The following is a 144,179-nucleotide window of genomic DNA, read 5'->3' on the forward strand; positions in this document are numbered from 1 at the left end:
ATACTAATTTTTATCAAAGCACGGAGTTGTAGGTGGTGGGAGGGTTTCTGGCGGTGGTGGACAGTGTCCCAGAATCTCCCAAGAAGCACTATTGTTGGAACTTGGATCACCCTTGAGGATTCCTGTACTAACTAGAGAAGCCTTGTACTAACTAGAGAAGCCTGTAAACAGTTTTTACAGATTATGTAGTTGATGATGAGCTTGTAGACATTTAAGAATACATGTTTGGATTTCTTTGTAGTCACTTGAGAGAGTTTCTTTTGATCTGTTGTTTGTTTCATTCACCTTCTCAAGATAGAGGCTTCATTATGTGTTACATAGTCTTCTTTGAATATCTAGAGAATAATGTTTTGGTTTCATTCTATGTTGTATGAAAAGAGTTCTCTTGGTAAAGAGACAACTAGTGAAGGGCTAACTCTGGTTGAGTTGGGTGTGGGACAGTTAGGCTGAGTTGTTAGGGTTGATTCTAAGACATCAGAATGGTCAGCAAATGGTAGAGGGATGTTGTGCTCACTCATATTAGTTGAGGGTAAGTGATTATGTACATCACCTGACAGTTATGGACTTGTTAGAGGACAACTATCAGTAGGCTTACTGGTTTACAGTGTGTCTGAGGCAGCAGTTTGACAAAGGAGGTCAACTGATTGCTTCTAAGGTTTGGGACTGATCTTGTTTAAGTGTTTAAAGGTCCTTGTGGTGTCAGGTGACTAGGAGGACATATTTTCTATGTCAGTCAAGTCAGATTGGTTACTTGGGTAGATTCTGCCCATTCAAAGGCAGTTGTAGTTTGGTAGCAGTCAGCAGAGAACCTGGGAGGTGATATCTTGCCTAGTTGAGAAGTTTTTGAGAAGCAGAAATTGTCAGAGGACACTTTGGGAAGTATCAGAATTGCTATTGACTTCGGATCGACAACTCTGTAGCAAAATTCAGAGGTAGAAGCTATAGGTATTGGAAGGTCAGAAGATTGTCGGAAGAGGGTCGACAAGACCATCATGAAGGCATTGGGAGTGTGGATATTAGTCCACGGACACCAAAGAGTCATAAAGGACATGGAGGATCAAATCTTAGACTAGTGAAGCCATCAAAATTCGGAGGCAGCAGGTAACAATGGGTTTCTGACTATTATGTGGCAACCATAAGAGTTTATGGTCAGACATCGGTTAGTTGGAGGACAGCTACCTACATTTGAAAGGTTTTAAGATCTGTTAGTGAGGCTATGTGACAGTAGAGAAAATTTTGGGATTCTGAAGGCCAAATTTCGGATAGGATACAAAGAAAAGGCTTCGAAGGTAGGTTCTGAGCATTTCTCCGTCCGTTAGAGATGTGTTTGGTCAACTAAGAGTCAACTATGGTCAAGAGAGGCTATGAGAGAATAGAGCAAAGAAATTGGAGGTCAACGCTAACCATAGAGGACTACTGAATTAGTAGGTGAAGTAATTTGGGAGGCTGGGAGGATAGTGAAGTATCCCTTTGGGACAAGTGAAGATCAGGGGATAGTGACCGGGTGTGCTGGTGTCCTGTAGTACTGTGTTTACTTGTGGTGGACTCGTCACACGATGGTGTACTTTAGATGGAGCTCTAGAGGCAGTGTTTCCTAAAGCCATCAACGTATTCATCAAGCAAGCGCCCAATCTCTCAACATCACGCTATGAGATCCGCACATAATATCCTTGCGTGCCAATACGTCCCGAACCTCCATCTACCCATGCCAATCGTTCCATGGGATCCTGACAATCATTCCATCAGAGGATCCGGATCGCTTCTTCCAACTACTACACGTTGAAAAATCCACACCATTTTCATAACCAACGAAGGCCCAACATGAAGAACCTCTACATCGCATATCACTTTCCATGCTACCTCGACAAGCTACCTGCTGCTATAAAGGCTGCCCAAAGCTTCCCATCACTTTGCCCTACATCTAGATAGGTCCCAAACTAACCACATAACCCAATGACATTGAAAACTTTCATTACCTTGTAGTGTCCAAATTATGGAGAGTATGCACAACAGAAACAATAGTTAATGGCAAGATAGAGCAACACATATGAGAGAGAGAGAGAGAGAGCAAGAACACAAGATGCATAGAAAGCTTCTATATCACCTTCTATTTCAACCACTCCAAAGTTGGCTTAACCTTCACCTTCATGTGTTGGTTGTGTTGTGTTGTGTTACAAAAAGTGAGACCTTCAATCTTTTATATAAGATCCACCAAGGGCTAGGGTTTGGCCAACTCTAGATCTCTTTTCAGTCCACATGCCCACTTTTTTTGGGATGTGTTCACACCTACATGACCTCTTTCTCTCACCCTTTGCCACTTGTACATCATATATTTCAACACTCCCTCTCAATGCCACCATAGGACTATGCCAAACATGGAGCAAGGTGAGCATTGAACATACAAGAACAAAATAACCTCCTCTCAACCATAGGATAAATTACAAGGTAAGTAGCCATTATAAATTAGGCTTTTACTACAAAAGTGATAAGTTATAGAGAAATGTGGTTCACTCCCAATTCTAGTAAGTATGCTTTACTCCTCAACTAGAAGAGTTGTTTATTTTGAACATTTGTGAGGAATTTACATAATCCCCCTCAACCTTAGTAACATCTTTGGTACCATCTCTTTGAGAGTGGCTTCGTGTACCACCCTTGTGCTCCCTCGCTTTGATGAAACCATCTTCTTGCAAAAGGTACATTTCAAGTTGGATTTGGACATACCATGTTTCATCACAAAGGCTTGAGTTTTCAATGTAGATAAAGATCCACCCTTTGCTTTTACCCTGAGCATATATCTTACTTGAACTTTTCAAGTATGGAAACCCTCGCCATCAAACTTCTCAATCGAGGCTCCCATCTCCTTCATCATGTTTGACAGGAGTAGGAGAGGTCTTACCACTTGCAATAAACAAGAACAATGTCCAACTCCATTTACAAGGTAAAAAATAATTTAAATTTTGAAGATTAATAGGCTTGAAGCGAGTTCAAGGATTTTTCTAAAATCACCTTCTTTAATCCTTTGGCTTTGTAAGCCATGGAGAAAAAAAAGGATTAAAAAACCTTACAGAAAAGGTATAAAAGAATCCTAAGAAATAAAGGTTTTAAAGAACCTTAAAGAATAAGTTTTTTTTTTTACTTTGGATAACAAAAAGATTTTTAAACCCTTAGGAAATAAACGATTGAATGTTTTTTTTTCCTTTAAAAAAAAGCAAATGTGGGTACATTACGCCGTTGCTCACCTCGACGATCTGCAAGAGTCTTGCTTCTTATTACCGCTCTATAACCATGTCAAAATTATGGGAAGTATGCACAACGGAAGCAATAGTTAATGACAAGATAGAGCAACATATATTAGATAGAGCAAGAACACAAGATGTATAGAAAACTTCTATAGTACTTTCTATTTCAACCACTCCAAAGTTGGCTACCTTCATGTGTTGGTTGTGATGTGTTGTGCTACAAAAAGTGAGACCTCCTGCCCTTTATATAGGGTCCACTAAAGGCTAGGGTTAAGCTAATCCTAGATCGCTTTTCTACCCACATGTCCACTTTATTTCGGGTGTGTTCACACCTACCTGACCTTTTTCTCTCACCCTTTACCACTTGTACATCATATATTTCAACATGTATGACTCTGGGTGAAGAAACTAATCAAGTATTGGAAAAGGCAACCACATCCTACTACCACCTATTTAAGAGAGCTCTTATGTAAAAATACCAAGGTTGTACAATCACAAATATTGTAACTCAAAAACCCTGCTACCTTCCAACGCTACGCTTCTAGTTAAATTAGTGTCAATAGTGTGATGCAATGTTCATTAAAAGGAAGAGTGTCAGACCTGTCACCTACACGTAACCATAGACGAGTGACCCTCGTAAAATGATTGCTGTTAAACAGAAGAAGGTGTTAGATTAACCTTAACATCATCAGATATGTTAATGACATAAACCATAACGACAACACAACTACTTGCTAAAGTGGTTTGACAAGGAAGCATAAGTACAACAAAGAGGTCCTCAAAGCCCTTAAAAATACTTTGGATGACAACCTTCTAGAACCCTATGGCAAAAAGACTGATCTGCACATGGTGTAAAATGCCCACGAGATCACAGCTACGCAAGCTGAGTTTACAACCAACCTTCACTAGAAATTCTGCTGTGCAAAGATTCTGCTCATTGTGTGCTAGAAACAATTCCAGGGGTCTGTAGGTTAGATGACATTTCGAATGCCTGGGTTTTGGTGTTGTGCAGTCTTGGAGCATAGAAAAGTCTTTAGCATAGCTGCTGTCAAAGCAACTTACATACCTCGTTGTACCACCCACTCTCAGGAAAGACTCTGTGGTGATCATGATCAACAACCTAAACATCATAAATTCCAAGCTTTCCTTTGAAAGGCAAGAAGAAATTTCATTTACAGTCAGCTCAGCTGTAATATTAATCAACTTACTCCAATCAACTCTTGTGAGAGAGCAAACAAGAAAGAATCAACTTGAGGGATTTTTGTTGAAAATTATATAAACTGGGGAAGTTTCTTTAACAATTATAACCTTTGAATGCTATAAACATTGATTCCCATCATCAGTAAAAATTGGAAGGGATGTGATGCAGTGAGGATTGAGAAGACAGGCCACAGAGCCTTCACCCTTGAGGCTCATGTTTACCAAAATTTGTGACTAACATCATTGCAATAACAAAAAATACTGACTTCTCTAATCTCTTAATTTTCTAACCCTTTTGTGGCCACCTGATTCAGGACTGGTACAGTTTTATTCTCAAAACTGTGTCCATTCGTTCGGCCGTTATGACCAGTGCCTCCTTTGGTGCTCTTCTGTTGCAGTACCATGTTTACTGTTTTTTGTTCTTTAAAGAAGTGCATAATATGGCGATTATACTCTTGTAGAAGAGCCTCACAAAGACTCCTCTTACAAGTCTCTACCCCAGGTTTGTGCAACTTTCTGCCTGAAATGCTTCTGAGACAAAGCATTCCATTCACTGGACTGTAAAAGCAATCAAATTCTTGTTGAGTTGCAAAAAATTGAAAGGTGGAAAGATGATTTATGATTCTCCAGCCACCACATATATATCAGAAACAAGAAAATGAGTGTGTGCATGCCCACGTGAAATTGCGTGCGCATGCATGCATTGGATGGTGGTGTACATACCTCAAGCATTCCATTGCGATTTCCATCAAACATTCGAAAAATAAGATCCAACTCCCGCTGCAGAACGCAAACATTAAAAATGAGAAACTTATGAAGCTGACTTCTGAGCAATCTTTTGAACGTTGAATTGAAATTGTTATCAACTCATTGCAAATTAGAATTTTGCAACTTCGAAAGGATCCTGGGCAGGATCATAGGTGTATTTCACTTGAAAACTCAATTAAAAATTACTTTGTGAGTGAATTGACTGCCAAACCGTCAATAAGGACTGGTATCCCATGCACAGGGGTAGAGATTGAGAGCCTGGAAATCCAGTTTATGCCCAAGTACAGTTGGAACTCGTGATCTTCTAGTAGTGAAATAGCTTGACTGTGATCTAGCTGAGCTACATAAAGTTACATTAGCTTGAAGCCAGAGTTGTTGCGTTTCCGTGCCGCATTGAAAGCAGCCCGAAAGCCATCTTTCATGAGATCCCAAGGACGTACGAAGAGGGAAACCAATAGGCCATCCTCTCCTGGGTACTTCCTATGGGACAATGCCTGTAAAGCTGCATCAACCTCCTCTGCAGTGAAGGATGAATCCAAGAAGGATCCGAGAGAATCAGAGACACAAGGCTATACTACATGCCACCAAACCCTCTAGTAGGCCGCCTCCTCTGGGGTGAGTCAAAGTCGGAGGATAGAAGGGTGTTGTAGTATGCCAAGGCTTGTTAGAAGGAATGATCCAAAGTCATGTCAAATGAACTAAGGTTGAAGGGTACTTCATGGCCTAAGGTTAAAGGCAATGTAAAAGCTAGAGGATCAAGTAAACGAGGTAGATTCTGTCATGACATAACTGATGATGTATGTAGTACCTCTTGTGTGTGTGAAAGGACAATGACCTTTGGGGAGATGGAGAGATTTTAGGAGATGCCTTTTGGCTCTTTGTAAAGGTTGTATCATGCCTATTTAAGAGGCTATTCCTAATGAAGAAACACGAATTCTATTGCCCCATTCATGTTGTTATTATGCTGTGATTAAGTCTCCCTAATCATGCTTAACTAGTGCTTAATTACTAGCTTTATGATATGGCTCATTTCCATCCACCATAGCTCATCCATTGAGTATGAGATCAAGCTCATTCATACATTTAGTATTCTATCATGGTATCAGAGCCAGTTTTCATCCCTAGGCCTAGTTATCATCATCATCTACAAGGCATTAAACCATGGTCTTCATTTTCATCAAAATGAAGCTTTCCATTGAAGCTTCAACTACATAACCCTGGTCTTTTGCTGATTGCGGGCTGAATACTCAACCATTTCACAAACTTTTTGGTGCAAAAGAAAGCTAAGAGGCGGCGCTTTCAGCGTGTAGCTGCCCGAGAGTTCAATCGCCAGCATCGCGTCGCCATTACGCCTGCAAATCGGCGCCTTTTTTTGCAAAAAAAACGGCTACAGCAGGAGACATGGTCCATGGTTTACTAATTCCTTTGGTGAGCACTTTAGCAATGTTATGAAGCTTATACATATTGAATTTCATGAGCATTGATGCACTGTAGCTGCTGCTTCAAGTCATTCATCAGTTTTCAAAGTGTCTGGAGTGTTGAGGCTCATATCAGTGATTTACTCACTTGTTTTGGATGGTGTTGAGCTCAATAGCTTAGCAAATCACTGCTATTCATTGTGTTCAAAGCATTTTAAGTGAATCATTTGGGAAGACCTTCAATGAAACACTCAAAGTCAACTCTGTTTTAGGGACAGCCTTCATATGAATGGATAAGGTTTGAGCTAATCCAATATGATTTTGTACTTCACTATCATATGGTATTGTGATGATGTAATAATAAACATCACAATTTAAAATCCTCTTCAACATTATCATGACGGAAAGTGATGCAAAATCCTCAAATGAATCATATGTGAGAAAATCCCTCAAAAGCACAAGAAAATTCAGAAAGCCTAGGATGCGGGTAAAAACTAGAACCTACTACTATCATCATGCTAGAGCTTTAGGGTTTGGGGAATTTCTAAGTAACAACATACACTTGTATGGTGATGGTGCCTTCTAGTTTTTGAACTCTCTTATTTCTCATGAGACTAGACACTACCATTGTTTGGTAAGACCTTCTCATGGAGATGTCATCTCAAATCCTCATTAAAAAATTCAATGGCCATGACTTCCACACATGGCAAGTCAAAATGAAGTTTTTGTTGATGAAAGATGGTGTTTGGGGCATCGTCAATGGATCTATACCTAAGCCCAACACTAGAGAAGGGGAAATCTCATGGCAAACCAAGGATGAGAAAGCTCTTGCTCTCATTGCTCTTGGATTGGAAGATAGTTACATTCATTACATTGGTAATGGTAACTCGTCACAAATAGCCTGGAACACACTTGACAAATCTTTTGGAGCACAAGGTCTACACAGTAAAATCAGTTTAAAGGTTGACTTTTACAGCTTGGAGCTAAAAATGGAAGAGACACTTGCGTCTCATATCAACAAAATGAAGAGCATAATGGCTCAACTAGAAGCCATAAATGAAACAGTCAAAGAAAGTGATGCCATTGCTATACTTCTCAAATCTATGCCTCCTGAATATGACACCATAATGCCCACTTTGAAGTATATGCATGATCCCACTTTGAAGTATATGCATGATCCCACTTTAGAAGGCATTGAAAGTGTCCTTCTAGAAGAAGAAAAGAAACTTAAAGGAAAGGCCACCACAGAATTTATGACTCCTGCATATCTTGTTCAAAAACAAAATGGTAAAGCTCTTCAATGCTCACACTGTGGAAGAATGGGACACACCATAAAGAACTGCTACCACAAAGACAAACCAAAGCGTCAATGCACCATTTGTGGAAAGCCAGGACATCTAGCAGACAAATGCTACAACAAAGTGGAAGCAAACATTGCTAGCACTTCAACCAATGCAGCCAACACTACTACCACCGAACAATGTAATCATATATCCACCTCTTATAATGATGAAGAGGTACCTGATGATGAATGGGCTTTCTAAAGCCATGATGATGCACTCCTTTACTCAAGATGTATGTTCACCTCTGACCACCGATGATGTAGGTCATGTGATATGATGTATGCTCACAGTTCTCCTACGTTGGCCATGTAGCCCACAAGGGGGGGATTGATGGGAGTTGGGTTTCCATGCTCAACACATGATGGTGCACATGAGGCACAATGTTCATGGATATGGAGTATTGGAGAGACATGTTTTCATGTTTATGTTTTTTCAGTTTGTAGAGCTATGCTCCCTATGAGCTATGCTATCTCTTTCATGCAATGTAGAGCTATGCTCCCTATGAGCCATGCTATTTTCTTTTATGCAATGTATTGGTCAAGGAAGGGTATTACACGATGACATGCCTTGATCAAGGAAGGGTGTTAGAAGGAATGATCCAAAGTCATGTCAAATGAACTAAGGTTGAAGGGTACTTCATGGCCTAAGGTTAAAGGCAATGTAAAAGCTAGAGGATCAAGTAAACGAGGTAGATTCTGTCATGACATAACTGATGATGTATGTAGTACCTCTTGTGTGTGTGAAAGGACAATGACCTTTGGGGAGATGGAGAGATTTTAGGAGATGCCTTTTGGCTCTTTGTAAAGGTTGTATCATGCCTATTTAAGAGGCTATTCCTAATGAAGAAACACGAATTCTATTGCCCCATTCATGTTGTTATTATGCTGTGATTAAGTCTCCCTAATCATGCTTAACTAGTGCTTAATTACTAGCTTTATGATATGGCTCATTTCCATCCACCATAGCTCATCCATTGAGTATGAGATCAAGCTCATTCATACATTTAGTATTCTATCAAGGCTATTGTGACGCGTCTGAGGATCTGTATGAATTGCATCGAATTGTTCATTGGAAGCATAGAGAGGGTATCGCCCCGCCTAGACTGCACGCAAATCACCAGTGATAAGACACTTCAGTAGTCTGAAAAACCGATGTCAAGAAGCCCGTACACAAAAGGACTAAGCTTAGTGAACACATTCCAAGAAAAAGGCATCATCGTGAGGTTGCCTTTTCTCCCCTCACAGGATGATTTCCGAAATCTTGGAGTAGGGGCAGGCCTTTGGGGTTCTCTGCTTTTTGAAAAAATATTGCCTTTTAATAAGAATTAACCAAAAAAAAACAAAACAAAACAAAAACGGCCGTGCAGATCTCCGCTAGGGCCCAGCCAAACCCAATATATCCATGCTGCACAGAAACCACCACCAACACATCCATGGAGAACCAGCCAAAACGCAGCCCCGGCCAAAGCGACCAAACCACACCACAAAGCCCAAGTGTGAACACCACACCACACCAAGGCGCAGCACACAGGCAGGATCGAACCTGGGCCAACAAGCAAGAGCCAAGGTAACCACACGGCTTCGTGTGTCTAAAGAGCCCTTTGCTAAGGCTATAAACGTGGTGCCTTCTTCTCTTCCTTGCCTTGCTTTCGACGCCCGCCGACAAGATGATGACGTCGATGACGACGCCGACGATGATCCCGTCCATGTTATGTGCAGAAAGCTTCAGTGCTCTCTCTCTCCTCCCTCTTATGCACAAAGCTGCACACGACTAAAAAAAACCAGGGTTTCCTTTAGCTTTTTACGAAAAAAACAAAGGCTCTTCTTCTATTGTCTTCCAAGGTCCATGCTTTTCATGAATACAGAGGTTTTTTTTAGTCGTGTGTGGCTATGTGCATAAGAGGGAGGGAGAGAGAAAGCATTGAAGCCTGCTGCACATAACATGGAGGGGATCATCGTCGGCGTCGTCAGCATCTTGTCAGTGGGCGTTGAAAGCAAGGCAAGGAAGAGAAGAAGGCACCGTTTATAGCCTTAGCAAAGGGCTCTTTAGAGACGTGAAGCTGCGTGGCTACCTAGTGCAGAAGGCTTAAGACCCTAGGCTTTCCTTTAGCTTTTTACGAAAAAAACAAAGGCTCTTCTTCTATTGTTTTCCAAGGTCCATGCTTTTCATGAGTACAAGACCCGATTCCTTCTACTAATATAATGTTCTCCACAAAGCTTTAAATAGCTTAAGCCTTCAACCATCTTTAGCTTCTAAAAAGCTATTTTAATAAAAACTCTTCCAAGCTTTCCCAAGTTTAGCTTTCTAAAAGAATTAAACATTAACCTCCTACAAACTAAATCCCAAATATTTACAAAGGGAAACACGACAACATCCGACACTCAACCGAATGCCGACCCGACAACTCCATAAGGAAAAGAGCAATGAGTCCAGAAGGAGGCTCTCACATGATATATGTAGTCAAGCCTCTACTACTCCAGGGCCTCAAATGCTGTGAGGTGGCCTCCATCTAGGAACCTGCCCAAGGACTCAAGGGCGTCTACTCCTGGAGACAACAGAGCGAGGCAAGGCTCTGATGAATGCCCTGTTTTTGCTCATGAGGGCTCAAAGCTGACATTGGGCTAAAGACTGTAGGAAAAGGCTTCTCTCTTGGAGGGCACTATCAAGAGCTGCCACAGCCCTCCTGGGGGGGGGGGGGGGGGGGGGGGGGGGGGGCGGGGGGGGGAGAGAGAGAGAGAGAGAGAGAGAGAGAAAGAAAGAAAGTCATATTAACGTCCACAGAATGCCTTGAAGGCATATGGGACCAAAAACCGGTACCTCACAATCATTACAATCCACTTCCGGGTGCACTTAGGCACAAGCAAAAGATTAATGAAAACCCCAGGATGATAAACAACTATATGTGATACAAAAAATGCCGATGGCACATTAGAATGCTAGTCAATTGGGTTTAGGCTTAAGGAAGCCCTCAATTATTGCTCTTCCGTCACAGTAGACTGCCCACTTTCCAGCTTGGCGGGCTGCTCGGACTTTGGCGAGTTCTGCACTTTTGTTTTTAAGCTGTAGGGGAGTGAGTTCATCAGCTAACCAGAGCCTGGTGCCCTGTAATGATTTGGACTGTCAGAGAACTTGGATCTTGTCCTGTTTATTGTGATATTTCGCAATGGCATGCTTCCCTTTCTTGACAATGGTCCATGGGTTGCCTATATCAATGAGGGGGAGGGCCTTACTGAGTCGCCTCCTCATAATCTCCGTGTCTGAGAGGGAGGGAGGGGGTGTTGGGGAGCACATCTCTTCAATCCTCCTGAGATGAGGGGGTCCTACAAGAGGCGGTCTGGGATTGTTGTCAACTGCTCGCAATCCTACTACGCATCCTATGTGATTAGATTGGGTCCTCGTACACCCCTTCTTTGTTTTGGGTACATGGTGATTAGTCTAATTTAATAGATTGGAAAATAAAAAATAGATGTTTGTTGGATATTTGTACTCCTTAAGATCCATAAACCTTTCAGGGGTTTCTGGGCTTCAATAGACTCAACTCATTAAGATGACAGGAAAAAAAAACCGAAGTGTGAGATAGTCATTGTACTGACACCCTTAAGTGGCAGTTGAATGGGGAGTACCAAGGGTCTCCGAGATGAAGACCCACAAGAGCATGGTCAGCGAAGGTGGTGCCTGCAAGAATGCCAACCATGCCACCTCTGTTGCAACATCCACTTAAAACGAGTCCAGGCAAGAGAGGATGGGATTGGCTAATCTACAATCAGAATGGGTGAGGTTGCCAGCAATGCGCCCGAACTCCAGAGATGCCAAGTATCATGGCCTTTGGTGAAGAAGAGAAGCTCAACCGAAGCCAAGCTCTCAGGGGTTGTGACTATCAGACCCTGGCTCCCTCCACAGGACAGAGATCTCGCCCGCAAAGGCAAGAGAGCAAGCAGCTGTATAGTGCAACTCCTTCCTCTTCGAGGGAGCCAAATGAGCTCCATCCAACAGCCAATCTGCAAGGACTAGCATCAATAACTCGAAGATCTCCCACCCACTGGTAATGGTAAGACAGCCTGTGCCTGGGAGGGTATGATCCACCATCTCATCATCCCAAATCACAGCAGGCGAGACACTCAAAGGGAAGGAGAAGACTACGGCGCCAACATCCGATGGGGTGGGTGGGAAGTGGTACAAGGCCTTGTTAGAAATAACAAATAATCATCCATCAACATTAGAGTGTGCAAAGGTTCAAAGTTTAAATGAGGAGTTACATTTACCTTGACTACAAGTTAATATAGAGTTACTGTTCTGATGCCCACTTTTATGTAATTTTGGTACCTCTATAAGGCTCATCAACTAATGAATAATTATGCTCTTGCACTAAGCTAGTCACTTGTGTTCATCTCCCCTGCTCATAGTATTGTGTTAATCTTCATCGTTAAGTTAATCTCTATGCTTAATCGCCATGCTTAACCATCACTTCTTTCCACCCTAATGTCTCCAAACCCTAATTTCAACATGGTATCAGAGCCATTATCTCTAATCATTATCATTATTCCATATTCCATTAGCTAATCACCTTCTTCCCCTCTTTGCAAAAATGCAGCTTTCACTAATCTGCTTGGTTCTCACTCCACCGAGCTTCTCTTTGAAACCAAACTTACCGCCTTCAATCCAACTCACAAGGCTTCCTGCGCATCAAAGGGTGCCACGTCATTCGAACAAAAACCCCACCACAAATCTATGTTTTCCAGCGCAAAAACACAACAGTAATTCGTGAGAATCATCGCCTACAGATGGAGTGTTCTAATTCCTCTTGGGCATCACCAATTGGATGTATGAGGAGTCTACAGCCCAAATCTTGAAGTAAATAAACAACTGGTTAAGGAAATGCAAGCATTTCATCAGTTTTCAGCCAACTATCATTAGCAAATAATTAGCACTAATCAATTTCAGTTTTTGGGGGGTTTCAAGCTTCAAATCACATGTTTATGAGTTGCTCTAACTCTGATTTGGATCATTTCTCAAAATCCCTCTCATTTGGTGCATGATTCTCATCCTTCAAATCAAACTAGTTTTCTACCTATCCTTTTAAGGCGGCGATATGCACTAATAATCATTCAGATGTCATTAAGCACTTTATCTCTGTTGTAAAGGATTAGACACTGCCTATTGTGCAAAAACGGATGGTAAGACCAACCTTCATCATTATAACGTCATTTCACTCCATGAATTGGATAGACTTTACAGGAATCGGTTCCACACTTGGCAAATGCAGGTGAAGTATCATCTCGTGAGGGAAAGTCTTTGGAGTGTGGTCAATGGGAAGGAGAAAATGCCTTCTACCAGAGATGTTGAGCTTGCATGGATCACTAAGGATGATCAAGCATTGGCTATTATTGCATTGGCACTTGGTGACAACAATATTCATCATGGCTCTAACCTTGAGTCTTCTCTAGAAGCATGGGAAGCACTCGACAAATTGTTTGGGACAAAAAGGAAAAACTCAACAATTGCATTGGAGATACAGCTTTTTTTTCCAAGAAACAAGATCCTTCTATTAGTTAACAAAAAACAGCCTCAAAGGCTAGATATAAACTCACCTCCATGTACGGAGCAAGGATCAAAGAGCAAAATAAGGAGGAAGGATGCACTTCTCCTCCGGCTGGCCGCTCCATGAGGAGCACGCTATCTCATACAAGGGGTGGGGGAACGAGTAACCACACATGTGGTCTGTAGTGCCAAGTGGGCTCACCACCACTATCTGTGAGAAAAGGACCAGGTCACCAGAGCCTCAAGAAGGCTTCCCGATGCTTCCAGAGCCACCCTAAAGCTTCCCCCACCATCCGTGGAAGGTATGAATGATGTCGAGCCAGATGCTCCTTATGGACTCCGTAGGCAGTGTGGTTGCCTTCAATGGCTTTGTTGCATCGAGCTCTCCAGATGTGCCATGCGGAAATGCTGCTACAAATCTCCCATCTCTAGCTCGAACCAAGAGAACAGTGACCAGTAGATGGGGCTAGGACTGGCACTGTCAAGATGCAAAGGTGAGAGATGCCCTCCGCCTTCCTCCTCAAAAGCCATGACCACCTCGGCCTCAATAGCCCAAGTGGCAATGCCCCATGTAATAGTACGCGGAGAGGCCCTGCCCGTAGTAAAGATCAAGAGAAAGAATCTGCTACCAAACCTGTTGAGCATTCATGCAATCCCAAAGACAATGTCACTACTAAGACTCCCGGGTTGGCCGCATCCCGAACATGCTGCTGGTCTACCGCCAATGGCCAACCACATGCCAACCGCCAAACTTAGATGGGCCGGCAACCACAAGAAGAGGGTGATCTTCCGAGGTCGAAAACTATCCCACAGCCTCTTCCAGAAATCTTAGAGAAAGCGCAGTGAGAGGCCTTGAGACTGCCAGTGTCCTACTGTTGCTGGAGTGCCCTCACCCTCCGGCATTTCGATCCTATGGCCTAGCTGTGCGGTGTATGCAAAGAACGGGGTACCCAGAGTCTTCTCCCTATCTGCAGGATCACACCAAGTCCACTCCCCCAGGTCCACTGGAGGTGCGTGATGGGCCGGCTCTCCCAAATCCATAAACGCCAAAGTCTCTCCCTGGCCACCTTGGCTAGAGGAGGCTCTATGTGCCACTCATGTGCATGGAATCCGATCACCCTCACCCTCTGTAATGTGCATCCCCTAAAGTCCTCCAAGAGGGACTCTAATCTCACTAATCTGCCATGAGGTCCAATTGAAAAAGTGAGCAATGCGGAACTCTCATCCGCGCCATGAATATCATGCCTGGTGAACATTCCCAACCAATGTGGGGGAAGAGGGTCTAGGATCCGGGTTAGCCACTCTGGATGAATGGCAGAGTCCATGTGGAGGCTGAGTCTATCTCTGCCCCGGATTCCAATCAAGCCTCTCTCCTAAGCCACTAGTGGAAGTTGTCTGAATGCAAGCCAATCTCCAAGAGACCTCGCAGGTCCTATGCTCAAAGCTCCCCAAGATACATGAGGCGCATGTGACCACTAGGTAAAAGGATCAAGGGGTTCCAAATCAAGGGCTGTCTAAAACACTCCTCAGGGGCTACGGGAATTGACTGCCGGAGGACCGGCTTGAGGTGATCCCAAGCTCATAATAGGCTGGCTGCAAATCTGTCCTTAAAAGCTGGACTAAAGCCACGAGCCCGCATCTCCATGAAGATCCATCTAGTGCTTTGCGGCCAAGGGCCTCCAAGGCTCGACGTACAAGCTGAAATCCTCACCAAGAGAAAATCCTTCCATGGCTCCCGCCTGAAAGAAGTCCTCAAACAAAAATCAACTTCCCAACAAGGCACGGCTCTGAATGGCGGGGTCGATGATGCACCCAGTCCCCCTCTATGGCGCGGCTGTATGATCACTCTACAGGCCGCCTTGGCCCGGGCAAGCCTCCCATCGCTGCCAGCCCACAAAAAATTGTGGATCCACCATTGAACCTAACCGATGCAGGTCGAGGAGAAGGCCTAGTAAGAAGTAATATAGCACACGGTAGCAAGAAGCAACTGGTTGGCCGCCACCACTTGGCCGGCTAAGGAGAGCCTTGTTGAACTCCGATATAGAAGCTTCTTCCGAATGATCAAAAGAAGAGGGGTAACTGCTGCTCTGGGGAGATATCGATGCCCACCTTGCATCCAAGATAACGGACTGGAGTGCCCCTCGGGATCCACTAGAAAGCCTCAATTGGATGCCAAGATGGGGCAGCCAACCCAAATTCACATGAATGTGCTAGTTGATTTGCGCTCTTGATGCGGGACAAAAGATCTCTATCGCCTTTGCAAATCTCTGCAGATTCCCTACATCTCCAGATAAGTATGCTACTGTGTCATCTATGAAGGAGTCTGGCAGCTCCTCCAACGTACAGAAGGGGAGATGCAATCCCTGGAGCCCAATCTATTGAGCTTAGAGAAAACTGCTAATGGCCTTGGCGACAAATAGAAAGAGATAGGGGCACAATGAGATCTTGTTGCTGCATCTTGGCCAAAGCTATGGCCTCCCAGAAAGTGAAGATGATGTCCAAAATGCTCCAATCTTGAACAAAACCTATCTGAGTGTCACGAACCAAGTCGGGGAGGAAGGGCTGAAGTCTCCGGCTGATGGCCTTGGCCAAAATCTTGTATACGGTCTCGAAGAGGGTGATGAGTCTCCACTGCTGAATCTCCTATCTGTCACCACCCTTTTTAGGAATGAAGTGAATCGGACCCTCTGAAAGCCTCTCTGGCATGGCAACCGTGGTCATAATCTTGTTGAAGGCTGCTCGAAGGCCGCCTTCCATGACATCCCAATGACGAAGAAAAAAGGAGATTGGGAGCCTGTTCGCTCCCAGGCATTTGCCCTAGGAAGAGCCGTCAAAGCCTCCGCTAGCTCCTCAGCTGTGAAGGGAGTCAAAAGGAAAGTCCGGAGTGCAAGGGAAACCACCTCTCTTGTGTGCTGCCAAACCCGCTCTCACGCATCCACCACCTGGGCACTTGTGAGAAGGGATATGAGAAAATCTATGCCTATGGCTCTCACATGGGCGGACAAGGGAGGGAGGGTGCGAGGGGGGGGGGGGGGTGTCGGGTCAGAAACGATAGATCCATCCTAGCCTCGCAACCTACGAATACCATCTCTCCGCCTCTGGGGGCCTACAATCTCAAAGAAATCCCTAGTGACTCTATTGTTAGAAATACACCAAAATACCATGTGACATTGGGGATATGGGCATCCAGTCAATAGTTCTATAGCCAACTTGGTGTGAACACTCTAGGTGTAAACAACCTCTTATAGTTGGAATCAAAAGATAGGGTTTGATGCCTATAAAAGGGTATTGTAGTTGGTGGTCCATCTCATCTCATTCATAATATATTCACCTTGTATTTTCCCAGCTTGCTCTCTTTTGTGTGCTCAAGCTTCCTCTTCTCTCTCTTCTTCTCTTTCCACAACCATTGAGAGACTTCATCCTCCATAGCTCCATGGTTGATCTACCTGTGATTGCCAACATCTATCTCTAGCCTCGGTCCAAAAGGAAGCTCTCGCATGGTATCTGTACTCTACCCTTTGATCCACTATGGATTTGACCTCTGTACAGGTGGTAGCCACCTGACCCTCAATCCATGGGCTATCTAGGGAGCTCTCGCATGGTATCTGTACTCTACCCTTTGCTCCACTATGGATTTGACCTCTGTACAGGCGGTAGCCACCTGACCCTCAATCCATGGGCTATCTAGGGAGCTCTCCTGAAGTCGCTGAAGAGAGGCAAGGCCTTGGCGAATGCTTCTCTCCTGCTCACCGAATCCAGTCGATCTGCTATGTGCTTTCCGCTCCAGATCTGGCACAACCGGAGGGCAGCACGAATGCACGGAGGGGGGACAGCGTGCTCCAAAGGAGACGAGGCTACTGCGGGGAGAGCTAGAGACGAAAGCATGGAGAAGAGGGAAGCGGAAGGGGGAATCCTCGTGAGAGGAAGGGTGCAAGGTCAAGAGGAAGGGTCCACCGGAGGCTCGGTAGGTCCAGAAGGCCTCACTAGAATCTGGGAACCTAGAGTGGAATCTTGGCAGAGTAACGGCCTCCAAACCGGGGGTTGGGAGGGGGGCATCATGGTCAGGTGGCTACTGTGATAAATGCTCGAAATGGTTCTCTGACAGAAGCATATCCTCCTGTTCAGCTCTGGAGGTTGACTGGTGGCTCTGTCACGAGCCAACGGTCTACCACTCTCCGGCATGAGTGTCGGCCGTAGTGGGATCCTCGTGCTCTGCTGCCCGAGGGCTAGCTTCCCTCCCACCCCCCTGAAGAGGATCTAAGCTGGGACCCGGGGGTCACTTGGACTGTCGACTAGGACAAGCTCTAGCGAGATGCCCCATCGGCTTGCATATGAAGAATTGGCCTAGGAGGCCCAATGTACTACTCTCTACAGAATAGGGGCTCCCCAAAGGCAAGGAAGAGATATGGCATGCAGCACTGTCTCCGGAGAGGCTATGCAGATGTGAAGGGATGGAACCTCGATTACCCGAGTGTAACCAACCTCCTACTTTGTTCTTCAAATTGATCATTGTCTTGCTCAAAATTGTTCTCTGTGTGAGTTGGTAATTACCAGATAGCTCATGGAGCATGAATTGTGATTTGTATATCTCTTGAGTAGCTAATTAAGTTAGAATGCACATTTTTATTTACGGGTAGCCATTGGCCAAAACTCCCAAAGTTTTCAATCGGGTGATTATAGACCAGTTGCCCAGATGACTGATTTAGCACTCGAGAGTCAAATTGACCAGAACACCCAGATCATGATGAGTGGTTTCCAAGGCGAAACCAAATGCTCAAATCTTTGAACAAACCATGAACAGGTGAATCTTTACAACGAAGCCTTCTTGAACCTAAAGCATGCAACTCCTAGAATCTAGGAGAGATGCTATTTCTGACACAATCTGATGGGAATTCTATTTGAGTCAAAATCTTTGAAATTTTCTTAAATTAAGACATGTGGCATCTAGAATAACACAAGTGTCCCTACATTTGTAATTTCACCTTACACTCGTCAATTTAGCTTAACACTCGTCGATTAAGGTAGCCACTTGTCACTTGGAGCTTACTCTTTCCATTCTAGAGCATTGAAACCTCAAACCTATAAATTGGAGCACTCTGTCTTCATTTGGATAACACACTTCTCATCTATTGTAAAGATTCACACACTTTGTGCCCGTGGGCTCAACTGCATGACTCTGTACGACGCCGCGTGCAAGTCAAACTCAACCTGGTAGTAGCCACACCCCAAAGGATGAATATCAACAATCTTTCCAGGCGCACCAAGGAGGCTAGCCTATAAAAGATCCTTGAGCTATCTGCGTGCCGGGCGGCTACCGAAAATCTTTGCATACCAAAGTGGAGGCCTCTAAGGATGCGACTGTCAAAGTGAGGAGATAAAGGTCCCCTTCTGAAAAAGAGAGGCAAGGGACAACCGCCTCAACGGGGGATGACGGAGCGGCTAACATGGAGTCCTCCTGGGGCTTGAAGACCAGAAGATGCCAAAACTTACTGGAAGGAAATGCTTCCCACAAACTAAAAACCTGCCTTGAGAAGCATTGAAGAAGAGAGGCGAGAAGGGGAAATAGGGAGCTGGGAGGAGGAAAAGCAAAAAGAACTAGGGAGAGGTGGACAGGCGGCAGAGAAAAAAGTGGGGAAAAAAAGTGTGTGTGTGTGTTGGGGGGGGGGGGGTAAGATGTGATGGTGGGCTGGGCACAGGGTGCATTACAGGCAGGGGAGGAGGGGGCAATGGTGAGCAGGGGGAAGGAGGGCGATGGCGGGCAGACACAAGTCGGGGGGGACTCACAGCTCACCCTCGACACTTGCTTGTGTGGCTGTGCATTGAAGATATAGTCCTTTGAGTTGAAGCTGAATTCTCATGAGTCTTTTGCCACTCATATCAATCATATGAAGAATCTTATGACTCAACTCTCAGCGATTGGAACACCAGTGGAAGATGATGATGTGGTTGCAGCGCTCTTGAAGAGCATGCTTGAGGAGTATGGCAATCTTGTCACTACTCTCAAGAATCTACCTTCTCCAGTCTTTGAAGGGATCATCAGCTCCCTCCAAAGAAGCTCAAAGGCAGAGGTGAAGATCAAGCTTTCTACTACAACAAGGGGTCTTTGAAGCATAAAGGTCAAAAGTGCAATTATTGTGGCTTAACCATCATTTCTTTCCACCCTAATCTCTCCAAACCCTAATTCCAACGGACCATGCAAACTTGAAAGGTACCTGGGTCTCTTCAAACACTCCGGCCCCATAAGGAGCCTCCTAAAGAAGCCTTAATCCACAGTGTGTCCCATCCTCCTCTTTTTCTTTTCTTTTTTTTTTTTTGGGGAGAAAGGGGGGGGGGGGGGGGGAGGGAAACGGGGATGATGCGGTGTGGGGGTTTCAGGGGTGAACTTAGTCATGGGGGTGCAGAAGGTATGCGTCTCCACCGGGTTGGAGCTGGGAGTGGAGCAGGGTCACGGGGTAAGCACAGGCAAGATGGCCCATTTGCTTACAGAAGTCCACAGTACTCCACACGCAGAAGGAAGGTCTCATCGAGATGAGGAATCACCATCTCTTGTGGAAAGTTCTCCAGCAAGGCCAGCAGGACGCAGAGCGATGGAAACCTCACAGACCTGGCTGGCTGTGACCAAGGCAGCTAAAAGAGGGGAGCCCGGAGGGAACTTAGTCACCTGTACCAAGCCGCAGCCAATCGTTGGTAGGAGCTCCATGTACTGTATTGGGAGCACAGGGAAGCAAACAGTAACCGGGAAACCAGTGACACTTGCCAAGGGGTCCATGTCAGGAGAGAAGCGGTGGTGACATGGTGCAAAGAGAACCTGTGCCGTCCGAACTGAGATAGGGCTCTGCATCAAGTCGCTCTCAGCGAGGGCTGCCGAGTCAAACTCAATCCCGATATATCCCTTGCCCATAAATTGGACATTGGAAATTCTGTCATGTTCTCCCACTAGTGCTGCCTACAAGAGATCCCTTATCCTGCACTGAGGTGTTTGCATTGAGGTGGCTATAAACTTCTACACTTTGCTGACAATTCATCCTACACAGTAACAAAGGCCCATGTAGCTTAAACTAAAGCACTTGCATATAACACTGAACAAAATCTATGAAAGCTCACTTTTCGAATGAATTGAGTTGTTGAATGAGCTCTAAGTATTTGCTCGAACTCTTCTCGTGTCATGCGACTGCCTTCACCTGTCATGCACAATGCAGCCATGGGAACACTCAAATTGATTTCACATGCTTAAATACTAGCAATGAAACTTCTTTATCTCCAGCCAACAACTCAAGACATCCTACACCCAAAAAGTTCAAAGGCCACTATAGCGAATATGGATGGAAAATCACATGCAAGTAAAAGTAGATGGGCCACAACAACTGCCATGTTGATAGCGACTAATTTGTCAGACAGCAGTGGAAGATGGAACTTACAACGGCCCATGAGGCTAGGAACTAGGTTAAGTGGGCTGTTTCCGAGAGCACATTTTGAATGGTTATCATTCCAAAGAGGTGACCACCCCCAACTAGGGGCACATGGCCTGTAAAGCATTTGAATTTCCAAGATGCCAATCCAAAACTGCGACGACACTTCACAGTCAGCTCAAAGCAAATTTTCAGGAGCCATAACTGATGACTGCCTTTCATATATGGAACAGACAGGAAGGGCCAAATCACATGGAACAGAAACGGAAATGGAATTGGCTACTGTCTACAGAAACCCCCCAACACTAGGAGTTTTGAAGTTTTTGGGTGTGGGAGTCAGCCGTTTCATGTGACTACAGGGATGGGACACTCAAGAGAGCCTACATGGCTCACACCCAGCTCATTGTGACTCATCAGTCCATGCAGGAGACACTCCTCATTAGTATGGAGAAGATATACTCAAGGTTAACAGCATCACATTACAAATAGTATAATTAAGCTCAAACCTTGGCTTGCAACTGATTGGAAGATGTCGTCTATGGCATTCATATGTTGAAGAAGGTCCCTCAAAGCAGCAAGGTCCTGAAAGGATTTGAAAATGCAGCCAAAGGGTAACATATGCCTTCAGCATCACAAAACTGTTCATATATCTTACCATACTCAACTTAATGAGGCCAACTAAACATCCAGCACCTGGGCACGCCGCTTGTCTTTGAAATTGGGAACAACGCGCAAGGCAACAATAAGACTGACAAAACATGTCAAGGCTAGTGTTGATGTTGAGCCCAGCACCCAGTAGAACATATGAGGGTGACCCTCGATCCCACTACATTGAATCCAAAATAAATTGGTAAGAGGAGGCACAGCCACAACTAGCTTAAAACACCGATTGTGAATACCAGCTATAAGTACCTCGAAAGGTTCATGCCAAAAAAGCTTGCCGGTACAGTAGCTCTGCAAAGCAAAACAGACAACAGAAAACCCACCGTAGCTCAATAGCAATAAAGGTCCAATCAACTTGTAATCATATCAAAAATCCGCAATAAGTATGCACATGGAAATATTATGAATATGATGCACTCTTTTATTACTTACAAACTAATTGTCACAGTTGCAATGGAGATATAAAGGTTCATCGTTATGATCCGATTGCGTGTTGTGTCAAGCCCAAGCTCCCACACCTTCATGCAGCCATTTAAATTCCTACTAATCACCACTGGCATCAATCCCATGCTAAATCTTCTTTACAAAATAACTTACTCATAGTGCAACTGAGCACAACAGTGTTTTTAAGTGCCATGACTACCTCTTGTGCTGAGTCCATACCCTTTCTCATCTCCTCAAGAGCGCCTCCAGCATCATCAATCTATGGAATCAATCAACCACAGGAAACAAATTGATCATATTTTTCCCCTACTGGTCAAAATGGATAACTGATTATCATTGAAATTGCAGTAGGTTTTACCTCGCGCTGATAAGACACGATCATGTCTGCAGCTGCCTGGCGAATTTTGTTCACTTGCTGCTCTCGCTTCAAAATGGTTTTCTGGGCTTCCCTGCAAAAATGCAGTCATGTAGCTCCTAAAGTGTAATCTTAATGAGGTACCTTAAGCACCCAAGATAGGATGCAATGAAAGAAAAAAAAACAAAAAAGCAAGCGTAAAAGCGACCTCTAGATGGATAAAAATGTAAGGAGCTTTTTTTCTGTTTGAACATGCCAATGCAAAGCTGTGAAGAGCCCGACTCCTGAGCCAAGAAAAATTGAAAGACTCCATTTTCATGCAAAAAGCCCTGTTTGTCTGTCCACATTACCATCAATACTATGTCAATCACTGCAGCCCACCACCTAGCCATACAGCCCATCATCCAGCATCCAGCTTGTCCCCCAGCTCTGCAGCAAGACGCCGAGCTTGCCACATCAACATTTACATTCAGCTCTGCAGCCCGCCCTGACGTGCCTCAAGGCTCATGGACCTGCACGTCTAGCAGCCTGGATATTGGCTACAACCTGATGCAACCATACCCCTTCACTGGTGACAGGGGGCAGATCAAATTAAGGGCAGACAGGTTCATTGACTTGGCGTCAATGTGTTCCCTCACAGGTCATTTGTATCCTTTGGTCCAGGGAGGCGAGACATTCCTTAACAAGGTGGCAGAGGGCTGGAGACTAGTCATACTGATACAGGAGGAGCAGATCAAATATTCTATTCTTCATACAATCAGAGTGGTTGGCTTCAGTGATGGCAGCTGGTACATACATCCTCACCCCTCTTGTCTTTGGCAATCCATAACCACTTTGGCTTTATGGCATAGTCACATGGGACGCGAAATGGGGACGGGGAACGGGGACGGAAAAGATTGAGAATGGCCATTCCCTGTGACTATAGAGTGACATGGGACAGGAATGGGAGCCGGGAAGATGCTGCCATCCCCAACATTCCCGAGTCTAAAAATGCCCATTCCCTGTGACTATGCTTTATGGTCGATGTCCTCTTCAGCACCTGCCACAAGATCCCAGAGAGCAGCATGGATTGATGCAGTATCTTCCCACAGGCACTCCCCTTCTTTGACTTCATAGTCACAAGAACGCTAGACAAGCCCAGATCCAAAGCCTGTAATGGATACCCACCGGAGGGCACACAGGCAGACCTTTGGCATCACATTACTATATCAATCCACTTTTGGATTACAATCTTCATGTTATGGAATGTCAAGCTGAAATGGATTTTTGATATGTTCCCATTTTGGGACAAACCTGCCATATGAATATTATACAGCAGAATAGCCATTGTTCAAACTGTTCTCAGTTCTGCATAACTACAGTTTCACAGACCGTATGCGTACAGTTCTAGGTTCACCTTTGTCAGAGATTGAGCTTGCCGAGGCCTTGAGGGTCCTGCCGCGACATAGTTGCCCAAGGGAGGACGGACTGACGCCGGCCTTTTTTATGCGCTATTGGGACCTTTTGGGGCCAGGCCTCCGCAGGGGCTTTCAGCATGTTTTGGACACTGGGGTGATGCCGCAGAGCTTTTCAGTGTCTCACCGAAGCTCCCATTCTCATCCCACCCGACTGGACGCTCATCTTCCATGTCCATACAGATGCAAGCCTCACTACTATGGATGCGGTCCTCACTCAACCCAGTGGGAATACAAGATGGACAGACCAATCTACTATGCCAACCGCCTCCTCACACCCGCTGAACAAAACTACAACACCACTGTGCAGGAAGACTTGGCCATAGTCTATGCTTGCCAAAAGATCCAACACTATCTCTTGGGCTCCCACTTCATCGTCATCTCGGACCACCATGCTCTCAAATATCTTCTCAACAAACCCCAGGTGGTGGGTTGTGTCTGGCGGTGGTTGCTGCTCTTCCAAGATTTCGATTTTGACATCCTCCTTCGGCCAGCAGGGCAAACATCACATCATTGCGGACCACCTCTCTCACATCGACATTGGGAAGCCTGCCAGGTATTGAGGATGACCTTCTTGATAGTGTTCTTTTTAAGGTTAATGCCACCCCAGATTGGTATGGGGATGTTCTTGCCTTGCTTTCCACATGACAATTTCCAGTTTGGCGCTAGTCCCAAAGACAAGTGCCAGCTTCTGGTGAAGAGCCGACCCTTCCAAATCATAGCTAGCCAACTCTACAAAGCTGGTCATGATGGTGTTTTACTAAGGTCCATCAACCCTCGTGAAGTGCCTCACTTGGTCGAAGATGCCCACTCTGGTCCTAGTGGTGGTCACTATCCCAGCCACATCTCGGGCGCCCTCTTGTTCCAGGATGGCCTGTGGTGGGCAAGTGGCTAACAATGTTTTAAGATTCTATTCAGTTTGCCAAATCTTGTGATACTTGCAAACAGTGTGGGCCCAAACCCACCCATCAATCTCACTGGCCTCTCCAGCTCTCCCTCTCTTGGTCCTATTCAAGAAATGGGGTATTAATTTCATGGGGCCCATTGACCATGTGGCACAGCCGAGCCGGTGCAGATACATTCTTGCCACCACAGATTATGCGACCAAGTGGACGGAAGACCAAGCCACCAAGGATTGCATGGGTAACACCAAGGCACGGTTCTTATACGAGCACATATTTGTCCACTTTGGCTGTGCCTTGGAAGTCACCAGTGACAGAGGCTCCCACTTCGTCAATGAAGTCATTACCACCTTATTTAGCAGGTATAAGATCTTCCATCAAAAGTCGGGTGCTTATTACCACCCATCCAACGGGCAGGCGGAAAGCACAAACAAAGTGCTCTATCACTTAACTCTGAAAGATGTGCCATCAACACCCAAATCACTGGTCTGAGGCTCTCCTCGACACCTTGTGGGCTTACAGAACCACCTTCAAAGCCACGACTCGCCACAGTCCCTTTCAGTTGGTCCACGATCTGGAGGCCGTCTTGCCCTTCGAATTTAACCATGGGGTCATACCGGGTAGAGACCACCCGCCAGGAAGATACTGACCACAGTGCCTTTGTGCTCCGTTTGACCATCCTGGACGAGACCCGAGAACTAGGCTTTGTAGGTGGAACAAAACTGAAGGAAGGCATGGCATGACCGACATCTACGGAAGCCCCAGTTCCTAGAAGGCCAACTAGTACTAGCATTCCAGGTTCGGTATTTGAAATGGGCCAAGAAGCTAGTTCCAGCTTGGGAACGGTCATTTCTATTCCACCACATTCTTCCTCAAGGCACTGTGCAAGGCATATAGCCCAAAAGCCTCCCTTGAAGCCTCCCCTTAACCCTCGTCCAACCCACCTCCAAAAAAAAAAAAAAAGAGAGAAGAAAACAAGTTATGTCTCTCCATCCCCCTCCTCTCCTTTAATTTTGGCCCTTTTTCATGCCTACCTCTCACAACTGCCTTCACCCTTACCCCCCCCCCCCCCCCGCCCCCCCCAAAAAAAAAAAAAAAAAAGGCGCCCCTCCTCTCGACTCGCCCCCTCGCCCACCTGTCCGACTCGATCACACTCCACCCGTCCCACTCACCCCTCCACTCCGCCTCCCATCCACCTGTCCGACTCAGACCCCGTCCCCTATTCCAACTCGCACCCTCCCCACCTATCCCATTCGCCTCCACCCATCACTACTCGCCCCCCTATCATCCCTAACTCACCCCCCCTCGCCCTTTAACGACTCACCTCCCTCCTATCTGACGACTCCCCCAATCATCCTATGACTCACCCCTCCTCCTATCTGATGACTCTCCCCCTCTCCTATCTGACGACTCTCCCCCTTCTCTCCCTCTGTCCGGCTCGCCTACCATCCCTCATCCCTCACTCCCCCCCCACCTCCTTTCCTTCCTGCTTGCCTCCCCCTCAACCCCCGACTCGCCTCCCCCCCCCTCCCTCCTCGCCTCCCTTCTCACTTCCTACTCGCCTCCCCACACAACCCCAACTCGCACCCTCACCTCTCCCATCCCCTCTCCTCCTCGCCTCGCATCATCCCTCATCCCCCTCTCTTCCGGCCCATCCCCCACACAACCCCAACTCGCACCCTCACCTCTCCCATCCCCTCTCCTCCTCGCCTCGCATCATCCCTCATCCCCCTCTCTTCCGGCCCATCCCCCACACCACCCCACTCATCACGAAACACACCCCCCCCAACCACTCTCCACACCCTGCTCGGCCCCACCCCACTTGCCTCCCGCGCTGTTGTCTGCGCACAGCACCCACCCCACGAAAAAGAAAAGCAAAGCAAAGAAAAAAAACCCAAAAAAATCTTATTGCCCTCACCATACCTTCCTATTTTGTCTCTTTCTCTTTTTATTTTTTCTCCTTCACCGCTTCACTCCATCATCCTCTCATGGCGGCAGACGGTTCACCTAACATTCCTATGCCATACAAGCACTCCCATCACTCACTTCTTACGACCGGTGGGGTGCCATCCCTCTTCAAAGGTCGCGCCACCCTCTCAGGACATTCTTCTGCCACTTGTGACAGCTACACTGTCAGGTGCTCGCTCTACTGCACCACCATCACCTTCTGTCCAGCTACTCCAATGGTGGCCCCAGGGGTAACTTTTCCATCCATTTCTTCAGATTCTTCACATTCCTCTTCTTCCACACATCTTCCGACATTAATCCTCAGTATGTTCCATCTGAGGATGAAGATGTCACCCCCAATCCCGTCCCTCCCCCTCGCCCACATCTTCACCACCATTCCGCCCGCACTACAACTTCTTCCTCTGTTGCTATCCATCATTTTTATTTGTCTGCCTCCACCTCCCGCACCACTTCCTTCACCATTAACTTCATCGACCCATTCCCCTTCCAGCCTCATCCTCATCAAGCTGGCCGCATAGTTCAGGGTCTGCAAAACCTCTCGGCTGATCTCCGCATCTACTCCACCCACCTCACCGACTACATCTTTGAGCTCTCCAGTAATCCCCGCGCCGCCAAAGGGATCGCACTCACCAAGCTAAGGACATCATTCGAGGTCTTTAGGCTCAGGTATCCACTCTAGACCAACGCCTACAGGAAGCGGAGTCAGAGCTCACCCAACTCCTCATCTTCCCACAACACAAAGAGATGGTCGTGTTACATGACTTAGTGACGCAGCAGACTCAGAAGCTTGTCTCTTTACATGCCCATGTAGCCAACCTGGATGCCCTTCAGGAGTCCCTCGGCCCTCTCTAGTCACTTCTCTCCAGCCCTCAAAATTCTTCATCCACTAGGGCCCCTAGTGTACTACATCGGGCAGCACTCAGACCTTTCCCCCATCATGGGGAACATCTTTAGTTTTATGCTCTCATTGTATATACCATCTTTTTATGATGTCAATACTTTATTTTTGCACCATCTTTCATAATGTACACAGTGCATAATGCATCTTTTCATATGTAACAATCTTTCACTGTAAAATGTTTCCTATCTTCCTCACCCAGGACGGTGAGCAATCTAGTGGTGGGTGAACTGTAGCCACCAAGGGTGCTCACACAGTCGGACCATCTCTGAGTGTCACTGTAACACCGCCACAATGGGTTAATCCTAGCGGAACCATCCAGGAGCAGAGGTGCACCACCAACGGACACACACACAGGCATTGAAGGCACACCGACACTCCAACGGCGGGCATCCCCCAAAGATGGGAGATTCTACCAAAAGCGCCACTCCGAGGGCATCTACCAAAGATAGGAGATGCCACCGACTCCATCACGTCTTGCAGGAATGCTTATATGGACCCTCGACTCATCCTGAAGGACATCCTTCATGCTCCATCTTTCATACGACATTGGAACCTTAGCCTTGGGTGCTGTAGTCACTTGTCATCAACTTGAGCCTGTGTGTCATCCTATTCACTGTGACCTTTGCTGAGTGTGCACGGTACAGTGAAGGGCATGTAACAATGTTTTGTAGTGCAAGTGTTGTCTAGCCTTCTTGTTCCTCTTGCAATCTTGTCACTTGTGTCGTTCTCTCCCCTTCCACATTGGAAGGCTCAGTGGATAAATGGTTTAGCCCGTTCCCTGTGGATCACTTTGCAGATTGGCCCACCATGAGGGACACCTTTCTTAGGATGTTCCAACCAGGAAATTACAAAGACCACATTCTACAAGAACTGAGGAAGCTGAAGCTCTTGCCTTGGGAAAGTGTAGCAAAGCTCATGACACGAACCACCGTGTTGGTGGCCCGCCTACCAGCATACCCAGGAGACTTCATGGTGCGTCAGTGGGTGATGCAGGCTTTGCCTAGGACAAACCAACAGAACATCTGGGAAGGTAAACCAGTCACCACCTTGCTGGAATTCCAGGAACTGGCCTCCCAATTGGAGAATACATGTACCATGTTTGAACGTGATAACGGGTTTCCAAACTCTTACCACTCTATCCCCAGACGACCGAGTAGCTCAGCTTAAGCTTGAGCTGGAGGCACTGTAGCTAAGCTAGAAGTCTCTGAAGGAAGAAAGCACTTTGGCACAACTTAAGGAGGAGATTGAGGATCTCCAGTTCTAGCAAGAGTCTAGGAAAGGTCTCTGGTGTGCACTTTGTCAGTCTCCTGGGCAAGCTAGCTCAGGATGTTCCAAGTGGAGATACTGCTCCTTCTATGAGAAGAATGGGCATGAGGATAAGGATTGTTATTATCTTAAGGGATTCCGCCAACTGCACCAGCAACAACAATTCCCTACCCTGAACTTCCCTGCCACTCCCACTGGTCATTGTACTACCCCTTATGGTGCAATCCCCCTCCACCTACTCTCCACAAACCCCTCTCATTCCCAATCCTCCGGCAACCCCTATCACTATGGCAGCTACTTCCTACCCAGAACCGTCCTACTCGCCCCCCTTCACCCCGCAATCGCCCAATCATGTGCTACAGGTGTGGGGAGTATGGACACTTCCAGAGCTGATGTCCCTCGCCAGAAGGCTCACCTCCATGTAAGTTCTGCCCAGAGGTGAAAGATCACTATACCAGGGACTGTCCGAGACAGAAAGCCAGCACCTCTCCTGCACCACCCCCATCAAATTTCACATTTCTTCTCTCTCACTTGATTTCAGTATGTTAGCCTGAGGCTACTCCTTCAACTTCCATGGCTCACCCCAACCCCCATCGGACACTCTTCCATCGGTATCTTGCCCCCAAGAGAATCCAGCGAAGGTTCACCCCACTGCTGTAGCAATCACTCGGCCTTAAAACAAGGCTCTAGGACCACTAGAACGTGCCTCCACCAACAGCCAGGACGCAGAGGACTCTTCCCCACTTACTCATAATGTCATAGATCATGCATTCCTACAAGCTGTGTAGGATTTCCAGACTGCTCCACCCATGCTTGGAGAGCCCCCAGTGGAACCCTCCAAGGGTAGGCACTAAGCCCTCTCCATGGTTACCCTCCACCAATCCAAAGCACAAGTCTCCTTGTATGATCTGCTCCACTGCAGTCCAGCTATGCGCCAACAACACAACGCTCTGCTCCAGACCATAGCCAAGCCAGGCAATACACAGTCTCCTAGTGGTGAGCAATCTGTGGAGAATTCAAGAGGACAAGTCATTGGCTGTCTAGGGATTGGTTCTTCCACTACCTCCCTAACTAATTACCCCAGCCTTCGCCTCACAGTTCAAATTAATGGAATATCTCTCTCTGGTGCCATCATTGACGAAGGATCTGGAGTGAATCTAATACCCGGCTTCACCTTGGAAGTCATAGGCCTCCCCATCACTAGACCTGCCAGCTTCTCTGTCAGAATGGCCAACCAGCGGGATGTTACCCTCGTGGGCATTGTGGAGCATGTCATAGTAGATGTGCAAGGCACTAGCTTCTTTCTGGATTTCAAGGTGATCAGGCTACCACAAATTCGGGGTGCTTACTCCCTTTTGATTGGACATCCTTGGCTGAGGCAAGCTGGAGTATTGCATGACTGGAAAGGAGACAAGTTGTGGCTTCCCCAATCAACTGCCCACCTTGAACTCCAATTAGAGGATAGTGTGGACCAAGGCGTCCATAGCAGCCATCCCAATCCTTAGGGGAACACCTAATTCCATCCAAGAAGAGGAGATTATCCCTCATAGTGAAGATTCTGAGCTTCTAGATTGGTTGGAAGCCGCCCACAGCTTAACCTGCAATATGTCCGATCCAAATGATCTTCTATGGATGTATGGATCGGTATTGGGGAATACTATGCACATCCTTTCTGACCCTGGTAGTACTCACAACTTTATTAATGCAAAACTTGAGTAGAAGTTGGGAGTGGAGATGCAGCTAAGTGATCATGTGAACCTAGTGCCGAGGTATGGACAGATTTGGAACCGGCAGGTTTTTCAATTCTCCAAGATTACACGGAGCCCCTAGATTTTTTTATTATGAATCTAGATAGAGTAGATGTTATTCTAGGAAAGGAATGGTTTTTCAGCCATGATGTCCATGTAGATTAGAAGTGTCATACTTGGTACTTTGTGAGGGTCTTCACGGTCCCACCATCTACTCTTGTAAATTCACTAGAACCTCATAATGTAATTGGAAATTCAGATTATGAGGTGTTTCAATGTATTCTTGATCCCTTTTCATCTAATGTGAATTGTAGGTTGGGTACAGTGAAGTTGGATGCTTGGGAGAGAGAGCCTTTAGAAGGCATCAAGCCGGATTTTGCAGATGTCTTCCCTGTTAAATTGCCTTATGGTTTACTGCCCAGTAGGGCCGTTGATTGATTTGCTTCCAGGGTCTCAGCTTGTGAGTATTGCACCTTACAGATGAACCGGTTGGAGGAGGATGAGATTGCTTGACAGTTGTCAGGGTAAGGATGGGACAGATTCGCAAAAGTAAATCTCCCTGGAGGAGTTCCACAGCGGATGATTTCGTAGTAGAAAGGTTGCAAGGTGCTGCCTATTTTACGAAGATTGACCTTTGAACCCGTTAGCAAATACATATATCCAAGGAAGATGTCTTATAAGATAGGTTTCTGTACATGGTATGATGGCCATTACAAGTTTCTCGTATTATTTTTTGGGCTCACAAATGCTCCTGCTACTATTCAGCAAATGATTTTCAGGATTGTTTGGGGAAGTTCGCGATTGTATTTTTTGGGATCAGGAATGCTCCTGCTACTATTCAACAAATGATGAATGATGTCTTTTAGGATTGTTTGGGGAAGTTCGCGATCGTATTCTTAGATAATATTTTCGTTTTATAGTCGTACCTTGAGGAGCACGTTGAGCATCTCAGTATCATAGGCCTTCTCAAAATCCAAGAGCAGAATGGCTAAGGGCTGATTGCTCGCTTTAGCCCATTCGATGGCCTCCCAAAACGAGAAAATGTTATCAAAGATGCTCCTGCAGTGTAAGAATCCATTCTGAGTATCATGAATGACATCTTGCAAAATTGGCTGCAATCTGATGCTCACTGCCTTAGCAAGAATCTTATAGGCAGTCCCAAGTAAGGTGATAGGTCTCCACTAGCCAATCAATGTCTTATCCATTCTGAGTATCATGAATGACATCCTGCAAAATTGGCTGCAATCTGATGCTCACTGCCTTAGCAAGAATCTTATAGGCAATCCCAAGTAAGGTGATAGGTCTCCGCTGGCCAATCAATGTCTTATCCCTTTCTACTGAGTATCATGAATGACATCCTGCAAAATTGGCTGCAATCTGATGCTCACTGACTTAGCAAGAATCTTATAGGCAGTCCCAAGTAAGGTGATAGGTCTCCACTGGCCAATCAATGTCTTATCCCTACTCTTAGGAATAAGATAAATAAGCCCCTCAGTGAGAGAAGGCATAGAACCTGTGTCCCACATCTCCTGCAGAGCTGATGTGATCTCAGCCCCAATCTCATCCCAAAAAGTAATGAAAAAATAGGGGAGAGGCCATCCTCCCCTGGACACTTACCATGAGGTAAGGCATGAAGAGCATGACTGTAACTCCTGCATAGAAAAAGGGGCATCCAGAGCGGCACACATCTCCTCAACGATCAAATGTGACAATGCATTCCAAACCTTCCTCTGTGTCCTGTGTCTCAATTCAGAGTGCGGCTCAGTACTAAGAAGCTGGCAATAGAAACCAGTGACAATCTGTCTAACCATAAGAGGATCTGAGTGAAGAGTACCATGTGAATCCTGCAACTGCTTGACACTATCTCTGGCATGAGATGGGCCGTGAGTAGCAAAGAAATGTTTGTTACATCTGTGTCCAAAAGGATTCCTGGGCATGGAAACGGTACTCCGCACGTTGCTCAAGAGAGTGATGAAGTTCTACCCTAACAATACATAAAGAATCTGCAACCCATTGAGCATGAGGATGTTTCTTGTGCTCTTTCTACAAGGCAACCAATCTACGTCTAATAGCCCTTTCTAAATCCAAGGCCTCTTGCCTCTTAGACAGGGCACATGTGTGATAAAAGTCACTAATATCACAGAGAGCAGAGGCCAAGCTTTGAGAGGCCTGTAGGAAATCATGAGATCTCCAAATATCAAGCATACGACGCGACAGCTCTAGATCCCTGTTTAGGACAGCATTATAGGCACTGTAGGCGTCTACAAGAGCATCGTTTGGAATTGGCAGCATTATTCCACACGTGTGAAGACAAACGCATGCATATATACAGTCATGGACATATTTATACAAGCCGACAACTATAAGATGGCTGACCAGCTCTCTAGGGGCCTATATAAGCATCAAACATCATTGTAGATAGTCATCTCATTCCCTTTTGGGGGATCAGGTCATTCAGCAGTCCTAGGAGTCATTAGAATTAGTTAGTAGCCCTTTTGGGAAGGCCTATGGCCAAGCATGCATATAATCTTTTCCATGTACATAATGCATATACTCAAAACCAGTCTATTTGTCTCTATTCTCTCGTGTGTTTTTGCATCAGGATGCTCCTACAAAGTGATTAAGGGCTATGATTAAGACATGAAGGCTTCTGCTATATCACATTAAGAGAACTAGGTTGAACCCATGGGCATTTCAGTCAGTCCTGGCAAAAAGTCCAAGCGGGAGCTCCACAGTTTTAGACCAAGACTTAGGGGTCATACCAACTGTTAGGGTGGGTGGTAGTTAGTACTTGATTTGGAGCAGTTTATTGTTCCGAGACGATCAAGCACTGTACCAGATTGTGCTAAGATAAGGAAATGCATCCTTTATGAATGTCGTGACTCTCCTACAGCAGGTCATCCGAGAGTACAACAAACCTATGATTTGGTAATACGGACGTTTTACTGGCCTAAAATGAAGGCAAAAGTCCGAGAGTATGTGGTCAAATGTCATCAATGTTAAGTCAATAAGGCTGAGCGCCTTAGGACTGGAGGGTTGTTACGTCCTCTAGAGATCATTTATGGGAAATGGAAAAGTATTTTCATGGATTTCATTGTTTTATTGTCGGATTGCCCCGAATCAGCAGAGGGCATGATGCCATCTGAGTGGTGGTAGACAAGCTAACAACTACCTACAAGGTCAACCATGAGAGCAACTGATTTAGCACTACAGTTTGTTGAGCAGCTCTTCAGGTTGTAGACATACTAAGTGACAGGGACTCAAAGTTTTCTAGACACTTATGGCAGCTAGTTTTCCAGAGATTGGAGACTGCGTTGAGTGTGAGTTCCTCTTACCATCTTTAGTGGGCAGACGAAGAAGGTGAATCAAGTTTGGAGGATATGCTTCATGAATACATCTCCAAGCGACCGTTGCGAGAGGTACATCCCAATGGTCAAGCTTGCCTCTAGTAGTGCTTAGCATTCGGCTACCGGTTACAGTCTGTTTATGCTAATGTATGGTTACCAACCTAGATCTCCAGTAACTATATCGGGACTTAAGGATATCAGGATCGATGCAGCTAGAGATTTTTTAGCAGATATGCATGACATGATAGTCAGTACACGAGTCTATCAGAAGTGCTTAAGATAAGATAGAGCACCATTTTATATTGATATCTGAGGATACCCAACAGTTCTCAAACTTGTGGACAAAGAAGGTTTTGAAGTTGTACCCTAGGTACTGTGGACCTTACACGATCCCAAAAAGGGTTAGGGAGGTGCCTTATAAGCTAGAATTGCCTCCTAATGTGAAAGTTCATCCAAGTTTTCATGTGAATAGATGCAACGAGAAAATGGGAGCTAAGGATAACGTTGTTACGCCTCAAGAGCTAGCAGGGGTTGAGGGCTTGTCCTTTGTTCCACATGAGTCAAAGCTTATTTGGAAGATAACCAATCCTAGATTTTCAAAGCTTACTAGGCTTGGTTTTAGACTTAAGAGAGGAGAGTAGACATAAAATTGAGATTTTTACTTGTGATGATTGAAAATGGACCTTTCCTTACTCAAATTGAGTGATTTTGTTTTCATGGATTCATGGTAACAAGTACTTCAATCCATATAGTTTTTTTTAATCTATTTTAAATAATAAAATTTAAAAGGAGTTATAGGGCTTCTAACAGTCAGAACAAATATTACAAATGAGATCTATAAAAATCCAACCATTCAAATTGTAATTTTACCTTGGATTCACAATATACTGATCTTTTCCCATGCTTTAGTCACTAGATCTATACAAAATTAGCCTTGTAAGTTCAAGTTACTAGTTGATTGACGGGTGAAATCTCTCTCTCTTCTCATCATTGATTGGATTAATACTGTGATTGCGACCACTTCTAGTAACCTAGTTTCTAAATCGCCCAAAAATGATGAGCCTCTTCTATGTAATCCACTTCACTAGTATCTACACCTCTGCTCGCCCTTACCATCACTCCATCCTCCTCACGAACCATAAAGCTCGTTTCTTATTAAAATCTTCTAGAGACTGCTCAATCTATAGATCATATAGTTCAGGCTAGCTCAAGCACCTGCATTAAGCCTCCTTGTTGACAACCGTCTAGGTACATTTCTGGATAGGGGGACCATGGCAGGCACAAACCTGCCCATGGTACAACCCAAATCAACAGGAACCTTCTATGGCCTCTTCTTCGACCAAGCCAACTATTGAACTACATTAATACAAGAGACTTTTGGACAAATAATTCAATATTTGCCTTTTTTCTCATTTTATGGGGCGCCTTCCTATGTCCAGCCCTTTGTTTGGGTAAATGGGCACCCAATGGGTGCCCATTTGGGCACAGCTTGTCCATGATCCCATAAATGCATCAATGGTCAAATGTTATCTTGCTAGTGACCTTGGATAAAAAGGCTTTGAATGGTGTTCCGGCACCCGAGTCGGTGCAGATTTGTACTTGAGGAGGACATGGAATTTTGAAGCAGCTCGTGGACTTGGATGCAGGTACGGAGAGATTGCCACATGCCATAGTTACCGCGGAACGGGAACGTTCCGGGAACGTCGGATGCTAGAACAGGAGCGGGAATGGGAACGGGAACGGGAGCGGATCGGGAACGTCGCGGAACGCCACGTCATATGACATGTCAGCATATGACACAAAAAAATGTAACTTTTTGTATACGGATAGCCAAATATGCTTCATAATATTTGCTCCCCCAAGACATGAACATACATTTCTGCAAGCAAAACTTATATATATATATATATATATATATATATATATATATATATATTATTTTTTTATTATTTTTTTTATTTTATTTTTTCGGAACGTTTCGGGACGTTCCGGGAACGTGCCTTCGCCCGGAACGGCGTTCCAAGAAGGCGGAACGACGTTCCGTGGTAACTATGCCACATGCACCTGCTGTACTGGGGTGCCACATGGCCATTCTACATTAGCCAATACACTCACGACACTGTTTTGATGGGCACTCTGCATGTTGTGAGCCCTTGTCCAAAGACATGTCACCGGGTACCATGTAGGTCTAGGTTCTACTCCAGTCATGTGCAAATCCTGCACAGTCATATGTAACCCACTTGAAAGCTGTTATGATGTACAGGGGTTCCAGGCACTTATTAGACCCCTCAAACGCCATTGCAACTTTCAATCAAATGTATCTTGTAACTTTGTCAAAGAAAGGGCAAAACCATGTGAGCAACATCATGCTCCAAGAGTGGCACACGTCCTCAATGCCAACTCCAACTCCATGCTATTTGCATCTGACCAATCACCTAGGTCGTGATAGACAACTCTCGTGAATACCGATGCCATGGGGACTTCTAAGAGGGACAAACCTATAGTGAGCAGTCTAGGTAGCTACCCCATGAACAACCAATCCATGCAAAACCACATCGGATGAGCAAGCCTAAGCTCATCTTCTTATGGTGCTCCCTAACACAAGCGTCACCACCTCTTCTTCCCAAACAGGGGCCAGATCCCAGTGAAGAAAACAAAACAGGACTTGTCAAACCTGTTTCGATCTATATCAAGAACTCTCAGTCCCCGTCTTGACTTCAGCGTCTTCGAATGGCAATGTCCAATTGTTTCAAACCACCTTAATCCAACATACCAGACCCTCACTTCCCCCTCTGTCCAACCAGCAACAACCAACAATGAGCAACCCAGTTCCCGGTACATGACACCTGCATACTTCCACATCTTGAAGTCCACAAACTTCTCTTGTATTATAGCCCCAAAAGCTCAATGATCACCCTCATACTCATTACAGAACACTGCTACTGTCACATCACCAACCCACCATCCCTGCTCTGGATTTTCTCAGGCCATCCCGTCTGCTGTGTGCCCTCACGCCGGGTGCACGCCTCATTTAACCGCCTAGCACAATCCGAAAGCATCAGAGTCTCCCAAGCACAACCGCCACATGCACGAGTATTCCTGCATGAACACCATCTAAGTGCATAGACTGGCCGCTCTCTTGTCACCTCTTGGCTGCCTGCAAGGTTGAGGCTGGGCTGGGTACGGATGACAACTCTGCAAGTCTAACATCTTGCCTCTTTGTACACCAGTGTGGGAAGGGCCCTTAAGGTCCGGCCCGCCCAAGATTCTCTTGGCCCCCCTCAGTGTGAATGACCCGCTAGTGTGAAGCCCAACCATTAAGCTTTCTAAGGTTCGTGAGCCATGTGCCGTAGCCTGGCCACCAACAAACTTCATTTTGCAGAGCAGCCAAGAATGGTCGCCCTGCTGCAGTCATCCACACAAGCTCCACGTCGCCTAGCTCTTCCATCGACATCCAAGAAAGCAGTCTGCCAACCAGGCATTTTAAATGTTTCAACCATTTCCCTTTCCAAGCCGGGACGCTTTAGCTCCCTTCCATATAGGTTTTTTCCCCAACACCACCGCCCATTTCCCCTGCAAAATCCCCAATTTCAGACTCCATATTAGCTTTTCATTTGTTCTTTGCTCTCACCTATTTCCCTTACATCTCCATGTGTTTCTCCTCTCCCTCTTTTCCTTTTTCATCTTTCTTGCTGATGTGGTCTTTCCCCATTTGAGCCAAGTTTCCATCTGAAACAATTCTTCCTTTATTTCGCATGTGGGATTTCAAGTTCCTCTCTTTTTACCATATTCAATGCACTCAATTGCCTTTTACATATCTTCTTTCATTATAACAGCGCAAAAACACTCGTCTTTATTGCACAAATATATCAAAGGCATACCCTTCTGACGAACATGGTTGCACATCTTTGAGACACAAAGCATCAAGTATGTCATCACTTCCTAAGATCTGCAGCCAAACTCATCTGTCAATCACAGATAGCTCAATACCTTTGCCCGAACGCATCATATTTTTAAAGTGAAACAACACACAAGCAGGTTGGATGTACATAAAAATGTCACCGGGTGTTAAAAAGGCACCTCAAGGTGATTATGCTCTGCACGCCTCATTCTCATGGATGTAAACAAGCATTACCACTAAGCTGGAATGAGCACACACTATAGGCTGCCCTAGATGCAACACCGTAATCTTAAGGGTAACCAGTAATCACATCTACTCTTTGCAAATCATGCACAGGTAGCACCGTTCTGAAAAAATTAATTAGAATGCATTGTAGGAGCCATTTCCCTGTACTGATACCTAAGAGCAGGAAGGAGATTGAGAAAGGAATGCAACCTGGTCCATTGCTTCATGTGTGTCACGAACATCGTGCTCTACTTCCGTAAGAGCTCTTTTCAATGGAAGCAATCTCTGGAATCTGCAAGCCAAAAGCACATCTAGATTAAAATTAGCAGCCATCTTTCTTTTCAAAGTCAATCCAGCACAGAAACATCCAAAAAACAACCATACCCTCCCGTGCTCACATCATTGGTTAACTCTTCCAAAATCCTTTCAGCCACCAATTTCAACCTTGGAAAATCAAATACTCCAGGTTAGTACAATTTTTTGAATGCAGAGAAAAGTAAAAACTAAAGCTAAGCATCAAAAAGACCAGCTAGAACAAAGTATACCCATGAAACAAAAAAATACCTCTCAACCTTTTGATGGAAAAAGCTGCATGTCTCATCAAGCAAGCACTCAATCATGCGGAGATGGAAAGGCAACTGATCTTGAGGGTTCTCCATTAGTTGCCTTGCATTGTCGGCCATAAGACTAGCAAAAGCTTCCCTTGCCCTGCACCGATACGGGAAAAAAAAGGGATATAAACTAACCAGTTGATGAGAAAATCAGATATTTTCCTTACAAGGTTCAGAAATAAGCGGGTGTGCATGCATTCAATCACCCTCCCCTTCTTCGGGAGTGATAATGGCTGATCCAACACAGCACAGGTTGTAGTAGCCAAAACCGGTGCTGGAAAGAAGACTATGTTTGGATGAACAATAATTCTTTTATGTCAAATTCCAAAACTTGGACACCATCACCTTAATTTCTCAAAGGGTGCACACATGACCTTACCACATTGGTCGCTCCAGAGTTCAAGTCTGGATTTGGGGCTAGCACTCTAGCTTATTGAAACGTCCCTAGCGATATGGATCACTCAGTTCATAGCTGCAGGATCACTCTATGACCAAGAAACCCCGAAGGACGACATCATAGCTCCCCTCCCAACCGTAGAGCTGAACGAGCTCACCCCCGAGAAATCCCGTTAGAGGAATTCACATGATCAGCTAACTGAGAAATTATCCACATCCCATACTACGAAGGATCCCACCTAAGAGTATGTCGGATCTGACACTAGCACAAATGAGCTCACAATCGAGTCCTTGCCAAGCCAATAATAGCAGTCCCATGATATTCTTAGCATTCCGACTACTTTTATAGCTTTCCTCTAGCCTTAGTTAATCCGTGTCATTTAACCTAATCCTCCAAGATTAAGCCAAACCCTAAAGCCTAGGAGTGCACCCTTACAATACTCCCACAGCCTAATGCGCATCCCACTAACCTATTCACATATATGCTACCTATTCACATTTAATATATGCTACACATTCATTGATCAGACACTGACATGGCCGATTTATGAAACAAAGGTTTGCCAAAGGTATAACCCCTTTGTCCTTGCCTCCCTAATTCTCCCCTCCTCGTCTCTCCACACGCGCATAGCAAAGAATTCAACACTGATGCCCCAACCGCATCCTCGTCTCCACACATGCACAACGCAGTAAAGCTGTGAACCTTGCTGCCCCAAAAAAAAAATATGAGAAACGAAAAGAGTAATCTCCCAAGATGTATGCAGGGCAGGAGATAAAGGTGCCGAGGGAAAAATGAGATAAAGCAGCTACAAAGACACACACACACACACATAGAAACAAAGAAAGAAAGATATATTAAGCCTCTACTAAAGACCCAATGGGCCTATGAGACCAAAGTGATACAATAATGTCCATGGCATATCTCATCATGGAATGGAAAATAAAACATAAAGAAAACATAAACATAGCTATCTCACTTAGGTGATACAAAACTGTCCATGGAAACTCATCATGGAAATACTAAAAACATAGAAACATGAGAGTAGCATCAGCTTCGAGTAGATGGTATACCACTCTCCAAAATATCAAGCATGGGGCTAATGAGTATGGCCGAGAGGTCTCCCTTAGCTATGTCACGTGGAAAGGTAGCTCGATGGCGGTGGAGCATGTCCTGGGTCTGGAGCTGATGAGGTGATCGTGGTCGACGGGGAGGGGGCTGGGGGCGTCGGGCACGCTGGAGTGCGGAGGCTCGGTCCAAGGTAGCTCCTCTCGGGAGAGGTAGGTCCGGAGCAGCTCGTGGAGGGTCCACAAGATCCACTATATCGGTGTCCTCCACCTCTTGGGTCCGGAAGAAACTGGTGATGGTTGGCTGGCGAGGGAGGGGGCGGGGTGGCTAGGCCCGAAGCTCTCTCAAGAAGGTGTCCCTGTGTCTGCGGAGCTCAAGCAGGAAGAGGCCTAGGCAACGCTGGTCCTGGAAGTCAATGATCCTGGAGTGTGGACCAAATCCCTCACGAAATAGACAGTGAAACCTCCCGTGGATCTCATAGTACACTGGGCAACAGCATATGTAATGCTCCTCCGTCTCAACCTCTCTGTGGCATAATCAGCAGATCCTCTCCTCTGGGTCTCTGTATGAGCTTCCCGGCTCTGAAGATGCACTCAGCTCTACCTGTCTCCACTCTGAGACGATGGGATGAAACCCGTATCTGGCCAATCGCAATCCACATGGCATGGGACATGTGCACACTCAAGTAGCCCGGCTGCTGGATGAATCCATCCTCAGTGAGTGTGACGAAGTGATCTCTGTAGAAGTGCATCTTCATGGGGAAGCTCCGAAGGTGTGATCCATGTGCAATGGGTGTAGAGGCTGAGAAGATCTAACCGGATAACCAGGTTGGTTCCTCACGAGAGAGCTGGAGAAAAGGGGAGTCCAAACTGTATTGAAGGGGGGGTAGGCGGTCCATGCGGAGCCCATATACTGAGAAACAAGTGGAAACTAGTGCATACCATACTCCAGACTGGCCCTCAAGTGCTAGCTGTCTTGAGGACTCCAGGGCAAGCCTCAGGTACCTGTGGGGATCCATGTGACTGATGCAATGAAGGTATGTGACTGTCTGGAATAGTGCATCCACTACCATCGGGGATGCAGCAAACTCTGCCTCGATAATCTCGTGTGGGACTAATGGTTTGCTGTGGAGCATACGGGAGAACATCATGACCTGGGGCCTCTCACCTCGCTGCCAATCCTCATCAGATAAATCTAGCCCCAGAAGGCTGCTCCATACATCAAGGCTGGTGTGACGAGGGTGTCAAAAAGCCAGCCCTTCGTCCTGGGCTCTTGGAAATGTGCCTAGAAGCACTGCCGCTCAAGTAAGCTCAAGGCTGCATAACCCTGTGTCACTCGCATGTGCCGCAGGAAGCATGGTGAAGCGTGGGCCACTGAAAGTTACACCAAGGTAGACATAGGATGAGACAATCTCCACAAGATCCCCTCTATATGTGAACCTCAATCTGGATGTGAAGGGGCAAGAGGTATTGAAGACCGTTGCCTTTGGTTTTACCAAGGTTAACAGAGAGGTCCCGCTGAGTGCAAAAGTCCTGTAAGGCATCCAACTGTCTCTGAACCCCCTCGGCTGAGTCTGAGAGGAGGACGATGTCATCTACATAAAGTAGTATGGGGATCAATATGCCTACCAGTGTGGGACCAGCCCCGCCCAATCCGTCAATGAAGCTCGAGATCTCATCAATGTAGAGGCCGAAAAGAGTGGGTGAAAGAGGGCAGCCCTGTTTCACCCCAATAGTGCTGGAAATCTCCTCTGATGTACCTCCTGGGGCTCTCACTCGTCCGGTGACGGACTCATAGAGGGCGATGATGCTCCAAACCATGTCAGATGGGACTCTATCTCCTGTAGATGGTGTAGAAGGCAGCCTCGGGGTATAGTATCAAAAGCTTTGCAGAAATCCACACAGTAGCAGTAAATCCTCTGATGTCGTGCTCTACCTCCTCGATGATGGCACGGAGGGTGAACATGTGGTCAAGGGTAGAGTAGCTCCTCCGAAAGCGAGCCTATCCTGAGGCTCTACATCCCTGGTTCTCTGCAAATGAACTGAGCTCCGCCTCTAGCACTGATCCATAGAGTTTGGCCAATGTGTGCCAATCATGATCGTCCTGTAATTATTAGGATCAAGTGGATCTCCGGGGCTTTGAGGATGGGGGTGATGGTGTTGGTGGACCAAGAGGGTGGAAATCCTTCACAAAGGGCTCTACTGAACATGTAGGCTAATAGGGGCACCAGGGTATCATCGGCATGCAAGATGTACTCGGCAGTGAGTCCCTCATGATCCTAGGCTCGCCCATTGCGTAGTCTATAGATGACCTTGAGGACCGTGCCCTTTGTGAAGAAGGTGGAGGTGGTGGGATGGGGATCTGATGGTGCGGGTAGGGGTGGCTGATGGGGGATATGATAGAGGGAGCGTGCATAGGAGTGCCATGTGTCCGGGCAGGTGATAGGTGTGGGAGGGCGATGTTCTCGGAACTTCCTCCAAGCCTCTTTGCAGTTCGGTCCTAAGAAAAGTCAGTATAACTCATCCTCTTTCCGAGCGTAGAACTCCCGTTTCTTGCGTTGGGTGAGCCGTTGAGAAATCCGTTGCGCTTGGCGCTTCGTCATTTGCCCAATCCGCACCTCATGCTTAAGACGGGAGCGTGTGGCCCAACATTCGTCATCATACCAACAATTCTGGGGCATGGGGCATGGAACCGCAAGGTGGCTTGGCGGTAGACCGCCGTGTGCAAATGAAAGAAGTGGTGGCGGATGAGTGGAGTGTGGTGGTGAGCTGTGATGTGAGGGTGGATAGGAGGACAGTAGGTTCCACATCTTGGAGTTGGCTATAGATGTGGTTGGAGTAAACAAGGTCAAGCTCATGATCAAAAAGGACCTGAGTGTAATGTGAGATGGGGGGTGGTGGTGGAGGGGCGGGTGGTGTGCAGGTAAGAGTATAAGAGAGGTAGGCATGGTCAGCTTCAAAGGGGGGTGGCGGGATGGAGAAGTCGGGGAGGTGTGCCAAAGCCAGAGATCTCATAAAGTAGTCCATTCTGCTAGTACCTCCTGAGTGAGGGAAGGAGGTGAGGGCGTCGGAGGAGGGCTATCGAGACATCTTGTTATAGATAACGAGACCATGTGTAGCTCCCAGCTCTAAGAAATATCTCCCATACACCGTGACCTCCTCACGGTCCTGTGATGATCTCTATAGCCCTGTGTCAGTGATGTCCAGCTCTTGTAGTCTGATAGGGTCATCCAGATCGAGTAGTGGGACCTGCTGACTTCCCGTCTTGGCGTTGAAATCCCTGAGCAGGAGTACTCCCCCCAACTGTGAGAACTCCATAGTATCCCCATATAATGGAAGTATGGTGACTGGCCATGCTGTGCGGCGTTAAGGGGAGTGGCGTGGTGCAAAATAACACACAGCAATGTGGATGACTCTGTCACTGCTAAGCTGTAGCCGCACCCAAAGATACCGTGCATCCTCGCCCTTCCGGACGATGCTGAGAATCTGTCGAAGATGGGATCTAAAAAGGATAGCTACCCCTCCAGAGCCACGTACTCCTCCTGATGTGCGGGTCTCGCCTTGGAAAGTTGACTCCCACTCATACCGGCTATGTATGGTAAGCCCCTCTCGGGGCTCTGATGAGTCTCGGTATAAAAAATGACATCCCTGCTTGTGAGAATCTCGCTCAAGCCTCCTGGATTCGACCTCAGCATGCCATTGCAGTTCCATACTGCCAACCTCAGGTGTTTGGTCTCATAGACCCCGCGTCCCTATTTGGGACAGCGCTCATTGATAATGCCACTTGCATGCTCTATGGGCCTCATGAACTGTCACCATCGCGACGGAAGACCCCAAGGGTCTATGAGCCCATAAGTAATACAATGGTACCATGGATATACTGAGCCATGGAAGAACTGAAGCGCAAATGAAAAAATACATCCAGCAAGCAAATGATTATCCTATGATCCCTCCTCACCGAGTACCAATCTTAAGGAAAAAAGAGGGTCGGGCCATTGTGATAAGAATATGTCATGTCACTGAAGAACCTCCTCAATCTGTCAATGTGGTGAAGGGTCTTGATGCTCTGGGTCGGGGGCGTCTGGCTTGTAGAATGGATCAGGCTCTCTCATGACGCAGAGGAGCCGAAGTGCTGGTATGGGTGGTGGGCTATAAAGAAGTCGATGCCAAGGCACTGGTATGGGTGGTGAACTCTAATGTGGATGTGTGAATCACAAAGAAATCTGTGATGGCTCCCTCAGAGGTGTCCTATCAGGGCTGGGCATATCTCTAAGCATGCTGTATCAACACGACATTCTTGTGGCGTCTGAGCTCCATCAAGTACATGCCTAGGCATCTCTGATATTGTATCACCCGTGTGAGCAGCCTGAATACTTGAAAAATAATGGAATCTCCCCCGTATCTCGTAGTAAACTAAGAGGCTAAATATATAATGGACCTCGTCCTCTATTGCTCCCGTGGTGCATACTCTACATATCATCTCCTCCTGTGGCATTTTCTCCACTCTGTTAGTCTCTTGAGGCGATGGGAGGATACGCTAAGCTGGCCAATCCAATAGGTATAGCATGCAATGTGACACACCTACGAGTATGTAGGACATAGCCCGACATCAAATAGCAGCCGACAAGCAAAGTCGGACAGTACACATGACACGCGGCACTGCCATGAAGCAGTGATGACATGAAGGCAGTGATGTGGTTTAGATGACATGGTAGTTACGTACGGGTGGCCGATAGCAATACTATTGGCCGACTAGGAGCATCGGTGCATATACATAGGTGGGTAGCCGAATAGTCATATTCATCTGCTTTCCTCAATGTTGGACTTCACAAAACGTTTCTCTGTAGGCGAAGTACTAGCCACGAGGGTACAATAGGTCACACGGCTATGATTTGGCATATTCATTCTCATGTACTTAAATTTTAATTGTATTACTTCTTTCTTGTACATAATACAAAGCAGTAGTTTAGGAATCTTGTGTGTGTTGTACATGTGATTCCCCTGCACTCTTCTTTCTGTCTCTGGAAAACCCAGCACATAGACACAAGTGTTCTATAGTGGGTATCAAGATTCACAGCCTAGGGAACCTGCAAAAAAAAAAAAAACTTTTTTCTAGCACCCGTGCGTTGGATAGAGTAGCGCACTTAGATTCCAAGAGTGCACAAGTTTGGGTTAGGGGAAAGTGAATATTTGGGTTCTCTTCATTGCACCTAGGTGAATTAGGGTATACTATGTTTCACAACTTGGGGTTTGGGGAAAGTAAATATTGGGTTGTCTTTGTTGCACTTCCGTGCACCTCAGTGAATTGGGGTACATTGTCCTTCCTTGGTAGAGCACTTAGATTCCAAGAGTGCAAAAGTTTGAATTTGGGGAAAGTGAATATTTGGTTTCTCTTCATTGCACCGAGGTGAATTGGGGTAAATTGTGCTTCACAAGTTCAGGTTTGGGGAAAGTGAATATTTGGGTTCTCTTCATTGCACCTGCCCCACCAAACCCTTACCTCATCGTGCAAGGCAGAAATCCTTCACATCTTGCTACAGCCCTCGAGACACGGGACAATTCCAAGTAAAAATTGTCCATATGGATCTCGTGCAAAATCTTATCATGTCATAAGGAAAGTTGGTAACCGCTGCTGCTTTTGTCACTTGAATCAAGGTCTTCAATTTCCACTACTGTTCTTGCCATCTCAAGCAACTTCTCAAAGTCTCAAAATCTGCTCCCAATTTTGGTTTCTTAGGCAACGTTCAAAATGTTGTAATGTTCTTGCCAAAGACTATTTACATTTGTGTTCACAAAGAAAAATGTCAAATAGGACCTGTCTGAGCTAGTGTGCTAGTGAAAATGGATGCAGGATGATCTTGAAACTAGGAACTATGCTTGACATGCCATACCACCTGTATTGCGTGTTTAGGATCTGTATGAGTCACTTGGGGACCCATACAAGTCCCCAGCCACTGGAATGGGTACAGTTTGATCCGATGAAAGCAGGAAACTTTAAGGTACAACGTCACATGCATCATGCCTCACTTGCATGAGCCAAGACTATCCAAGGCCTACTATAAGGCAAACAAAGGGAGATATGGGTTAGAGAGAGCCCTCATTAAGCATAGACAGAGTACTTTAGTAATTGTAACAGTAAGAATTTGCAAAAGGTAGCATAGGTGCATGCACATAACAGGTTAAGCAGTTCGTTTTTTGTTTGGGGAATTACATACTGTATTATTGTATAAACATATATACATATAATACATGCTGATCATGAACATGCAGTTGTCAGCACTCCAGTAGGAAGATCATGATCAACAGCCCAGTAGGCAAAGTCCAGCACCCAGATAGTGACTAGTAGCCAAAAGAGAGACCAGATCCAGCACCAGATCCAGCACATGGATCAACAAGAGACAGAGGATAACACAGCAATACAGCAAAGGTAGAACATCTCTCCAATCCAACTGTCCCAGAATGAACAGGTTAAGCAGTTCTTAGAGGCAGCAGGCCTATAAGAATGAACCAGCCAAAAAAAGACGCTGGCATTGGACACTGTTGGACACATTAGGCACAGGCCATGGGCAGCCCAGGGGCACCTGGAACAACCCACCTGTATGCCCAAAGGGGGCAGCCTGGGACTGCAGGTGAGGCGCCCCTTAGTAGGGAGGAGCAAAGCACTAAGGGCTTACTTTGAATCATCCGTGAAAATATCATGACCTGCAATCTCTCTATCCTCCTCCAATCATCCGCCCCGACATCTGGTCCCCACCAAAAGGAAGCCCCATATACCACGGCATGTGTCACAAATGTGTTAAAAAGCCACCCCTTAGTGCTAGGCTCCTGAAAGTGAGCATAGAAGCATTGACACTCCAACTGAGCCAAAGCTACATACCGTCGGCAGTCAAACCTGCGTCACCCGCAAAAGTAGGGTCGAGAAAAGGCGACTTCCAAGTATACATAAGATCATACAATATCACATCGTGTGGTTTTTGGGTAGGCTCTACACCCGCCTAGACTTGGCGCCCAATTGAGGCTTTCCAGTGGATCCCAAGGGGCACTCCTATTCGTTATCTTGGATGCCATGTGGGCATTGATATCTCTCCTGTACAACAACTCGCCCCTCCTCTTCTGAGTATTTGGAAGAAGCTTTTATACTGGAGTTCCGCAAGGCTCTCCTTAGCAAGTAGAGTGGTGGTGGCGAACCAGGTTCTTCTCACCACCATGTGGTATATCACTCATGTTGGCCCTCTCTTGAGCATGTATTGGCCACGTACAACCGTTGATCCAAAACTTCTCATGGGCCACTAATGAACGGGAGGCCTACCAGGGCCAAGCTGGCATGAAGGGTGATTATTCAACCATGACGTAGAGGGGAGCTTGGCATCATCAACCCTGCTATTCAGAGTCATGCCCTACTGGGCAAGCTAATTGTTAGAGGACTCTTTCCCAATGGCGAGCCTTGGAAGGAGTTCCTCATGGCCCAAATTTCAGCCCGCACCCGAAGTCTAGGGGGCCCTTTGTGACATGCGAGGGATTTGACCATCGTAAACACAAACTTAGGCTAACTAAACTGCACTTAATGATGCTTGAGAAAAGACAGACAGTGTCAATGCAATGCAATGCAGCTATATTAGATGAATGGGTTACAATGAGATCTAAATAGATCTATGATGCTGTCCTAGATGAATATCCTTCTCGGGATGAGAAGAATAGGCTGAATGCTGATGTTGAGGACTGTTCCTTGCTCCAATGCTGAGTTCCACACTTCAATGCCAGCTTGCCTCTATGTAGGTTCCAAAAGTTCAAACTTAAAAAACGTTTGTGCTTTGGTTTCTTCCCCCATGTCTTTTTTTCTATTTATTATGTTCCATCTTAGTTTTGCAGGATTCGACCTCAGCAATTGCATCACTAACTTTTTTATACACCGCAATATAATTACATTCACCTCTGTTCTCAAGAGGGCCTGCATTTCCCCTTTCAGTGCCGTATACATCTCAGCCCGCAATTCCGTTAGTATTTCCTTATGCAACTCCTTCCTCATGTATGCATACATGTCATTCTTCCAGGCTTCCATAGCCTCATACATTTCCTTCTCCAAATCTAGCCGGCCATAGATGAGCCCGGGGAAGGCATACTTTCCCTCATTCTTCTGCGAAAAATGAGTCGTGCTTTAGGCGGTGTTTGGCAGACACCCTGGTCATTAACATTGCACAAAGTATCCATTTCTCAGAAGCCCACACGATGCATACATATCACTTTGTATAGCCCGTTTCCGCTCATGGCATCAAATAGATGTGACATTGTCATTTGATTTTGATTTATCATTTGTTTCTACTATGTACTTGAATTGCCAAATTCCAATCATGGTGTATTTGGGTATGTCTAGACATTGTTTATGTTGAGTGCTAATTTTGAAATTCTTAGATAGGCTGAAATGCTAGAATATGACATGTGTTGACACATCACTCCTTGTCTATAAAAGGATATTAGATATAGACTTCAAGCTTTCTTGACCAATCTCTCACACATAGACACACACATATATATAATTTTAGCATTGTAAAGTACGTAACATTTTTGACGTACTTTATCGGTCGGCAACATTCTATACCACATACTAAACTCATGCCGTTTCGTACGTTTGAAACTACCTTGGATTCGAGGACATACTGGACGAGTGCGCGGGATTTTGATGTGGCAAACTTCCTCTATGGTACCAGTACAAGTCCTTACAGAGAATTCAGCCCTTCCATGGATGAGGCTGATTTGCACGCGACGGCTCTATTGGGCTGAGGGCACTTCTTCACTCTAGCATGTTGGCCTTGTGACCCCACTTTCTTACTTGAGCTTTATGTAGGCCAGTGGCCTTTGTACATTGTTTCTTTAATACAACTCCTTATTACGAAAAAGAAAAAAAAAGAAATACACAGTATTGGGTCCCGAATGTTCTCTGAAGGGCCCCCACCACGTATGGTGTATTTGCTTTATTGAATGAGTAGAATGAACAGATTTCTGGCTGTAAATAGCCACAACTGAATTGGCTTGGATTGTCTTCCTTAGGCTGAGATTGCTTTTAGCCTGAAGATGAATCCCTTGGTCTACACCTTCCACCTTGCTTTGGACCTTTACTTCCCTTGCCTTGAGCCCGTGGATGTAGCATTTGCACATTTCTGAGATGCTTTCCCCTTGCCCATCGCTTATATAGGCCCTCATAGGCTGGTCAGTTTGCTCATAAAGCTGTCAGCCTGTTTCATCAGCCCACGACTAGCAAAATAAGCATTAAATGCTGAGCACTTGTAGTATATGAGCCTTTTGATGCTGGCTGACAGAGCTTCGTGGGGTCTCACACTGCCTTCCAAACTTCGGGGTGGCCAAAGGCCTAGGTATCTCTTGGACAACCCTCAAACAGACTTCTATAGAGTCCATCTCCTCACCTAACATGGTGTCCATGCATCGGACTGGCAGCCTAATAAATGTCTAGTACACCTCTAAATCATTCCAAAGGGTGACAGACAAGAAGGACATGCACACCTGACCATGACCCTCTACAGTGGATCCCTAGCTAACTTGTCCCGGACAAGTGCTCACAAAGGGCCACTAAGAAACTTGCACCTGCTATACAAATATGGCCACGTGGCATCCAAGTGCGGGATACACGTGACATCCTCTTCTCCTTAACTTGACGGAAGTTGCATAGCCTCCAAATAGTCCGTCAATAATGCAAGATAATCTTCAAAGAAGTTCTTATCAAGCCAAACCGCTTCATGCGTCCCTTGGTCCCGAAGCTTTGTGAGGAGTCCGCGCTCTTTACGGCCGGAGCCATGCTTGAAGCAATGCAAAAGAACCTGTTATGGAACCATCACTTCAGTTTTGTCGACGATATCAAGTTCCGGTTCATCTTCAACATCTGTGGGAGGAGGTTTGGCATAGTGCTTCAACCAAGCAACATGAAACACATGATGCATCGTCCGACTAGAAGGTAACTTCAACTTCATGGACACCCCATTGATCTTCTTCAGAATGGGAAAAGGTCTGAAACTCCAAAAACTGATAACTTTGGACATCACTTGCCCACATGTTTCAACCTTTGTTTCATGATCATGAGATAAAACCAATGAATTTCACATCCCTTCTGTCCTTGTTGGCCTACCAAGAATAGGCCTCCAGAGCTTTAGCCAACCTATCTTTCAGAGATTTAAAAATGTCCTGGTAAGTCTCCGTCACGCGGTTAGTGTCGGACATTGAAGACAATGTCCTAATCAGTAAAAACTAGAACGGTCTTCCAAACGCTGCCTCACATGGAGTCCTACCAATAGCTAAAGAAAAAGAGTCATTTAAAATAGCTTGAACCAAAGGCAAAAATTATTCCATGGACATAGCACTTCAACACGTTGAATGCCAATTGATTGTAAATCTCTATCTAACCCCGTCCATCTATGGGTAAATAAACTAGAAAAGTACCAAAATTATCAAACAATGCCCTCCAAAAATGACTGGTAAACTTGGCATCTCACAATTTGATACAATGGTCCTAGGTATGCCATCAATTGAGTACCAATGCCGGATAATAAGTTTTGCAACATCTTCAACAGTCACATTATTAGCTCTACAAGGAATAAGCATAACGAGCTTGCTATAACAATCAACAACCGTTAAACACTGTGTGTTACGCTTACCTAGATTGGGAGGCAGATTTGTCACAAAATCCATAGAGAGATCTTGGAAACGACCATCCAAAATTCGCAATGGTCGTAACAAACCCGCTTTCTTCCCATTCAACACTTTCACCTTTTGACAAATAGGACAATGTGGCACATACGTGAACACATCTTGCCTATGGGCAATAGAATTGCCTCTCGATTTTCTCCAACATCGAGTTCATGCCCTTGTGTCCACAAGTGATGGTGTCATGGGCGTCGTGGAGAATAGTTACCCTAAACTACTTCAAGACACAGAGTCAGCTTTTGTAGAAAATCCAACCATCCAGTATCAAGAAATGACATGGTCATGTGGTATACAATGCATGTTCCCACTAAGTACCGAATTCATCACAATCCGCGTACTTGTGCTTCAGCTCATCTAGTCTTACACCAGGTGCTCCATCTGGGTGGATTGAATGTAGGAAACTATTCCTTTCCTTCATAATGCATCGGCCCCACTGGGTTGGCCTTGCCTCGAAGATCTGTCTCCAATGGTGGTGCCAAATTGCTGGAAGATTTGTCTCCAACGGTGCTACCAGTCATCTGAAACTAGCGCAAAGCCTGATGATTGCAAACCTCAAAATCACACCTATATAGAAAATGTTTCCAATGCTTTAGGGCTTGAATCACGGCTAGGAGTTCCCGATCATAGGCTGAGTAATTCCTCTGTACAGGAATCAGCTTACAAGACATAAGAACTACTGGACAACCATTCAGCTGTAACACAGCTCCAACGACGATGAGTAAGCTCCAACGACGATGTTACTCACATCGGTGATTACTTGGAATGGATAATCCCACGAGGCAAGTGCTAAACAAGGGGCCTCCTATAAAGCAACGTTGAGGTCCTTGAAAGCTTGCAGTCCATGCGGGAGTCACGTGGATGTGCTGCCTATGGGTCTTGATCCCCTTGAGCATATCTACGAGAGCTACTGAGAAGTATAAGAATTTGTCTATTGCATGTGCAGAAGCCTTCCTATAGTGATCCATAGCCCTAAGCTTGATTAAGAACAAGATGCTAATTTAAACATGATTCAGACAGAGGAGAGAGAGCCAGTTCAGTCTTATTTCTCAAGCTTGTTATCCAAATCAATATTCTCATGGTCTCTCACCCCTGCTCTTTAATCTTTTCCTCTTAAAATAAATGATGAAAATAAGTCTAATTTTTTCCCCTTAAAATAATAGGAGGTATCTTACATCCTTCCCCCCTTCAAAAAATTGGAGACATCCTCATCTCGAGCTCTTTGCACCCTACGGTGGGTGACATTCAGGTGGTATATTTCTGTAGAATATATAACTCAACTTATTTTAGGGAAACAAAACTTCTCTTTATTCTATCACTATTTATATACAACAAAGAGATCTAGCTGTAAAAGCTTAGATTTTCTCTTCTTTTATTACATTGAAAAAAGTATCACTCTTGAAAGTGGCTGACTTGATATGGGTCCATCCCATTGTGTTTTTCCCTCCCAAGCTTGGGGAGAGGTCCTTGCTTAATTTGGGCAATCTTTCCTAGACGGCCTTGCTGTGTTGGCACCTGCACTTGCTGTACAAATATGGCCACGTGGCATCCAAGTGCGGGATGCATGGGACATAGATCTCATCCAATGATAGTATATGCACATATGCATACAAGCAAAAACTTCATGCGTAATCGAGCGTAGAAGATCTGTGATTGCATCCCATGTGCCCATGGCCATGGAGTATAACCTGGATTTACAGGGGATAGGCAGAAGGCCTGGATCCCTGGATGCAGGGGCATCTCGTTCTTAGGAGGAACCGTGCTCTCTCATGACGCCACGGGTGTGTGGGGCCAAAGGATCTCGCAAGCGGGTGGGTTGTAGTCTCTGTCCTGTATGATCCCTCAGACCTTGTAAAGCCTGGATGGTACTCTCTGGTGCAAATGCAATCTGAACAAGTCTGTAATGGATATCTGAGAGGCATCTTGCTAGCTCTGACTCCCTAGGTGCCGCCTGAGCATGGTCTCCCAGTGGCGGTGAGGCTCCAGCAGGTACAGACCCAGGCATCTCTGGTCCTCATAATGCTTTTAATAAGCAAAGAATAGTTTTTTGTTTTTTTTTTCCCAAGGAAAGAGATCCTTCTTTCAATTTAAAAAAAGCAACTCAAGGACTAGATGTACATGCTCAGAACCCTCAAAGGAGGGAAAAAACAAAAAAAAAGGTTTATGTTCTCATAAGCACCCGAGTATAAGTTGCTTGCTTGAGTTTGAAAGAGTGCGCACTCTCATGGGTAGACGCACTGCTTACTAAGAGAGATGTTTCAAGTCTTTCCACTGATTGCAGGCTTCAATAGCAGGCCTTATTACACTAGGGTGGACTTAACACTGCAAAGGAGGGGTTCATACACATATGACATGGCTATGTACCTTAGTAGTCGCTATACCTCACACCAATGGAACAAAGCACAGGTTTCCCAAAAAATCTCTATCTTTGGCATTATATTTTTATGTCTTTGGTACTCGCCAAGTTTTTTTGTGAGCATTAATGGGCGCCTTCAGTAATTCAAAGAAACATCAACTAATGATAAATCAACAAACCTTCAACATCAACATTGTGTGTTTATGCAAATAAGGAGAACTTACTGATGTGATGACTCTGAAAGATGTTGTTTCGCTGCATCTCCCTCAACCAGTGGTGACTTGAAAGAACCTTTTCTACAGAGTTTACATCATTCAAAAAGAAAATGTTGATATGGCAACCAAAGTGAATGCTAACAAGACATTCACACAAAGCTTCCAAAATGTGTGTTCCTATGTGGGTCGGTGTATGTGTGCATGTGTGTGTGGCTGGCTCATGTGAGAAGGGACCCAGAAACAGCATGCGTACGTGTTCTAAGATTTGACTGGAATAAAGTACCAGTTAGTAATCAGCAACACTACTTGGGGTGTGTGAAATCCATAAATGGAAAGATGACAGTGTTCAAACTCAACAATGAACGTGAAACATTTAAAGAGCATCTATAGAGAGGCGAGTACAGAAGTAAACCGTGGGCGATGAGCATCAAAAAGCAAACAATGGTTCTTGCAAATTAGTGCCCGCACATTCTCCATTCTCACCAATATCTGCAAAAAAACAAAGTTCTTGATAACTCATCGAGTTCCAAGGAGCAGGATTTTCAGCACATGTGTGTATGTCTGTATCGTGTATGCGTGCGTGTATGTGACACTCTGGATTAGCCGCAATCATCTAATTTTTCACTCTACATACATTGACAAGTACCCATATTTCCGCCAGTCTTTGTGCCAATCTCTATATGATTGCCATAGACTATAACAGATGGACCAGCTGCAATTAGTCTTGTTTTTCCTCTGTTTCCGATCTTGAAGAAGTTTCCCTCACTTTTTAGGGCTTCTTTCCTTGTAGAGTGAAGTAATAGAACAACGCTTTTTACCCCAAAAAAAAAAGGGTGTATTGGGTGTCTAGTATTTGATAAGAGGTCATGAGTTCAAATCCAAGTTTTGGCAAGTTTTCTTTTAATGCTTACACTAAGGTCTAGTAGGGTATTCTAGACCTTGGACTGATTGAGCAAGCTTTTCCAAGCTCGACTAATTAATAGGAGAATTATAGATGGAGCCATTAGGAGAAAATAGAAATACATGTGAGCTACCAGGCACAGTGGTATGTAGCATGTCACACACACACACACCTTAATCCTGTGCCACGTAGACATAATTATTCCTTGCACCTCCTCAGAGGAAAAGTTAGGAGGCCGTATATGGGCAATTCGGAGCTGTTTTGGCAGCCCTATAGGTGCCCAAAATACGCACAAAAGGTTGGAACAAGTATTGGGCACAATATTAACACATTTTATGACATTTCTCATGACATTTTATGGCCTGAAAAGGGCTAGCCAACCTGAATACGACTTGCTATCAAAATCCCTTCCTTAGAGCAAAAGTTAGGAGGCCGTATATGGGCAATTTGGAGCCGTTTTGACAGCCCTATAGGTGCCCAAAATACGCACAAAACGTTGGAACAAGTATTGGGCACAATATGAACACATTTTATGACATTTCTCATGACATTTTAAAGCCTAAAAAGGGCTAGCCAGCCTAAATACGACTTGCTATCAAAATCCCTATATAAATCCACGTCAAGGGTCATTCTTAGCATTCAAAGATAGGGGTGCAGAGCCAAGACCAAGGACAAGAGAGCCAAGACCAAGGGCATGCAGCCATGACATTTGGATCAGCATCGTTCACCTCCAAATCAATGTTTTCCAATAATGCATAGAGGGGGGCAATAAGAATTAGTTCATGCATACCATTCAAGGCTCAGATCTGATTTGGATCTTTGCAAATAATTGTAATTACTCATTCATTTAGTAATATACAGTAGGAGTAAATTAGGTAAAGAGTCTCTCTTCTCCTTCTTTGTATGTCAGTTTTGTTCATGTGATTAGCATTAATCTCTATTGCTTAGCGTTAATCATCATTAACTATGTTTTGCACAATACATAACAACATGAAAAAAAAAATGAAACCAAAAGTCAACTACTTACATACTACACAATAGCCAAAAGAAGGGGCAAACTCCATTAAGATTCCATGAGTAGAGGACATTGGTTACATATGAACAAAGCACCACTAGAGGCCTAGAGTGTGTGCATAAGTAAAAGGGTAACTCCATGAGAGAGAAAACTAGAATATTCTCACCATACCTCCTAATCATTGCAAAATAATATGGAATAGACCATTCCAAAGCTCCAACCTTGGATTGTTGGCTACCCTTGTCATTGCCTTTCTGCTGCCTCTTCTGTTGAGTCCCAGCCTGGAACTCCCCAACGTCTCAATTGTTGCCCCATTTTGTAAATAGCCTCTCTCACCTTCTTATCTCCACGACCAACTATAGCTATTGGAAGAATAAAGTATGCTTCGAAACCGCATCTGAAAGATCATGGGGTTGATGTGCACAAACGTATGCGTGCAAAGACCATTTCAAACCATCTACAAATCGCTCAACCTCCAACCGCCAAAACGGTCCTTGGTAGCATGAGCAAAAGCTTCCAGAAACGAGCGAGATAGTCAGCTATCAATTCGCCATGTTTTTGCATAAAATGTTCCCACTTTTTCTTCAATTCACACTCGTAATCTACGGGAATAAACTGCTTAAAAACCACCTTGTGGTAGTCATCCCAGCAAGTCAAAGAGTGGTGCCTAAGGTGGTCTTCCCACCACAAGAGATCGGCACCCGTCAAAGCCGTACACAACAAATGGAGCTGAAAATTATATGAATCACCTGCTACTGCCAATGTGGCAGTCATCTAGAGAGTCCAATTGGTGATGACTTCTCCGTCCATCTTCCCGTTGAATTTGGAAGGTTTCATAAGCGTTTCGGGACACAAATGAAGGATCAGCAGGCTTTGTTCTTGTTTGATGATGCCTCCACAGATAACTTCATCACTATATAGATGGCAGCTACCATATGTGCTTATTCACAAACAAGGGTATCTCGATCATGAGAGCTTTTTGATAGCTCCTCTCACTCGATGTGATGCCTTGGTGAGAATACCCTAACACACCCAACAAGAAAATTAGTTTCTAACATAGAGGCTGTGAGCACTCTATAGATGCAAGTACCACTGGAGTACCATGCCAGTTGAAAGCATACTTACTAGTAATGCTTCATGGATGCAATATTCGGTAAATTATTATCGGAATATATCATTCTTTTGTGAATAAGTTTTTGGGACATGATACTAGACATGTTAGGCTGACATTCTGTCATAAAGTAATTACTTTGTCGCAGCCATGAAACATTTCATGTTTGGGGCTGTTCAAACACTCGATTTAGCACCATTTTTGGTTTAAAACAGAGTGTAAGGCTGTGTAGACAGCCTATCCCTCTTGTAAGCACTGTGGGAATTCTATTGATGGTCAAAAGCATGCAATCGCAACAATGTATATCTTGTGTGTGGGCAAGCAGGCATCTTGAGATGGCAGACAGCCATGTAGACATCTTAAGATGAGTGTGCTATGTATAGCATATGAGAGAGAGGGAGATTGGATATGTAGGGATTTACCATGTATAACATGTGAATTCTCTGGAAAGTTTTGGGGAGCCCACCATGTTGGCGGCTCGATAGAGTAAGCTTTGGAAAGCTTACCACGAAGCTGGTTTGTGCCACCAGCTCGACATATATCTGTTGGCAGTCATCTTGTCTGTACATTACACCAAGGCCTCTGATGTGGGTGTGCCCACCTAGTTTTGGTGTTTCTCCATTTTTCCTCACTTTCCATATATTTTTTCCATTTTTTTTGAGGTGGGAGGCATGTCGGCTGGATCAGATGCTGGCCGACTGGTGTGTTGCTACCCAACCTGCTGTGCAGCACTGGCCGACTGTTGTTTACCTGGCCGACTTGCTTTTTGCTGGTCGTGGGCTACTGTTTCTGGTCGTGAGCATATATGTTGCTGTCGGCCTGTTTTGGACTGGCCGACCAGCAGCCTGGGCCATATAAAATGGCCCCTTGCTCCCCACACTTGCCATTGTATGATTCGGGATTTTCTTGCGTATATATAGCAGAGTTACACAGCTTCTCTCTCCCTCTCTCATCTGCATTTTGCTCTCTACAGCAGTTGTCTTCAATTCTGCTGTGCATTTTGACATGGTATAAGAGCCCTAAGTGGCTTGAAGCTTGGAGATAGTGGGAGCTTGAGAGTTTGCATATTTGAGGTGCTGATTGGAGATTGCTTCGGCTGTTCGGGACTTGGAGATCGGATAGAAGGCAGCCATCACCGTTGGACAGCCACCTTGCATATTATTTGCAGCCTCTTCTTCTCTTTTCCCACCCACCCTCCCTTCACAAGACCTTGTGAACCCTTGAGATGGCAGACTTGCTTGAGATGGCTGAGAAGCACGTGAAGATCCCTACACTCCCCACGTTCCCAGTGGACCAACAGTTGGACGGGAACAACTACAACATATGGAAGGTAATGATGGAGTCCGCTCTAGAGTCTTATGACTTGGCTGATTTCATTGTAGTTGGTGTTCCACAACCAGAGCTGGAAGACAGGGAGTTACCCCTATACGGAAGGAAAGGGGGGCTCAGGCACAGTTATGCGATCGTGTCAATGCCTGAGTCCCTTCTTTCATCTTCCTTAATTGCACACCACAGGTGATTAATCATATAAAGCATATGACGTTGGCCGGAGGGATTTGGCAACATTTGGCTTCTTTGTATAACAAGGTATCACCCATGAAGCGGATATCCTTGGAAGTACAGATGCAGGTGATGAATCATGCAAAGTCGTCGACAATGCGGAAGTACATCAACAAGTTGCAGGCTCTTTAGTAGGAGGTTCTTCAAGCTGGGAAAGAGATATCTTCAGAGGACATGGCCATCACGTTGTTGTCCCATTTGCACTCTCAGTACTCAGCATTTTACTCCTCTTTGATCACCAACGGCAGGCTCAGCACCATCGCGTGGGAGGAGCTTGGACCTATGGTCTTGGACCAGGAAGAGCGTTTTACGAACCCTCCACAGGACAGAGGTTTTGAGGCCTTGATTGGCCAACGGTCGAAAGGCCGTAACAACAACAATAAGGGCAAAGGGAAGTCTTCATCGGAGAAGTCTTCTGAGAAGAAGCTCGATTCAGACCATGAGAAACTGAAGGCCGAGCGAACTTGTAAAGATTGTAGCGAGAAAGGCCACAATTGGAGAAAGTGTCCTAAGTGAAGTACCAGGAAGAGTGTTGATGCTTCAGCTTCAGCTGCAAAGACTCCAGCCTTTGTGCACTTGGAGATTTTGGACACAGATGCTTCATCTTCTGCGAGCGAGGAGGCAGTTGGCTTCACTGCCAGGGATACTCGGGAGTGGATTCTGGATAGTGGTGCTTCCAGGCACATGACTCCTTCCCGTGAGTTCTTACAGGATCTTAAACGGGAGTCAAGTTGCACTTTTACTGGCAACAATTCCACTATACCGATTCATAGTGAGGGCAGGATGGAGATCATTCCCGATGGCAGAGGGGAGGAGCATTTCTCTCGTGTTCTTTACGTCCCCGCACTTGGTTTTCATCAATTGTCAGTGCACAAGGTTTGCAAGACTAGCTTCCAAGTTTGAGGAGCATTTTGTTGCTCTACGGGACAGAGAAACAGGCCAGGTTGTATGGGAAGGCAGAGTGGAGAACGGTATCAACAAACTCTCAACACTCTCCTCACTAACAAGCACTCAGATCGGTGACTTGTGGCACTTTCGGTTTAGCCACTTGAATGTAGATGCGCTGCGACGAGCTTTTCGGGACCATATGGTGGTTGGGTTACCAAATGTTGGCAACAGGCAAGGACGTAGTTGTTCTTGCATTCGTGGTAAGCAACACAAGGAATCTTTTTGAAGCAAGCTTCAAGGCGGGCTTCGAAAACATTGGAGTTGGTACACACTGACTTGTGTGAACCTATGCAGACCCCATCCTTGGGAGGTTCTTTGTATTTTATGCTGCTTGTTGATGATTGTAGCAGATTCACATGGGTTTATTTCCTTTCCCAGAGAGACCAAGCTTTTGCTCAGTTCAAGGAGTGGCATGTGATGGTGGAGAAAGAGTCTAGATTGCAAATAAAGACTCTTCGGGCTGACAAAGGAGGAGAGTTTTCTTCCAATGCATTTGTGTGGTTTTGTGCGGAACATGGCATCAAGCGGGAGTTGACCAATACAGGTTCGCCTTCAGAGAATGGAGTGGTTGAGCGAAAGAACCAGACTATGGTGGAGATGGCAAGGATGATATTGGAGCATCGTGATCTTCCTCGTCCACTTTGGGGAGAGGCTGTGGCTACGGTTGTCCATATCCTCAACCGATCTCCGACGACTTCAATACCAAAGATGACTCCATTTGAGGCTTATTTTGGCAGGAAACCACATGTCTCCCATTTCCATGTGTTTGGGAGTGATGCCTATGTTCACATTCCAAAGAAGCAGAGGGGGAAGCTTGACTCGAAGTCCCAGAAGCTTGTCTTTGTGGGATATAACTCTCTTTCCAAAGGATACAAGTTGTATGACCCGAAGCAGAACAGTAGAGATGTTTTAGATGAGCATGTTCCAGCTTCCACTATTGATGAGCCGCCACTTCTTCGAGACCCAGATGAGTCTGATGATGATTCCCAATCTATTGTTCCAGCTGGACAGCCTCAGTCAGTTGAAGAGGTTGAGCCTGTGGCTGGAGATGAGTCCCCGCAGCAGCAGGAGGCTCCGCGTTTTGTTCGAGTACCCAGGTGGTTGTTAGACACCCTTCGGGAGTCGCATGTTATGGAGCTTCCCTCCGACTGGACCACAAAGGACAGACCTCGAAGATCGCATAGAGTTCGTGACAAAAGTCATTCAACGGAGCTCTTACAGGTAAACTATGCTTTGGTGTCTCGTATCATGTGGGACAAAGAGCCCACTTCTGTAAAGAAAGCCCTTTCTCAAGATACTTGGAGGAAAGCCATGCAAGTGAAACTGGATGCCATAGAGAAGAATAAAACTTGGGAGTTGGTTCCGAGGTTGTCAAAACAGTCAATCATTGGTGTCAAGTGGGTCTTTAAGACCAAATATACGTCAGATGGGTCAGTGGACAAACACAAAGCCAGACTTGTGGCTAAGGATTATGCTCAGCGGCCTGGCATCGACAATGAGGATACCTTTGCACCAACAGCGACGAGGATGACCACAATTCGGACTGTTCTTGCCCTTGCCTCTTCTCAGCGCGATGACCCGTATATCAAATTCTTGTGAAATCCGCGTTCCTTAATGGTGACTTGCAGGAGGAGGTGTACGTTGAGCAACCTCCAGGCTTTGAGGTTCTAGGATCAAAGGGAATGGTTTACAGGTTGCGGAAGGCCTTGTATGGTCTTAAGCAGGCTCCCAGGGCTTGGAATCAGAAGATTGATTCTTTCTTTCTACGGATTGGATTTTAGAAATCAGTTGCAAATCCTAACTTGTATCTCTTTCGGAAAGGCAGTTTGGTCACGTTGATCATCCTTTATGTGGATGACCTCATTCTCACTGGCGGTCATGTGGAGCACATTGCAGTGACAAAGGCTGCCTTGTCAAAGGAGTTTGAGATGACCGACTTAGGCTTACTCCACTTCTTCTTGGGATTGGAGATCTGGCAAACCCAGAAGCGGTTCTTTGTCCCTCAGCAATGGTATGTTCATGAGCTGCTTGAGGCCTTTGCGATGGAGAACTGCAAGCCTATCACGTCACCGATGGACCTGAACACGAAGCTTACAATGAATGATCCTTGTGTGCCGGTTGATGCCTCTCTGTATCGAAAGCTGGTTGGTTCATTGATCTGGTTGCTGAACACTAGATTGGACTTGAGCTTTCATGTGGGGCTGTTGAGCTCGTTCATGCAGACGCCTTTGAAGTCTCATTGGGACGCAGGATTGCGGATCTTGCGGTATCTGCAGGGTACGAAGGATCTTGGACTCTTCTACGACACTTGAGGGGAAACGAAGGACCGAGTCCGACTCCAAGGCTGGAGTGACTCGGATTGGAGAGGAGATCCAAACACGAGGAGATCTTCATCAGGCTACAGTTTTACCCCCGGTGTGCAGGAGCTATTTCATGGAGTAGCAAGAGACAGCCGACTATTGCCTTGTCATCTATAGAGGCAGAGTATCGGGCTGCTTGTGGTGCTGCTTGCGAGGTTGTGTGGCTACGGAGGTTGCTTGGCGAGATTGGGTTTCCACAGAAGGAGCCCACGGTCATCCAGTGCGATAACCAAAGCTATATCACTATTGCTCAAAACCCGGTCTTCCATGCCCGGACCAAGCACATAGAGATACAATATCACTTTGTTCATGAGAAGATTTTGGCTGGTAACATCTTGCTTCTTTATTGTTCAACGGAGGACAATGCGGCAGACCTCTTCACGAAGTCTCTACCTCAGGCTATGCTCCGACAGCACTCCAGCTCACTGGGGTTGGTTCCACATCCAGGAGCTGAGAGGGGGTGTTAGTAGTCATCTTCTATCTGTACATTACACCAGGGCCTCTGTTGTGGGTGTGCCCGCCCAATTTTGGTGTTTTCCTATTTTTCCTCACTTTCCATATATTTTTCCCATTTTTTCTGGGTGTGGGAGGCATGTCGACTGTATCAGATGCTAGGCGACTGGTGTGTTGCTACCCGACCTGCTATGCAACACTGGCCGACTTGCTTCTTGCTGGTCATGGGCTATTGTTGCTCATCGTGAGCATATATGGTGCTGTCGGCCTGTTCTGGACTGACCGACCAGCAACCTGGGCCATATAAAATGGCCCCTTGCCCCCCACACTTGCCATTGTATGATTCGGAATTTTCTTGTGTATAATATAGTAGGGTTACACAGCTTCTCTCTCCCTTTCTCATCTACGTTTTTCTCTCTATAGCAATTGTCTTCATTTCCGTTGCGCATTCTAACAATATCATGAGAAGCCACCCCGAGACATGGTAGCCATGTGCACTTTATGGTGAGCAGCCATAGAGTATGAAATGGTAGGTAGTCATCAAGAAATTATGACCGACAGTCATGACCATGTTGTGAACTTAATGGCCGGCAGCCATAAATAAGATGGCACGCGGCCATATGGTGACAAATGATCATGATCAGGAGGCATGACAGGATGATTTGGAGATGTGAATGGATCTATGGGCGATGGTCATGAAGAGTCCAATGACATGGTTTGATGACTCATTGAGAGTAATTTCTCTTTGAGTATCATTTCAATTATTCTAGGTGTCATGTTAAACATTGCCAAATACTTAAGGAGCCTACAGACAAAATAAAGGTACTACCTTGCCTTGTCTATCAAGGAGCCGAGAGTGGACATGTATGTTTAGTGTAATAAAATGGCAAAAGCAAAATGGTGTGATCATGTCACCATCTGGTCCCTTCACCAATCTTGACCAATGTTTCACACACTGAGTGGAACCTAGGTGTGAACGGGGATTTTCTACAGAAGAAAGCTAGAGCATTTTCATGGCATGGTTTGGCCTGAGAGATGGCCACACAGCATGAGCAGCATGGGCTTTTATTCATCAAAGTGTCTTATAATGTTTATAAGTCGGTGTGTTCACATATCATTAAAGACGGGCTGGACATATTATTATTTTGGGCATCGAAAGGTGGACAGAAGGAGGCACCTCGAAGAAACTTGGGCATCAAGCCAAGAAAAGCATAAAAGTTGATATTTTTGGGCTAAACTTGGAGTACAAGCCAAGAAAAACATAAAGTTGATATTTTTGGGCAAGTTCATCTATTTTGGACAAAAAGGGAAAAGCACTTCAAATATAGCTAGTTGACTCTATTAAAGAAGGGATTGGGGCTGTTTTTGATGAAGCGCGTCCCTCTGGAGCCTTCTCTCTCTCTCTCTCTCTCTCTCTCTCTCTCTCTCTCTCTCGTTGCTGCTTCCGAATGCTCCCTACTGATGTATTGTAGGGCTAGATACTTACCTTCAGTTCTTTCTTTTCTTTTCTAGACAGTGTATCAGATGTCACATGGTTGTAACTTTGGTCTCATAGGTCACTTTGGCCTTTTGAAGACGTTAATATAACATTTCATTTCTCCTCTGCTGGCCATTCTCTCTCCTCTCTCTTGCGCTGGCCGTACAGCAATTTATGGGCTGCTTTCAGCTTGTCGACTTCTTCCGGGGCAGCTAGATGGCTGGTCGCTTTCTGGAGGGGGAGAGTACTTCTCCAATGAGTTCTCTGAATTCTTGAAGAAGAATGGTATTCGGAGACAGTTTACATGCAGATACACTCCGCAGCAAAATGGAGTTGCTGAGCGAAAAAATAGGCACATTGCTGAGATTGCGCGAGCATTGATGGAAGAGAAGAATATGCCGCATTGCTATTGGGCTGAGGCTGTTTCTACAGCAGTATACATCATGAACAGGACTCCAACTGCAGCCATACATGATGTAACTCCAGAAGAGAGGTTTACTGGCAGAAAACCAGATTTGTCTCATCTGAAAGTCTTTGGATGCATTGCATATGTGCATGTGCCAGATGAGCTGAGAACTAAGCTGGATCCGAAAGCTGAAAAATATGTGTTTATTGGATATTCCCTTGAGCAAAAGGGATACAGGTGTTATAACCCTGCTACACGTGAGTTGAGGGTAAGCAGGGATGTTGTCTTTGATGAGATGAGCAGCTGGTATGCTGCTGAAAAAGAACAGGGCTGGTCGACTTGTTTTTGGGCTGATTTATGGACTGTTTATGGAGCTGTTTTTGGGCTGACTTGAGAGTTCTTCTGGGACTGTTTATGGCTCTATTTTGGGGCTGATTTGGCACGGAATTCAGGGCTGTTTTGGGCTCCGTACTAGGATGTTTCATGGACTGATTATGGGACTGTTTTGAGACAGTGTTTTCACATGGCTTTTGGTGCTATCTTTGTATCTTGGCTCTAGATTGCGATCTGGGCAAGAGTTGTGCTAATGCTTTGTGGAAAATCCAGTGCTAAATGCACCCATACCTTGGTATCTTGTAAAAGCTTCTCTCTCTAAATAAAGTTCCTACGGGGGGCCGGCCGTTCCAGCTCAGTGTGGTGTTATTGTATTTTATATTGTTCTTCCACTGTGTTTTCATACTCTATGTCTGGTATTTGAAGTGTTGGTCTATTGTTGTTCCAGTTCTCCCTCCTTGTGACAGATCATTGTGCTAAAAGTGAAAAATAGAGATCATAAAGCTAAAAACTCTTCCTAGGCCAAGGAGACAATGGTTTATAAGTATAAACCTACTGAAGTCGTAAGAGATTATAAAAAGCCTCCTATGGATGTCTGTTCAATTCGATGCTTACATTTGTTGAAAGATCTATGTCATCTAGCATCCATGTGTGCATATGCACATTAGTCTAGGTGACAAAACAGGCCTTAGAATATGCTATAGACATGAAGTCTGAGTTCATTTCTCTTGTCTAAATGGCCAATTACTAAAGGGGAGATAACCTAGGATAGATATAGATAGGGCTAGGTGGCATACCCTTGACATCATCACTTAGATCAAGGGAGAGCTCTTTGTGAGCCTAAAAATTGTTGTATCTACTTTGCGAATTACACAAGAAAGTGCTATGTGCTTATTTAGTGGAAAACACCTTGTGTCAAGCTCATCTCATGCTCGTCTCATTGAGAGTGTTTATTTCTTTGCTCATTGAGTGTGTTTATTGCTTTGGTTAGTGTTTAGCGTATGTGCTATTTAGGTATTAATCTTTTGGTTAAGCTTTTCTTAGTGTTCATTTAACCTTTGTGCTTATGAACTCTAAATCAACTCATAGATGAGAAGCTTAAATCTGTGTGTTTAATTTCAATAATCTTGTTGCACTCATCTTGATCCACTCAGCCCCTTGGTGTAACATGTCCCATATAACATGGGCAAATTTCCCTCCTTGTCAATCCAGCACCCCCTTGCAGCGCTTCCCAACTTCTTGTACTCATCTTGATCCACTCTCCTTGTCAATCCAGCACCCCCTTGCAGCGCTTCCCAACTTCTTGTACTCATCTTGATCCACTCAGCCCGGTATAACATGCCCCCATATAACGAGGGCAAATTTCCCTCTTCAAGCACCCACTTGCAGCTCTTCCCAATGCCAACCCCACCAATTTCAATCCCACTACTTTCATCAACTTTGTGTTGTGCATCACATATGCTGTCTCAAAGCTGCAGCATTCTTGCAAGCATGCTCTTAGCCCACAACATGGTTATTTAAATATGTTAATTAACTTAAGCATATGTATGCTTTGACGACCTCCTCTCACAATCTTATTGCAAGAAACAGATGTAAATAAAATAAATGGTTTCAATTTTATTAATCAGAAAAATGGTTTATCAATGGCCGTGCACTCATGTTAGATCTAGAAAATAATGGATACAAACGACACCTTCTGTTACATTCAATATGTTTTTACTGTTTGGAATAACGACAAATATACACACATTTAAATTGTGCTTCACCTTACTTTAACAAGCTTCATGTATGAATTTGATCAACATGGTAGGATAATAAATATACCAATGGAAAGTATAAGTTATTTCCCAAATGTAAAAAAGTCTAAAAGTCTGAAGTGCAGTCTTGACTTCATGAGAGTATACTCACAAATCTTCAAACCATCAACTCCATCATGCATAGCATAGACCACATGCTATAACATCCCCACTCACATCATCAGCACCAAAGAGTAAGGTGCATTTTCATTCATATATAAAAGACCGAACTGAGTTTCATGGTGCACTATTCATATATAAAAGACCGAACTGAGTTTCATGGTGGATAAGTTTCCACAAAAGATAAATACAGAAGCTATCACACATGTGCCACACTTTCCTGAGGTATTGACTTATGTATGGAACCAAAATAGAGCCAAGCACAAATAGTATAGAAACCAATAAGTGGCTTCTCATGGGAAGATGGTTTACCTGATTGTTTCTCACAGCAATGGCAGAACGCTTTGGAATAAAAAAGTTCCCAGCAAGGAGGTCTAGATCCTTTGCATGTACACCCTGCATAAATTTTGCCAACAAGAAAGATGTGTAGTAATGAGTGAAAGCCAGGTAAAAAAGCATTCATCATTGGGCCATGAAAAGTGGAAAAAAAAACTATGAGAGTTTTAGGCTGCTGCTTGTCATTAACAAGCTGACTACAGTCTTAAATTTAAGACTACTAATTTTTTCCCCAAAAAAAAATGATCATCCTCGAGGAGCAATTTGAGGCTGTCACCAGTTCTAAAGTGGAGGTCATGGATTCAAATCTTGGGGACACCAACTGCCCCTTCATAAAACAGTTCATCCAGCACTTCCTCACCTCATCATTGTGCAAGTAAGACTTGTCTTCATTGCATAGTTCTCTAACAGAGTGTTCTCCAATCGGCCAAGCGAAAGATTCTTTGGCATGTCCCGAGACAACTTGCCCAATGCCTTCACTTGGAAATTTCTGAAGGGTGGTACCCCCTTGTGGTACTTAGGGGTGAATGTGTGGTGAACGTGTTACTATCTCATGATAGTTTTTAAATTTTAAACAAAATTATCATGCCAATTTGAGGTTGTGCCATAGCATCCCTACACACGTCATCAACAGCCAAGCTTTAGCAAAACACTTCTAATTGAAGAAATGTCCACCTTAAACAGTTTCTCTATTTTTTTAAAGAATTTTCTTGTGCTCTTAAGACCAGGCTGCAGACTGAGGCCCCTTCAGAAGCCAGCCAAAGACGAGACAGTAGAACCAGCCCAAAGAGCAGCAGTTCGGCCCTCAAAGCAGCCAATAGCAAAAATGAACGCAAATTAGTTCACGGCTTTCTATTGCATCAGATTTCAGCAGGACTGCACAAGGTTTTTTTGCATCATTCAGAGCCATGCTCGTTAAGCTTAGTAGCCATCTTAGTTCTACACAGATCTAGGATTCTTTGTATAATTGTAACCTGTATTCAATTTTGCAATATACATTAATTAGGTGCATACAGCTTTGAGGTTGTAGTTACCATACCATGCAGGTTATGTCCTAGCCAAAGGAGCCCATTTCACAGAATTCACCAGAAGTAAGAGAACGGGAGAAGAATTATAGGCAATACAAAAACCCTCTTCCATAGAGAAAAAGGTCTGACAGATAGGAAACTCTTTAATGGAAATGATCTGTTTCACCAAACAAGAGAAGCGAATATTTCTCTTGCCCATTGACATTCTTTCAATTGCTCTCCGAAAGCATGCACACCTCCAAAGCACCATGTGCAAGCTGCACAAATCTCTAAATATCCTACAGTTTTCAATTTGCACCCCTCTCAGATGTGATTACCACCCTTCCCCACCCCCCCCCCCACCCACTCCCCACCCCGAGCCCCTTGGTGAAGACACATCTACTGACATGACCTTTATGGTGCAACCTATGGTGACGAAACCACATTTGCTGCTAAAGAAAGTGAAAACTCTCCTGCCAACTCTTCAGATATCTATGAAGAATCCTCCTGATGTGCATGTTGTTGTGCGTGGAGAGGTGCTCCCCCTGTCATTTTCATGAAATGAAATGACTCACACATGTTCAAGGGGGGTTATAAGTGGTCCACAGGACATTCATTTATCTTCAAGTAACAGATGTGCACTTTAGTACACCGGCAAAATTATTGCCCACACCGTCTACAAGTCACAATAGAGAACCCAAGTGGTTCTTAACTTTTGGGGGGACGTGCCTCAAGCACAGTTACAGGAAACGGCAAAAATGGCTACTTGGGAGGAAGCCCGTAACACATTTCAGGACAGGCATGGGGGCTGAAACGCATTTCTATTACCGAAACATTTCGGTTACCTGAAAACATTTGGCAGACACATTTCAACCACTACAGAAACATTTCAGAATGCCGTTTCCCACTACACCGTCGTGTTTCATAGTTTTCTCCTCCCACTCCACCCCCCCCCCCCCCCCCCCCAGGATTAACATGAATGTGTAAGAATTACATCAACTAATATCCATTTTATTCCCCTTTACTCTCATAAACCTTAAAATTCATTCCGGTGTCTTCCAACAAAAGGGACAGATAGGTTCGAGGAGACCGTAGCCCCTATTCGAGTATGTGTGGTCTTCCACCACTCCAGACCCTCTACGCCAGAGAATGGTGCAATGATCTTCTCTTTCCCCTTGAGCGCAGTCCCTCGAGACACTGGGATCTAGAGTCGGTGGCCGCTACCATACAAGATCAGGCAGTTGAGCTATCGCATCATCTGCAGGATCTCCGTATCACCGATGTTCTTACTCATCTATGGCCTTTCGCCAGGATGGAGCTTGGTGGATCAGCACACAGAGACCAAGGAGGGGAGATGGTGACCTCTAGCCTCGAGGTGCTGCTTTTTGGGTTCATGCATACCTCTCTCGCAGTACCTCTCCCCCCTTCTTACAGATACCTCCATTGTGATCGATGGAGCACAGAGTATGCATACTCTCGCGCTCGAGCAGAGTAGAAGTACATGGAGGGCAGGATCCACGCCCACTTAGCGCAACTCCACACCACAACAAATTGTGACTACCGCGCCCAAGACTCTTCGAGTGGAGGGCAGTTCCGGTAGTTCCACCTCACACTGAGATTGCTATGAGGATTGACTCATGTTGGCGACTGGTTGAGGCTTTCCAGTGGATCTCGAGGGGCACTCCAATCCGATACCTGCCATGTTGGCATTCATATCTCTTCCAAGCAACAACTCGCTCCGCTTCTTCTGAGTATTCGGAAGACGCTTCTATATTGGAGCTTGGCGAGGCTATCCCTATCAAGCAGAGTGGTGGTGGCGAACTAGGTACTGCTTGCCACCATGTGGTACATCACCTTGTGCCGGGCCTTTTCTCGGGCTTGCATTGGCTAGGTACAACGTTTGATTCACGTCCATGTCCCCGTCCCCATTTCCATTTCCGAGTTTCCCTCAACTATGGCTGAAGAGTCATGTTTGTCATGAGATAAATTGAGTTCTGGGAAGCACCCCCAAGCATATGTAATTGATATGGGATAAAACTCCTTTCTTGTATATTAATTTAAGTCAAGCCCCTAGCTTGCCTTTAAATGTTATAAGAGTGGTCTATTAGCACATATCATCTCCTGTTTGTGGCTCTTCTCGTGTCTACACGTGCCTTCTCATGTTCAGGAAACCCCCTATTTTTTCCCTATTTTTATTGGGCCTCTGATATGGGCTGCCCACCCTTTTATGGCCTTTTATGCCTATTCTCATCATTTTTCAGGTCGTTTACAAGTTTATGAGGGAGTCCGCCAGCTATTATGGAGAGTATATATTTTCTCCCCTTTCCCCTCACTTATCATCATTGCTTTTGGTCATTTGGAGAGCACCTTCAGCCCTCTGCCTACGAAGTCCACTCCTCGCCTCTGGACTGGTTGTATCTATCTTTTCCTTGAGGTTTAGTACATCAGCATTTTGTTGTTTTCTCTCATCTCTCACTTGGAGCTTCAGCGTTTTTGTCATTCGTCTACATCTTTCTGCTGCCCTCTGACATGGTATTAGAGCCCAGAGGCATCTAGACCTGGAATCGCTGATTGGAGGCTGATTGGTGCTGATTTTTGCCACGTTTCCACGTGAACTTGGAGGCTGCCCGCAGTGTTTCACACCTGCGTTTTCTTCTCCAGAGGGGCATTTTTTTCTCCTCTCCAATCACTTTCTATCCCATTGGTGTATGCTCCAATTCAAGGCATAAATTAACTACTTGGCATCACAAGTTCCCAATGACCATGCCTATTTGAGGTCTAAAAACTAATCCTCATCACATCTAATCAAGGTATGGATTGTTTGATTTAAATCTTGAAGGTACTACTAAATGTACTCCACAAATTGCCAATCCCTTAGGCATCACCTTCGCAAGGAATCCATCAATGTAAGTTCCTAGTGGTGAAATACTTCTACTGCAACAAGCCTGGGCATATGGGAGGCATATGCGTAGAATGGTACTTTCAAGTCATCAAAGAAGGAGTTAACATTGCTAAAGAATTGGAGCTCTTTGTGATGATTAAAGAGATCAGTGGGGAAAGGCACATCATTCTAAAGCACCCAATGGTTTGTGAATCATTAATAATGGAGCATCCAACATATGACCACTTAGAAGGACTGGTATAGCTCCCTACAACCCAATAGGGGAGTCCATCCCGATAAGAGTTAGGGGGGAATTGATGCCAAATGTCCAGCAAAAAGCAAAAGGCAAAGGTACTCTCTCTTTTGCACCGAGTAATGGTGATACCAAGTTGTCTAAATATCCGTTGTGTACTAGATATACTCTCTGTTATGTCCTTAAGGATCAAGACTCGAGAGTTCACTTTGTTCAAGCTAGTTATCCTCCCTACAAGTGCAGAGAACAGCTCTTGGGCTGTTTGGTGTCTGTGCTTTTCAGAGGGGGTACATCATGGCACTCATTCAACCTTGGGCGGTTCAAATACCCACTCTTCCGACTTTTCCTTCAAATGCAAAATTGGATGGCACAAACTACGACATCTGGAAAGTCATGGTGGAAGCAATCTTGGAGACAAATGATCTTCTGGAGTTCATCACTCACCCATTCCTTTGGCCTAACCCAAACACCGTCTAGGGTTCGGATATGAGGGATACATACCCTTACGCACGAAGTTGCTCTATGGGATCGGCTTAATGCCCGTGCTAAGTCATTCATCCTTATAAACTCTCAACCCTCACTCATTGCTCACGTCAAACGGGATACCCATGCACATGTTGCTGGAAGAAACTTTCTAACATCTACGACCCGAAGACACCTATGAAGAGAGTTTCCCTGGAGTTTCAAATGTTGAAGCTTTCACCCACTGATTCTACTTCCATGCGGGATCACATCAACAAACTGGGGTCATTGCGATCTGAGATTTATGGGTGCGGGAAGGAGGTTTCCTCTGAGGATATGGCCATCTGGCTACTTCCTCAGTTGCCCCCAAAATATGAGAGCTTCTAATCTTCACTTCTTACCTCAAGACGGACGGAAACCATTACTTGGGATGAGCTGGTGCTTATGGTCCTTGATCAGGAGAGTAGATTCAAGGATTCTTCTTCAAAGAAAGGTAACCATGCTTTCATTACAACCTGACCTGTTTCTCTGTCCCGTAGAGCAACAGAATGCTCCTCAAACTCCATCCGTAAGCCAGTCTTGCAAACCTCATGCACTGACAATAGATGAATACCAAGTGCAGCGACGTAAAGAACATGAGAAGAATGCTTCCCCCCTCTGCCATCGAGAATGATCTCCATCCTGCCCTCACTGTGAATCAGTATAGTGGAATCGTCACCAATGAAAATGCGACCTGACTGCCGTTTAAGATCCTGTAAAAACTCTCGAGAAGGAGTCATGTGCCTAGAAGCACCACCATCGAGAATCCACTCCCGAATATCCCTAGCGGTGAAACCAACTGCCTCCTCACTCCAAGAAGATGAAGCATCTATGTCCAAAATCTCCAAGTGCACAAAGGCTGGAGTCTTTGCAGCTGAAGCCGAAGAATCGGCACTCTTTGCGATACTCTACTTAGGACATTTTCACCAATAGTGACCTTTCTTGCCACAATCGTTACAGGTCCGCTCGGCCTTCAATTTATCACGGTCTGAGTCGGTCTTCTTCTCATAAGACTTCTCCGATGAAGACTTCCCTTTGCCCTAATTGTTGTTGTTCTTACGACCTTTCAACCCCTAGCCAGTCAAGACCTCAAAACCTCCGCCCTGTGGAGGGTTCCTAAAACACTCTTCTTGGTCCAAGACCATAGGCACAAGCTCCTCCCATGTGATGGTGCTAAGCCTGCCACTGGTGCAGCCTGAAGAACCTCCTGCTGAAGAGCCTGCAACTTGTTGATGTGCTCCCGCATCATCGAAGACTTTGCAGGATTCATCACCCGCATCTGCACTTCCAAGGAGATCCGCTTCATGGGTGATACCCTGTTATACAAAGAAGCCAAATGCTGCCAAATCCCTCTGGCCAGCGTCATATGTTTTACATGATTAATCACCTGTGGTGTGCAATTAAGGAAGATGAAAGAATGCACACGGGCATTGACACGATCCCACAACTAAGCCTCAACCTCCCATTCTTTTCGAGTAGAAGGTAAAAGCTCCCCGTCCTCCAACTCCGGCTGTGGAACACCAACCACAATGAGATCAGCAAAGTCATAAGACTCCAAGACAGACTCCATCATTACCTTCCATATGTGCCGTAGTTGTTCCTGTCCAACTGTCGATCCATCGGGGGTGGGGAGAGTAGGGATCTTCACGTGCTTCTCAGCCATCTCAAGCAAGTTTGCCATCTCAATGGTTCACAAGCTCTTGTGAAGGGACGGTGGGTGGGGAAAAAAATGAAGAGGCTGCAAATAGTATGTAAGGTGGCTGTCCAACGGTGATGGCCGCCTTCTATCTGATCTCCAAGTCCCGAATAGCCCAAGCAATCTCCAATCAGCACCACAAATCAGCAAACCCTCAAGCTCCCACTGCCTCCAAGCTTCAAGCCACCTGGGGCTCTGATACCATGTCAAAATTCACGCGAAAATGAAAGACAACTGCTGTGGAGAGAAAAACGTAGAAATAGAGAGAGAGAGAGAGAGAGAGAGAGAGAGAGAGAGAGAGAGAGAGAAGTTGTATAAACTCTGCTCTATACACAAGATCCGATACACAAGATACAAGAGGTGTGGGAGCTAGGCCCTCTATATATATGGCCCTGGGCTGCTAGTCGCCAACCCAAAACAGGCCAACAACAACCCCAACTACTCACGACCAAGAAAATCACCACTCGGCCAGATAAACACAGTCGACCAACACTGAGTGAAGTCGGGTAGCAACACATCCAGTCGGCCAACAGCAGATAGAGTGGGCCAACACATGACAGCCCCCCACGACCCAAACAAAAAGAGGGAAAATACATGGAAAAATAGGGGAAAATGGAGATACACCTAACTAGGCGGCACATCCCCCAATGTACAAACAGGAGATGACTGCTAACAAGGTTTTCGGCTCATTTGAGAGATGCAAAAGATCTTCATGCATTGTCGGTGGTATCTCCACCTTCTAGGTACATTCTTGCTCCCAGAGTTCCATCCAAAGTGGAGGGTGTGGCACGAGAAGTTAGCCCTAGACCTGGGCACCGTCGCCATCGTAGACATGACGAGGAGGATGATGTTTTAGAGCGTCGAGATGCTCGTCATAGCAAGAAGGCCAAAGAGTTCAAGTTAAGGGACAAGGACATCAAATTCGAGAGGCTAGAGCTATAATGGAAAGTTGAATACCACCAAGGCACTTGCTTCCATAAGGCAATTTGAAATAGCCTTTTGCACTGAGGAATTTACCGAGAAATCTATGCTTATGCATGTGGGTATGCATCTTAAAGAGACTGCAAGTGATTGGTGGATGGCAAAGCTTTTGGTTAGGACAGCTGCTCGTACATGTAGTGCTTTCAAAGAGCAATTCTATGACCAGTTCCTTCCTCCTCACTTCGAGAAGGATGTACGAAAGGGATGGGATTGGCTAACACAGGATGAAGGCGAATCCGTTTCCTCTTATGTCTCAAAGTTCTGGCGGATTCTTCTCAAAGTCACACCGTTCATGACGATTAGTGCGGACGAGAAGAAAAGAAAGTTTGAGTCAAGGCTGCAAAGAATCATTCAGAAGAGCCTTGCAGTGTATCCGCACAACACTCTACAGGAGCTCATATACTCAGCCACTATTTCCGAGGAGTTACATGGTATCATCTACCCGCTTTTCCGGAGGAGCAACTTTTCTCACCAGAAGTTGATTCTCCTTACTTTGGACCACACAGTGGATGGGACTTCTTACTCATTGGAGAGCCCCGTTCAAGGTCTTACTTTGGGAGACGATCAGCCCATCTACGTCTACTCACCCTCTACACCTTTGCCATCATGATCTTCCTCTCGGGACTTATCACATTTCACTTCTAGAGGGGTATACATTCCTTTTGCCAGTGTGTCAGTGTGAACCCTGGTAACCATTGTCATCTCATCTTCTCTCATGGTCCACTTTTGGCCTGAGAGGAGGTGTGTGTAAACGGTATTTTAACCAGCCCTAAAGGGGGTTTATTTTGGGAGTCTTGTGCTGCTGGCCGACAGCCCATCTCTGGGCCGACCAGCAGCCCTACCCATATATATATGCATTGTTTCCTATTCAGCACTTACCACATCATAAAACAACACCGCCATCTGCTGCAGCCAGCCTAGACCTCATCGTTTATCTACAACACACACCAACATCAACCTGTTTGCTGCCGGCACTACCTCTGCAACATCAGCCGCATCGTTCATCATCAACACATCATATCCAACATCACATCACTAGATCTCCTGCCTGCCGGCTTACCTCTGCAGCAGCCTGGGTCTTCATCCTATCAACATTTTTCTACTACAACATATCTTGGGACAGCAGCCCACTCTCTGCTCCATCACATCAGCGTTTTTCTCTTGCAGATCACCTCCGGTGTCATGTGCATGGTCAATGCCATGGACAATCTTCAGACGCTGATCCAAAAAAGGCAGCCAGATAAAGACTTTGAAGAACCAGAAGTGGAGCAAGGAGTGCTGTTTCGTGGTATTGGAGCATGGCAAGGAAAGATGCGCTGTCGGCTGAAGCTGAACCATGGAAAAGGGATAGTCGGCTGCTTACAGAAGGTGGGCGGCTGGCCAACCAGAGGCAGCTGGCCAAACAGAGGACAGCGTTGAAATTTATGGATAAAGGGGGGCAAGACTGCTGGCCGACCAGCAGTCGGCCAGTTCCCCAAAGCATGCCAAAGGCCTATAAATAGGCCAAGATGCTCATAGTCTAGCATTCAACCCTCTAGGGGTTTGGGTCACTAGGAGTCCCATAGGGGACAGAATTTTGGGTGTTATCACCTTTTCTTCAAGGCAGCCTAGGGCTGTGTGTAAGAGTACCTTTTTGTACTATAGCAATATACTGAATTTCCAGCATCTCTCTCTCTCTCTACTCTCTCTCTCTATATCTGCGTTTTTGCATTAGCATATTGCCAAGAGTGTTTAGGGCTGAAAGAAGACTCCCAGAGCTTCCGAATGTTACATTGGTATCAGAGCATCAGGCTCAGCAAAGCTAGACACTGAAATCAGTCCCATATGATGGTGTACAGGTCCAAGGTACAGGAAAGTACACGGATACGAAGCCCAAGGCAAGGAACACAGATCGGGAAGAGCTCCCAGGAGGTTTGTTGGTGGAGTTCCACAAAACCAAAGGGGATGGCAGTCCTATGAACCAGATAGGTTCTCAGGCAACGGTCCCAAGGGAGGTTTATCCTCCAAGGGTGATGTGAGAGTGCCAGACTCATTTCTCAAGAATGAAGACCAAGACAATGTTCAGAGTCAGGGCATGAAAGGATTGTGGACTAGATGGAACAGATGCATAGATCTTAGTCTGAGACAGAGTGGTTTGAAGAACATGCCGGGCGTTCAAAGAAAAGGGGTTGCCAGGAATGGATGGATGACAGAGGGACTTCGGGAAAAGGATTGGGATGATGACAGTCATCCAAGAGTAGGTTGGATTCCCGTCATCAAGTTTAGCAGAGGGGAGTGTCATGCGCATGGTCAATGCCATGGACAATCTTCAGACGCCGATCTAGAAAAGGCAGCCAGATAAAGACTTTGAAGAACCAAAAGTGGAGCAAGGAGTGCTGTTTGGTGGTATTGGACGTTGAAATTTGTGGATAAAGGGGGGCAAGACTGTTGGCCGACCAGCAGACAGCTAGTTCCCCAAAGCATGCCAAAGGCCTATAAATAGGCCAAGATGCTCATAGTTCTAGCATTCAACCCTCTAGGGGTTTGGGTCACTAGGAGTCCCATAGGGGACAGAATTTTGGGTGTTATCACCTTTTCTTCAAGGCAGCCTAGGGCTGTGTGTAAGAGTACCTTTTTGTACTATAGCAATATACTAAATTTCCGGCCTATCTCTCTCTCTCTACTCTCTCTCTCTATATCTGCGTTTTTGCATCAGCATGTTGCCAAGAGTGTTTAGGGCTGAAAGAAGACTCCCAGAGCTTCCGCGTGTTACATCCGAGAAGCAACCCACTCTCTGCTCTTCATCCTCCATCGACATCGGGACAATAGCCCTCTCAACTCATCTTCATCAACATCAAGACAGCAGCCCTCTCTGCTCATCTTCACATCATCGGGACAGCAGCCCTCTCTGCTCATCATCTTCACCCCTTAGAACAGCAGCCCTCTCTGCTCATCATCTTCACCCCTCAGAACAGCAGCCCTCTCTGCTCTTCACCATCCCTCGGGTATTGCAGCACCCTTGTCACCAGAGTATGCATCCCTCAAGTACCGCAGCACCCTTGTCACCAGAGCCTCCACCACTTCACCTTCCGCTGCCCACTACAGATATCTACCACCTCGGAGTGCCTCTGCATCCACCAACACGAGCCTTCGACACCGACCATCTCACGGAGTGCCTTTGCTTCACATCAACGCGAGCCTTCGTCACCGACCATGCTTCAACTCCGACCTCGTCTATGCTTATGTGCCGATCTACTACTCAAAGTCACCTCACATCAGAGGGCCTCTTGTACATGATTTCATTCACCATCATACATTACACTCATTCACCCATTTCATGCTGTGTTGATTTGCTCTAATCTCTCATACATGTGGGCCTTTCGTCCTTTTGCCCTCACAATGACACTGTATTTCACACAACTAAAAGGATTTCTTCCATCTTGGATGGAGGTGTTTCCAGCACCTTGGTTTCGCCAAGGCTTTTGCTTCACAATGTGATGCTTGAAGGCATCTACGGCTTCCATTTTGTTGTTGATGATGCACAACCCCAGTCGCTTTGGGGCAAGCATGCCCTACCAAAGAGGTTCTGGGCACCCATGGCAATACCGCCACCGCCCCTCACTTGTAGACCCACATGGTCTCCACACCTTAGTGAATCAAAAAATTCGGCCAATCGCATTGGTGCCCCAAGTGCAACTTTCCCTACTTGGAATACCTGCACGTAATACTTAGATTCACCTTTCAAATGTGCAAAAAGACTTTGAGAGAAAAACTCATGGAGAAGGAAAGTTTCTTTTTTTGGGCCACAAGTTTGTTTCTTTGATCACACATCTTATAATGTGAGAGGGGAGAGAAAGGAAAGAGGAGTGGGGGGGGGAGGTTGGTGGTGGGTGCAAGGGCCTTTTTCCAAGAGCACGTGCATAGAAACTTGGACAAAACTTGGCTGATTTCTCCCTAATGTTTTCTTTATCCTTCCCATACACGAGCACAATTGAGGAGTATACGAACTAACCACTAAATTTAGGGTACAGTGATGATGCTAATTTGTATTTGAGTAGGAAGAAATATGAAGCATTGTTTGATAAGAATAAATCATTAATGGTTGGTTGTTCTTCATAGGTTGAAGTTGAAACCAAGGTGATGTCAAGTCCTCGAGTCGTAGATTCAACTTTGGATGGGGGAGAAATGCGTGATCCGTTTCTTCCTGATTATTTAGTTTTTGGCGATCAACAAGCTACCTTGAGTTCTCATGCCATGGATTTGATAGAGATGAAGAATGTTAACTATCAAAGTGCAAATTCTCTCAACTTTCTAAAGGAACTACTATATGGTTTACCTTCAATGAGAGGTGTAGACCATAAGATTCAGCTTATACCTATAGCACAGCCAATGTTTAGGCAATTCTTCGTGAGATTATGTCTGAATATTCAAACAAGTTTAGGCACAGCCAGTGTTTAGGCCAACTCTTTCATGTGATAATGTCCAAGTATTCGGATGTGTTTCTGAAGGAACTAGTGTAAAAATATGTGAATCTCATGTGTTGCATAGGAACTGGGTCATACAGGCACTTTATTAAGTTGTCCTTTATTAATGCTAGTCGTGATGCTTCATGTAGGTCGTGGTGCTTCATCTCTATATAAAGGCCCCTCTCCCCCCTCGTTGTATGCATCCATTGTCTAGCGCATATTGCTAACACCTATCTTCTAGCGAGTTGTCATGTGCACAGTGTGTATCTACCGTGTGCTACACGCACGCAAGACTAGTTTCGAGGCTTGGGGAAGCTTGGAACTAGACAGGCTGATTGACGAGCTGAGTTAGGGATATACTAACGGGCGGGCACCCAAGTATGGACGGGCGGGCGCCCAAGTGTGGACGCCCGATGACCGGTCAAGAGCCTATAAAAGGGTGGCCAAGGTTAGTTATTGGGATATAGAGAGTCTCGCGAGTTTGTGAGAGCTCTATGGTCTTGGAGCCTGGATTTAGTGCAGACGTGCACCTGCTTTACGCAACCGAGGCCGGCAACAGTCTCGAGGCCCGCGAGGGCAGCTTCGTGGCGGTATGGGACGTCGCGAGGAGGAGATTGGTCGGTACGTCATCCTAGTTAGCTCAGCTCGTGGCTCGGTGGGAACAGCCAAGACTGTGGGCTCGCCCACGGCTGTCATGGTTGGGAGGTGAGTCAGGCTTGCACCCCCTTGTTGTTTGTTTGTTCGTTTGTTTGCAGGTTTCGAGTCTCGAACCAAGATCGATCACGAGGAGATCCGTGGGGATTTGACAGTGGTATCAGAGCATAAGGACACCAAGGTATCCATACCCTCTCTACTTTCTCGGGTATGGATACCTTGGCTTCAGCTTTAGGCCCCAATATTACTCCGGAACCGGTCGGGGGCGAGCGAAAGCAGCGCACCAAGGAGATCGTGGACACGTGGCTACATAAGTGGCAAGTTCACTTTCAGTTTCATCCATATGATGATGGAAAGAAGATCCAGTTAGCAGCAGGTTTCTTGTCCGGCAAAGCTTTGCTTTGGTGGAAGGAACTCAACCCTAAGCCAACGACTTGGGCACAATTCAAAGACATCTTCAAGAAAGAATTCCTCAAGAAAGAGGATGATTATGATGTTGTTGCCCGGTTTTCAGCTTTGACCATGACCTCGCAGCACCTCACTTATGAGGTCTACCTCCAGAAGTTTCGTGACTTGCAGATGAAAGCTACAAAGATGGATCCCACTACTCTTTTGGGGTTTTTCGTAGCTGGCTTATCAGACTCATACTGATTACAGGTTAAAAATAACAAATGTAAAACATTGGACGAGGCCATTCATTCAGCTCGTATCTATGATGATACAATGGTCTCTTCCAAGTCGAAACTCGTTACCGAGCAGGGGAACAAGCATAAAAGAAAGTTCTCCGCACCTATGGCTAACACGACAGAAGGAAAGTCTTCGGACCAACCTTCGAAGAGTTCCAGTTCGACACCAGCAAAGAAGAAAGGACTCCTTAGGGCTTTAAAGCTCAAGAAGAAAGGACGTCGTTTTATCTGCGAAGAAAAAGGACACATGCGTAACGAGTGCCCGAAGCAAAAAGATACCAAGTCAAACACAGGACCCAAGCCAAAGGCAGCTAACCAGTTGTCTTTAACAGGTACGTCAATTACTGTACTTTCTCACCCTAGTACTTGTTCTGATTGTCTGTTCAATTCTAAAGTATTTAGCTTGCATGATCTTCTCCGAGTTTATGGAGAAGTGAATGGCCATAAAATTCACATTCTTTTAGACCCTGGCAGTTCGCATAACTTTGTTAACTACACACGTGCAGAAATTGAGTCTTGATACGACACTCAGCGACCATACCTATGAGGTACGTCTACCTGCGGGAAGGCAAGTTTGGGATCGCAAGGTGGAGATGCTTCCAATCCAGATTCAGGACTACAAAGATACTCTGGAATGCTATGTAATGCATCTGGAAAATGTAGACTTATTATTAGGGATTGAGTGGTTTAAGACTCTTGAAGTCCAGATAGATTGGTCTAGTCATATTTTTTCTTTTCAGCATAAGGACACCAAGTATAGTATTTTAGGTGATTGTATTCATCCCTCTCAGGGACCTCTTGTAAATACAATTGATTTTGGAAATATAATGGATTCTTCTTTGTATACCGCTTTCCATTGTGTATTGATTCCACTTTCTTCTTTTCTCATCCCTTCCATGGATGTGAATGAATTAAGTGTGTTTGAAAGCAAAGAATTACAGAAGATACTTTATAAGTTTCAAGACATATTTCCTAAGGAACTGCCATCGGGTTTACCACCTGAACGGGCAGTAGATCATCGTATTGACTTGATCCCTGGTGCTCATCCTGTCAGTATTCCACCTTACGGGATGAGCCAAGCCGAGAAAGATGAGTTGGCTAAACAACTTGAAGATTATTTGAGGATGGGCCAAATCCGTCCAAGTAAATCACCTTGGGGTGCACCTGTGTTGCTTAGGAGAAAGAAGGACAATACCTGGAGAATGTGTATAGATTACAAGAGATTGAACAAGCTGACCATTAAGAACTGTTATCCTCTCCGTAGATTAGATGACCTGATTGACCGGTTAGCAGGAACGAAATATTTCACGAAGATAGATTTACGCACTGGCTATCACCAGATACGTATTCATGAAAGGCATGTCGAAAGAACCGCCTTTCGAACTAGGTATGGCCATTACGAGTTTCTCGTATTACCTTTTGGGTTAACCAATGCTCCAGCCACTTTCCAGCAAATGATGAACGCTAAAAATCTTTTTCGTGAACATTTGGGGAAATTTGTGGTGGTGTTCCTGGATGATATTTTGATATATAGTCATACTCTTGAGGATCATGTCAGACACCTCATGATTGTCTTATCGATTTTACGACAGAATCGACTATATGCTAAGATAAGTAAATGTGAGTTCTTTATGACCGAAATCATTTACTTGGGACACAAGATCACTAGAGATGGATTGAGCATTGACTATGACCGAGTTCAGAAGATTCTAGACTGGCCTATACCACGAACAGTGAAACAACTTCGTTCTTTTCTCGGTTTTGTTGTTTTTCTTCGAAAATCTGTACGGGAGTACTCTCAGCTCACACTACCGATGACCGACTTATTGAAAGGTCGTGGACGTAAGTCCAATCAGCCTATCACTTGGAATAACGATTTGGATATGGCCTTCAAACTTTTAAAAGATAAAGTCAAGAAAGCCCCTATCTTAGCATTACCTGATCCTAGTCGGCCTTATGTTTTTGAAACTGATGCCAGTGACTATGCTATCGGGGCTGCTTTATTTCAAGATGGTAGACCGGTTGCTTTTGAAAGTAAAAAGCTAGACGACACTCAATCTCGTTGGCCAACCCTTGAGAAGGAGCTTTATGCTGTGATTCATGCTCTCAAGGTTTGGAGACATTATTTATATGGCTCCAAGTTTGTGGTATTGACTGATCATCAGTCAATCAAGTATGTGTGTGATGCGGATCATTTGAGAGGTAAGAAAGCTCGTTGGATAGAGTTAATGCAAGATTTTGATTTTGAGATCCGTTATCGGAAAGGGTCCATGAATAGTATTCCAGATGCACTTAGTCGGATTAGAGAGGTGAATACTTTGTCGTTCACCGAGATTTCTACTGACTTATTTTAGTCAATTGAGAGGGCTTTGCAGGACTGATAGTTATTTTGGTCCATCTTGGCAGAAGATCCAAGACGGGAGCTCATTGATTGACCAAGACTCAATGACTGAGCAGTCTACTATTCAGGCTGCAGGAGGCCAGTGGATGATTCGGAATGGTTTACTATTCTGTAATGACAAAATTTGTGTACCTCAGATCCCGGACATTAGATCCAAGATTCTTAAGGAGTGTCACGACGCCACTTCTGCTGGACACCCTAGGGTACACAGGACACTATCATTAGTGAAACACACTTTTTATTGGCCAAAGATGAAAGGGTATGTAGAAGATTATGTTCTTAAGTGTCAGATTTGTCAGGCAAATAAAGATGAACGCTTTAGACAGGCTAGGTTGTTGCATCCTTTGCAAATCCCAGGTAATAAATGGGAAAGTATTTCCATGGATTTTATTACCGGATTGACAAGAACACATCAAGGCCACGATTCTATTTGGGTTGTGGTAGATCGCTTAACAAAAATGGCTAGATTTTTACCGACCCGGAAGACTATTACAGCTACGCAATTAGCACGGCAGTTTATCGAGCAATTGTTTAGACTGTACGGGTTACCGCAGGACATAGTCAGTGATAGGGACTCTAAGTTTACGAGTGATTTTTGAAAACTTGTTTTTGAGAAGTTGGAAACAACTTTGAATTTGAGTTCCTCAGATCATCCTCAATCTGATGGCCAGACTGAAAGAGTGAATCAGATTTTGGAGGATATGCTTCGAGCATATGTATCCAAAAGACAGAGTTCATGGGAGGATTATCTTCCTATGTGTAATATGCGGAAGCTTCGGAGAAGGATCGGTAATTCAAAACTCAGAAATCAGCACTCTTTTCGCGACGGAATTAACGCACAAACTGAAAGACGATGTGTAGAAAAATAGAGAGAGAAGGGGGAGATGGAGAGGACACAGTATTGGGTCCCAATTACCCTCTGTAGGGCCCCCACCACGGATGGTGCATTTGCTTTATTAGAATGATGTAAATCTGAAAACAAATACAGAAACTTGACCTTTTCTTGGCTGGAAAACCTGCCCTTGACCTTCAGTCCTTCACCCCTTTGCGTTAGCAACCTCTTGGCTGTCCTGGCCCTTGTTTGCTTGATGCACTTGGTGAATTATGAGATGACTTCAATGATTATTGGCTGGAGTATTTATACTCCCTCTATCATCCAGTCGGCCAGCTTCATGAAGCTCCACGACTGGGTCTTATTCAATAAAATGCTTTCACACTATAATAAATGCTGGCCATTCTGCGCATGCTTTCTGGGATAGCTCCTGGCTGCTGGGCATTCTGCGCAGAGGTGTGGGACTGGCCCCTACACCTGGCCGACCTGCTGGGTAGGGGTATTAGCCCTGTCGACTGCGTGTCCAGCAGTATGAAAGCTGGCCGACAGCCCTTCCAGCCCATGCCATGGCTGGTGGGCACAGCTTGGGCCCTCCTGGCCCCTTGGGGGTGGTTCTACACCTCCCCCATGCCCACACTAAGAGTGCAACTGCAAATCTTCGCACTGGGGTAGCCCTATGGGCTGGCCCCATCTCTACATGCAAACCTACATGCCTACAGAGGTCTGGCATCCAGTTGCAAACCAGATACACAGAACATCTGACATCATTCCAGAGGGAGACTCACAGCGCGGACTGGCACTGCTTCATGTGCACGACAGTGCACACCTGACCTTGGACTCATATGCAGGACAATGCACACCTGACCTCAGACGACTGAGATGGATCCCTGGCTGACTCGTCCCGGACTGGGCTCACATGGGACCACTTCACCATCCCAGGTCCTGCACCTTCTGTACAGAAATGTCTACGTGGCATCCAAGTGCGGGATGCACGTGACATCCCCTTCTGCTTAACTTGACGGAAGCTGCATAGCCTCCAAATAAGCCGTCAATAATGCCGGATAGTCTTCGAAAAATTCTTTGTGGAGCCATACCGCTTCATGAGTTCCTCGGTCCTGAAACTTCGTGAGAAACTGTCGTAGTCTTCGGCCTGAGCCATGCTTGAAACGGTGCAGAAGGATCTGTTCTGGAACCATTACTTCTACTTCATCAATAATGTCTGGTTCCGCTTCGTCTTTGACCTCTGAAGGGGGTGGACCTGCATATGGCTTTAACCAACTGACATGAAATACATCGTGCATAGTCCAACTCGGAGGTAGCTTTAACTGCATAGACACCTCATTAATCTTTTTCCGGATGGGAAATGGTCCGAAGCTCCTGAAAGACAACTTTGGGCATCGCTTGCCCACCTGCTTCAATCTTTGCTTCATAATCCGAAGATACACCCAATCCCCTTCCGAAAACTTCATGTCCCTTCGGTCTTTATTGGCCTGTCGAGTGTAGGCCTCTTACGCTTTAGCCAATCTGTTTTTAACGGACTCTAGGATCTCCTGGTAAAACTCCGTCACTCTGTTCGCCTCCGGTACTGAAGACGAAGTCCAGGTTAACAACGACTGGAAAGGCCTTCCAAACGCTGCCTCATATGGAGTCCTGCCAATAGCTGAAGAAAAAGAGTCATTCAAAACAGCTTGAACTAAAGGCAAAAACGATTCCCACTTACCTTGCTAATCGTGGACATAACACTTCAGCACATCAAAGGCCAACTGGTTGTAGATCTCTGTCTGGCCATCTGTCTGTGGGTGGAATGCACTGGAAAAATTCAACTTAGTACCAAAATTATCAAACAATGCCCTCCAAAAATGACTGGTAAACTTGGCATCTCGATCTGACACTATGGTCCTAGAAATCCCGCCAATCGGGTACCAATGCCGAATAAATAGCTGGGCAACATCCTCGGCGGTCACATTGGCCCTGCAAGGAATAAGCATAACAAATTTGCTGAACCTATCAACAATAGTTAAACATTGTGTATTACGCTTACTCGGACTGGGAGGCAGATTTGTGACAAAGTCCATTGAAATGTCCTGGAAAGGACCCTCGAGAATTGGCAAAGGCTGTAACAACCCTATCTTCTTTCCACGAGGAGCTTTCACCTTTTGACAAATGTCACAGCGTTGTACATATGTAAACACATCACGCCTCATCTTTGGCCAATAGTATTGCCGTTCTAATTTCTCCAGAGTCGAATTCATGCCCCTATGACCACCTGTAATGGCGTCATGGGCATCATGGAGAAGAGCTGCCCGGAATGATTTCATGACACATAGTCGACCTTTGTAGAAAAGCCAACCATCGCGTATCAGAAAATGGCATGGTCCTGTGGCATCCAATGCCTGTTCCCACTGTGTACCGAATTCCTCGGAATCCGCGTACGTGTGCTTCATGTCTTCTAGTCCTGTACCAACAAGGTCAAGTCTAGTGGTCTGAATCGCAGATACTTGTCCCTTCCTGCTCAAAGCATCGGCCACTGGATTGGCCTTTCCTGGAAGGTACTCAATCATACCACCGAACTGCTGGAAAATCTGACTCCAGCGGTGTTGTCGATCACTCCACTGTGCACTTGGCATCGTCTGAATCCAGCGCAATGCCTTATGGTCAGTGCGAACCTCGAAGTCACGGCCATACAGGAAATGTTTCCAATGTTTCAAGGCCTGTATAACTGCTAGGAGTTCACGATCATAGACTGAGTAGTTCTTTTCGGCGGGCAATAACTTACGAGACATGTAAGCTACTGGATGACCATTCTGTTGCAATACACCTCCAATTGCGATGTTACTCGCATCGGTGATCACCTGAAATGGTTCGTCCCACGAGGCAAGGGCTAAACAAGGCGCTTCTGACAAAGCCACCTTGAGGTTCTCGAATGCCTCCAACGCTCGTGGAGTCATTCGAATCTTTTGCCTTCTTGTTTTCACTCCCTTTAGCAGATCGGTGAGGTCTGCCGAGAGATCAGAAAACTTGTCAATGTGGGTGGAATATGCCTGGCATATACCCACAAATGATCTAATGTCATAAGCGGTCTGAGGTACTTCCCAGTTAACAATCTCGGCCACTTTAGCCGGATCAAGTCGAATGCCTTCAGCACTAATTATATATCCCAAGTAATGTACCTGGAACAGATAAAATTCTGACTTCTTTTCATTGACATAGAGCTCGTTGCTTTCCAGCAACTTAAGGACTTTCTCCACATCAATGTCATGCTGCTCAACTGTAGCTGAAAATATGAGTATGTCGTCCAGAAATATAAACACACACACTCCAATCAACTCCCGAAAAATACGCATCATCATGCGGTTAAATGTAGCTGGGGCGTTTGTCAATCCAAATGGCATAACCACAAATTCATAGTGGGCCCGTTCTGTACGGAAAGCTGTCTTGGGGATGTCCCCCTCAACAATCCGTACCTGGTGGTACCCACTCTTTAAATCTAGTTTGGAGAACACCTTAGCTCCATTCAGCCTCTCGAGGATATAGTCAATTCGAGGCATCGGGAATCTACTCTTGATAGTCAGCTTGTTGAGTGCACGATAATCGACACACAACCAAGAAGACCCATCTTTCTTCTTGACAAACAAGATCGGTGCTGCAAATGGCGACACGCTGGGGCGGATGAAGCCAACTTGCAACAATTCTTGGAGTTGGCGGTCCAACTCCAATTCCATTGCCTTAGAAAGGCGATACGGAAACTTGCTCGGGGGTTCCGAGCCTCGGAGGAGGTCAATCTTGTGATCCTCCGGTCTGGACGGGGGAAGCTGGGAAGGGAGACTGTCCCGAAGAAAAATCTTCTGGAACTTTTCATGGAGAACCGAGTACTTCTCGGAAGCACTGGCCACCGTCTGGGCTGTCTGGATGTAAATCATCGCACACTGTGCGCCTTTCTTGACTGCTCGCTTAGCCTGCAAGTGGCTTATGAGCAGAAAGTTTGGAATACCTGGCTCACACTTAATGGTCACCGGGGTGTTTACACATTCCGATCGATCTGGAATGTGTGCTTGTCCCACTTGACATCAGGAAGAAACTTGTGAAACCACTGGATACCCAAAATTATGTCTGCTCCTACAAGAGGGGCAACCATAAAGTCACGCACAAACTCTATGCCCTGAATCACTAACTTAGCACCTAGAGCTTCATACTTGACGCTCGTTGTCATACCTGTGCTAAAACCCTCAACTTGTTTGTCCACCGGAGTCAGCTCGAAACGGGCACGCCTAGCGGCCTCTTCCGTGATCACATCCTCCGTGCTGCCGCTGTCAAACAAGACAACGACTCTCTGGCCACCTATGTAGCCAAAGGACTTGAGCAATTCGTTGCGCTCATACTCCTGGTCATGGGCGCCCTTCTGCTTATCTTCGAGCTCCCGGCTAATAATTGCTCCAACTGAAGCACCGGGGGTTGAAAAACTAGGGGTAGCCGCTGGGGTCTGTGTGGGAGCTGTGCTCACCACGGAAGCTATGGAGGCAGCGACGGCCTTTGGAGGCTTCTTCGGACAATCCCGAGAAGTATGTCCTTTTGTGTGACAAAAGAAACATCTACCCTCCTTCCTGTACTGAGCAAGCTCCTCAGCACTCAACTTGCCACCTGTCTTGCCTGCCTCCGCTTTCTGGTCTGGAGTAAGCTTAGACGAATTGTTCGAGTTCTTGGAGCCAGAGGCTCCCGGGCTCTGTCCTGGGGAAGACCCCGTCTGGTTCTAGCTTTTGCCCCCCGAGGCGTTAGCCTTGGGAGAAGCCGGCTGGAAAGTCTTGGGCTTGCCACCATTGTGTTTCATTTCTGCACTCTGCGCAAGCGAAGTGCGTCCTCAAAGGTGGCTGGCCTAAACATACGCACCTCCCATTGGATTTGCGTGTCCAGGCCATACAAAAACTGTCCTTTCTTGTCCGTATCAGATAAGCCTAATTGCAGACACAAGGTCGAAATTTTATTGGCAAACTGAAGGACTGGTTGCGCGTTCTGACGCTGTCGTGAAGTGTGCGGAGTAGCCAGGAAAGTACGAAACTTCTAGCTGTGAGAGTTGGTGTCAAACCTAACAAGGAAACTCACACACAAAATTTCCCAAGGAGTATTGAACATCACTATTTCCAATGACAAATACATGTGTCGATTCACCTCAATACATCCTTGAATTCATCCCGATGATTGCACAGAATTGCATGAAATCCTTTGAACCATTCACATGTGGGCATAACAAGTCCTTCCCATTTTTCCAATATACATGCGGCCAGTTACATCCATTACAACCAGTGTCATCATTCCCAACATCTCATAATGTTCTTTATCACCTGAAAATCTGGCTTAAAATTCCAACAACTCACAAACACAAAACGATACATGGCATAGCTTTAACATTTTCATATGATTTTTAAAGAAATCCATGGCCTGCATTTAGTTCCACTAGGATAGAATCAAAATCAGTTCTCACTAGAGTCGTTGCTGTCTTTCTGACTCTTTAATTCCATGTCACTTGAGGGAAATTCCTCACATAACTTCACATCAAAATCCACCTTTTACTTTTTTAACAAAACCTTTGAAGGTTTGTTTACATCGTTTTCTTTACAAGAGGTAGGTAGGAAAATATAAAGAGATTTTATCCATAAAGGTTTACTTATCTGATGGCGGGGAAAGCGAATTTTTTGAATTTCCTTTAAAAAAAATCACTCCACGCTTCGCTGCAAGCAGCGTACACCCGGCGCATAGTTGAGATAGTGAAATTGCAGTAAGCATATCAAATGGTAGAGGCAACTTTGCTCTTTATTTCGAGCTCCAACACACCACACACAGTCGCTCATTGCATAAAACCAATCCTTCTGGTCGAATGGACGCTGTTCCACACCTCTGCAGATTTTTCCTATTTTCTCTGGTTCGCCGTCGTCTCTCTCCGGTTGTTTTCTCCCTTTCCCGCGGTGAACTCGGCGCTCCCCATACCACCTTTTTTCCAGCTGTACATACCATTTAAAAAAAAAGCTGCGCAATTCGCTGGTAGATTTTCTAGAAAATCCAAAGTATACTTTGTTTTTTAAACCTTAGCACTAAGGTTACAAAGCATAACCTTAGCATTAAGGTTAAAGTTCCCAATGCAAAGCATTTCATTTAATTCTATTCCCCGGCATTCAACATTTTGTTCGGCACTGCAATGTCTATTACTCTTGATGTCTCCGTAGTGTATAAATCATCATATTGGCCATGTGATTTATAGACTCCCCAATTGTTCATTCAAGTTTTTTCCCATATCTTCATAAATACATTCCTTTGTGCATTGAGATACCCTCATGCTTGCATTCCATAATTCACTGATTTGATCCAGTCGATACCATTTAGCAGAAGCATCACCCTCCACACTCATATACAAAAAACTCCTAAATCTGACTCAGCCTCAGCTTGTCTTATTGAACCTCATATACAATATGAACATATGTACATGGCATCATATAATGACTCGTCATGGCACTTAACCCATGCATCTGGATGTGTATTTGATGAACTCACATGCACGGTTTCACATCATAGACGTGCCATGGCACGACATCCACCCCCTCTAAACCTGCACATCCTCTGGTATGTGCCAAATCATCATCAAGGTCCACATATAGCTGAATGTCGTCTTCATCTTCAGCAGTTCCAGGAAGATTATCTTCTTCCTCTTCAATCATATCCATACTACCACTGTCAAACCTCTCATCCTGAATCTCTTGTGAATCAAAAGGATCACCATCATGCCTTCTTTTAAATATCTTGATTCTTTTGCCAGCCACAAGATTCTTTACTTCTGTTCCATCAAGTTCACACAGAGTATACGTAGCATTCCCATGCACATGCTTAACAATGTAAGGGCCAAACCATCTTTTTGCAAATTTTCTTTGAACAGTGAATTGGTTGTCAAGGCTACTATCATACATTAGAACCCAATCACCTTCTTCAATAGGTTTTGGCCGGAGTCTGTGTCTACTATCAAATCTTTCTTTATTTTTCAGCCTTGCATCTTTCAAGCGAGCTTTAGCAAGCTCTACATCTTCAGGCCTCCTCTCTAACTGTCTTATTCGCAATGCAAGGAGGTCATCTCTGCTCAATCCTTCCACCCAGGGCAATACATTCCAAGTTAGAATTACTTCTTCAACTGGCATCACTGGCTTCTGACCATACATTAATTCTGCAGGCATGTATCCTGTCACTGAGCTATGAGTTGTACGGTCAGCCCACAAGGCATATGGTAGCAGCTTTGGCCACTCTCTCATCCTTTCTCTGCATGCCTTAGCCAAAGCTTTAATGATTGGAGGATGTCCTCGCTCACTTTTCCCATTGCCCTCAGGATTGTAAGCACATGTTAGAGACAGTTTGATACCAATTCTAGAGAAGAATTCCCTTGCTTCTTCAACATCTAGCTCTCCCCTATCAGCTGTTATTTTCCCAACACAACCATATCGGCAGATCACATCTTCCAAGAGAAATTTGCATACTGTTTCCGTACTCTTTGTTCTAAGAGCACGCCCTTCTACCTGATTTGTCAAATCTTCTCTTGCAAGTGCTATGTACCGCATCTGCCAAATTCCCAAAGGCATTGTAACTAGATCCACTACCCATTTGTAGTGCATGGCAGGTGGGTAGGTTGGTTGCAAGCCATCACGATGCCTCACATTCGAGTACATTTGGCATACTATGCATGTTTCCACATATTGGGAAATATCCTTGTACATTCCTCTCCACCAATATTTTTCCTTTATTTTGGTAAAGGTGGCCCACACACTTCTATGTCCAGCCCAGAGACTCTCATGGAATTCTTTCACAAGCTTTCCTTGAGTCTCTTTATCACATATGACTCTCTGTGGCATAGCATTCCTCTGTTTAGGATGCTTCCAGAGATACCCATCCTTTAGGAAGTAACCATATGCTTTTCTGCGGATCCTCTTAAATTCTGAGTCAGACCAATTTTCTTGCCTTGATAGAGTGCTCAAATATTGACCAATAAGCAACCAATCTCCTTCATATATTTCCTCAATAAAAGACTCAAGTGCATTTGATAGGCAAATATGATCCCCTTTTGCATATGCTGTAGTATAGAACTTTGTACCCACATCATCAATGTCACTAATCATCTCTTCCTCATCTTCATACCTGGCTCGTGATAACATATCTGCAACTGGATTATCTTTTCCCGCAATATGCTCAAACTCAGGATTTAGTGACTTGATATAAGCAATCCACCTAAGCATAGCAATATCTGGAGTGGTACAACTTGCTATCATCCCAAGAAGTGGCAAGCAATCAGTCTCCACAAGTACAGATGCCCCAATAAGATATTCTTTTTCACATTTTAGAGCAGTGACTATCCCCCATAATTCTCTCTTGATCTGTGGATACTTTCGCTGCCGAAAGCTTAATACCTTTGCTCCAAATCTAATCACATACCTATGATCATCCTCATCATCTTGCCCTACTGCCCATCCTATCCCAGTAGGACTAGTATCAACTGTAACAATCACAGGCCTGCCACACTCATAATCTGCCTTTCTCAAAATGGATGATGATTGGAGCAAATATTTCAGCTTCCGCATAGCTTTAATATGTACTGCACTCCACAAAAATTTTTGATTTTTCCTCAAAAGCTGATAAAGAGGATCTGCTACATGTGCATAATGTGGGATCCAAATAACATAAAAGACGCATGCTCCAAGAAATCTCCTCAGCTCTGTAACATTAATGCATATTTCCTTCATTCTTTGTATTGCATCTATCTTGGCTGGACAAGGACGGCGTCCACTAGTACTACAAAGATGTCCCACTATTAGCACTTCACCAACCCCAAACACTGATTTCTGCCCAGATAAAGTAAGATTCACCTCTTCAAGCCTGGATAGAATCATGTCACAATCCTTTATATGATTTGTCACAAACTTGCGGCACCCCTTTGAATCCAAATCCCCATCTTTGTCTTTCTCATCACAGCCCTTTATTGGCACATCATCCAAAAATGGCATAGTTTTCTGTGGTATGAAGTCTCGTAAGACTTTATTCATTCCATTCATCATATGTGCCACTGAGTTAGTGGCTCCCTGTGGTAAGGTACACATCCTTACTAATCCCAAAGGAGTTCTCATTGTGGTCAAGTCCCTGCTTTGTATATCCAGCTGGAACTGATCATATCCCGAATACAGATCACCCATAGAGTATATAGCTTTCCCTGCAAATGCTTCTGCAAACTCATCCACAATTGGACCTGCTCCCACATTCCTGATTGTGACTTTGTTTACAGGTTGCATATCTTGAATAAAGCGCAATGTCCCATTTTTCTTTGGTACAGTAAACCATCTGTTGGAATATGGGGCACATGAAGGCTCCAAGATTCCCATCCTGATCTTTTCCTTTAGTAATTCCATCAACTTTGGCAAGAGAGCCTTTGGTACTGGAATTGGCCGCAGGTTCCAGGGCACATGTGGAACAGTAAAGATCACCATTGGTGCTGTTACACATGGATCAACACAGCCTATCTCATGCGGCTGAAAGGCAAAAGCTTTCCCATGTTTTACAAGCATCTCCTCAAAGCATTCCCTTTCAACTGGCAACAGAAAATCCCTCTCACCAATCTTCAGCTCTTTCAGAGTTTCTTGAGTAAATTTATGCCCAATTTTCTTCGGATCTCTAAGATTTGGCTGCATAGAAGCTTCATCTATCTTCTCCTTGCTTCCTGGTGGCAAGGGCAAGGCAACTGGTTTCACCTTCTTTGCAACCGTTTTATACTTTGTATCAACATGAGCATCCGTCTCACAATTCATGTTTTTACATTCCACCCCCTCAAATTCCTGGATTATATCATACATCTCCACAGATGACACCTTTATCATTTCATTTCCACCCTGTAAGCATGCTCTTCCCATATCAAAAAGCACATCCATAGTATCTATAAATGACACCTCATCAAGCACCCCTAAAATAAACTCATTCTTCTCCAAAAGACCACACTGCTCAAAACTTTTTTGTTCATTTTGTATATGTTTTTGCATGCCACGCTTTAAATCCTTGCTTTTTACAAAAACCAGTGACCCATAGCTGGAGAATCCCTGAAAATTTGCTGAAAAACTATTTACATTGATTGAGTCCTGCGAGAACTCATTCCCCCTTGTACCATTGGAATCCCGCTTTACAATGGCACCTGGCCAAAATCCCTCATCTCCCTGTAATTCATGAACTCTCTGTTTATCTTTGGGAGTGACTGTGCCCGAAGAGATTCACGATTCCTTTCATGATTAATGCAAACTGTCAAAAACTGAACAGCTTTTTTGCCATCTTTACTCCTTATTCTTGCATAAGCTGAACCATCATCCAAAACCTTTGTTTCCATCCTTACAGCTGTAATGTAGGGTTGCCCAAGAATGAGGGGATACGATGACATCTCCTGAACAAAGAAATTCTGATCATCCTTCACATCCCCTATAGTTACCCTTACATTTGGACATGCTGCATAAAGCTCTCCAAATGAATTATTAGCTGCTTTAATCATCCACCCATGATCCACATCCATTGGCCACTTACATTTGTTGTAGAGATTTTTAGCCATAAGATTTATTTCAGACCCATGATCAATTAGAGCGACATATGGCTCTTCCAAATCACCTATCTTGACAAGGGTTTCAGTGGTTGCTCTTGCCCAATGGCTCCTGGAGTAATGACTCTTTGTAAGAACTTTTTCATCATCCTCTTCCACAAAACGCACTTGTCGTGCCCCATCAGCAGAGTGATTACATTCCACCACATTTTCTCTCTCTTCCTTTTTCTGTACCTGTACTCCATGAGTCTTGGAAGTGCTTGCCTCCCCTTGTGATGGAATAGATTCAATTATAGACTGCCTTTTTCTTCGTATAATATCAATTATCTCATCATGAAATTCTTTCTTTGCAATCCCCAAGACTTCCCCCAGTGTGAATTCCACCCTGCTGTTTAGAATCCTTTCTTCAAGTACCTTTTTGAGATCTGTTGCAACTTCAATATCAGATTGAAGCTTGTAGAGTGGACTTTTCCCTTTACCCTTCTCCTTCATTTTTGCTGGCACTTCTTCCATTGAAACATCATGTGGAGGTCTGCTATGCTGTGGAGGCATATGTGATGGCCCAGGATCCTTCTTTTCACTTCCACGTGTAACTCTTTTTGATGGCCCTCCTTCCTCATTTTCCCTTTTTCGCTTCTCCTCTACCTGTGCCTCATTATTTTGGCATTTGGCAATATAGGCATGAATGGATAAAGAATCCACAGGCTCCTCCCATCCAGTCTCAAGACGTATACAATCACCTGCCTCATGCAAAGCTTGCTTTGACACTTTCTTTGATGCAATTAATTCCATTGTTGACGGCCAAAAATTCTCATTCTCATAATCCTCATCATTCTCAAATCCCTACTTTTGTTGACCAACCTTTAATCCATAGGTTGCTGCCTCAACCATAGAAATGGCATGACTAGCAGCCATATCCTCTACCAGCTTTTTCATCCCTCCTTTCCCAAAGTTTGTACTCAATGGAAGACCAGTCTCTGTAAGATGGATTTTCCCATCTTTGAAGAACACAAGTTGATTTTTAAGAGCTTCTTTATAGCTGGTACAATCCTTCTTTGCATGCTCTGGGTCATCACACCATATGCATCTATATGTAAACCCTTCTTTGCTTTGAGGCCTTTGCATAGAAGCCTGCCCCAATGGTAGACCTTTTTCTTCAATCCTGGACATCTTCAATTTTAAATCACGCATACCCTTGATAAGCTCATCCATCGGCCCATCTATCTTAGGAATTGTAGCAGCTGGCTTGGATAAATTCTCAGGGGTAACAGCAGCTATGGGGGTTGCAGAGCCCATCACCATTTTATCCCTCCTCCGCTGCCGCTTTGCTAACATAGTGACTGCATCCTCAACATCATTCCAATCACTCTTTAATCCTTGTTCTGTATTCTTATCCTCAAGGAGGATTTCCAATTTCTCCTGGAGATCTTTCCCAGCTGCTTGCAAGAAGAGCTCTGTCTTTTCTCTGTCCAAAGTTGCACGCTCTATTCTTGACAACTGGGCATAACGCTTCTCAAACTCCCTTAGCAATTCTGTGGCAGAAATTCCCATTTTAGGTTTTGTGACCCATTCTAAGAAAGTTCGTTTGGTCACTCGCTCAGAATCCTCCATGAAGTATTCATCCTTTAAGGCAAGCTTGAACTCTTCCCAATTTCTGCCACCCTGTGCTGTCTGCAATCCCTTTATGCGCTCTCTTATTTCAGGAACGCATACCAGCTCGAAACTTCGAACCATATCCTCCTCAGTCACCCTATTTAGCTCCATCTCCTTAATATAATTGCGCAGATACTTTGTAATGTCCTTCCCATCAAATTGATCCACCTTTTTCACAATTGATTGTAAGGCTTTGGTCGTGGAAATCTGTCCCCTCTCAGCAGCTTGTTGCTGTTGCATGTACATGGTAAACATTTGGAACATCTGCATAACTCCGGGGTCAAAATGAACCCCCTGGCCCTCAGAATTCTCAGCCATAGCTTCCCTGTATATTTCACCACACTCTCACCCTAGCAGTTTCACGTCGGGTTCACCAAAAGATGTCGTGAAGTGTGCGGAGTAGCCAGGAAAGTACGAAACTTCTAGCTGTGAGAGTTGGTGTCAAACCTAACAAGGAAACTCACACACAAAATTTCCCAAGGAGTATTGAACATCACTATTTCCAATGACAAATACATGTGTCGATTCACCTCAATACATCCTTGAATTCATCCCGATGATTGCACAGAATTGCATGAAATCCTTTGAACCATTCACATGTGGGCATAACAAGTCCTTCCCATTTTTCCAATATACATGCGGCCAGTTACATCCATTACAACCAGTGTCATCATTCCCAACATCTCATAATGTTCTTTATCACCTGAAAATCTGGCTTAAAATTCCAACAACTCACAAACACAAAACGATACATGGCATAGCTTTAACATTTTCATATGATTTTTAAAGAAATCCATGGCCTGCATTTAGTTCCACTAGGATAGAATCAAAATCAGTTCTCACTAGAGTCGTTGCTGTCTTTCTGACTCTTTAATTCCATGTCACTTGAGGGAAATTCCTCACATAACTTCACATCAAAATCCACCTTTTACTTTTTTAACAAAACCTTTGAAGGTTTGTTTACATCGTTTTCTTTACAAGAGGTAGGTAGGAAAATATAAAGAGATTTTATCCATAAAGGTTTACTTATCTGATGGCGGGGAAAGCGAATTTTTTGAATTTCCTTTAAAAAAAATCACTCCACGCTTCGCTGCAAGCAGCGTACACCCGGCGCATAGTTGAGATAGTGAAATTGCAGTAAGCATATCAAATGGTAGAGGCAACTTTGCTCTTTATTTCGAGCTCCAACACACCACACACAGTCGCTCATTGCATAAAACCAATCCTTCTGGTCGAATGGACGCTGTTCCACACCTCTGCAGATTTTTCCTATTTTCTCTGGTTCGCCGTCGTCTCTCTCCGGTTGTTTTCTCCCTTTCCCGCGGTGAACTCGGCGCTCCCCATACCACCTTTTTTCCAGCTGTACATACCATTTAAAAAAAAAGCTGCGCAATTCGCTGGTAGATTTTCTAGAAAATCCAAAGTATACTTTGTTTTTTAAACCTTAGCACTAAGGTTACAAAGCATAACCTTAGCATTAAGGTTAAAGTTCCCAATGCAAAGCATTTCATTTAATTCTATTCCCCGGCATTCAACATTTTGTTCGGCACTGCAATGTCTATTACTCTTGATGTCTCCGTAGTGTATAAATCATCATATTGGCCATGTGATTTATAGACTCCCCAATTGTTCATTCAAGTTTTTTCCCATATCTTCATAAATACATTCCTTTGTGCATTGAGATACCCTCATGCTTGCATTCCATAATTCACTGATTTGATCCAGTCGATACCATTTAGCAGAAGCATCACCCTCCACACTCATATACAAAAAACTCCTAAATCTGACTCAGCCTCAGCTTGTCTTATTGAACCTCATATACAATATGAACATATGTACATGGCATCATATAATGACTCGTCATGGCACTTAACCCATGCATCTGGATGTGTATTTGATGAACTCACATGCACGGTTTCACATCATAGACGTGCCATGGCACGACAACGCGCTCCCCTGAACTCGTCTTCGAGTCGCTCAAGGTAGTGGGGCGGTAGAAACCGCTGCTTAAGGTCGCGGACGAACTCGTCCCACACATAAGCTGCCATACCTGCTCTGGTGTGGGCATGAGCCCACTGAGTCCACCAAGGAATGGCCTCACCTTCCAAGTACCAACTAGCTAAGATCACTTTGTCAATATCTGTTTTCCTAACTGCGGCAAAGTAAGCTTCAAATTGATGTAACCATGAATACAGAGTAGTGGGATCGAGTTTACCATTATACTTACTGAAATTCATTTTCTCGGAAAAATGATTCGAGGGCGCTGCCGGTGCCAATCTGGCGTCCAAAGCTCTGAGGTAACGCTCGTGTTCCACTCGTCGCATGGCGTCGTCTTCTCGTTGTCGAATCTCCAATGCACGCATCTGCATCTCAAGCAAGGAGCTTGGCTGCGGCTGTGACCCCGCGAGAGGGTCCCTGTGACGAGGATCTGGTATCTGGGATACGGAAGGGGAGGGAGGAGGAGATGGAAAACGCGACGCTGGAGAGCGAGAACGCTCCTCCAGAGCCAAAATCCGCGCCTTCTGCTCATCCAACTTGGTTGTCTGGTCTGCGATTGCTCGCATCATCTGCTGAAACATGTCTGTGACACTCAAGCCGGGTGCCCTAGCTGGGCTGCCTGGTGCACTCTGGTCCCATGGTTCTGGTTCTCTCTCGTCACCAAAGCTCGCCATAGCGGGAAAATGCAATTCCTTTCCGGATCTACGTTTCATCTTTCTGGAGGTTTTCTACAGCTGGATGACCCGGTTTCGGGTGTTTTCTTTGTGTGATTTTCAGCCGGACAACAGCATCCTCTTTGACTTCTCCAGTATCTAGTATTTGGCACCAGTTTGTTGCATTTCCAATGAGTTTTTTGGTGCTGTGCAGCCCTGTTTTCTCCCCTTTCAGAGGGGGCTGATCGGTTATGGTGGTCCATTCCCTTGGAAAGTGCTAGAGAGAATTCTCAGAGTGCTAAGATTTTAGGCATAGTTCTTTTGCTATAGATATGGGTCCCCCCTTACGACGAAGGAGGACAAGTTGGACGGAACTAACTATGCTCATTGGAAGCTAAATATGCGGGTCTGGTTCATCTTCGTCTCATAGGGTAAGGTCAGGGTCTCTTAATGGTCAGGATCAGGCACTTGCTACAGTGCAAAAGAACGTTCGGAGCCGGTGCTACTCTCGTGGAAAGAAAGGTCACTTTGTCAAAGGATTGTTGTCCAAGAAGAAAGACAAAGCCAAGGTCAACGACAAGTCTTCATCAAAGAAGAAGGGCAAGGGCACTTCCAATGCTACCATGGCCCTCCCGGCTCAGGAGGACCTCGACATCGAGCCGGGAGGACCTCAACAGTGTGCTTCTCTAGCCATAAGGACAAGTTTCCCCCACATGCAGCCAGCCAAAGAAGGCTTTTGGGCAGGAGAGGGGGGCTGTCAACAGCAGCTCCTAATATTGGTATATGACTTCGATTCTTCTACTAGCACTTCCACTGCTACCACGGCCCTCCCGGCTCAGGAGGACCTCGACAATGTGCTTCTCTAGCCATAAGGACAAGTTTCCCCCACATGCAGCCAGCCAAAGAAGGCTTGTGGGCAGGATAGGGCGGCTATCAGCAGCTCCTAATATTGGTATATATTAATTTTTAAAAAAAAATATGGCAAGCAAGGTCAGCTTTGGTAGCTATGGATTGAATGTGTTTCAAATTCATTGCTTGGTGTGGCAGAGATTATGGATTGGATGTGTTCCAAGTTCATTGTCCAAGGTTTTGGGACATGATGTGTTCACAGTCTGCTATTGGGAGATTATGGATGTGCTATGTCCATCAACTCATCATTCTATACTTGAAGTTCACTGCACATTGATGTGGGAATACGGAGCCAAGCAGATTTCTAGGTGGCATTGTGTTTTGAGGCGGCAGGTTGGCAGGTGCATCTTCCTCGGTGTATCCGATATCTACAATACTGGAGTGTCCATGGTCACTTCTTTATCAGCTTTTCTTCTTCACACATTTGCACACTATGAGCTGCAAAGGAGGTGTTAAAATATGTGCATCTCATGTGTTGTGCGGGAATTGTGTCTTATATAGGGATTGGGCACTTTATTAAGTTGTCCTTTATTAATGCTATTCGTAATGCTCCCTGTAGGTTGTGGTGCTTTAAGGCTACCCTATATAAAGGCCCCTCTCCCCTCTTGTTGTATCCCAATGCATATTTCTAATGCCTATCTTCTCGCAAGTATTGCCCATTGTAAACCTCTTGCTAATATTAAGGTGATCTTGTATGCAATCTCTCTCTCTCTTTTTTCTTGTTCATGCTTCCGCCTATGCACTCCAACTACTAGTGTATGGTTTACCTTCAATGAGAGGTGTAGACCATAAGATTGAGCTTATACCTACCCATGTTTAGGTAGTCCTACAAGTTGAGTCGATGAAGTTGCTAGACAGCTCTGCCCACACAATGAGCTCTTAGGATTAGGCTACGGATGAGGCACACATATTGCAAAGCATCATGTAAAGACGGAGGATACCCAACGTGGCTTTAATAATATAAATTTTGTTGAGGAGGAGAGGTTGAGGGAGGGGGATGTTACCAGTTCAGATGTGTTGAGGATGAGAGGCTCCCATGTGCCGTCATTATTGATCCTGATGACACTGTATTTCACACCACTGAAGGGGTTTCTTTCATCTCGGGTGGGGGCGTTTCCGGCGCCCTGGTCTCGCCGGGGCTTCTCCTTCACAATGTGATGCTTGAAGGCGTCTACGGCTTCCGTTTTGCTGCTGATGATGCGCAGTCCCAGCCGCTTCGGGGCAAGCCTGGCCTGCGGGATAGGTTCTGGGCCTCCATGGCAATGCCGCTGCACACGGTCTCCACACCTTGGCGCCCCAGAGGCAGCTTTCCCTATTTGGAATACTCGTATGGCCTCCCGTGCGAGCTTTGAAGTGGGTCTCGCCATTGAAGCTGCATCTAAAACCGCACAGAGACCAAGCTCTCGCAAACAGAAGCTGGAAACGTCGTTCCCACGTAATACCTAGTTTCACCTTTGAAATGTGCAAAAGGCTTTGAGTCGGTGTGGTTTTCCTTTTCCTCTTTTTTCTTTTTTTTTTCCTATCTTCTCCAATATGGGTCCCAAATTTTGTTTGGTTATTAATTAATTAGTTAAGAAGGAGGAAAGTGATGTGATCTTAAGTAAAGGACTTTAGACAAAAGATTAAAAAATTTTGACTGGACCTTAGACGAAAATTGGAGGATTTACACGAACGTGTTTTATTTTATTTTATTTTTAAAATGGTCTTCTCCAGTTTGTGCAAATGGAGGGAGAGAAACAGACACGAGGCCATGGGGGGAGGGAGGGAGGGAGGGGGGCGTGTGAGGCTGTGCAAAGAACGAGGGAGGGTGTGGGGCTAAGAGAGTGAGGGAGGGTGTGGGGATAAACAGAGAGCGAGGGAGGGTGGAGGGCAACGTACAGAGAAACGAGGAGAAAGGGAGGAAGGGTGCAGGGCCGCGTAGAGAGAAGTGGGGGAGAGAGGGAAGGTGCATGTGGGGCACCGTAGAGAGAAAGGGGGAGAGAGGAGCGGAGGGTTGGCGCACAGAGAGGGAGGGGCACAGGTTAAACCTTAGTATTAATTAATAGTTCTAAGGTTTAACCTTAGTACTATTAATTAATAGTTCTAAGGTTTAACCTTAGTACTATTAATTAATAGTTCACAGGTTAAACCTTAGTATTAATTAATAGTTCTAAGGTTTAACCTTAGTACTATTAATTAATTAGTGTCCCTCAAGGAGCACTAATTAATTAATATTCACTAGATGTGAATATGTCTAATGAATATAAGCCCATTGAGGAGCGTATGAACTTTCGCTTTTAAAAGAAGAAATCCAATTCAAATGCTCTAGAAAACAGGTAGCTCACCTCAAAACTTGGCCTTTCCAAAGCTAACTTAACTCTCTTTGGCACAATTTGAAGAAGGGGAGGCTCAAATACCTTCTAGCCAAAAGTGGTTGTGTGAATAGTTGAAAGCCTAATTAACTATGATATGGCTTTGGCCCAGTTAATTGGCCTATGGGAAAACCCCTATAAGAAAGTTAGTATTACATCTCCCAAAGACCAGAAGTAAGGTCCTCCCTGATTGTAATTTCTTTTGGGACTCTCGTATGAATAGTCCTTGTCTTTTCCAAGCTTTTTTATGTTGTTTTCTAAGGTTGTCTTTTTTGCCAAAAATCTTCAACGATCCTCTTTATTTGGCATTTTTGATGATTGCCTCTACACCACCATGCACATGTCAGTCTCTCTCACATCTCTGTTCTTGTGAGGATTGCAAGATACATATGGGGTTCTCAACTTCATGTGTCCCCGAGGATCAAATAGCTCCCCTCCCCTCTCTCTTTCTAGACAAGTCCTCTCCAAAGAGACAGAGGCACTCGACTCTAAATGCTCTCTCTCTCTCTCTCTCACATTTTTATATGCAAGGGTGCCCCTTAAAGGTGTTAACCTTTAGGGGTGCCCCTTAAAGGTGTTAACCTTTTAGGGGTGCCCCTTAAAGGTGTTAACCTTTAAGGGTGTCCCTTTAGGTGTTAACCTTTAAGGGTGCCCCTTAAAGGTGTTAACCTTTAAGGGTGCCCCTTTAGGTGTTAACCTTTAGGTTAACAATAATTAAAGTGGTCACAAATGGGCTACATATGAGGCCACTTTAATTAGATATTGTTGATCATTACTTAACTAAATATAATGTTACAATGAGACCAAAAATATTTCTCTATCGAAATGCCCTACATAAAATTCCATGCGGATCTATGAGACCAAGATATGTTACAATGTGTTAATGGAGTGACTATATAATGAGGTTTTATTTTTTTAAGCTATCTGATTGAAAAGGGGGGTCTCAGACTCTAGAGTACAGTCCCTTTGTTTGGCCAAGGATCAATGTGTCTCCTCCTCATATGTGACATTGTACATCCACAATAATTGTGGGGTGGAGCTCTCATATGTCCCTAAAGGATCTCACACATCTAGAGCTATCATGTAGAGAGTCAACTAATAAGGTCACTTACACACACTCATAAGAGTGTGTACATATGCTTGGGGGAAAAAACCTCCTAAAGAGGGAAAAAGTGACCTAGCCCACTGTTAGCCTATATCCACACATCACTACCATATAAATGGCTACAAATCCTCCCTCCAAATATGTACAGGGATCATGTGGGGGTCCTGTGGGCTGATCAATCCCCAAATGGCAATAAGGCTAAAGCTTTGCAAAAAGATTTTTTGCCACATTGTTGTGTGTAAAGACATAAGCTAGGCTAATCTCTCCTACAATGATCCTCCCTGACATAATGATAGTGCACCTCAATGTGCTTTGTGCGAGCATGAAACACTAGGTCAACTAATGTACTCTGGTTGTCAATGAAGATGGAGGTGGGGGACTTGCCATCCAACATGAAGATCTACCAAAAGGTGTCTAAGCCATACACGCTCCATGGTCGTCACTATAAAAGCTTCCCTATACTCACCTTCACAGCTTGAAGCGGCCATCATCTGCTTGTTGAGCCATGATATATATGAATCATCAAGATGAAAGAAAAAGCCACCACGATCATGTGTCATAACATCTAGTCCAATGAAAATCACTGAAAGCATGCAACTAAATACAACCCGCTTTAGCATAGAATAGGCCAACGGACTAAGTGCCACTGAAAGCATGTAGCAGAATATAACCCCCTTTAGCATAGAATAGACCAAGGGACCGAGTGTCCTGTAAGTATCGCAATACTTGCTTGGCAGCCTTCCAATGCTTACTTCTAGGATTGTGCATAAACTTGCTCAACTGGGAGACCCTGAATTGATTGTCTGGTCTTGTATTACATAGATGGATGAGGCACCCAATAGCCCGTTGATAAAATGGAACTTCAAATGGTTCACTTACATCTTAGAGATTGAGCCTAGCACCTATCTCTATTGGTGTAGCACCAAGCTTATAGCCGTCTCAAGACCAAACTCTGCAAGCAACATTTGTATGTACTTTAACTGTAACATCACAATACCATCATCATGCTACATAAGCAGTACAAAAGGTTGATCTACCTTTTCCATCCCTTTGCATGATCTACCTTTTCCATCCCTTTGCATGATACATGTGTACATACATCTTTTCTCAACCTGCCTGACCATGGACTAACACTAGATCCATCCCTTTGCATGATACATGTGTACATACATCTTTTCTCAACCTGCCTGACCATGGACTAACACTAGATCCACTCTTAAAGGACTCTCTAGGTCCACTAAGAACCTATGACTACCGCTCTACATGTGGGGAAGCTGATTGTCATAGTAATGAGAACAGCCTTACCAACTTCTTTACTGGATATGAGGATTTGTTTACACATATGACTGTGACTCCTTGAGGAGAAAACTTAAGGGAGGAAAACAAATCATGTTGAGAATTAATGTGCTTATTATAGCACCACTATCAAAATACCAAGCATACAGATCTATCACTGGCATGTAAGTGTCATAATTGGAGTGCATAATGAGTGCCCAATCATCCTATGCATAGTTTGTTGACTCTTTCTTTTCAACACTTGGTGCTCATACATTAGGCCCAGCCATGCCTAATTCTTTAGACTTATCACACCCCTTCTTAGCATCCTTCCAAGAAGACTTGGTTGATACTACCTTTGGGTTATAGTCGCCTTGAGAAAAGGCTTTGGGTTATAGTCGCCTTGAGAAAAGGCTTTACCTTTACCTTTTTTTGACAGAAAATGCCTGATCTCCCACATGCATATTGAGTTCGGTTTTTTGAGATTACTCTTCTTATAAGAGCTTTGTAACCAACTCATCAAATGTAAGGGCATTCGGGTTACCTTTTGTTAATCCCATTTTGGATTAACAAGTATGCTCCTCCAATTAAGGACATTAATAAGTGTCATGTAAAGGCACTATAAAAGTTATACATTATGGGATATTGGCCACCCAAGGCCTTAGTTAAGTAAGTTTTGTGCGCCCAAGTGTGAATAAGGGCCAAATGTATATAAGGCATAGGGACAATCCCCCTTTGTGTTATTGAGAGCTCTTCTTTGTGTCTTGAGAGAGATTGAGAGAGAGCATTCTATCACTTGTGCCTCTTCTATGCTTGCATATCTTGGTTGAGCAAAAAACAACCCACTGCTCCCACATCTACTTGTGAGGCTGAGTACAGGGCAGTCTTCACAGCTACAGCTTGGAGGTTTGGAGCTTAACAAGTGAGCTTGGAGGCCTCAAGGGACTCAAGTTTGAAGCATTGGTAAGTGCCCTACGACAGTTGTGTTCTATTGCTCTTCCTTTAGGTGAATGCATTGAGTTCCCTCTTGGAGGTGTGGTAGCCCATAATATTTTTTGCACCGCTGCCGGGGAAACACCTTTGTTTCTTCCCTCCTCTTGGAGTTTTAGCTCCCATTGCATAAGATTCATGATTGCCTTTGCATTCTAGTAGTGCATTATGTAGGAAATGAATGGATAAGATTTATGTGGAAGTGAGAAATCGTGAGAAATCAGTTGTGTTTGCTGTGTATTTGTGTGGTGGAGTGGTCTTGGAAGAGAGCTTCACTATTTTTTCTAGTTAATTTTGATATTTGCATCATGGGAGTCATCAACGTGAATGAGCAGGTTGGTGTTCTGTTTTTCTTTCTTTTAAAAAATTCACAAAAATAAAAAAAATAAGGAGCCATTGATGGTACCTTGAACTTGTATTACACTCCTTAGGCGTGGTACAATCATTTTGGAAATAGTTGGATAAGTGTTTTGCACCCAAAATTCCCTTAGTCGTCGCGACGAGGGAAGTTCCCATGTGAAACTGCAAGAAAAATGTTCACAACGTGAATCATTTTCTTCAACTTCACACCGTGAACCGCTCGTGGCATCAACGCCACGATGAACGCCACAATTCACGGGATTACCTTGCCAAAAATAGGTGGCCTTATCCTGACACCTCTGACACCACGAGGTCTGACAAAATTAAGAATCATGAACGTGCAGAAAATCGTTCACAACGTGAACTATTTCAGAGCACTTCACGGCGTGAACCATTTTTAGTTCACGATGTGAACCAATTGCTTTTCACGACATGAAACCTTATCTCTTCACGGCGTGAACTTTTTCTGCAATTTTACGCCTTAATCAAATCAAACTCACGAACTTGGTTTAGTCAGATTTTGGCTTAAGAAGTATTGAGAAAATTGAAAATCATAACAAGGTAATGCGAAATTCTGAGTCCAACAGCAAAAATTTTAAACACGTGAAAGTGCAAAAAATCGTTCACGACGTGAACTGTACACTTCACACTGTGAATTGTTCTCTACAATCTCATGGCCTTAGAAACAAGTCGGCAGAATCTAACCAAAATTTAATTGGGGCAGCAAAATAGCTTATCAAATCATACATACATGCACTTGAGGTCTCGAAAGCTCATCGGAGACAACGTTACTCCTGATAATAGTGCATCAAATCACCCAAGATCTTCCTATCAAAAAAGTGTGGGTTCATGCCACTTAGTAAGCACTCTATTGAGTGTCTTAAGGAATCTGACCACCACCATTGAAACTAGTAGTGAGGACGAATCCATGGAAGAAGGGCTGTGATACTCTAGGTTTGGGGAAGAGCCATCCCCAACGAGATCCAGTAGTATCGTATTGATATCGCTCGGGGATTTTTTGGTCTCCAAACCAGCAAGACAAAGAAGCGCAATCTACGAGTATGGGTGTTAAAACCCTAAGATCTCTCTAGATAATTGTTATGCATAAACATGCATAAATCAGGCATAAACTCATCCACCCGACCACCCCCGAGCCCAAGGGATGCACACATGAATTATAATGAAGTACATTATACCTTTACCTTTATGTCCCATACCATCCAGAGGTATAACTCCAATCCACTAGCATGTAGCTATAGTGTGAAATGGTAGGTGAGTAGATATAATCCTCTATACAAGAGAACATCATATCATAACCTAGCCTCAAGATAACATAGCCTTAGCCTCCCTTGAGTGTGCCCCATGCCCCTATTATATAGGAGGGCCCTCAAGTGACTCTTAACTCTCCATTTTCCATGTGTGACCCTTGGATGCCTGACTCTAACCTTAACCCTTAAGGTTAGTCCTAACCCATGCTCCACTAGAGCTTGTTCCCATGCTTACAAGCCTAATGTGGGTTAGCCTCCTAGTATATGCACACATAATGTGCATATAACATACTTCCCCTCTCTCAAAACATTGCACTCTTGCAATGAAAGAAGGAGAACTGCGCTGAACAATCTCAACTGACTCCCAAGTCGAATCCTCTATTTCCCTATCTTTCCACCTAATTTTAAACTTAGGGATTAGTCAACTACAAAGTTTTCTTTTCCTGAATTCAAGTACCTTATCAGGTTCATGTGGAACATGAACTTGAATTCAAGTACCTTATCAGGTTCATGTGGAACATAGGATAATTCTTTGACTTCAACGAGTTCTTGAGGAGTAACTGTGTTATCCTCACCTCCCAGTTTCCCTTTCAATCTATTGATATAAAAGACTGGATGAACTCTAACATGTGGAGGTAGTTTAAGTTCATACGCAACCGTGCCAATCCGATGTATAAATCGAAATGGATCACAATATCTAGGAGATAAATTTGAGCATTTTCCTATTGACAAAGTCTGAGAATCTTTAGGAACTTTTAAATAAACCAACGCTCTTGGTTCAAAAGACCAAGATGAGCGTCCCCTATCAACATAAAATCATGCTCTATCCTGAGCACTTCCTGATAGAATCCTGAGCTTCGGTCAGCATTTCCTACATATCACGCAAGAAATCCCTCGATGTATTAAGCTCAATGTCCTTAAGACCGACATTAATAGGTGCTCTGGGTTGATACCCATGCATAAGTATGAACGGACTAAAACCAATAGCCGTATGTTTAAAATTGTTATAGGTAAACTCCATCATTTGAAGATATTTTTTCCAATTTGATGCTTTTCCAAAGACATATGCATGAAGCATATCCTCTACAATCTGATTCATATGCTCTATTTGCCCATCAAACTGCGGATGATCAAAGAAATTCATACTCAAAGTAGTTTCCTCCTTGTAAACCATTCGGAATAAAGTAGGAAAACATGGCATTATAACAACAGGAACCAGGTATCCCTCGACGGCCTGATGTACCCACATCTGCTCATGGAATTATCGGTGTCCCGAGTTACCCATATCAACATAGAGAGTTATCAACGTCTCGATGAGTCACATATGTCTATCTGTAAACCATCAGGTTGACTGTATAAATCACCTAAAGTACGGAGCTAGAGAAAGAAATGGCAACAAAGGAAAAATCTAAATTTCCTTAATCCGAACACAACAAGATAAACTCGTTAAACTCTAAAGAAAGAGATTTCAACAAGTGAAAATGCCGACGAGATTACACTCATCAATACATGCAGGCTATAGATAAAAGAAGTTTATCTAGAGAATTCCCACACAACAACTTTAAATGAATTCAAAAAATGAGATTGTCTTTGAGTGTTGAGGTCAACATGCTAAGTGATGTAAGCAAAGCAACAATCTTGAGCCCAAATTATCCCATAAGATAATATATGTGAGGGATCTCTAGCATCCCATACCACCATGATACCACCCATACATACCTTATCAATTTGAAACTCCCTAGTATGCCATCTAGGAAATATAAATAAAATCCTATATAAAAGGAATAAGATGGCCTTCTCCTAGACTTTCACATACTAAAACCTGTCTCTGTATTCCTAAGACCACATCAAGGAATAACTCTTTTCGAGTACATCATTAGAAAAGAATTTTGAATTATTGACGCCTTTCTAATGATAACTACCCAATAAACACACTAAAGCTAGGGTAGAAAAATAACTCACCTAGATACATAAGCAACTAGGTATCCAAGTTAGAATATGTACAAAAGTACAAGCAATATACTCCAAAATTAAGTGTAAAAAATGAAGGGAAATGCTACCTTCCAAGCACATGACATTATCCAAAAGATCAAAAGATCCTTATAAAACCATGGATAAAAGCATAGAAGCTCCTAGAATCCATAAAAACCATAGTTGATCATAACAATCAATGCATGCCATCTAATGGTTAATCATGCCAAAAGAAGCATTAAAATTGGTGGCCAACTCATCAATCCAGAGTATATGAACGTGGTGTCATTCAAGCAAAACTCCAAAGCAAGTAAGTGACATGTATGTAACACTCATTAAAAAATCCCTAGATACAAGTGATCTAGGCAGAATGTGACGAGTCCATATAAAACTTGGAAAACATCCAATAAAATCCACCAAAACAAACCGATCAACTAACCCATGATAGAATTTATCTTAGGCGTAGGAAATTAAGCATAGACCATACTTAAAAAAGTGTAAAATAAATTATCATGGAAAAGTGTCAAAGGTGAGACACACTTTGAACACAGATTATAGCCATCATTGAAAAACTTAAGGAACATGTCAAAAAGAATGGCTAAACAAGGGTAAAAAATCATGAAAATATCATTCAGAATTAATCTAAACAGAAATATCTACTAATACAAGGTATAATCGTATTAATAATATGCAAATAACCTGCATCTATCTAATGTCAGCGCACAGAAAAACATACTTCAACATTAAATAACCCTTGAAAATATTAAGTTCTTGAGAAAAAAAATTATCATGATTTTTTTCTAATTTTTCCTAATTTAATAGGGCCTCAAAATATGATAATTTTAAATTTCACCAAACCTATCTTATGGCATTTCAAAACCTATATTTTTTCAAAAAAATTTTAGTAAATAAATTTGCTAAAATACCATTGATATTTTTAAAAATATCAATTTCTAGGATTTTTAAAAATAATTTCTAGAATATTCCTAATTTTTCTTGAGAATCCCATCGTTCACAAAATTTTCGATTCCGCCCGATAATTCTCAAATCCAATGAGAATTTATAATTTAAATGGATTTTTTAATTTTTTGGGTCAAAAAAATATATTTGAAAGGAATTTGAATGGTCACGGGCGCCCGAATGGACACACCACGTGGGGTTCGCTTGTTGCAGGCGGGCAAAAATCGCTCACCCCCTCCCTCCAAATTTCATTTTTATAAGGTTTTAAAAAAACCTTAGTTAAATTTTTTAAAAAGCTTTAAAATATATTAAAAAAAAGAGTTTTTTAACAAAAAAAGAGAGTTTTTTTCCAGAAATTTAAAATAACCTTTGTCTAATTTTCCACTAATTTTCAAGAATTTTTTTGAAAATTTTAATTTATCCCGAATGCATTAGAATACGAACGGTCAAAAAATTTCAGAATCCCAATGGTTTTCCCGGAATATGGAAAGCCAACAGTTTCGGGAAAATAAAAAGACAAAGAAAATCGAGAATTTTAATTTATCCCGAACGCATTAGAATATGAACGGTCAAAAAATTTCATAATCCCAATGGTTTTCCCGGAATATGGAAAGCCAACAGTTTCGGGAAAATGAAAAGACAAAAAAAATCGAAATGTGAAAGGTCAAAAGTGTCCGGAATTCGAAAGGTCAAAAGATTTTCCGGAATTCAGAAAGCCAAAAGGTTTCCCGGGGGATGGAAAGTCAAAAGACTCCAAGAGAAAATTTCAAGAGGGATAAATTCAGAATTTTTCAGAGATTTTTTTTCTTCTCAAATGTCAAATTTCCTCTATTTTTTTCAAGTTTTTTTTGGTAAAAAACTCTTTTTTTAAATATATTTTAAAGCTTTTAAAAAAACTTTTTTTAACTAAGGTTTTTTTAAAACCTTATAAACATGAATTTTGGGGGGAGGGGGTGAGCGATTTTCGCCTGCTTGCAAAATGAACCCCCCCTCTCCCCCGACGGACTGCGTGAAAAACCAGAGAGAGAGCTGTGAGAGAGAGAGAGTCACTTCTCTTTCCACTCTCCTCTCTTCTTCTACTTCAATCAATCCTTCACTCTCCACCCCCTCCTTCTCTGTTATTAACAGAGAGGAGGATTAACAATTAATTAAATAAACCTTAATCATAATTAAAGTTTAATTATGATTAATATTTAATCAATTTGTTCCTAATAAGAGGCGTTCACACGCGGGAGAGAAAATTTTGATTTGAGAGACAAAGAGGATCCCATGCACACGAGAGAGCATTCCATGCGTCAATTGGTTGCCCCACACTGCTTTTCAACAAAAAATTGGCAAAAAATTAAAAGCATACCCGCAAAAATGTATTAAAAATACATTTTAACCATAAAAATGCTCAAAAAATTAGAAACAATTTCCTAAAATTGTATAAAATCAAGGAATTCATTCTACCAAAAATATCCACAATAAAATATGTGGTATTTTGGTAAAAATTTTTATTAATGCTTATTTTAAACCATAAAAAATAGAAAAAAATAGCATTAAACTCACAAAATTCCCCTGCAACGTCGATTCGTCCATTGAATAGAAGAAACACGTGTTTCAACCGCCATATCGATGATCCACATGCAAATCATCAACACAAATCAACAAAATAATATTTTTATTTAATAAATATTAAAATTTACTTCAAACAATGCCAAAAATTACAATAAGAAAGGAAAAATAACAACAATTAACTAGAGATTGCTCTGATACCACTGTTAATACCCTAAGATCTCTCTAGATAATTGTTATGCATAAACATGCATAAATCAGGCATAAACTCATCCACCCGACCATCCCCGAGCCCAAGGGATGCACACATGAATTATAATGAAGTACATCATACCTTTACCTTGATGTCCCATACCATAAAGAGGTATAACTCCAATAATCCAGTAGCATGTAGCTATAGTGTGAAATGGTAGGTGAGTAGATATAATCCTCTATACAAGAGAACATCATATCATAACTTAGCCTGAAGATAACATAGCCTTAGCCTCCCTTGAGTGTGCCCCATGCCCCTATTATATAGGAGGGCCCTCAAGTGACTCTTGACTCTCCATTTCCCATGTGTGACCCTTAGATGCCTGACCCTAACCTTAACCCTTAAGGTTAGTCCTAACCCATGCTCCACTAGAGCTTGTTCCCATGCTCCCATGCTCACAAGCCTAATGTGGGTTAGCTTCCTAGTATATGCACACATAATGTGCATATAACAATGGATCCGCCAACTAGCGCTTGGTCCAAGGCAAGAAGTGCCTATCCAAACGTCAAATTTGAGGCTATCAGACACTGGCACCCCCCGAATGAGAAAAGACATGGAAAGTGCGGCCAAGACGGGTCAAGGATTCTTCCCAACCTCAGAGGAAATAGAGTTAGATCTGAAAGGGATCGAGGTGGAACGACAGTTTACAGCGAGAATTGAGCTTAAGGAAACAAGATCTCAATACTCAAAGGGTGAGATCCAAACAAAAGGAGATGGGAAGTGTAAACTTACTCCAATCACGGGGTAAAGAGCCGGAAATAGTCATGGGAAGAAGTGAGGGAGAAATTCCAAACTTAGAACCCATTAATGAAGAGCCCAGAGCGGAGGAAGGGTTTATAACCCTAGAAGAAGAGGATAACCTACCAAGAGTGGCCGGTGAAGTGGAAGACTACTTGTACACCAAAAAGGACATCAAGCAAATGATCAATCATCCTACGTTCCTACAGGACATGGAACTCTTAATTCTACAAAGGCAGCTAATGATGAGCCATTCCAAAGTGAAGTGGTAAGACCATCCCATAGACCGGAGATGCCTAGAAGAGCCAACATAGAAAGAGGACGAGGTCTAGGTAGAGGGGGAGAAATTCCTCAAAGACCAAGGGTGGATCCAACCATCGATCTTAATGGAGCCACAAGGATGGATCTGTTGAATATGGCCGCACAAATGGGTCGAGGAATGGTCAGGGAACTAGGCACTGCTCTAGAATCCTGACCCTCCTAAATGAAGCCACACATCATTTCCAAGCTTGTTCAAAAATTCTTTGGGGATGGAGATCCTATTCGATATGTAGAGATTTTTGAATCCACATACAAAACCTGTGAGCCAACCAATGATGTAACAAAACCGGACCCTAGAAGGGAAAGCGCATCAATGGTTCCGAACCCTTAACTTCACACGACTCAAGAATGTGTTTGTGCCTAGCTTTGCCAGAAATGGCGATAGATGGAGTCCTGTGGCACAGCTACACAATATCAAACAAAAGGAAATAGAGTCAATGAGAGACTATGTGTCTCGACTAAAGCACTTAAATTCAAGGTGCAAACTATGGGAAAGGCTAACTGACGATCAGTTATTGCCTTGCTTCTTCCGGAGAGGAGTTAGAGACCACAAGTTGCTACTCTAGATGCATGTTGCAAATTGGCAATTGAATATGAAGATAATATGCTGGAATTGCCACAACCGGAAGATATCAGAATATCGTCGGCAAAAACAACGACTTTGCATGTTTCGAGTCACCAAGAGATTGGAACTCGAAGCAAGCAAGTTGGAAACATGAGTGTGGAAGAGCTCAGTAATGCAATACTAGAGAAATTGAAGGTAAAGGAGGGAAGAGAAACATCAAGGCATGGGCATACCCATCTTTACTCCCGTAGGGAATTGGTGTGGTGCTCTATGTGCAAGTTAAATCACACTACCATCAAAATGTCCACAATTAAGAGCAAGGCCACTACTATATTGTGCACACTGTGTCAAACTAGGGAATCACAATAGATTGAATCACACTTCCACTGAATGTCCACAGTTAAGAGCAAGGCCACTACTCTATTGTGCACACTGTCAAACTAGGGAACCATGACACTTCCATGTGCAGGTATCCAAGGTTCTAAACAGTTGCACATCTGCTAGCACCTAGAGCTCCATTGGCCTTACCAGCACTACTTGTGCAACTCACTGCAGCTCTGCAGAACAACCTAACTCTTACTATTTACCTAGGGGGATGTTTCGGGTGCAGGACACTTCACCTCTACCACCACCAAATTCCTTTATGCATCTTTCTATGCATAGAAATCCAATTTAATAAGAATAACACTTTTATAATTAAAAAATTTCCTTTATGCATATTTCTATGAATAGAAATCAACTTTAATAAGAATAACACTTTTATAATTAAAAAAATTTCCTTTATGCATCTTTCTATGCATAAAATCAATTTTAATAAGAATATCAGTGATATCCATGCATATTCATAGGTGAATATGTACATGGAGTAATTAGAATATTTCTTTTAGATGCGAAAATGGTGGTAATTACTCTTTTGGAATAACATAAAAACAAACTTTCTTTTTCATAAAATTCTAGAAAATTTTGCCATAACCTCCTTTGTATGGCTGACCATTTCTCTTTTTTATCATTCTTTATTTACTTAAATTAACCCAAATTAGATTTATAAAACTCTAATCTACATAATTTTCTAAATTCAAGAGAGTAATCAATAAGAAGAGTTTAATTAATCCCTTAGTTAATCTTTCTAGGATTGAGAAAGGCTGGAATGTAAAGAAAAGAAGGGGGTGGCCTTTTTATCAAAGGCATAGCATTTGAATTTAATTCAAACATTTGCAAAACATAAAATTTAAGAAATCCATAGATTTTTCATTAAACAAGTAATAAAATTAGCTTACATGGAGCTTGTAAGCTCTCCTTTGGCTTGAGGGATTGAGGGTTCTACTCTTGTTTGAAGCAAGAGTGGCCACCAATTCACTTTGAAGAGGATTAGGCCAAAAACAATTGAATTATTAAAAAATTCAATGTAGATGGCTCAGGGGGCAAAGTAGAGTAACAGTGCATAAACACCATTAAGCTTTTACAAAGGGGGAGGCTTCTATTTATAGATAAAAAGTGAGCCTCTAACTAAGAAAATTGCTCGGGGGGGTCACTTAGTGTAAAGCCCCTATATCACGTGCGTTCAAGGCCTCTTTTATAAACCCCCATGTAACCTTTTTTGAGTAGTTTTCTCCACCCTTCTGTAAAATTTTGTAAATTTTATAAATCCCTTACTGTCAATATATTTTTTTTGAAGAGATATTTCAAATATCCTTATATACTAGATACAATTATTTCTTTTGTAAAGATTTTGAGATGACATTGAGAAGGCAGGATTGATCCTAGAAAAAGCAAAGGTAAAGTCCAAACATTGAGCCAGCATGACTCAGGGGGTGGGACTCTCTATGGCTAAATGTCATGCAACGACCATTGCATTGATAAATACAGGATAAGTCATAACTTGATCTCATATGAGACAGGGGTAGCCTTAAATAAAACACACCTTGAACCCACCAATGCACAAGTACGCAGTGTGCACTTGAAAACTATGAAAGCTGAGAAATTTTTAAGTTTTAACATTTCCATCAAAAATAATTCCATGGTGGTGGGGAAGGTGTTTGTCATGCGCCTGCAGGTTCATGAAAGCTGAGGAATTTTTAAGTTTTAACATTTCCATCAGAAATAATTCCATGGTGGTGCGGAAGGTGTTTGCAGGTTCAATGGAAGGGGAGATGATCCTAGGACGATTCTGGATTTGTGCCAACAACTGTAATATCCAATGGGATAAGAGGTCAGCATTTCTGAACGAGGGTGACAATGTCATATCCATACCCTTATATGGAGCCCGATAAACACAGGGAAGCATGCCATGATTAAGGAGATAGAAACACCAAGCACGGTGATGTCAACTAATGAAGCAAACAAGGTATCAATTTCGTAATCTATACGCAAAAAGCATCCCAAGTCACACGGTACATAACATTGGGTGCCTAAGGTTCAACTTAGAAACTAGCTCCACAAGGAGGAGAAGGTGGTTTTAATAAGGAATCAACAAGAAGGGTTCAAAAGGGAGTCAAGGAATAGAAATGGCCTTCACAGGTAAGTTGGTGGTACTCCAAACAAATCACCAGTCCACCAGGGTTTTGTATAAGTAATGGGTTCAAAAGGACTTGCTAATGGCACAAGGTTACTACCAAGGCAATACGACAATATGGGTGCCCAAACCCCACCCAGTGGCCACCACCATTTTGCAAACTCCTCCCACAAAGGAAAGGATAGTAAAGGCATTAGCACCAACTCCCAACTAAGAACAATGCTAAGAGTGCACCAACCCTGGTGTGGAGGAAGAAGCCAACCCAAAAAGGTGGATTAAATATAGCCAAACCAATACCAGTACTTCAAGGATCTGGACAAGGACCTTGAAGGGAGAAAAAAGAAGGTTCAATAAATAGACACTGACACAAGCCCCAATCCATAGGACTCAGTAGAAAAACTGTTCAGTTGGGTGGAGGGAAGAATCAAACACTGCCACATGGAGTTAAAACACCTATAAAACAACACCTACCCAGAAGTGCCAAAGTGCCACCTTGGTTCTTCCATGGCAATAAAAAGATGAAGATATCCATTAGTCACAAAATGGATACAAGGTAAAATTCGGTATCATTCACTCTTTTTAATGCATGTTTGAATGATTGAGCATGAAGAGAAATAGAAGGTATCAATCTTGCACACACATGATCCAAAAAATTTCACGCGTGAACTGGTATAAAAAGGTTCATGCCGTGAAAAGGTTCACACCGTGAACTAATCCGAAACAGTTCATGCTGTGAACTGGTGCAAAAGAGCTCACACCGTGAACTAGTCCAAAGTGCTTCACGTCGTGAAATGGTTACTTTTCTCGAACCAATTGCAGGATGATACATGGCATTCTTCACTAAGGTAGCCGCCCAGTCCGACAACTGCACCATAAATTCTAAATTCTTTCCTTTTTTTGTCATTTTGCAATCGTTTTCCATCATGTGCTCAAATGTAATTGCATCTTCTTGCACCACATCCCTCCTCGCTTCTTTGAATTCTAATCGACATTTACGTATTGAGGTGGGAGCTTGGGCCCTTCTTTGTTTTTTCTTTTCTTTTCACCTTTTCAAACTTTGATCATAATCAACTAAATATCTCAGGCACATAAAGTCTTTGCATGTCGAACAACCTTCTTGCATTTTCAAAACAAAGGATTTTTTTCATCATTATTCATTGCTATGTGATCGATCATCCTTACACTAAACTCTGCTAGGCGGTCTGATCCAAACATGCATTAATCAAATTTATAAAAAAACAAAACATAAATACTTCACAGCCAAAACCTGCAGTCTCACGAGAAAGGCCAAAACTTGCACTATCACAAAACTAAACCTCAAGCGGAAATCCATCTCACAGATTTTCGTCTCACGGAAATTCATCTCACATAATTAACTCTCATGGAAATCCGTCTCACGCAAATAACTCTCACGAAACTAAACCTCATGGATTTCCTTCTCACAGAAATCCATCTCACGAATTACCTCTCACGGCCTGCACTTTCACGGTTTTAGCACCTGCACTTTCACGTTACATAATTTAAACTTTTCAATATCGTAACAACTAACACACCTCATTTATTGCTCACATCACTAACACACCTTGTTTATTGCTCACACCACTAACACCCTTCTCATCACAATTAACCTTCTTGCCAAAAAAAAAAAGATAGAAAAAAAAGAAAGACAACAACAAGGAGTGGTACATGCCCCGCCCAGTGTATAGTCTGATCTTTTTTACACGTACAGATGTCAACCTTAGACCTAGAAGCTATAGAGACCCCTGTGGTAACACAGGCCAGTGCTACAGGCTCCCTAATGAGCTAGAAGAAAAGGCCAACATGGGGGCCCAAAGATGAACTACCTGGGTCCATATGCCCAGACCTTCCATGGTGCCATCATCAGCAAAACAAGGAGATCCACACGGCACATGGAAAGGTGGCACTGCAGTATCACAGCCCGGAGTGCCTCCAGATTCTTGAAGAGGCAGAAGTAAAGGACAAGCTGGAGAAGGTGGCACAGGTTCTCCCCAGGAATATCGACATGGAGATTTGTGCCAAATACATAAAGACATATGACAAAGCCACCAAGCGGGGCACCACAGAACAAGTCTTGATCATTGAAGATCTAATTCGTGAAGCTCTGTAGCTCCCACCACCAGTCAAGATACACGCACATGCCTTTGACAAAATGCCTCTAGATGCTATGTTAAAGAAGAGCTCCTACAACTCTAATGGAGCGGAATATGAGAACATCAGGGAGGATGAAGCCACAGAGAAGGCTTGGAGGGTGATGTCCTTAATCATGCAAGTGAAGCCAGTGGACCGATACAACAAGGTACCACTGAACAGAATTGAAAAAGTTCATGAAGAAAAGGAGGAGGACTGGGCATACTATATACCCCGGGAGATGGAATCAATCAAAGATATGCAACCCATACCTCATGACACAGGTCTTGAACCATGTGGCTCAGAGGACCCTTCCAGAACTAGAACCAGTAGAGCAAATGCAATTGGTACTCCTCCCACAACAACCAGAACTAACCAGCACTGACTATTGCCTATAGGGTTGTAAGAAGCTGTCCTCATGGAAACAAAGGCAATAATGAAGAAGATCAAGAGAGGAAGAAAAAAGAAGATGAAAAGGAAGATGAGAGGCGTCATTCCAGACGTGGCTGAGGAAACACAAAGGATTGAGGCTGAGCTCACACAAGAGATAAAGTCATACCAGGAAGTTCTTGAGTAGCAGGAAGCCACTGTCAACAGCGAGGCCACACAAGAGGAAACACAGCAAACGACTCCTCCTCAAAGCTCAGCTCAACTAATATTCAAAAACCATCTCCACTAAAAAATTCTACTATGTCAGACACACCTGCGGGGATGCAACCAGAGACTGGAGAAGAAACAGTGCCAGTAGAAGAAACCCAAGAGCTTGAAGAATCAACATGGCTCTCGGTGCAAGTGTCAGCAATGCCATTGGATATAGGTAAAAGGCCAAGAGTTGAAGATACACCTAGCCCAAGCAAAAGAAGGCGTCTGGAAGATGAAGAGAGGATCCTAGAGCCATCATTCCTACATAATCTAGACTATGAAAAATTCTTTCAGGAAATAGTGAAAGGGCTGGATGAGCTACTAAATCTGCCACATGCAAGACTGGAAAAGGAAGCGGCCACAAGTGCATCACTGTGGGAGCAGGAGCAACGAGTATGGAGGTGCCATCTCCTCATATGCTTCATGTTCATAATGCCACACTTTGGAAGCAAATTCAAGAATCCAACAACCAAGTCCAGACCCTGCAAGAACACCTGACAGCGGGCAGAGGCCACACATAGAGATGTGATCATGAAGAGCAAGAGGCCAGGTACCAAGCGCTAGAAAACAATAATTTGGTTCTCAGCCAAACTATTGTTCAAAGAATTAAAGAGAATAGGGATCTGAAAGCGCAGCTGGAGTAGGCTAAAGAGCAACTTTAGAAGGAAGTTTCCCATAACCACGAGCTAGCAGCCATTCATGCCCAGCATGTACATGAGCCCTAGCATACGTCCCTAGCCAAAGAAGAGGAGCTACAAAGCTAGATCTAGATGCTATCCTTAAGTCTAAAGGAAGCAGAAAGCAGAGCTACCCATTTGCAACAAGAAAGAGAACATACAAACAAGGCACATACAGAGAAGGTGAGAGTCCTTAATGACACCATTAGCACCAATCAAGCTGAGATGTAGAGGATGGTGATTGCACACCAAGAGGCAATGGCACAAGTCACCCAACAGTTATACGTCCCTAGCCAAAGAAGAGGAGCTACAAAGCTAAATCCAAATGCTGTCCTTAAGTCTAAAGGAAGCAGAAAGTAGAGCTACCCATTTGCAACAAGAAAGAGAACATACAAACAAGGCACATACAGAGAAGGTGAGAGCCCTTAATGATACCATTAGCACCAATCAAGCTGAGATGTAGAGGATGGTGATTGCACACCAAGAGGCAATGGCGCAAGTCACCCAACAGTATAAGACAGTTAAAGATTGGTTGCCGAGAGATTTCAAAGAATCACAGAAGCTCAGGAAAGGGAGGCTACTGCCAGACGTGTGCAAGAGGAAGCAACAAGACACTTTGAGGAGTTGGATGTTGCATGGATGGTCCAAGAGATAGCCATATCAAACCTCAGCACCAATGACTCTCATATACAAGAATTGGAACGACGATTGGAAGCAACAAGACACTTTGAGGAGTTGGATGTTGCATGGATGGTCTAAGAGATAGCCATATCAAACCTCAGCACCAATGACTCTCATATACAAGAATTGGAACGACAATTGGCCATATAGGACCGAAGTCAAAGAAGACAAGAGCCTACTCCTTGAGTGAGCCTCAGAGATAGGTCAATTGTTGCCAGTAACTCCTTGGGCCCCTCCTCAAACTCTTACTTCTTTTTTGTCTACACTAACCCTCTCATTGCTTCAATATGATATAAAACTGTCTGAGGACCTAAGCCTAGTAGGTGAACTAACCCTCATTAAGCAAAATATTGAGCGTGATGCTGATCCCACTATCATTATGGAAATTTTGTGGGGGGATGTAGTATTAACTAATCCACATGATATTTACTTTTATCCATTGCACCCTATTGTGCTAAACCTTTGTAGTTGGTGTCGGCGGGTACTCCAAAATTCTGAAATCCTAGACAACATTGTCAAAAAATTAGACCTTTTTGTTCTAGTAGATCATATTCCCGAAACACCGGCCAACTATGAGGTGGTAGCACAAAGTTATCAATGGATTATAAGCTATGGGTGGCTAGAAGTCTATAATACTCACCAGCCTCTTCGTCTAGAAGAGTTAGTGAAGCCATGTCCAATGCAACATTCTCTTCTTGAGTATCTGTTTGGCTTTGGCCTCCCTTGCCCTAGCCTCTTCTCTTGAACTTATTGGATTTTTTCTTTTGCAAGCTACTTTTGTTCTTTTAAGAGATGTTCTTGCAAGAGCATCTCTTGGGTCAGTGGTCTAAAATATTTTTTGAGTTTGCTCCCATTGACGTAACCCTCCATCTATACGCCCTCAATTGTCTTTATTCTAAACAACCCCTGAGGTGTGATCTTAGACACTCGAAAGGGTCCTAGGCCTCTGTACTTGAGTTTCTTTTTTCTAGTACTCCCTACACCGTACATGAGGACAAGGTCCCCCATTTCCAGTTCTTTTTGTTTTAAGTTTTTGTCGAATCAATGTTTTCTTTGTAGTTTTTCGACCATAAGTGCATGTGATGAAATTAGTATGGTCTCATCAAGCTTTTCTAAATCAATTAGCCTTTCAGCAAATGCATTCTCCATCAAACATTCTTGCACTGCAATCCTTAAGCTCGGAACTAGGTATTCCATAGGCATTACTGCCTCAACACCATAAGCTAGTCGAAAGGAAGTGTATCCCGTCACTACCTTATATGATGTTCAGTATGCCCATAAGGCTACTATCAGCTTATGCTCCAGTCTGTTCGACTTACTTCCAAAGTTTTCATCAAGAAGTACACAAAATCTTGTTTGTACTCTCTGCTTGACCATTAGCCTACAGATAATAAGGCGATGATTTCCGGTGGACTACTAAGTAAATGATCAATCACCTCATTAATGAAATGTGAACCACAATGCCGCGAATCTCAGGATAATTTGCTCATATAAGAATTTTGATGTTGTTACTGCATCAGCTCACTTCGAGGCTTTGGCTTCTACCTATTTGGTGAAATAGTCTATTGCCATGATTACATATCGAGCTTGTGGATAGATATGCTGCTGGACTAATGGGTCCAACAAAATCAATCCCCCAATTCTCGAAAGGTTGTCGTACAATAACAGGGGTGAGTGGCATCCTGTCCCTTTGTTGTGGGATAGCAAATCGCTGACATTCCTCGCACCTTTTGACAAACTCTATGGAGTCCCCGAACAACGTAGGCCACCATAGTCCTGCTTGAAATACCTTGCGAGACGTAATCTATCCAGTAAAATGCCCTCCAACTATCCCTAAATGAGGTTCATCCAATATCGTGAACGAACTCATCTTCTCTCACACATCTTCTTAGGACATCGTCCTTACCTAGCTTATATAGTTCTCCCACAATTAATTGATACCGCATTTTATCTTTGTTCAAGGGTGTTTCTTAAAACCATAAGCTAGATAATCCAATATCTCCTCGCTCCATTCAGGCACCATGTCTAGTTTGAACAAACAAGCATCAGGGAGGTCATCATCTCAACACCAGTTTACTGGTTCCCCATTTGGAATTCTTGACATATGATCAGCCAACACATGTTGTGTCCCATTTCTTACGTAACTGTAAAGTCAAATTTCAATTGTAATAGCAACCAGCATGTGATTCTTCCCATGGTGCAAGGCTTGTTCACCACCAAGTATAATAAGGCCTGATGGTCCACGAGAAGAATATGAATTTGTTGGCCAATAGGTAACGTTGATACTTCTTGAATCATGCATAAACCATAGCCAACCCTTCTCGCTCTGTGGTTGTGTAATTCACCTCTGCATCATTCAATTAACGACTAGCAAAGCAGACTGGATAGTCCAATTTGAACTCATCGGGCTGTGCTAGTACGTATCCAATAGCAAAGTTTGATGCATCGATATATGCACATGAAATATGAGGTCCCAAATGGGGGGTCTTAGAATTGGTGCGCTAGCCCATGCCTGCTTCAATCGATCATATGCTTCCTGGCATTCCTCAATCCATTCAAAGACAATGAGTAGCTTGTATAATGGCCTAGCAATTTCAGCACAAAAGATTACAAAGCGGCGGTAATACCCAATGTGGCCCATAAATCTTTGCACACCTTTGTAATTAGTGGGTGGTGGCAGTTCCAAGATCAACTTGACCTTGCTATCATCCATGGATATACCATTCTTTAAGACAATGTGTCCCAATATCACGATGTGTTTGACCCAAACTTGGCACTTTAAAGGGTTTAGTTATATACGATATAATCGACATCACTCAAACACCTTCCTTAAGCAAGCCAGATGGTCTGCCCATCGAGAGTGTGCACAAAGATCATTAATGAATACCTCCAACCACTTTTGCAAGTAGTCTTTAAAGGCTATGCACATCAATCGCTAGAATGTTGTTGGGGTGTTGGTGAGATCGAAAGGCATGACCTTATATATGCAAATGGTCCCCACATTGTATTGAAAGTTGTCTTATGTTTGTCTTATGGTGCTATAGACACTTGAGTGTAGCCTGAAAATCCGTCCAAGAAGCTGTAAGCTTCTTCACCAGCCACTCTCTCCAAACATGTTTCATATAGGGCAATGGATAATGGTCTTTCCTAGAAGCTGTGTTGACCTTTTTAAGATCGACACATACCCTAATTTTCCCATTCTTTTTTGGCACTATTACTGTAAGATTCCTCCCCCAACCCCTTTTTGATGTCTAGTATCTTCCCCTGTAATCAACCCTCTTCAGAAATATACAGACCCTGTTGCTAACTATTTTAGCCTAGAGAGAGAAAAATTATTCTAGAGAGAGAATATTCAGATTTTGAATATTTTTGGATAGAAAAATATCTCTTATAATTCAGATGAGTTCCCCTGAAACAGAAATTCAAAAAGAATTTTCCAATGTGCAATTGGAATTATATGGAAATAGGTATAAAGAACCTTAGTCTAAGGGTCTAGATTTTCAGAAATCTTTAGACTATGGTCCAATTAAGGTTCCTATGGGCCAATAGCATCAATCCATGTGTAGGGAAGAGATAAATCCATATTTGTAAAAAGAAGATACCCAAAAATGAGTAAATGCTCACATAAGGTGAAGAGTTAAAAATGTACAAGGTTTATTAGTAAAAAACTATGAGCAATATTAAAAATATGAGATATTTTGGGTATCCAAAAATGAGTAAATGCTCACATAAGATGAAGAGTTGAAAATGTACAAGGTTTATTAGTAAAAAACTATGAGCAATATTAAAATGATGCCATTATGACACATATATAAGGAAGGGGAATTCTTTAAAGGAGGTGCATATTTCACATAAGATGAAGAGTTGAAAATGTACAAGGTTTATTAGTAAAAAACTATGAGCAATATTAAAATGATTCCATTATGACACATATGTAAGGAAGGGGAATTCTTTAAAGGAGGTGCATATTTCACATAAGATGAAGAGTTGAAAATGTACAAGGTTTATTAGTAAAAAAAACTATGAGCAATATTAAAATGATTCCATTATGACACATATGTAAGGAAGGGGAGTTCTTTAAAGGAGGTGCATATTTCACATGCTTGAATGAGTTTTAAACTCATAAAAATTGAGATATTTCATCTCTCCTCTCTCCTCATTCAAGTCTAGTTCCAAAAAGTTAGCTTAACTGACCTAAAAATGGTTAAATATTGACCAAACTGATTTAGAAAATTCTAGAATCAGTTTGTTTGGTTAGAAGCTCAATTTTTCCTATAAATAGAAGCCTCCCCCTTGTTGAAAAATAGTTAGTGTTTATGCATCGTTACTCTACTCCACCTAAGCCAAGAACTGTGAATTCATTTAATAATTCACTAGTTTTTGGAGCTTCCCTCTTTCTTCAATCTCCATTAGTGGCTCCATCAACATACTTAACCAATTGATTGGTTGGGGGCCTCTACCGTGAACAAAGAATCAAGCAAGTTGTAAGGTAATTAGTGAATATTGATCTTTCTATAAATTCTCAATGTTTCTCTCTTCTCAACCCCTCTCAAGCTTGAGAAGTTTAATTGGTATGGTTTTTTTTTAAATGCTATTGAAGTTTGAATAGTAGTGAAGAGTTACATAATGCTATTGAAGTTAATTTTCATTTATGTTTAAATTCTAATGATTTTTATGTAAATTCTCTCTCTCACTCAAGAAATGGTCATACTCATGACCCGTTCTCAATCCAAATCAAGCTTTTCATAAAGTTTTTCCTTAACCCAAGATTAAGCTATGCTTGAGGCCAAATAAATGGCTTTTTTCTATGCTTTTAGTTTATGTATATTAATGATTCAATCCATTATGGATTAATAATCCAATTAGAGATTCTTTTAATTATTTCCTTAATGATAAGCATTATCCCTTAGAAAAATTGAGATTTATCAGTCATAGCAGCGGAGCTATGGCAAAATTTTTATAAAAATTATGCATAAAATAATCTCATTCAAAGCATAAAAAGAGGACTTCCTACCATATTCTAGGAATTATCATCCTAGATTAATTGAAAGAATTTCATTATAATCATAGAGAAATTGAATTTTTATCATGCATAAAGGATAAGTTTTTATATCAAAAGTGTTATTTTTACCATTTTTATTTCATGCATAGAAGTATGCATAATGCTTAAATTTTTATATCAAAAGTGTTACTTTTATTATTTTTATTTTCATGCATAGAAGTATGCATAATGGATAAATTTTTATATCAAAAGTGTTACTTTTATTATTTTTATTTTCATGCATAGAAGTATGCATAAAGGATAAATTTTTATATCAAAAGTGTTACTTTTATCATTTTTATTTCATGCATAGAAGTATGCATAATGCTTAAATTTTTATATCAAAAGTGTTACTTTTATTATTTTTATTTTCATGCATAGAAGTATGCATAATGGATAAATTTTTATATCAAAAGTGTTACTTTTATTATTTTTATTTTCATGCATAGAAGTATGCATAAAGGATAAATTTTTATATCAAAAGTGTTACTTTTATCATTTTTATTTCATGCATAGAAGTATGCATAATGCTTAAATTTTTATATCAAAAGTGTTACTTTTATTATTTTTATTTTCATGCATAGAAGTATGCATAATGGATAAATTTTTATATCAAAAGTGTTACTTTTATTATTTTTATTTTCATGCATAGAAGTATGCATAAAGGATAAATTTTTATATCAAAAGTGTTACTTTTATCATTTTTATTTCATGCATAGAAGTATACATAATGGATAAATTTTTATATCAAAAGTGTTACTTTTATCAAATTTGAATTTCATGCATAGAGGTATGCATAAAAAGTTGATTATTTTATTGTAAGGGTGTTACTTTTATCATATTGGATTTCATGCATAGAGGTATGCATAAAAGATATTCTTTTTATACTAAAAGTGTGATTTTCCTCATAAATGGATTTTATGCATAACTTAGATGCATAAGAGAAATTCTTTTATTCTAAAAGTGTAATTCCTACTAAATTGAATTTATGCATAAGAAGATGCATTAAAAAATTGATTTTTAATTCAAAAGTGTCATTCTCATCTAAATTGAATTTATGCATAGGAAGATGCATAAAAGATTGAATTTTAATTCAAAAGTGTCATTTTCATTTAAAATGAATTTATGCATAGGAAGATGCATAAAAGATTGATTTTACTTCGGAAGTATTAATCTCCTTAAATAGAATTTATGGATAAGTAAATGTGTAAAGAAATCTTATATCAAATATAAGAATTCTCTTGTATTCTATAAATAGATATGAGATGTGATAGGATGTGATAAGAGGTGTATAAGAGGTGATAAGATGAATTAAGATGTGATAAGATGTGTATGGGATGAGGTAAGAAGTGTATGTGATAGGATAAGATGTATATGGGTTGTGATAGGGCAAGAATGGATGTGATGTAAAAGATTAGATGTGAAGGCATATGGGGTTATATGAATGGGAATGTGGAAATGGATGTATGTATATAGATGTGTGGATGTGGAGATGGGAGTATGGATGTATGAATGTGAAAATAGATGTGTATACATGAAGATGTATATGCAGAGATGTGAATGTGGATGTAGATGTGGATGTATAGATGTGAATGGGAATGTGGATGTGAATGTGGATGTAGATGTGGATGTATAGATGTGAATGGGAATGTGGATATGGATGTATGGATGTGAATATGGATGTATGGATGTGAATGTGGATGTAGATGTGGATGTATAGATGTGAATGGGAATGTGGATGTGAATGAGGATGTAGATGTGGATGAATGGATGTGAATGGGAATGTGGATGTGGATGTATGTATGTATGTATGTGGATGTATGTATGTATGTGGATGTAGATGTGGATGTATAGATGTGAATGGGAATGTGGATGTGGATGTATGTGAATGTGGATGTAGATGTGGATGTATAGATGTGAATGGGAATGTGGATGTGGATGTATGTATGTATGTGGATGTGGATGTATGAATGAGGACGTGATAATGAATGTATGCATGTGGATGTGGATATGGATGTGTATGTATGAATGCGGATATGGATGTGGATATGGATGTGTATGTATGAATGTGGATATGGGATGTGGATGTATAAATGAGGATGTGAAAATGGAGATAAGCATGTAGATGTGGATGTATGGATGTGAATGTGGATGTGGATGTGGATGTATGGATGTGGATATGGATGTGAATATATGATATGTGACGTGAAGGAATCTGAAGTAAAGAGATGGAAAATGATGTGATTGGATGAGTACACATATAAATGAAATGTGGAATAAGTAATGTGGATTGTATGAGGGATAATGTGGAAAAATGAGAGTTAACATAGAAATTGTATTTGTAAACTGTTTGTAAATGCTGTTTGTAAATGGCTGTTTTATGTCAAGAATGCTGGGAAAGCATTTTGACCGTCTTGTGATTAAGGTCGTGGAGACCTAACTGATAAAGTTGCAACTGCTGACGGAGAGTCAATGGAGGACGTCTCACGTAGCAAGGTCGGCCGAGGTCTTGACCAGCCTCGGTTCGATTAAAATGGTGAGCTTCCGGTACGGTGGATGAGGGACCAAGGAAGCGGCCTATGAGTGAAGCGCTAGGTCACCTGCGAAGGATCCTAGAGGGTGCTGACCATACGGTGCTCGGGCTCTGGGTCGCCTAGGATACCCACGCGTGCATCGAGGAAGATATTGGAACAAGGAGTAAGAGTTGTTTTCTGGAACCGGGCATGGATCTGGTTGACTGACCTTGCTGGTCCTCAACGGATGAGTCCATGGCTCTTTATATGGATCTGTTGGTTGATCTTGCTGATCTTCAACGAGAGTCCATCTTGATAAGTGATTATATTGTTGAGTATTATGGGCTAGGAACTATTGAAACGGCCCCTGTGTGGACAGGTGGTGAGCGTTCTAGTTGCCAATGATGCCATAGATACTCTGATGAAGGAATGATGGGAAATTATGAATCAACTGGATAAATTGGGAGATTGTGATCAGTGGTACTATGGTTTCATTAAAGGATTGTTTTAAAGTTAGCTGATGCTAAGAAAAAGGCAATTTTCATATTGGGTGTGTAAGTGGTGTGGCTAGTTTTATGTTTGCATGAAATTCCGGCTAGGGGGCCTTGGAACTCTTTTCCTTGGTACCCGGGACAAAACCTAACCAAATTCCAAATTGGATCCCATCACTACAGTGGTTGGGCGGTTGGCTAACCCATGGGATCGGATGGGGTTAGGCTGGACTGATGGATCCGTAAATCGAGATTTAATTTCTATTATTACGATAGATGAAGTAAATCCCGGATAGAAATTGTTCTATGGATAGGAATCAACGGCTGTGCCTCTTGATGGGGAAAAAAGCGTTGATCCCAATGATCCAAGTGCAAGTTTCTTCCTTGATTTGACCAAGTACCGTTAAAGGTACAGTCAGATCAGTTGATCCGTAATGATCTTGACTACGTTAGAGTAAAGAGTTATCCTGGTGGAATCGCCCATGCTTTCCGGGTAAAGGAAGTTTTTCCAGTTTCGGTTTTGGACAAACCGATGGATTAGTCTCTTGTCCGGATATCCGTGGGCGAGGCCCCGAGTGTGGGACCCTGCCTCGCGCAAGAAGTGCTACTTCCGCTGCTAGTACCCCGAATCCGTTGCGCGGTGGGAACAGGGATCTCACAATTACAATTGGTGTGACAACCAATCCGTATGCTCTATCTCATAGATGAAATTTGCAGTAATGAGTTTATCTATTTCCTTCTTTACAATTGCCGCATATTTAAGATTCATCTGGTATGGTTTCTGCCTGGTTAGCCTTGATCCTTCCATGATTGGGATCGTATGTTGCACCACCTCGGGTGGTAAACCCTTCATCTCCTTGTAGTTCAAGGCAAAATAATTCTTAAATTCCTTGAGGGTAATGAGCTCATTTTATTCCAAGTAATAAAAATAGGTTTGGCTTCCTCCCTTGGTCCCGCAATATCAACTTCCTTAACTTCAGTAGGACCATTGTATGATGTGGATTTATCCTCATTCTCACTTTTTATTTTAGCTATGACTTTCCTGGCCTCTTGCTTGGCTTCTGCCAAAGCTTTGTTTCATTTTTCGACACCCAGCTTTTGTAAGCTTAGGTGTTTCTAGTTCTTGAAGGATGACTTTCTCCTTATGTTTCCCTTCAAGTGATATCTTACTCAATTCCTCACCCCCAATCCTTAGAAAGCTCATCGTGTACCTTAGTGGCTTTGAGGTATCTCAGCCACTAGGCATCCGTGGGTTTTCTTTGCCATAGGGCATTTCATCAAGCAATATATTGTTTCTTTTTTCGCCATCTTCTAAGGAGTTGGTGTATGGCCTTATGATCCAATCCCTTCTTCTAAGGAGTTGGGCACTGGTGTACGGCCTTATGATCCAGTCCCTTCTTCTAAGGAGTTGGGCGCTGGTGTACGGCCTTATGATCCAGTCCCTTCTATGCTAGAGGACTCCTCTTCTGATTCTTCATCAATGGTTTGCCAATTGACCATACAGACAGAGGTAGTGGGAATAGTTCTAGATTCCACATATTGGGTCCCTCTGGGTTGCATCACATCTATGGTAGCTAGCACATGCATCCAGTTTTCACTGAAATTCGGAGGAGGAAGTGATGCATACATTTCTGTTTCCTCTTCCTCTTTGGACTTTTCCACCGTGGGCTGGCATAATTACGAATGTGGTCCGCTCAGTTTGTGATCAAATCATTACTGACGAATAGTTGCCCTTCCATGGGGTGTGCTCTCCACGTTCTTAGATCTATCTTTAAAATTTGTGAATCCCTACGCACATACACATGATCTAATGTCCAATCGTGCACCAATTTGGATTCCCTCATGAAGGGTCTCCCCAATATTATATCATATGAGTTTGGTTGGCATAGAAAGTCCATTACTACAAATGTATAGTGGTAGCGAAACGTAAATAGTTTGAGTTTCACATTCTCCAAAAGCCCAATGGGTCTTGAAGATGTTCTGTTTGCCATTTTAATGATTAGATCTGCTCTTTTTAGATCGGGTTTTCTCCCTAGTTTTCCCAACAACATTTTGTGATGATGCTGCCATCCAGGATAACTAGTGCATGTTACCCATTATGTTGAATCGGGATTATAGCATTTGTATCGTCACTTTTGTAATAGCGTCCCAATTGATTAACTAGTATCTTGATGACTCTGGTTGTTCTTTCCCTTGTGTGTTTTAGGGTTCTTTTTGCTAAAGGTGACAGAACATCCTCTGTAGTGTCGTCTAGCCTTAGTCTACCTTCTACCCATTCCTTTATGTCTTCCCATAGTGTTGGTGAACTACGTAGTAGTTGTCCCAATGGCATTTGCACAGACGTGGACAGTACACCCACGAGGCTTCCTATGTCTTTGGGTTCTCTGGCAATTGAGGGTTCCTTTCATGTGTGTCTCGTATCTATCCCCAGGGAAGGAATGGATGGACTCATTCTACGCGTCTTCCTTAAACATTATTGACATTGTATTCCCTTGAGATCCCTCTTCCATCTCTTCTGGAATTGGAGTAGGTACGTCCAATTCTCTTTCCCTTATTGGCTCGTTTCTTGGATACATTGTATCCCTGACCCTATTATCCCTTAGCTTGGCTTCATGAAGTCATTGACATTCTTCTGCTAAGGACCTGGCATCTTTGAGCTTCCTTATCGCCTCTTCAGTATTTGGGTACTCCTCGACTCCTTTAGGGGTTGATGGTCTTTCCCCGCACCTCTAGGTCAAGCTCTTTTTGGTTGACCGCTTGGTCCCCTTCTCTCAATTGGGTGGATCCGGTGTCGATTGTATCTTCTTTGGATCCATCTTGGATTGTGACCCTCGTGTCACCCTTACCCACTTTTTTCACTCTTCTTCTCCGACCAGTTTTGGAAGTGGACGCATCTGCTCGGTTCTTCCCCTTGTCCCCCAATTGGGCCTGGGCTTGTGTCAGGACATTAAGTGGCGTGATATTTCCAGGCTACATACTAATGGTCCGGATGGTGGCCTATATAGAAGTGAAAGTTGAACCACTTGCACAGTATGGACAATCCTTTATCAAATGATCAATGCCACATTTAGTACAAGTAAGTACTGGCATGTCATTAGGCAGAGTAGTCAATTGTTGGGGCTGGTACATATGAACCACATTCTTGTTTGGACACTCAAAGATTCGATGTGGCCCATCATATCCAAAACATTGCAGCGGTCCTCTCCTCATGTTTGAGTTTGTGTCCTTTCCCTTCCACTGTACCGTGGTTTGAAACATAGGTACTAGCATGTTATTCTATAGGACATAGAATTCTGGTGCGATCTCCAGAGCTTCCTCATAGTATCCTAAGTTCTACTTCACGTACCATATCAATATCTTCTGATAGCTCTTTAATCAATACTTGGTTGATTTTAGCCTGTGGTGGTTGTGGTGGTAGAACAGGTGGTGGTTGTGGTGGTAGAACAGTGATTTTATGCATAAATAGATGCATAAAAGGATTTTTTTAAAAATAAAAGTGTTATTCCCATTGAAGTTAACTTTTATGCATAAATAGATGCATAAAGAATTTTTATATCAAAATTAGAATTCTCTTAAATTTTGAGTATTTGATAAATGAATAATTAAATACTCTAAGAGAGAAATTTCTATCGTTCTATATTCACACGGATTGTAAAAAGAAAATTCAGGAAATCTATCAAGATCAAAATATTTAGATAAATGATTAATTTATTTCTCATTGGAATTCGTAACTAATTTAGAAATCAGTTAAGTGAATATTCAAAGAAAGAAACTCAGTAAAATAGTCCCTGAATTATCAAACCTTTTCGAGAAAGATAGTTCAGGAAAAATCTTATCCGACTCGAACCTTGAATCAGACTATGACCAAGACCAAACTCTTTCGTCAGCTTCGAGGAAAGAAGATGTGATCAGTTTAGAAAAATACACTCAAAACTCCCCCAAATCTGAAACTAAGTTTGAGACCCTTTGAGTTGATCTGTGAATCAAGGTTACAGAATTCGAGGAATTCTGGTATGAAATTCAGAATTCCGTTCAAGAAGTTTTGGGGATACTGATTCAAGAAATACTTATTGTATTCAAAAGAAAATCAAACTGAAAACTTGCATAGAAACCCTGTTTTCTTAAAGGACTGTCTTACGCCAGAATGCTGGAGGGAGAATTTGGTATATATTTTTCTAAGGAAAGTTCGGTTGCAAACAACTGGCGGCGGGGAGTGTTCAAAGGATAGCTCACGTGGCAAAGCCTGCTGCCTAGGTCTTGACCAGCCTCGGTATGGTTGAAAAATGGTGCGCTTCTGGTATGATGGACGAGGGCAGACACCTAAGGAGGATCTTGGAGGGTTCTGACCAAGCGATGCACGGGCTCCCGATGTCTCTAGGACACCCATGCGTATGTCGTGGAAGATATGTATGATGGACGAAATGATTATTGTAATCTGTTACCGGATCTCATTATTGGCCATGCGTATATCGTGGAAGATATGTATGATGGACGAAATGATTATTGTAATCTGTTATCGGATCTCATTACTGGCCAGCTAGTCTCAACGGCGGAGAGTCCAGAGTGATACTGTTTTCTGAGAAACAAGGGACTGGATGGAATTTTTGAGTTGTGACATCTGTAACTAATAACCGTTTGTCAATGGATTATTTTATATGTTAAAGTTTTAAAGAGGAGTGTGTGCGTATCTATATTCCAAAGCGAAAGTTAAGAAAGGCATTCAATTATGGGTGGGTGAGTAATTGTCTGGCTCTACCAATTCCAGTGGTAACCCATGGGCCGGATGGGGTTAGAATCAGTAAAGTTTCAATAATTAAATTGAAATAATAAGAATACGCTTAGAATTCGAGTAGTTAAATAGAAACCTGAAGAATTTCTCAAATGAGTAGACCAATGGTTGTGCCTGATTTCGGTTAGGAAAAAAGCGATGATTTTCTCAAATGATTAGATCAACGGTGGCTGTGCCTGATTTCGGTTAGGAAAAAAGCGTTGATTTCTTCAAATTAAGTCAGTGATAGTTTTCCTTCTATCTGGTTTAATCAGGTGTAAGCTTGTAGACATTTAAGAATACATGTTTAGATTTCTTCATAGTTACTTGAGAGAGATAGTTTAGTATCTTGATCCTGTTAGTAAATTCGTTAAGAAAATAAAAAAGGTGGAATCATCTCCGTTTTCTGGGCAAGGAAAATTTTCCTGGTTTGGGTTTCAGAATGACCACCAGATTAATCTCGTGTTTGGACATTCGAGGGCGAGGCCCTGAGTGGGAAACCCTGCCCCACGCAAGAGGAAGCTACTTCCGCTACTAGCACCAGGAATCCGGTGTGCGGAGGGGGCAGAGGGGTCTCACAATACGTTGATGACATGCTGCTTACGGGACCCAATATAGATCAGATTTAAGCCTTTAAAGTCATCGTTTGAGATGTTAGATTTGGGGCCCTTGCATTATTATTTTGGGATTTAGTTTATGCAGCGCAATGATGGCATTGTTATGCTGTAGTCTAAATATATACAGAAGCTATTAAAGAGGTTTAATCTTGAAGGCTGTAAACTTGTGGCTACACCTATGGAGACAGATTTGGGGCCCTTGCATTATTATTTTGGGATTTAGTTTATGCAGCGCAATGATGGCATTGTTATGCTGCAGTCTAAATATATACAGAAGCTATTGAAGAGGTTTAATCTTGAAGACTGTAAACTTGTGGCTACACCTATGGAGACAGGTACTCGACTTAGTCTTCAATATGCAAGAGACTCTTTTGATGCTAGTTCGTATCAAACAGGCTGTTGGCAGGCTGTCAAGCGGGTTTTTTGCTATTTACAAGGCACTCAATATTTTGGATTATTTTATCCAAAGGGGGGTGAGTCACAGCTGCACGCTTTTAGTGATTCAGATTGGGATGGATTTTATGACACATGAGTGTCCACTAGTGGGTTTTGCTTTCGCCTTGGTGATTCATGTATATGATGGCTCAACAAGAAGTAGCCTACAGTGGCCACTTCCAGATGTGAAGCTGAGTACAGGGTATCTTTTACAGCTACAATTGTGTGTGGCTCAGACGTCTTATGGCTAATTTGGGTGTTGGACAGTCGTCTAGCACTACCATTTTCACTAATAGCCAGAGCGCATTAGCAATTTTGAGGAGAGGAACCCAATGTTTCATGCTCGCACTAAGAACATTGAGTGGTGCATTACCACTATGTCAAGGAAAGACTCTCTGTAACAGAGATCACCTTGATCTATGTGCTTATAGCACATGAAAACATGGCAGATTTATTCACGAAGGCTCTTCCTTATGAAAAGTTCGAAGCTTTTCATAAAGCTTTGGGCTTATTGCCTTTTCAAGATTGATCAGCCATACCTTGTACATGTTCACATCATCACTCCAGGGGAAATTTGTAGCATTATATTGTAGTGATGTGTGTGAACACACTTAGGACCGTGGGGACATTTTTTCCCTCACTATAGGAGGTTTTTTCCCCGTGCGTATGTACACCCTCTTATCTACTCATTTTGGGGTGTGTACTTATCTTTTGTATCAGGCACACATTTGTTCATTCTATTCTAGTGAGTTTGTGTGCTCTCAAGCTTCTCTATCTTGTGTGTGTGCAATTTTAAAACCCTAACCCTAATTCCAACAATAGCCTTGTGCATATACTAAATCTCTTCCAATCCATTGCTTATGAGTGCCTTGTGGATTGCAGCTTAGTTTGTAATACTACCAGCTAGCATTTGAAGGCCATCTCTGTCCCTTGTCTATAATTTAAACTTTTTTCCTTGATTCTTTAATACCTTTTGTACCACTGTATATTTGGTTTCAGAGTTGATTCTCAGGTACCCACCGCTGAGTACGTGGCGTTGCTTACTGTTTTTTGGGTATGTATTGCGGGGTTGATGTTTTCTCTAGTTTGTGGGCTACTTTTATCGCCATTGGCATTTCCAAACCATCCATCTTAGCCTGCTTCCCCTTATGTATGGGGCTCCATAAGGGCACTGTAATGACATTGTTATCCTTGTCCAGTTGTGCAGTCCTCTTTTCCCATTGGATATTATAATTAATGGGCACAAATCCAAGATCGTCCAAGGATCATTTCTTCCTCCATTTATCCTGTAGGCATAACAAACACCTTTCCAACCAAGCAATGATTTCTAATGGAAATATTAACATTTAAAGATCCCTTAGCTTTGGTAGTTGACAAGTGCACACTTCATACTTGTGCATTGGTGGCCTCAAGGTGTGCTTTGTCTAGAGCTACCCATGTCTCATAAGAGATCAAATTATGGCTTGATCTCGTATATATTAATGCAATTCTCGTTGCATAACTTTTAGTTATATACAGACTTTTACCTTGAGCCGTGCTGGCTCAATGTCCAATTCATCCTTATCTAGAAGGGTTAGCGAAGCCATGTTCACATGCACTATTCACTTTCGCTTGGCTTTGTCCTCTCTTGCCTTAGCTTCTTCTTGAGCTTGCTTAGTTTTTTCTTTTGCTAGCTCCTTTCGTTGTTTTAAATAATAGATTCTCTTGCACGAGCATCTCTTGGGTCAACGGTCCATAATATTTTTTAAGCTTGCATTTGTATGCCCTCAATCGTTTTAATTCTTACTGACCCTTGAGGTGTGATTTCAGACACTCGAAAGGGTCCTAATCCTTTGTATTTGAGTTTCTTTTTTCTGGTGCCTGCTACACCATACATGAGGATGAGTTCCCTTATTTCTAGTTCCATTTGTTTTAAGTTATTATCAAACTAATGCTTCCTTCGTAATTTTTTGACCATAAGACCATGCAATGCAATTAGTCGAGTTTCATCGAGTTTCTCTAAGTCAACCAACCTTTCAGCTAATGCATTCTCTGTCAATTGTTCTTGCATCACAATTCACACGCTTGGAACTAAGTACTCCATAGGCATTACTGCCTCAGCACCATAAACTAGACGGAAGGGAGTGTATCTCGTCGCTACATTATACGATGTTCGATATGCCGATAAAGCTACAGTGAGCTTATGTTCCCAATCTATGCGACTTGCTTCCAATGTTTTTATCAAGATAGTACACAAAAGCTTATTTGTACTCTCTGCTTGACCATTTTCTTGTCGATAATAAGGGGATGGTTTCCTGTGGGGACTACTAAGAACCCGACAAGTAAGTGATCGATCACCTCATTAATAAAGTGTGAACCATTTGACTAATTCCAGTGGGCAACCGAATCTCGAAATGATTTGTTCATATAAGAACTTAGTCGTTATTTGTGCATCAGCTTGTTTAGAGGCTCTGGTCTTTGCCCATTTCATGAAATAGTATGTGGCCATGATCACATATTGGGCTTGTGTGATGGATGCGCAACTAAACTGATTGGTCCAACAAAATCAATTCCCTATTTCTTGAAAGGTTGTTGTCATGTAGGCTGTAACGCCTGTGACCATCGGCGGACCGGATGGCAGCGCTCGGCCGAAGTGTCGAGGCCATCCGGGGTTCAGTGGGAGAGGACACCCGTGCGGAGACATGGGCGGCCCGAGAATGAGGAGGTAATCCTCATTCTCCTCTATGGCTGGGTGGTGAACTAGTCGCCGATCCCTCCGTTATGAGGGCACCCGCAGTGGAGCTACACGCACGTCACATTGGTATCAGAGCGAGGTTGAGTGATTCGTGACCATCGCATACGAAACGGCCCCATGCAATTGCAAAGTTGTGCTACTCTTTTGCAAAAAGGTGAGTCAACTCCTACTTTGCATTGTTCATCTTCTTCTCCAATTCTGTGTGCTGGAGAAATTGGAAAGCTAAAAAGGTGCACTTTTCTCTCTCTCTCTCTCTCTCTCTCTCTCTCTCTCTCTCTCTCTCTCTCGTTCCTCCCCCACTCCCTCTCCTTCTTCGTTGTTGTGACACGGGGAGGAAGCGGGCTGTTTTACGGAGGCATACATGGTGTGAGCCTGTTGTGTTTTGCGAGACGCGAAGCACAAGAGGGGGGGAGGGAGGCGGTTGTCCCAAAACTTCCAAGCGGGGAGGAGGGCGGCTGTTCCAAATATCGAAACGAGGAGGGGGGGCAGCTATTTCTGTCCGCAAAGTCCAGAACCGGGAGGGGGGTGTGGCACTGTGTGTGTGGCTGGCGACAGTCCAGAGAACCAAACCGGGGGGGCCATGGCAGCCGGCCAGGCCAACCTTAGGCGCCCAGCGAGCGGCTATTTCTGTCCGTAAAGTCCAGAACCGGGAGGGGGTGTGGCGCTGTGTGTGTGGCTGGCGACAGTCCAGAACCAAACGGCCTTAGGCGCCCAGCGGGCGGCCAGCCCAGGCGGCCAACCTTAGGCGGCTAGCCCAGGTGCAGCCAGGTGGGCGGCCAGGCGCCCAGCAACGACCACCAGGCAGCCGACCAGCGCACGAAAGGAGAAAAAAACATTTATTTTATATATATATTTTAATTGTTCATTTTTAATTTATTAAAAATGAAGCGGGCGGCCAGCCCAGCAGGCGGCGAGGCGGGCGGTCAGCCAGTGGCGGCGACCAGACTCGGCCCTAAGGACACTCCCCAACGGGCGGGCGACCACACCCGAAGCGACGACCCGACCCGTTATTTTTTTTATTTTATTAAAAAAAAACAAAACACACAAAACAACGGTACACCCCACGAAACAAACCCAACACGGCCGTCGCGCCGTGTGGCCGTAGTGCCTGTTTTCCACGAAAGAGACCCACCGCACACGGCCGTAGCGCTGCGTGCTAAGAGAGACAAATCCCACGGCCATAGTGCCAAGTCCTTCGAGAGACAGCCGTTCTGGAACACTTCTATGGCCATAGCGCCTAATGGAAATTTCATCCACAGCACGTGTGCACTGCACGTGTGCACCTAGAGGAGAAAACATACGGCCGTAGCGCCTAGAAATTACTCTTTCTTTTACTGTTACTGTTGTGTATTTCTGGTTTATTGCATTGTTTACATTGCAAGTAAAGAAAAATGTCTATCCGTCCCAGTGTGTCCCCACCCACTAGTCCGGTAGGTTTTCAGGACTTCTCTCTTCGGTCGCGGGCCTTACCCCGACCGAGTCGGCTGGCCGTAGACGTCAGGCCGTCTCCCGTAAGGAAGGGTGCTCTCCGGGCACGTCTCGTGAGACAGGCAGGCACCTTCCACGTCTCATGACCTTGCCCTTGACCTTGGCATGCCCATAGAGGACGCCGACCTGGCTGATGATGGCACCGCTCGGGCTGATGAGCTGGATTATATGGACACTGACATCGCCGAGGGGGACGATGACCTCTTGGTAGACCACGACTTTGACTAGTACTTTACTGACCCTGCCGACATCCTCATGGAGACGGAGCGCTGTAGTGGGATGTTTCGATATGTTAACACGCAATTGACGACCTTACAGAGGGTCCAGAATGATGTTGTCACGATGCTGCAGGGCATCTCCACACGCCTACACGTGTTGTCTGCTATTTCGACATCTTCTCCTCTTCCTCGTGATAGACACCTGCCTGCGACACGCGTCAGCGCAGCCTCACCCGTGGTCCCGGGAGGACAGGCCGCAGTGCTTGCGAGGTCGCCTGTAGAGGCAGCTTCGGCGTTACTTAAAGATTTTACGTTGCCTAGTTTTGGCGGCGAGGAACGAGAGCGTTACAAGGATTCTGTTAATATGTTCTTAACGAAATGGTCGGATATTCAAGAGCTGCGTAAGTAGCCTAGTCATGTGCAGCCTGTAGAGGCTAGTTTCTTATTGTCTGGCAAGGCATACAAGTGGTGGATGAGTCTTACCACTTGGGCAGTGTTCGAAACAATGTTTCGAAAGGAGTTTTTGCTAGGCAAGGAAGAAGAGAGAAGTTGGGATGCGTGGGACAAGTGTTCGATAGAACACAAGACCCTCACCCAGACTACAGAGAGCTCATACTCAAGTTGAAGGGAATCGATGCATTCCAAACATTGAGAGGCTTCAAACGAGGCCTAACAAATGATTATCTTGAGTATGTAGAGCCCTTGCGACCTAAGGACCTCTCTCAGGCTATCAAGTATGCGCAAATCTATGATGACATCAAGCACCGTGGTGCGCGAGATGGGGCAGGGAGATCGGTGGATAAAGAAAAAAAAGGGGTCGGGGGTTTAAAAGAAAGGGGTTTTCGTAGTGAAAAATCAGGGGAGAGGACGGAGGGGAGTCAGGGGGTCGTTGGTCTAAAAAACCAAGACCCTTTAAGAAAAAACGAAGTTCTGAAGTTAGCCACAAAAAGGAGCAGTACTTGCAAGCACAAAAGGAAAATTGTTGCTTCAACTGCAATGAAGTGGGGCACAACAAGGCTGATTGCCCAAAGTTAAAAGCAAGCACTAGTGGCAAGGCGCCTAAGAGCGATGGTAAATCCTCTAGGCAGTTGCACACGGTGCAGACGCTACCTCTCAGTGCCGGAGAGTTCAGAGAGGTTACGGTGAGTCATGTGACGAGCGTCGCGCTTGTTCAATGACACTAGCTATGTGGCAAGCCTAGTGTTGGTCCGCATGACATGGTGCGCATGTATGACACCATAGGTGGCCGTAGAGTCACTGTCTTTATAGACGATGGGGCTAGCCATAACTTTTTGAACTATTCATTGGTCAAGAAGTTGAAATTAAAAGAGACCACAAGTGATCATGAGTATACTGTTGGTTTGGCCAATGGTTATGATAAAAAGGTATGGAATACCGTGGTCTTGGGAGTCCCTTTGATCATGCAGGACTATGAGGCCGTGCTTGACTTCCAGGTCATGCATTTGGCTAGAGCAAATGTTTACTTAGGTAGGGAGTGGCTGTATAACCTCGGTCCTAGCCTAATTCGGAGTTATTTACACATCACATTACAGTTTGAGTCTGAAGGTAATATTATCATCCTACAAGGAGACCGTAGTGTCCTCTTTTCACCACTTATATCATCGCACGAGTTATGCCACGCGGTCTGCAGTGGCCAGGTAGCACAAGTATACGCTTGTTACCCTCTTGTAAATTCTGTTTCCGTAGCTGAAACTGAAAGTAATGTTTGCGTAGACAAGAGGCTTGGAAGAGACCCACTGTTTTCTGAAAACCCTGTTTGGCATGCATGTGATGATGAAACAACAAAGTCCAAGGCAAAAGAGACTCTAAAAACAAAGTACGTAGATGCTTTGAAAAGTTTATTGCAGGAATTTCAGATGTCTTTCCTACAGAGCTTCCAGATGGTGTACAACCATCAAGTTATGCCTTGGTCCAAACCAATAAGCAAGCCTACTTGTAAATTGAGCCACTCCGAGGCACAGGAGGTGGAAAAACAGTTGATCGAATACTTAGAGAAAGGGTTTATTCGCCCTAGTTCGAGTCCTTGGGCATCACCAATTCTTCTGGTAAAGAAGAAAGACGGTTCTATGTGCATGTGCATAGATTATCGAGCTCTTAACGATTAAGAATAAGTACCCTATGCCACGTATAAACGAGTTGTTTGATCAACTCTATGGGTCGAAATATTTCTCTAAGATAGACCTGAGATCTAGGTATCATCAGGTTAGAATTAAGGTCGAGGATGTTGCGAAGACAGCATTCAGGACACGATTTGATCACTTTGAGTTTTTGGTTATGCCGTTTGGGCTAACCAATGCTCCAGCGACTTTTATGACGCTGATGGACAATGTTTTACGTCCATACTTAGGAAAATTCGTAGTAGTTTTCCTAGATGATATTCTTATGTACAGCAAAACGCGTAAAGAACACTTGGCACATTTGCGATTAGTGTTCCAGTTATTACGACAACACAAGCTATCTGCGAAGGAGAGCAAATGTGAATTTTTTGAAAGAGAAATTCACTATTTGGGCCACATTATATCCGCCCATGGTACGCGGATGGAACCTGAGAAAGTGGAAACTATTCTCAAGTGGCTAGCCCGAAAAATCTCAAAGAACTGCAGATTTTTCTTGGCATGTCAGGGTTTTACCGACAGTATGTAAAGGACTACGCGAAGATCGCAGTCCCGTTGACGGATCAATTGCGCACAAAAACAAAGAATATATGTTGGGAGGGAGACCAACAAAAGAAGCTTCGAAAAACTTAAGGTAGCCATAGCAGCTGCACCTGTTTTGACTATAGTTGACCCTATTGAGCCGTTTGTCTTGGAGACAGACGCTAGTGGTGAGGCCATCGGAGCCGTGCTTTTGCAAAGGGGACGCCCTGTTGCATTTGAGAGCAAAAATTAGATAGAGCTCAACGTAACTACTCGGCTTACGAGCAGGAGTTACTGGCCATCGTACATGCACTTAAAAAGTGGAGACACTATTTATATGGTTCCACTTTTAAAGTACATACGGATCACGAAAGCCTGACATGGCTTTCGAGTCAAAACAAGTTGAAAGGTCGGAAAGCTCGGTGGGCAGAGCTCCTACAAGAGTTTGACCTTGAGATTCACTACCAAAGGGGTAAATATAATGTTGTGGTGGATGCGCTTAGTCGCATGCCACAAATTAATGAGTTAAGCTTTACGGTTTTCAAGAATGAGTTCTTGGAATCACTCCGTGGCTTGTGTGAGCATGATCTTGTCTTTACAGAGGTCTGGCGCACTGTACGCGTACGCACTTTGTCACAGCCGCGCCCACCTTCCTCGCCGGCACGTAATGCTAGTCCGGAGAGACTGGCCGTAGGTGTGGCGGGTAGCAAGGCGAGAGTTAGTCCGGAGAGGCTAGCCGAGTCTTCGGGGTATAGTTTTGAGCCGGAGAGCTCAAACGTAGGCCCTTCATCACCTTTGTTTTCCGACACGGTTTCAAAGTATGATGCTAAACTTCGTCGAGGGGAGAAGTATGCTAACTAGTCCATTGATGACGAGTACTTACTCTACAAGGGTAGGGTGTGTGTACCAACTATTGGTGACTTTTGAGCATGCATTCTTAGAGAAAGTCACGATAGTCTAAGTGCTGGTCATCGCGGGATACAAAAGACCTATGCACTAGTCAAACGACAATTTTATTGGCCTAGTTTGTTCAAGGACGTCCAGAATTATGTGCTGCAATGCAATAAGTGTCAGGTCAATAAGCGTGAAAGGCTAAAGGTTGGGGGCTTGCTCCATCCTTTAAGCATTCCTCAAGGGAAATGGGAAAGCATTTCCATGGATTTCATCACCGGTTTACCCACGACAAGTCAAGGTAATGACTCGGTCTAGGTGGTGGTGGATAGGTTAACCAAGATGGCAAAATTTATTGCCACCAAGAAAATGGTAAAAACGCCAGAGTTGGCAAAACTCTTTATTGAACATCTCTACAAGCTATATGGCTTGCCCGCAGATATAGTGTCGGATAGAGATAGAAAGTTCAACAGCCACTTTTGGAGGGAAGTCTTCAAAAAGTTGGATACTACTCTAAGTATGAGTACGGCGGACCATCCGAAGTCTGATGGTCAAAAAGGGTTAACCAAATACTCGAGGATATGTTGCGTTCTTATGTAAGTAAGAAGCAATCAAATTGGGAAGAATATTTGCCCATATTGGAGTTTGCTTATAACAGCTCCAAGCATTCAACAACTAGCTTTACACCATTCATGTTGATGTATGGTTTTCAGCCGAGGTCTCCGTTGGCTGTAGGCCTAGATAATAAGAAGATTCAATCTGTCAAGGAGTTCCTTGAAGATATGAATGATATGCTCAAAGCTGCACGCGAGAGCATTCTTAGCGCACAGGATCGTGCTAAAACATTTGCCGATAAAGGACGCAGACAAGTGACCTTTGCAGAAGGTGACTTTGTATTTTTAAAGGTTCCTGCGCAGTCAGCAACCATGAAAACGAGAAAGTGTGATAAACTTTCTCCTAGATATTGCGGTCCTTTCAAGGTCCTTAAGAAGATTGGGGATGTAGCCTACAAACTTGAGTTACCGGAGAGTTCTCAAGTTCATCCTGTCTTCCATGTTAGTAAACTGAAGAAATCAGTTCACGGGTTAGAGAACGTAGTTTCTCTAGATATTTTGGTGGAATTGATCACTCCACCAAAGATACCACATGAACCAGAAAGGATTCTTGGGTATCGAGAATGACAAAACCCGCCATACAGTGTACCCTGAGGAACTAGTTAAATGGAAGGACAGAGACAAGGAATCAGCTACTTGGGAATGCCGTAGTGCAATTTCCAAGCGATTTCCCCTGTTTGTTTTCGAGGACGAAAACTCTTCTTAAGGGGGGGTAATGTCACGTAGGCTGTAACGTTTGTGACCATCGGCGGACCGGATGGCAGTGCTCGGCCGAAGAGTCGAGGCCATCCGGGGTTCAGTGGGAGAGGACGCCCGTGCAGAGACATGGGCGGCCGGGCTAGTGTGGACGGCAGGCCACACACTTTATAGCCCGAGAATGAGGAGGTAATCCTCATTCTCCTCTATGGCTGGGTGGTGAACTAGTCGCCGATCCCTCCATTGTGAGGGCACCCGCAGTGGAGCTACACGCACGTCACAGTTGTCTTACAATAACAGGGGTAAGTGGTATCCTATCTCTTACGGAATAGCAAATCTCTAACACTCCTTGCACCTTTTAACAAACTCCATGGTGTCATCGAATAACATAGGCCACCATAGTCCCGCTTGAAGCACCTTGGGAGCTGTAATTTCTCCAATGAAGTGACCTACCGCTATTCTTGAGTGTACTTCATCTAATATTGTGACAAATTCATCTTCTCGCACACACCTCCTAGGACATTGTCCTTACCTAGCTTGTATAGTTTTCGAGTAATTAATTGATATGGTGCAGCTAGCTTAATAAGTCAACACATTTTATCTCTGTTTAAATGTTGTCCTTGCAAAAATCCATACACTAGATAGTTTGATATTTCTTTGCTTCATTCAGGCACCATGTCTAGTTTGAATAAACAAGCATCTGGAAGGTCATCACATCAATACTCGTTGCCGATTATCCATTAGGAATTCTTGACATATGATTGGCCAACACATGTTGTGTTCCCCTTCTTACCATGAGTGTGAAGTCGAATTCCAATAGTAATAACAACCATCATGTGATCCTTCCCATGGTGTAAGGCTTATTTACCAAGTATAATAAGGCCTGATGATCCACAAAGAATATAAACTTGTTGGCAAATAGGTAATGTCGATACTTCTTGATAGCATGAACCATGGCCAACCCCTCCCGTTCTGTGGTGGTATAATTCACCTTTGCATCATTCAATTAGAGACTAGCAAAGTAGACTAGGTAGTCTAGTTATAAGTTTGTGGCATTTGTTTGAAGCAACAAAAATAGATATCACCTTGCTCATTCACGTTTACAACATTGGTGATACAAACATCAAATTAAAAGGAAAAAAGGTATGAATTTCCTCTAAGGTTACCCCAATACTCACTCGCACAACAAAAACAACAAATTTCTCACAAACCTTCACTTTTACTCAAACCTTATCCATTCATTCCATACACAATGCACTACCAAAATGTAAAGGCAATGATGAAACTTGTGTAATGGGAGCTAAAACTCAAAGAGGATGGAAGAAACAAAGGTGTTTCCCTAGCATCGGCGCCAAAAATGTTATGGGCTACTACACCTTCAAGAAGGATCTCTATGCATTCACCTTTGGAAGAAGCAATAGAACACAACTGTCATAGGGAACTTACCAATGCTCTGAGATCATGTCCCTTGAGGTATCTAAGCTCACTTGAGAAGCTCCAAGCCTCCAAGCTTCACCTCCACATTGCCACCGTAGAGTCGCTCATACCACCACACAAGGCAATCATTCTCTCTCACTTCTCCACACAAGTATACAGACATACAAGGATAGTGAAGGCACATTTGCTAGAGTACTCTCTCTCACTCTCTCTCTCAAGACAAAGCAAGAACTCTCATAGCACAAAGGGGGATTTTGTCCATTCATATGAGAAAATACATTATATAGGATTGGCCGTTATTCACACTTAGGCGCTAAAACTTACTAACTAAGGCCTTGGGTGGCCAATATCTCATAATGTTACAACTTTTATAGTGCCTTTACATGACACTTATTGATGTCCTTAATTGGAGGAGCATAATTGTTAATCCCAGCTGGGATTAACAACCACATCTAGTGTCATGGACTTCATACCTAGTCAAAACAAATATATTTAAGCATGGTACACATAGCAATAAGTATTCCTTTCCTTTAATTTTTTGATGAAGTATGGGTTGAGGTTTGAAAGGTGTAGAAGCCAATGATGATTGAGGGATGTTATTCTTTGAAATTCATGTAGAACTCTATCTGTACACTTAATCAAGAATAAAGGGTTATCTATATAGATTTTTCTTTGAAAGAATGTATAACTGTGAAGATGATAAAAGTAAATAGATAGGAATTCTCAAGTGCAGTACCATTTAGTACTAATAGTACTATTTAATAAGTCTAATAACCGAAACAACAATAGGACAAGTGAAAGTAGAATTT

The 144,179-nt window shown here is 43.8% G+C and overlaps 1 protein-coding gene across 2 annotated transcripts; it reads right to left on the reverse strand.

The window, feature by feature from the left end:
- Positions 1-4,212: 4,212 nt before the first annotated feature.
- LOC147624016 (magnesium transporter MRS2-2-like) lies at positions 4,213-99,871 on the reverse strand. Of its 2 annotated transcripts, none has more exons than XM_086820701.1 (17): positions 99,401-99,871; positions 66,232-66,315; positions 53,852-53,928; positions 53,449-53,520; positions 38,654-38,797; positions 38,474-38,533; positions 38,300-38,381; positions 37,845-37,912; positions 22,381-22,471; positions 22,222-22,281; positions 22,011-22,096; positions 21,828-21,869; positions 21,609-21,741; positions 21,422-21,497; positions 20,611-20,687; positions 5,163-5,219; positions 4,213-4,336 (listed from the first exon to the last, which is right to left on the reverse strand). In XM_086820701.1, the coding sequence occupies exons 1-17, from the start codon at positions 99,761-99,763 to the stop codon at positions 4,325-4,327; spliced, it is 1,584 nt and encodes a 527-aa protein (XP_086676827.1). In that variant the 5' UTR covers positions 99,764-99,871; the 3' UTR covers positions 4,213-4,324. The 2 variants fall into 2 exon arrangements, with proteins under 2 accessions (XP_086676827.1, XP_086676826.1); XM_086820700.1 differs by lacking the exon at positions 4,213-4,336 and adding an exon at positions 4,465-4,997.
- Positions 99,872-144,179: the final 44,308 nt, after the last annotated feature.

Source organism: Cibotium barometz, chromosome 26 (genome assembly GCF_041138505.1).
Source record: "Cibotium barometz isolate CiBa-2024 chromosome 26, ASM4113850v1, whole genome shotgun sequence".
NCBI lineage: Eukaryota > Viridiplantae > Streptophyta > Polypodiopsida > Cyatheales > Cibotiaceae > Cibotium > Cibotium barometz.

What these genes read in the sequence shown, in the direction of transcription:
- LOC147624016 (XM_086820700.1), bottom strand. Translation starts at nt 99,763, where the DNA reads ATGGCGAGACCCACTTCAAAGCTCGCACGGGAGGCCATACGAGTATTC. An exon ending in CTTTCAGAGTCATCACATCA is followed by an intron (nt 38,798 to 53,448) that starts GTAAGTTCTCCT and finishes GTATCGGTGCAG; the next exon opens with GGCAAGGGAAGCTTTTGCTA. An exon ending in CAACCATGTTCGTCAGAAGG is followed by an intron (nt 22,472 to 37,844) that starts GTATGCCTTTGA and finishes GCATTTTTGCAG; the next exon opens with GGAAGCCCAGAAAACCATTT.